Below are 144,179 nucleotides of genomic sequence, written 5' to 3' on the forward strand. Positions count from 1 at the left end.
ATCTTGACATTAACATCATCAGCTGATTGGTTATCTTCCACGTATCCCCGTTAGGCCTACCAAAACTAATTTCCCCACAGTCACACTAGTATGCACTTTCTTGCTTCTACTATGCCTCATTGCACATAACTGACTGAACATCTTAACCAATCTCCCCACTAGCATGCTATATGTATGTATGTATGTATGTATATATATATATATATATATATATAATGTGTGTGTGTGTGTATATATATATATATAATGTGTGTGTGTGTGTGTATATATATATAGATATATATATAGATATATATATAAAGACATATAAATCAGACTTGTGCGTTCGGATTTGTACAAATTGCTAATTACCCAATTCAATTTGAATTGCAATTCGTACAAAGCCATGAAAACTAGGCAAGGCCCCCCTCGAATAGGACAAAAACGAAGCAAAAAGCCTAGAATTTTTGTCCACGAATACATGGGCCCACATTCACTCACAATCTCACTCTTGTACACTTTCTCTCACGCTATCCAAATGTTTCCCTACCACTTCCGCTTCTGCATTATCTTCTCTCTTATCTTCTCCCTTTCATCTACTATCTTTGTCTGCACCTCCGAGGACATAACCCTGGGGGTTATGTCCATGGAGATGTGGGTGAAGATAGAATTGAGAAGATGGAGAAGAAGATGCGGAAATGAAAGTAGTTGGTAGAAGCAGAAGTGGTTGGCAGAGAAGGTAGGTAAATATTTAGAGAGTGTGAAAAAGAGAGTGAAGAAGAATGAGAGTGCGAGAGAATAAGTGAGAGTGCAAGAGAAGAAGTGAGAGTGGGCTCACGAATTTCAGACAAAAAATTCGAGCTTTTTGCTCTGTTTTCATCGCCAAATTAAACGAAATTTGGTAAATTTGCAAATTGTACAAATATACATGTTAATAGTATATTTTAATGTTAAATAAGTGAACAGAAAAGATTCCTCCTACATAACATTTTCTGTTTTCAAATTGATGATCATTAGCACTTCTTAGGTGTATGATTAAAAATACCAAACTATCATGCCTACAAAATCTCTGACTTTGTGAGAGTGGTAGAAGAATTGATGCTGTTTTGAAGACAAATGGCGGTCACACCAAATACTGACTTGATTTAGATTTTTCTTTTGTTCACCTACTTTGCATTTTGTTAAATAATTAAAAATAAACTATCCAGAGACCAAACTGGGTGTGATCAGGGTAGAAACTATATTACTTATACTTAACGACATTGTATCTGTTAAAACAATCTTGGCCATTGTGTGCAATATGTATTTGCTGTTTTATAAAAATAAAAAAAACACATCTATTTGTGAAAGCATTTTCCACACCTGCCTAAAAAATTTTCACAGTACTCTATATATATAATATATATATATATATACACTTAGATACATACACATAGTATCTAAGCATTTTAACCTGATCATATTCACTCTTACTGTAGTTCACATACCTACTCTACTTGAAAGCACAATATACCACTGTTTTTCCATTCTCATATGTTAACTGGCTTTTTCCTGAATAGATTTGTAGAAAAAATGTATTCCAATTTAAGATTCCCACTTTGGATAGCAAATACAATATAACTGAAGTGCAAGATCAAAGACTCCGAGGTTACTTTTCTAAGATGGATTAAAATAGTGTCCCATGACTTGAGCACTTATTAAGAAAAGAGATAAGGTTGAAGATCTCCAGTAGAACAGACACACACTGAATGTGAAGTTATTCTGTCTGAATGTAATTTTTATTATTATGAGTAACCAAGTGTCATTGAATGTAAGTTTTTTCTTGGGTTAAACAGACATTTTTTACTAGGATTGGGAATTGGTTCTCATTGTAGATTATAATTAGACCAAGTCTTGTGTTTAAATATGGGCATACATTTTACATAATTCACTTTAAACCATAAACCAAATTAAAAATAACACTTTAAATTAAATAAATGATTCATAACAGGACATATATCATGTTATAGATTTTAATTGGGTTTTAGTGCAAACATATACATAGTGCCCTACATATGTATAACACTAAGAAGGTGGAGTTTGCACCTGCCCAAAACACTTTCTCTTCTCACATATGTTCCTTTATTTATGGCCTTGATTTTCAGGGTTTTCTGAAGAAGATCTTCAGGCTCCATCCCTTCAAAATAAAAATCCTCATTAAAAATTGGGTTCCGGCTTCCACGGATAAGGGTGCTTCTTTGCTTCTGATTCTTCCCTGGAATAAGGGAGATTGAGATGTAGCAGCTGATGTTTCTGGGGTCAATGGACTCTTTATAAAGTCCTTCAGCACTGACTAGTCGGATGCGGAGTCTCAAATTTTCAGGGCGATATTCAGTAGAAAGACGTAATATTCCTCCTGTGTCCAGTGTTACAGTGTTATCCAAGGAGAACTGGCCTGGAACCAAAAGGACACCAATGTGAGATCGTGTAGATGAGGGTGGTGTCCACTCATCAGAACCTCTCCTGGTGACACATGGACTACTGTCTGTGGAGCTGTCTTCGTCAGTGGAGACGGAGTTATTCCTTACAGCAGAAATCTTGCAATTAGCTTTCAAAGCCCTGGAGAGCATATTGTCTTGGTTTAAAGATTTCAAGAGGGATGTTGGGAGAGACCTGTGGAGCATTGGAGAGCCAAAAGGTGAAGAGTCAGCAGAAGAGGCTGTGTCACTGTCCAAGGTGCCAGACCGTCTTAGAGGCCACAACTTAAGAGTGGCAAAACCGTTCGAGGAAGAAGAACTTCTGCATGTAATGGTATTAGAGCGGGATCTAGGCAACAGGAGAGAGAGTGTGTCAGGATCAGAATGGAACAGGGATTCTTTTCTTTTTGTGTTTGGGCTTTCCAGCAGGGTACAGAATCCATATGGAGTGTGGGCTTTTGAAACATGAGGAAGAGACAAAGCTGCTTGTGACTGGGGGTCAGCATTGGTACTTTCCTCCTCTAGGGGCTCCTCAACGCTGTCCACTTGGATAATGTGTTTTTGAGTGTGGAGAGTTCCTCTTGTTTCAAAAGGTGATCTACAGAGATCAGGTATGGAAATATGATGTGGTCTTATTCTCAGATCTTTCTGGGCTTGATGTCTTGGGGGGATACAAAATTCAGGAATCCGGTCTGGTGTCAGAACATTGTAGCATGCATGTGGGTTGCACTTTGGGATTTCTTTTCCCATAATGGTTGTCACAGAACTTTGTTGATCATGTACTTCTTAATGGCATGGACACTCACAGTCCATATGTGTGAACGTGCTAGAAAAGGCAAACAAGCAAAAAATTGTAAATTCTGTTAAAGCATTCATCAATTAAGTAAATGATTGTTAAGGTTTGTTTGTCTATATACAATGTAAAGTCATCCATGTTTATGATTCCAATTGCAAGTATGTTTTTGACTACTGACAGGTGAAGTAAAATGTACGCAGGCCGCTAATAGTTCCATAAATATCACTAAAAGTAAGAGATATTTTACTTGCTTTGCATGATTTTTCATATAAAGTGGCAGCATGTTTAGCAATACTCTAAAAAGCTAATGACATATTTATGGCTACAATGCTTAATTGTAACTATGGCTATAAATCCTAGGCGTAATGCATATCCAAGTTGGCTACACATTGCATTCAATTGCCACAGCTTACAAAATAGACTGTTTTAACAGATAATTCTATCAAAAAGATATGTGTATTCATGCTATTCTGATGCACAAAGCTTTTAAGGTTAATAAACAGAGACATACAGAAGACACATTTTGTGCTTTTGTATGATGGATTTGTAAATGTAAAAATCCCAAAAGTATATATTTCTGAAAAGCAGAGCTACAGAAAAGTAACAAAACCTATTAACACTGCTTTTAAGTGGTTGGGTTGTTAATTATGCCGCACCCATGGAAACATTATAAAATGGAGCAGTAAAACCTGCCTTTATAGATGTTTCTAATATAGCAAATACATTTAACAAATTATAAATATATGCACATATATGTATGAAATTTATGATCAGTCTTCCACATAGTCTATTCCTTTCTTACTTAATTAGTATGAAGTCAAACTATTAATTATACTAGTACTAATGTTTCTAAGATCTAAGACTATAAGAAAAGGTATATATTTTGTCTCCTTATTTAAAATAAATATTATTTCTACAAGATTTTATAGATACATGTTTTATAGGTAACATAAACTCGTATTAACAAATTCACTTAATAATATGTCCAAGTTTACTGGAAGCGACATACCTTCCTCTCCAGTTGCAGCTTGTTGGTGCCATGTTGCTGGTGACAATCGCACAAGTGAACTACCAACGCTCAGAAAGGTCCTGTGTTCCCTTATTAATGACCAGGTGTGCCAGCTGCAGCCAATAGGGTAGAAGTTCAGTGACATACTGGCCACACCTCCTCAAATGGGACCACTGCTTTGACATTTCCATGTATTAACCCGAAGTCTGCTGCAACTTTCAGCCAAGTCAAGCAGTAAAGTGGTTAGTTAATTATAGGTACTCTAATGATGTAATGATGTGTGGATGTGTAGATAAAAGCTGCGGTTCTGTAGGTCTTTAAAAGTGGCTTTATTAAATAGGTTTAGATGGTAGCATTGATATAGCTGTGGAAAACTGTAATTTTAAAAAGCATTTAAATGCATAATGTGTATATTTTAAGGTCAAGCTATATGAAGCAAATGTCCCTATGCAACTTAAGATATCATAGGTGGTGCTATATTGGCGAATGTGTTATTCCCTGTCCTTCTTGCGGGAAATTGGATATGTTGGCAAAGAGACGTGTACTTTGCTCATCTAAGCTGCCTCATCTGTCACCGTAACAACGGTGTGTAAGGGGAAGGTGCTTAATCAGCCTGATGGAAGAGGTGAGAGCAAACAGTCAGCATGGAGAGAACTCGGATTTGGTTCTATGAAAGCGATGGAAAAGTACAGTGATTCTGGTTTTCGTGAAATCACATTTCGTGAAGATGTGTTCTTTCTTTGAAAGTGCATGCACCAGAGCCCCTTTGCAGTTAGATTAAGCGGTAAATGTAAAATTTTCATTGATTATCCCATACATGCAGTAATAAAAGAGTGATCGCATATTACGGTATATAGTTAGTAATAGAATTGCAGAATTTACCATGCCTTCAAATTTTTACATCTATTCTCACAATGTATGCGTGGATTAGGCTTTTGTATAGAACACTGTTAAAAACATCAATTCAAAACATTACCATGTTCAATAAAGTGATGACATCTGATATCCAAGGCTACCAGTAACCAAAACAGGACACTACCATACCAATAACTGTCCCACCTTTACTAACTAATCCAAAACATGTTTTCTACCCCTTTAAGCCTAGCGTCTGCTCCCATCACAGTACCTCCAAATGTTAGTAGCAGGATCTTACAACTTGGCTTTGTGGTACTCCTGTTTAAAGGACTGGAATATTAGGGTTTTACTAGGAGGAAGTTCAGATAAACTTCCACTGGGTGTTTCCACATATAACCACTATGGTCTGAAGCATTAGTAAATTCAGGAGCAGGCTGGGTCAGATACCAGAAACAGCAGTCCAGATAGGGTGAGATGGTAGCAAAGTGGACTAGACAGGCTGAGGTCATACATGACAATCCAAACCGGGGAGGGTTTAGAGAACAGTAGCACAGAACACCAAGTTGCTAAGAGGAGACAACTAAGCACCTTTCTACATGTATTACAAGTAAAGGAACGTATTTTGGGAGGTGAAGGGATTTAAAGGACATGATAATAGTTTGTGCGTCTCCTGTTTCTAGCCATTACCAGACAACAGATAAGAGAAGCTTTGCTTCCATATATAGACCATGGCACAGGGAGAGGTGGCTGTTGATGTGGGATCTGTCTGTACTTGAAAGGCAGAGGTAAGTACTGGTATTCGTTTGTTCTAATTATAATCGTCAAAGTGGAAGGCACTAAACAAGTTGAGATGCCTATGCCATAATGCCAGAGTCCTGCATTTAATATCTGAGTGATATACCACGTTGTTGCCTATAATAGGATAGGCAAAGTTACCAAACAATGGAAAGGCTGTATTAGTGAGGAACTCATGGGCCAATACTGGAGAGGTAAAAGCCAGTTTCTTTCTCCATACAAAGGAATCAGGTATGAAGACAGGTATGAAAAAAGGCTGTAAAGTAAAAAAAGGTTTAGAAAATAGACATGTTAATAGTTTATTTTTATCATTTAATAAAATACAAAGTGTTTGAACAGAAGTAAAATCTAAATCAAATAAATATTTGGTGTGACCTCCCTTTGCCTCCAAAACAGCATGAATTCTTCTAGGTAAACTACAGTTTTTAAGGAACTCAGCAGCTAGGTTGGGGAACTAACCACAGTTCCAGCCTGAATTGCCTAAATCCACATATAATCTTTCTTCATGTAATCCCAGACAGGCTCATCTTCCAGGACCACTTGTTTACAGCTGTATTTTTGGGATCTTTGTCAAACTACAAAAAATTTGGGGGCAACCACATGCTTCCCTGATGATACTGCATGACGGATAAGTATCTGCCTTAACTTCTTAGCCATGAGAAGACTATTAATTCTAACCAAATCCTAAAAACCATTTCCAGAAATTCAGCCCCAAACTTGCAAGGAACCTCCGCCATGCTTCACTGTTGCTTGAAAACTCTGATTCTTGTACCGCTAACCACCCCTTCAGGGACCAAACTGCATTCGGCTACAGCAAAATATTTAAAATTTTGACCCAACACTCCATGGCCTCTGCTGATATTTTTCTGCACCCCAGTTCCTGTGGGCGACCAATGTGTCTACAGTCCTCAGCATTGCCTGTTTATTTGCGCTTCTTCAAAAGAGCTGGCATATAACTTCTGGAAACTTCTGGAAACTTCTGGAAACCTCTGTCTACCTTGAAAAATCTTCAGCAAACTCACATTGTTAGTAGCATGCTTGGCTGTTCCTAACCCAGATTTATTCCTCCAACACAGCTGTTTCTGTTTTGGTTAACGATTGTGTTTCAACCTACATATTAAGTTGATGCTCACTAGCACCTGTCTGGTATATTTGTTAAATCATACACCTAACTATATGCCTACAATCCCTGACATTGTGTAAGTGTACCTAGAAGAATTGATGCTGTTTTAAAGGCAAAGGGTGGTCACACCAAATATTGATTTGATTTAGATTTTTATTTTGTTCACTCACTTTGCATTTTGTTAAATAATTACAAAATAAACTCTTAACATGCCTAAAACCTTTGCAGTTTATAATTATAATTATTTTAATTTGGTACAATACCAAAATACATTTCACCATGGAGTGCAATGATTACAACACATCTGGCAGTCATGCTGAATGCTCAAAACTTTTGGCAGGTGCTCAGACACTTGTACTGCATATTTGTGAACGTTCCCTGTTCACAAATACATCATAATTCCATTGTACAGCGCTGCGGAATATGATGGCGATATATATATAAAATAATAAATAGTAATAATAAGTGATTCAAAAATAAGGCTTTATAGTTCCCTATCAATCACATTCTTCTTCATTTGTGCTAACTCAATTAGAGGGGGACATTTGTCATGGAAGGGATCATAAAGAGTTTGATTAAGTGTGAAAAAATATATAGAGATGGTAACTGGTGTCTATATATCATATAACCTTTTTAAGGTGAGGTTGCTACTCATACAGAATAGGTAATCTATGTTATTAAATCTTTAATAATTACATTACCGTTGTAGGCCTTTCAGTCTTTATAATCAATGTGTCTATTTGTGGCTGATTAATATGTAAACTCTTTGAAATAACTTTGTAAACCTTTCCAGCTTTATGCAAGTCAACAATTCTTCATCGTAGGTCCTCTGAGATTTCTTTTTGTGAGGCATGGTTCACATTAGCAGATGCTTCTTGAGAATAGCAAACTCAAATTATGTGTATTTTAATTTCAAAGTAGTTCTTAACACACCTCCAATCCTGTTTCATTGATTAGACCCGAGGTATGCTAACCCCTGACTCCAATTAGCTTTTGTTGCAGTGATTAGCCTAAGGGTTAACTCTTGTTTACACTGTGAATGTTTGAATGATATATTCAATATGGACAAGAACAATACAATAATGTGCGTTATTAGTTAAAACATATTGTATTTGTTCATTATTGTAACTTAGATACAAATCAGGCCCCTCCATAACTCATTTATCACAGGCGCAAATTTTTACACACTTACATTTCGCAAGCTTACACACTGAGGCCTATACCGTTAAGCTAACACACACATGTGAAAAACTCACACACTCATGATAACACACTCCCTCTCATACACTTACACATCGGCATCCATATTCACACACACTTACACACGCAAACATTTTCATACATACACATTCATGCTCACACACAAACACATACACTCTCACATACATACATACATACTTCGTCCCCTAGATTGTACCTTTAAATTGTCTGACTTTACAGAAATTGTATTTTCCATGTTTAATTTTTAAGAATGGCCTTTTTAAAATGAAGACACTCAGGCGGAGATAACACACTTTGGCAACTGACAATTTTTTATATATAATTAATAGAGAAAGTTACATTTGTACAATACCATCACATTAAGCAGTTTCCAGTCATATATTATCTGAACACAGATACAACGTTCATTGAATTGTCTCTTGCAAGCTAGCACATCAGATCAAATTACTTAACTGGAAATCCCTGACGCCCACTTCTCTTTCCTGTCATATGTCACACTGTTGTTTTTTATTATTTTCCTTTTTTCCTGCCAATTGTTTTGTGTGTATATACATTAGTATGAAAACAAACAAAATGATATCCCTAGATGAAGTGATTCATCACCAAAAATTCCAGGTAATTCTAATGCAATATACTATGCACTGCAACATCACCATTAATGAAGAGGGTCAAAAGCACTAGGACAGTGTGACATTAAGAATAAAAAATAAGGTCTTTAAAGTGGAAAATATTGAGTGTGCTTTGAGTGCTCCCATGACACTGAGTGTGTACAGGGACTGTTAATTAAATCAGTAACTAAAAAGTAGTGGGTCTGAGGGTACCAGAGTGTTTCTTCTTAGGTAGGGGGGTATTGTTAGAAAAATATTAGAACAGCACTGTTAGCACAAAAAGACACTACTGCTTCTTTAAGGCAGGTCAAAAGGGCCAGCTGCACATGGCCCATATCATTCCCCAGAGGCCCATCCCAGCTGCCCCTTGAGGAGATAAACAAAGGGATTTAGAAGTAAGGAAAAATTATTGATGCTGCGATAGAAACAGGGGTACTGAGGTGGCAGGGCAATAAGGATACATGTAGCTGAGAGTAGTTGGGAAATTGGTGAAGGCTCCAAAGATTGAGGCTTACCCCAGGTTTTCTTTGAAAGGGAACTTGTCATCATCAAAGTTTAAGCATACCTAAACCCCCTAACACTGGTTGCACAGGGTGATCTCAGTACATGTAATTGCAGTTCAAATGACTTAGAAAGTACTGGTGCCCTTCACTTGGAACTAGTGGGTAGCAGTGAGCACCAGCGATGCATGTACCTTCTCCTTTCCGTCCTCAGCCTAGCACAGGGCAGCAACACTTGCCACGGTTACTACCGGCTGTTGGAATATGATGTCATATCCTAGCGCTTTTGTATTAAAATAAGCACGGCACAAAAGTATACAATACACAGTACCCCATAGTATTACTGGGTTGGTTGGGGAGATCAGTGCTCACTCTTTGAACTCGCCCATTGAGCCACCTGAGGCTCCCTGTTATGTGGCTGCTGCCCTATCACTGGTCTGCACTAGAGCTCTCCCACTATTGCCCACGCCATCCTATTCAATCATAGTAGGCTTTACAGCCCGGTGTTCTTATGGCGGGATGGAACGTCATCAAGGGGTTCTTTAAAACTACCTATCCTTTGTTCTCAACATCCTAATACATTGTAAACTTGCAAGTGCGGGTACCCTGTCTGTACCAGTATGTCTTAATACATTTTAATGTATGTTTAATTTCACTTTTGTAACAAACCTACAAAATCTGCCAGAACCCTATTAATAAAATGTAATGCAATAACAAAGGTCCATTTGTTTGTCAATCAGTGTAATTGTTAAGGAGATACGTAGTTTAAACATTTACCTCACAGAAACACATCAAGCATTATATCTCTCCACGCCCTGTGCTCAGGTTCTCCCTTTCCTTCACCCACCTTACAAAAGCTACCTGAACCGATCCACACGTTTACAAACCATTACCTAAACGATACACATAAAGTGGATTATTTATAATGCTTATTAGAATCTGTAAACAACATTACTTGGGCTTATTCCGTGTATTGGACTGTAAAATGGAGGATTAGGGCAAGAGAGATACAGTTTAAAGACAGTATTGAATATACTCATGAATAGGCTTTGCATCGCACGCCTATGTAATAATAAATATATACTATGGAAACGTAACATTGTAGATACAAAGTTAAAAGGGCGCAGCATTTAAAATGTGTATTTATAAAGAAAAATGCCAATTACTGGCAGCATCTGTCACAACTGAAAGCAAGGCCTCGAACCGCCGTGCGAGAGCCACTCCCCGGTCACTGCCATAACGGGCGCGCTACCGAGTCATGTGACCTCAGGCGAGCGGCGGGCTTAGCGACTCACGTGAGACGTCCCGTGACGCTAGCAATTCAGGAACACAGTCAGACCCACGGCACGGTGATAGAGCAGCGGCACTGACACGACAGCACAAACAGAACAACCGCGCAGTAACACAAAGGGGGGGCGCAACACCCGACTGCTTCACGCGAGCTGTCTTAACGCCGTCTCGTAGTTCGTGTATATACATAACACTCTATGACAGCGAGCTGTCAGTGTGACACCCGCGGTATACAAACTGACAGGTTACATATGCATGCATAAAGGGACATGCACACACGCATATACGTGTATAAAGCAGGTAATAGCGCAGTATAAAGATGCTTAAAGCTAATGCAACTCGCTACTCCTAAAAACACCTAGCGGCGTAATCTGCTGTGAATACACAGTGACACCCAGTCACATAACATCGGGAGAAGGAAGCGCACAGGGCAGGCGGTCCCCGGGATAAAATGCACAGGTGCAGCCAGCTGTAGCCACTCAGCAGCCTCCTTAGCCCCAAATCTTCCGACACACAGACAGTTATACCCATTTCCTGCAAGCACTTCCTGTATCCAGAGCCATCATGCTGGAGTCTGTGGTGGCTGATCTCCTGAACAGGTTTCTGGGGGATTACGTGGAGAACCTGGACAGATCCCAGTTGAAGCTGGGGATCTGGGGGGGTAAGATTCACATGTGTTTTGACATGCCATTGTATTCATTCCTGCACACACTTTAGGCCATTGGTCTCTGTCTCTCTCTTTTTTTTTTTTAAACATTTTTTTATAAATCCCCCATTTAATTAGATCTTATTATCTTTGCTTTTGGTAGCTCCCATATCGGTTATCTTATTAGCCAAACTGATATATACTTTTACAGTCTGTTATCACACATACGCCCGTTAACAACATTTATTTGAAAGATCACTCTTATTTATTGACTTTTGAAGGTTTTTTTTTAGGATTTGTGCTTCATCATGCGCAGCAGATGATGAGCCGGGTGTCTAAGGGAACTGTTTCTGCTGTATTATAAGACTCTTTTAGAATTCATCACTTAGAATTCCAAAGAAAAAAATAATGGCAGTTATTTGCAAACAGTGCAAAGCAGAGCATGATTCTAAATCCGTTGTGAACGACTGAGTGGTTTATAAATATGTTGTAGGCACAGATATCGCAGGTATTGCAGTCGTGCCAAGGCGGAAATGGTCTTGTGACCACAATACCTTCAAATAATCTCCCACTAAAGAAAATCTATAAACAAAAACATTTGTGCTGTAAAAAGTGGTGCATCTCATGGCACAAAAAAATAAATAAATACAAAATTAACGGCTGCATCTGCAGTGCCAATTTATACTCTACAATTGACATATAAAGGTTGGTAACGCTGTTAGTACATAATATATAATATGTACAGTTTTATGCATTTCGCTCATTGCGCTCCCACTTCCTTTATAAAAAAACCCCATTTTAGCGTAGTATATGAATAGTTGGGTATGCCATATGCATCTGAGTTTCCATGTGTTTCTTCTTTTATTTATTTATCTTATTAACAATGGTATTTGCTTTTTACTTATGCACTTATAGCTACTCTGCTGTAAATATTTCTATAGATGTACTGCTGTTGGGAGACCAGATTGCAGAGTCTGGCCAAGTACCTGGTGGCCTAGTTAACTGTGCTTGTATAAGGATAAGTAGACATATATAATGGTATGGCCTTAAATAAGAGAATATCACTGTGTGTCACTTTAACCCCCTTCGATGACACAAGAAGTGTTATAGGGATCCTCTCTATCAGTCTCGTTATTTTACTTTAGAGGCTTGTGGAAAACCTTCTTCAGTTGGCCGTTTTGTCTGTGGCACATACCTTCCAAATGATGATCTTCAGGACTTTTAGTTCCCTAGTCCTCGTTTTCTTGTGTGAACTCACAGTGGTGAAGTGTTTTACAGCCTAAAAGCACCATAACGTGCATATAAGCACCAGGACGTTTATTAAACTCTGTAAATAAAATACGCTGTAGTTTTTCTAAACGTAACTTTAATTTTAGGAACGGCTATCAGTAGGTCTCAAAGCCAAATACAAAATCTTGGAAACGTCCTGCTCACTAAGCACGCCCCTGAAACAAATGTCCTTCTGTTGGGCGTTGTTCTATCAAACATGGTATTTTCTCCTAGGCCTCTAGTCACAAGAAGGAAAAAAACAAACAAAACCAAGCCAGCTGACCGGAAGTAATTTTATATAAAACGTAATCTTTTATTGTGGAGAAAAACAAAATAAAATCCTCCCCAGCAGATATCCAAGAGGGTACAAGTGACGCTGGTGAAAAACGTGTTTTGTGCATGTTAGCACTTAATGGTAGGAATGAAAACCGTGCCCATACGTACAGCTTAGTTGATTAATCCCCAATTGATCTAGGTGAAAAGGAAATAATTAAAGCCCCCCCCTGTATACATAAATAGATGTATTTTTATATAAAATAAATGATATAACACTAGAAGGTTCTTTCTAGAGCTGTTAGCTGACGGGGAAAGAAAGCAAACTATACCTTTTTTATATCTAGCAAGCCTCATTAGCTTTTGCAGCTAAAGTAACTAAAAGCTATTAAAGGAAGCCCATGGAATAAAAACGCGCCTCCTGAAATGAAAGCAGGCATTGTTATGAACAGCAGCTGTTATAAAACATATTCTGTTTATAATAAGATATAAAAACTGCCATCCAACATGTTTTGTAGAAGATCACTGACTGTAAAAATCATCTCTAAATTGTACTTGGTGATTTGCTAGAAAATTCATTGGTGGTGATTGAAATGGACTTTTACCTTCCACCCACCCATTGGCCTTTTAAATGATGCAAAACATGTATGACATCAGCGTGTGATAAGGTGATTTGCAATTTGCCTCTATGCATTGAGCAGCCAGGGAGAGCTTTACGTGTAGCTCTTTCATTGGACGATATATTGTAGGGGATGCATTTATGGGAGGAAGGTAGATTATGGGTCCATCTGTTTCAAAAAGTGCACATAGGAAACGTGTGGAAATCGGTACAATTTAAGTGCTGTAGCCAGGCTTGGAAATCTGAGCATCCTTTTATATGGATCTATATAGAAGACCGTAACAGACTTAAACAACAAATTAAAAAATATATATTGTACGCTGCAAAATGTGTTGATTGAACCTTTGTTTTCAATGTGGAAATATATTTTGTTATTGTAGATCAGATTTTTGACTTAATCATTTGTCAATAATTCTGGATGTCCAGATGATTACTTAGTTATGCAAAACGTTGGAGTACATTATCCAGATGGGAACTTTAGGGTTATGTATAGAAAGATTTTCTTTGAGGTTTGCAGGGGAGTTCTGATTTCAAATCATTCACTTCACTATTTAGGGTGAACACTAGCAGGTTCATCCAGGAAGAAGGGATGAGCCGGCCATGTTTAATGCATAATTCAAAGAAACATACTCAAGTTGCCAGTGTCTTGGGGTTCAGGGGAAGATGTGATGGAGAACTTCCAGTAAGTCTGTATGTTCTGTAATACAGGACCAAGTAATCGGCGTGCATCTGTCAGAGCTGCAGTTCTAGGTTGCTATGGTGCACTTACAAAGTACTTTAATAAGCAGTCTTTGTTGGTGGGGGTTTCAGGTCTATCTTGCTGTGAAAACGTATTGCCCCTTCCCGTTTTTTTATATTTTTGCTTATTTGTCATATTTACAGATTTCAGATCATCCCACTAATGTAAGACAGCGTCTGTAAACACAAAATGCAGTTTTTAAATACTCATTTCGTTTATTGAAGGTTAAAGAGTTAATCAAAACCTATATCAGCAATGTGAAAAGGTAATTGCCCCCTTACCCTAATAACTGGTTGTGCCACCCTTGGTAACAACAACTGCAATCAAGTCTTTGCGATAACTGGCAGTGAGTCTTTTACATTGGTGTAGAGGAATTGTGTCCCACTCTTGGTATACTTGTTTTAATTCAGCCACATTGGAGGGTTTTTTTGAGCGTGAACACCTTTAAGGTCATGTCACAGAATGACAATCGGATTGAAGTCAGGACACTCCAAAACCTTTGCTTGAGTGCTTCTGATCATTGTCCTGTTGCATAACCCAATGGCGCCTGAGCTCACAAACTGATGGCCAGAAGATCTCCTTAAGGATTTCCTACCAGGTCCTGAAACAGGAACAGCAAAGCAGCCCCAGACCATCACACTATCACCGCCGTGTTTGTCTGTTGGTATGATGTTCTTATTGTGGAATGGTGTGTTAGCTTTACGTGTGATGTAACAGGATCTGTGTCTTCCAAAAAGTTCAGCTTTTGACTCATCAGTACACAGAATGTTTTTCCAAAAGTCTTATGAGGATGTGTTTTGAGAAATGTGAGACAAGCCTTTGTGTTTTTTGATCAGCAGTGGTTTTTACCTTAAAACTCACCCATACATGTCTTTTTGCACGGCCTCTTTTCTTATACCTGAACACTGACTTTGTTTCTCATCTATTCTTGAATTTCTTTGGATTGCGGCATCATGTGCTGGTTTTTAGAACATTGAGCCTCCTTCACAGGGCAGACAGTAATTATGCCTGGGTGTGTCTAATGATATTGAACCTAATTAGCAATTACATTTGGTTAATTGTTTGATTTAGTAACTAAGAGGGAATTCATTTTCCACATAGGCCCATAGATTTCTTCTATACATGAAATCAACATTTAAAAACAGCAATCTCATTTTAATGAATAGACCTTGGTGAGATAAGAGGGAGCTTTCAAGCTCCAGCTGCAGGGGATCGTGACAGTCAAAGTTCTTATTTGAAATGTATCCTTTTCTTAGATAATGGTAGCTTATGCCGAATTTCTTCACCGAAAACGAACCGACTGAGCAGGTTTACGAATGGCATGGTTTACGAATAAGATACACAGTTAAGTTAGTGCATGCCCAGAACCAAACTAAGCACCAAAGTCGCTTCTCAACGACATTCATGCTGTCACTTTTTTAATGTTTTGGTGTGGACAGGACCATCTTTTTTTACATTTATTTAATATATTTTTCCTGAATGGAAACATTATACCTCTATTGGTTTATATCGGATAGGGCAACAAAACGAGTCACTTTTTCCCTTTGGCGATCCATACTGCTAATGACATATGGTAGGATAGGCTGGCAGGTGGTGTTCACGCGGAGTGTGAGTGGTGCGTTGTGATTACAAGCCTGGTGCAGGTAACAGAATGAAAGCCTCACCTGAGATTTCATATGTATATTACCCAATGAATCAACAAAGCGTGCTGATGTTTGTTATTCTAATTTGCTGTAAATCCAAGGAGCGATTTGGCCGCCTGTGTGCTTGTGATCACTTAGTTACAGATAGACTTAGAAAATCCTGTGGAGCAAGTTCCCCTTATCAAAAGCCGGCCAAAACTTATTTTTGCTTAAAGTGATTATACTTTTTTATAAAAAAATGTAACAAAAGGTATCTGTTCAAATGCATACTCCGGTATACGTCTGACAAACCTGTTTAACAAGAGTAATAACAGTTGCTTTTGGAGGATTATTTTTATTTGATTGGGTCTTCTAAGTTTGAAATAGTTGTAGCCATAAATCTGACAAAGATAGTAGAAACAATTTGGGGATAAACAGCGCATTAAACGATTAAAACGTTTATGGGTTTTCTTGTAATGATTGTATAGTCCTTAGGGCACATGATCTAAAGGGAATAATAATTTCACAGCACATATATAGCATAGCTCACTTTTATTAGCAGGCCACTTGACGGTTTGATAGGAGAAGTCTGTGCACAAACAATGACTACCTTGTGATATATTTCTAGGCCAGTGTGACAGTGGGGTAGGACATGGATAAACCTTCCAAGCAATCATTACAGGAGACTTGAAGCATCTTTTATTTTAACCCCTTAATGACAAAGCCCGTACATGTACGGGCTCAAAATGCATTGTCTTCAATGGGTTTAGGGACCGCCCATTGTCCTTAAGGGGTTAAAGCTGTATCTATTTGTGCGATTACAGTGATCTCGGTAGTTATCCCGGGCCGTGTAAATTTAATAGGAGTGGCTGTTTACAAATTGTATATTTTCTCAATTGTTTCTTTGTTTCTTATCGTTTTGTCTGCAGCTATGTTATTTCTCTGCCATCGTCATTCTTGGTCCTTTCATTTTAGTATGTGATTATGGTTTGCTTTCAGTATAGAATTCTGACCTGTTTTTAGTAGATTCAGTAAATGCCCTGTCTCCCCCCCCAGGCTCTCAACCAACATGCCAGTTAAATAGTTTTTATCATTTTGAGTTGTTGCATACAATTTGTAAATAGCGCTAATAGCTTGTTGACATGTTTTCTCTCCCCTAAATGCTTTAAACATATTCTCTCTCATGAATTGACAATTAAGGTATAACTCCGCCAACAATGTATTAACAAATGTTAAACCAGGAAACTATACTTGGATGATACTATTTCACCAAATATTGGTTTATTACAAATTCATTAATTTGTCTCTGTTTAAACATTATCATGTAAATTGGCATTGACCACTTAACATTCCATACTATTTACTGCGGACTCAACTGTTTATTCTAGATATTGTATTTTTAAATCCAGTGCTCAAAGGCCTAGTCACAGTAATTCGAGTATCAAGAGATGTTGTTTTTAGAAGTGATTTTATCTATATTATTTTGTCTTTTAATTCCTATCTAGATAGGTCTGCTTTGTGTTGGAGAAAGTTGATCTGCTCATTATAGTTACAATGTTCTTATAGGTTTACTGTGTGTTAGGAATTGTATACTCTGATCCTTTAAAGGATGATGTGCATTTCCAAAAACGGGTTTTATTATTATTATACAAAAAAAAGTTAGATGCTCAACGCCTACGCGTTCTTATCCTCTATAAGTGTATCCAATGTAGGCTTGCCAGGTAAATTGGTTGCGACTGAACACAAGGAGAAAATGGGTACCTTGTGATAAAAAGTAGCATATGGCTTAAGATGGCCATAGTGTGGGTACAGGCAGAGCTAAATGAAAATCCATTTGTTATTTTGGCTTTTTTTTTAGGATCTTAATTTGGGAATAAATGTAGTGGCTTATAATCCTTTTAATTAATGTCTCTTTTGGCATGGGAAAGGGATTCCTTTTGTTTATTTTGCAGAAATTGTTTTCAAACGGTTTGGTGTCTTTGGCATCCAATTTCTGTTTAATGATTTTGATTACTTATGCAGACTTGGCATAAATAAGCCATATTGCCAGTTTAAATGTGATTTCTTTCTTCTTCCTCTTAAAGGTAATGTTGCGCTTGAAAACCTCAAGATCCGAGAAAATGCTTTGGTAAGTGCATCTTGTTTTGCCCTTCATGCTAATTGATATTTTAACTATAAATATATATGTATATTATATGCCTAATGCCACATGACTGTACAGTTGTACAAAGCATATGAGTAATGTATTCTTAAGTGATAGGCTGTTAGAACTAGGTCCCCTGTCTTTACATGTGTATGGGTAGGTTTCTTTATATATATATATATATATATATATATATATAATGTAATTCCAGAAGGAGTCTGGTTACTAATCAATGAATTAAGCTAAACAGATGGAGCAGTTGGAGATGTGAAGTTGAGGTGTGAGAAACGCTGGCTGAATTATTGTAAAGCCCCATGACTTGGACGTCTTCAGTAAACTGATTGAGAATGCCCACATTGGTGTTGAAAACATTGATGTAAATAGCCTAAGAGAAAAAACTGCTAAAATTAAAAAAGGCGTGTGTCACATGCTCTAGATGTAGCCCTTAAGAGAATTAATCATTATTACAAAAAAAAAGTTTAGCGGTATTTGGTGATTTCATAAACCCAATTATACTGAACCCTCATTCTAAATTCTTAAATATATATTTAAATGGAGTATTGTGATATTTCCTAATATCTTGCTTGTTTTTTGCCATCAGAGTGAACTTGATTTACCTTTTAAAGTGAAGGTTGGACAGATTGGTAAGTTGTATTATTGCAGAACCAACGAGCCACCGTAAAGCTGTTATTACTACCTTTGAGATATATATTTATCAAAGGTATATATATTCAGGATTTATGTTTGCTAAAATTCATTGGTAGTTACAAACAATCTGTACAGACTTCGGTTTTAACAACTATATGATTTTCCAGCCATTTTCTTGATTAACATAAAGTAACTATAAATAAGTAAGGCTAACTGTCATCATTCCCTTCCTCCAACCAACCAACCCCCCAGAATTCTGTTGTTTCCATGACTATAGCCCCTTCTTTCTGGATTGTGAATTAAGTACATAAAATCAGTGAACCTTTTTATTGGACAAATATTAGGCTTGCGCAGATGTCCTAATGTGCAAGCTTTGAAAATCAGGCTGGCCTTTTTTCCTCTAATGTCAGCGTTTGATGGAGTAGTCGGCCTTTATCCAACGTGCAGCTGGAGAGTCATATTTCAGGCCTACGCACTTATGTGCCATGTGCTGGCTATAGATCCCATTCTGTTAATGCAGAATGCGTGGCCTCAGTTAGCCCTGCAATATTCCGTTTGCGAAGAGAGCAGTCAGTGTTTTATTCCACCTTCTGGTGCACCTGTACAATTAATTTACTCAAAACACTTAAAGTCTATTTGTCTTAAATGGTTAGATTGTTTCAAGTATGGTATTTGACATCATACTGATCATATGATGAGATATGTTGTAAGTGCGTCTGGCAGTTCTAGATATTGCTATTCACATGTACTGTTCATTTCCGTTAACACACTTTCACCATATCTTAACCAAATGCTTTACATATTTATTTAAAGACCTGATTATGGCCTATCGAGTTATCAGTTAATATTGTTATTATTCCTAAATTATGGATCACAATTTGTTTTGTAATAATTTCATTTAACTTGCCTTTTGCGTGTTAGCTTGCTTATATGTTAATTTCATCTGTTCATAGAAAAGCTCATATTGAAAATCCCCTGGAAGAATTTGTATGGAGATGCAGTGGTTGCTACACTAGATGGTTTATATCTGTTGGTGGTGCCAGGAGCAAGTAAGTGTTATTAAACAGCTGGTTACATTAATAAATCTAAGCAAATTCAAAAACAATGTATTTATTTTCTGTTGGCCTCAGTGTACATCTTTATCATTACAGTCCTTTTGAGAGTTTTACTCATTCTGCATCTATGCGCCTTTCTCTGCTTTTCTTGTTAGAATGATGTCTACGTGGAATAAGCTTAAAAAGACTCATGGAACCTTATACCTTTTTAAATGAATCACACTCCTCATTTATGAAAATGTTTTCATATTGACTTAAGAAGGAAAATATGTCCCAGCCTGATTTAATATACAACAGAAGTAGTTAATTTACTAGCCAAAACCACATAGTAAAAAAGTGGCATAGTAGAAACTGCTGCCCTGTCAATGTACAGTTTATTATTATTATTATTATCTTTTATTTATATAGCGCCAACAATTTACGCAGCACTTAATACAATACATACATTCAAGGGGTATGACAAGACGAGAATTGACAGACTAATACAAACCGATACATTAGGTGGAGAGAGCCCTGCTCGCAAGCTTACAATCTTGAGGTGTCTTCTGTTTTTAATCTCTTGGAACATATGATTGTAGATGGGAAATGTTCTGCTATATTAAGGACCAGAGCAACATAAGGTGCAGTTTTTTTTGCCAGATAAGCCACTGATATCATAACAAATATATTGTACATGTCTGGTAATAAATAACTGCAAAAGTCGTTAGTGCTAGCTTCAAAGAGCCCACCAAGAAACCTTGGTTACATCACTAAGTGGAAAAGCTCTCACATATGATATCAGAGATTGGAGCACTCTGATTTTACTGATGCATACTGTAAGTCATGTACGCATTATGTATGTTAAATGCTTTCCAGTAACAATTTAAAAGTCCCTATGACAACTCTAGGAATGGTAAGTAAGTATAAAAGTAACAAAAAGTATGGAGTTAACCATTTTTTAGTTTAAGTAAATCAGTGATTGAAAACACAGTTCTTTAAAACACAGAAATAACTTTTATAAGAGATTATAAACTGCGCAAATGAATTTATAGCTATCCTAAAAAAGTTGAGGGTAAGGTGTGTGAGCTACATGGATGATCAGAGAGAGTGAATGTGTTTGTTTATGGATGTGTATGGTGTTGGTGGCTGTTTGTAGGTGTATGGTGTTAGATTGGCTGTGTGTTTATGTGTAAATGTGGCACCTGGCACATTAGCAGCAGATCCTTTAAGTCCTGTAAGTTGCGAGGTGGGGCCTCCATGGATGCATCCTGGTGCCGCGTGTTCTCCAGGTCCAGCTTGTTTTTTTTCTTTTGGATCTAAAGCAGGAAGGAATAGGTAAAATGGTTGAACATTAATTACTATGTTGCAATGTTAGAAGTGTCTGATCAAGGATGGACTGTTTACTGAAAACGCTAGCAGACTAGATGGGCCAAATGGTTCTTAACCCCTTCAGCACTGGGACGTACCTGGTACTTCCTGGTTACTGGTCACCGGTAGACCGGGACGTACCAGGTACGTCTCCTCCAAAAAACGCCCCCCACATCACCACGATCGCGGTGATCGTGGAGGGGCTGCTGCTGCTGTCTGCCCAGGAGTCCTGGGCAGACAGCACAGCCTCTCTAAACCCGCCCCCAAGCCTACGATCACTCCTACGGAGTGATTTTGTAGGCAGAAACAGCGATTGCAGAAAAATCTGCAATCGCGGTTTCAGCTGCCACAGGCAGCTTCAGGGAAGGGGGGGGTGTTGAATGGGTCCCCACACAAGTGTGGGGGCCTGATCCAACACCCCCCTGCTGCCTGATCGCTCCATGAGAGTGCAGTGTTAACCCCTTCAATGCCGCGATCGCGGCATTGAAGGGGTTAATTCCCGTTTTGTAGGGGGCTCTGCTGGGAACCCAGGCAGACCAGCAACAGCAAACAGCAAAAACGAGCCCCAAGAAGTCCTCTGATCAGTCCTGTAGGACTGATCAGAGAGACTCCTCCCCTACAATCTCCAGTCTGTTGGAGATTGTGTCCCAGCTGCCAGAGGCAGCTTCAGGGACAGGGAGACAGGGAGCCCCCCCACCCTCACCCTTCCTCAGTTAACCCCTACCCCCCTCTTCCTCAATTAACCCCTTCAATGCTGCGATTGTGTATGACCCCCATCGCAGCATTGCAAGGGTTAATATTAGTCCCCACAAGCTTGTGGGGACTAAATACCAGTCAATGCTGTGCTTCAATGGAGCATCAGCATTGAAAGAGTTAAAAAAAATGTAAAAAATAATAATAATAAAAAAAAAAAAAAAAAATTAATTTAAAAAAATTAATATAATAATAATAATAAAAAAAAATAACAGCACTGGCCTGAAAGTCCAGGGTGGTTCCAGGTCAAATGCTGGGCTGATCAGATCGCTCCTGGCCAATAGGAGTGATCGGATCATTATGGCAGCCCACGGATGACCCTGCTCTACAAAGAGAGAGGGGTCATCTAGGGTAATTATGAAAAAACACAAATTGAAAAATCATAATTATTACCTGATCACTTGTCGGTGACATTTTAAGTCGCTGATTATTGATCGGTCTCCCTGATTGATGTCAGCGGCCTAAACCTGTCACTTACAAGTAATCTGATAAAAAAAATATTTAAAAAAATGTAAATGCACATGTTCCAGTTTTGCCCTCATAGCTTCCTCAAAAAAGGCATGAACCATGCATGTGAGGCCTTGTTGGACTCATGGGATGTTGGTGAACAAAATGTGGTGCTTCCACTGTTGCACTTATGGTGTGCAAGAAATTCAGTGCAACATTGAAATGTATGCGTTAAAAACGCAATAAAATAATTTCCCTGTGAAGTTTGGCAGACATCAGTGAAGAAATGGCTAACTGAAAACTGTCAAAACTACCCTAGTTGAACACCTTGACTTGTCTACTGTTCATAAATATATACTTTTATGGGGTAATTTACATTGGGGGGCTTCCAAAATGTCCCAAATGGGATATGGGCCCAGGAAACCAATTTCTGAAAATTCCAAATGTGAAAAAGAAAATGCACATGTTCCAGTTTTGCCCTCATAGCTTCCTCAAAAATTGCATGAACCATGCATGTGAGGCCTTGTTGGAACCGGGGGATGTTGGTGAACACAATTTGGTGTTTTTTTCTGCAGTTGCACATATTCTATACAAAATATAATATAAAATCTAAAGCAACATTGCAACATATGCAAAAAAACCAAAAAAATATAAAAATACCTCAAAATTTGGCAGCAATTGGCGATAAAATCCCTGTTTGAAAAGTGTCAAAATGACCCTAGTTGTACACCTTGACTTATCTACTGTTCATAAACATATAATTTTGGGGGGATAATCAGTATCTGTGACAACTATTGCAGTTATTAGACTACCATGCCAAATTTGAAAAAAATTACATTTCAAAAACGTAATGCATGCCTTGCAATATTTTCCCCTATACTGGTCAAAATAGATAAAAATCCTGGCCGTGTTGGGTGGTTTCCAAATCAGGACAACTTAATGAATATATTTGGGATAATTTTTTCCCATTGGTTCAATGTGTGTACAATTTGTATGTATACAAAACTGTAAAAAAATGCGTTTTTTTTATTTTTTCCCCACTTTTTCCAGTTTATTTCAAATAAAACAATGTACTACCCAGCTTAAAATGGTTTCAAATGAAAGCCCTACTTGTGCTGAAAAAAACAATATATGATTTGTGTGGGTGCACCACTTGATAAGAGAAAAATTACAGTTGAAGAAAGACATGGCAAAAACACAAAAACGGCTCCGGTCCTTTAGCGACACCCTAGCTTAAAAATCCCGGTCCTGAAGGGGTTAACTGCCATCAAATTTGTTGTTTCTGTGGTTTGTGCTAATGCTTCAGATTAAACACTTTTATGTTGATCAGCAAACTATGTTCCTCTTAAGAGTAGTGAGAGTTGTCACTTACGACGTGGATTTTATCTTTATTAATTTTTGTTTGTAGCAGTTCCAAAAATTGTTTGCTTAATGCCAGTTGTAAGATGATGCACCTCTGAAAGGCTTGGTCTTTTTATGTGTTCATTGACAGCATTTCTATAAACTTTTTATAGACCAAATGAAGAGATTTCTGTATGGTATTCATGTGCACATATGAGGCTGTTTCTATCCTTCTGTGTATCTGAAAGCTAATGCAGTTTGCTTCGGAAAATAAATTGTTTATGTCAGAATGCTTGGGAAATACAAAAACTAATGTAGGTGCTAATGACACATCATATGATAATGCAAACTCACTTTAAGAGATTGCTGCACGTAAAATAATTTACTTCCTTTCTTTTGAGTTTTTTTTCCCTCCGAATTCTCCTTATGAGGCTGCCACAAAAGATTTTAGAGAGGAACACACTTCCCTCTGTAACTTACATTTTTAGCATGGTTAACGCAACCCCCTCGCCATGTTTTACATGAACGTGTTGTTTTCTACAGGTATAAAGTATGATGCAGAGAAGGAGGAGAGACTGGTTCAGGAAGCCAAGCAGCGGGAACTGCTACGGATTGAGGAAGCTCTGCAGAAAGCTGCTGAGAAAGGTAATGATGCCGATGTGTTTGTCCCATTAAGCTTTACCGGAAACATTTGTGGAATATGTAGGCCGCACCGGCTGGATGTGTTATACTAAACTCACTGATATTTTCTTTGTACTACTTACTGCTTATCACTGGATGTAGGAGTTCCTCAGGACTTTTATAACTTGCAGAGCTGTGTGTATAGGAATGTCAAGTCCGGTGCGTATCTGTTTTCACATTCTGTCTATATGTGTTGGCAAATCATCTACTTAATTCCTTACACACCTTTTCACCTTTCTCTCTTCCTAGAGCAGTGCATGCGTTATCTTAAAGTAGATAGCAGGTGGACAGTAAAAGTTAACAGCATTAGGATTGACCATAACGTTTACAGATGATACCCTCGCATTATTTGAAAGATAAGGGAAAATGAGACAGAAGTTGGGGCACTGTGCAGTTTTGTACGAAACCGCTTAAAATGGTTTGGAGCCTCAAAATATAATACACAAAACAAAGATTAGGCCACCACTGTATCAAAGTACCCCAATTTTGGTGAATCCTATCTCATTTTAGAATCCTGATATTTCTACTTTATTTGTAAGTGGTACTTACACCTCAGATTCATCGTTTTACTTAACTATATTGCACTATTTTAATTTTTTTTTTCCCTCCCATGTCATTGCGCCTCAACTTTGGATCTATTCGTATTGTTGCACTCTGAGGAAGAGTGATATTTGGGCAGTCGCAGACACTGGGAAATATTATATATTATAGCACTTCTGTACACGTGTTGGTGGGGATCTGGGTGCTTTCTGACATTGTATGCCTTCTTGGCCTCAGATTCTGAGGCCACTGACTCCGAATCAGAATTTCTTGAGTTCTGTGCACTTACAATGCTTATGGACATTATTAAAAAGCCCTTCAACTGCTTCTTCTGGAGCCCAGCCACCCGTGTAGTGCCCTCACATACACCCTATGTAATAGGTAAAGGTATGAAATGATCCTTCATTTCATGTATTTTAATGACAACAGCCTGTGCGCCTCTAGTGAGTACCCTCAGTTTGACAGTCTGTATAAAACCCACCCCCTGATTTCCCATCTCGCTGCCAGGTTTGAGTATGCTACAGCAGGGGGCAAAGAACGGACCCCACGTTCTATTATCCAGATTGCCCTAGTATCTTTCCAAAAATCCTGCCGAACCTATGCATCGAGGGGGGAATAGGTATACTCGGTGGGGCCTTGCATAAAACAACCAGGATTGTTTTCTTGCAGTGGTTTATAACACCGTCCCACCTCAGGAGATGTTGCTGAACACTTATTGGGTTGTTGTTGTTTGACTGCGACATACATCGGCATTCAAAATTATTCAACCCCCATTGAAAATCTGGTTTATTGTCAAAACGTAGAGACTTTCAGCTGTTTGGAATAAACAAATCAAAACAAATCCCATAGAAAATCTCTGGTGGCATTTGAAGAAGGCAGTTGCAGCACGCAGACCCAAAAATGACACAGAGCTAGATTTAAAACAAACCTGTTAATCATTAGATCTTATTTGCATAATGTATTAGTATACATTTCTTAAAACTGTCGTTATATAGATGCATAGATACATTAACACAATAACCCTAAACTGTGTAGCATGTGAAACAAGGAACTGTTAGAATCTCTGGAGTAATGAGTACTAATTAAGGCTCCTATGACTAATGCCTGCACTGGGTGCTAGATTGTGTTAGAAACCCCCATGACCATGGAGTCTTAAGCAGCTATATCACTGGAATTGACAATAAGCCACAATTGAGATATTCTTCAGGAATCTAACTGCTTCACGTTACATAAAATGTTGCAATCTCTAATTGCAGCCACAGTTAGGACGGTGTATTGCGAATATTTATTGTTCTTCATCTTTTCGTTTTGTTTGTTTTTTGCTTATCTTTAAATGCTTTTTACGAATTTTAATTGACGGCCATGTTTTGTTTACACTGTGTATGTTTCTTGTCTTCCATACTTAATAGGGTTATTGGTTACCGTGAGGTCTACCCATAGTTCCTTCTGTAGGTTTAGGATTCTGTATTGGAAATTTTTTCTTGGATTCATTTAAAAAGAAAGAACAGTGGGACTATTTTTTTGTTGAAGGTTTTGGCATTTCCACTTTATCCAAACCTGCTTGTGTTCTAATGTATCTTTTTGTTCCTCCTACACCAATGCTTACAATATTCAGGACCTAAACTTAAAAAACATAAACATTTTAAAAACCGATTTAAAGTTCTTGACAGTAAAAAAGGTGGGTAACTGTTTTTGTCTTTCTTGTTGTACCCATCTTGATTTTCGCATAGTGATTCTCTGTGACGTCATTGTCATTTTCCCATCCAATCATGTATTATTTGTGCTGTTGCATAAATAGTAATGTAACACTTCATCATCTACCTGGGATCGGGCATTTTATATTACTTCCGCTGCCAGTTCCCATTCCACCCAAGAAACCTTGCTGTAGGCTTTGTTGTTTCTATCAAGAATGCCGCTGTTTCACAGTCCATCTATGGCACACGTTTCCATTTTCTTCATTTACTTTTATTTTAACATCTTCACTTTACTTCTCCTTTGCATTGTGTCATGTTGTCCATGTATTTTTTTGTGTTTTGTACCCTAGACAGCTTAATCCCTATAAATTAACTACATTGTCCTCGCTGGTCATGAATGATTAAACATCTTTTCAGTTTAATCTCAAATCCTTTTTTTAAAAAAAAATCTTTGGTTTCTGCAGCCTATCTCATCTTGTAAATGCTTATGTTCCGATGGTTACTGTTTTTAGGACTAAGTGTATTTCAAACAAAACCTCTGTAAATATGACTAGGTTCTAGCATGGAATAAATGATGTATGCAGCATTGTTCCCAGCAATTGGCAGATGTCCATAGTAGCTTAAATAATTATACCAATTGGAGAATTGTCTTCATGGACAGAACTTTGCATTGTAATAGTCTGTTAGTATCTGTAACTGTTTGGTGTTTACCCCAAATGCCTTACTAATTCCCTTATGGGCCTAACATGATTTCTGTCCCCTTTTGGCTTCACAAGTTAGCTTTTTGTGAAAATGTATATGTTAAACTGTAGTTTGGGGAATTTTAAGCCCTGTATGAAATATTACACCAAATATACACTTATACGATTAACCCAGTCAACTCTAAAGTAAAATGTCATTCATGGCCGGGGTTCTGAACCATTGCTGAATTACTCACTGAGCTCAGTTGGTAAATACGCTCGCAACAGGACCTGTTTAAACCCTCAGGGTCCCAGGTCCAACTCCTGGCTGGGTCAACATAGCCCTTTATCCTTCCAAGGTCGATCATCAGTTAGGTAGGAATAACGTCTATTATTCAGCTGCCAATTTGGTTAATTCTGATAGTGTGCACTAAAAGCCCTTTGAATCCCACTGGGAGAAAAATACTAGTTGTTACTATTGGGTAACCTTAAAAAGCAGTGGAATACAAGAATCACGGATCGAAGAATGGAGTTACAAAGCACCATATGTGACCTTTAAAGTGAAATCCTTAAATATTCTTCCTTTTAATCTGGGGTTTGTTCTATGCAAGTTGCAACCAAAGGTGGTGTTCAAGAGATACTGGTGCAGTCTACCAATGTTAATTTGATGTGCATGCTGTGATGTGTACATATATGCCAACACGTATTGCTATGAGAGATCGAAAAGTCCATTAAATGAAAGGTCTACTCTGGCCAAGAAAATAATGTGGATCATTGATATGCGTTGTCTAGGCATGTTTGTGTTTCAGTAGTATGGATACACACTGCTACAAATCACATTTTTTTTCTGCTGTCATGAAATCGCTAGTTTTTTCCCTTTCAAACGCATCATGACACTTTCAATGTGTGCAGAATATACAAATGATGTTTGGGATACACATGGAACTTTAGTGCTGAATTTAACAAGAGTGAGTTAGCTTGTGCTCATGCGATATAATCAATTATAGTATTTTTTCACTTTAATATTAATTTATGTAGGTTGCAGAATTTTGCATTTAAAGCTACTTGGTGCAATATACTGCAGTCGAAATACAGGTTTGTAAAAAATATAAACACTCAGTTAACATGTTTTGTCATCTTTTTCTTTCTTGTTAAGACAAACCAAAGGAGCAAAAGAAAGACACATTCTTGGAAAAACTTGCAACACAGGTCATCAAAAACCTTCAGGTCAAAATCACAAACATCCACATCCGATATGAAGATGATGTGAGTTATCCGTAGGATCCTTTATCGGAACGATTACGCATAATGTATATGTACTATGAATTACTTAGATCTAGATGTTTTCATTTATATTTACAGATTACAGATGCAACGATTCCTGTGTCTGTGGGAGTTACGCTGGAAGAGCTGAGTCTTCAGGTAAAATCCCTTAATATGTCTTCCTTGGAATTGGTAGATTAGGCCTTCCTCGGTTACATTGTTTGTAAAGTATAGCATTGTAAGTGAAGATGATTAAAGTATTGGTTGAACAAACTTAGAATAAACCTTGATGGCAGATAAAAAGCATTCGGCCAATTTAGTCTGCCTGTTTTTCCTGATGTAAAGACTGAAACCTTAATCAGTCCTTGGTCTCTACTTAGATTCAGGACAGGCAAACTTTTAAGCATACTGTGAACCATCTTAATAATAATCTTATTTCTTTCTTCCATTTCTCTGCAGACTTCCAATGAATCATGGACCCCATGCATATTAAATGAAGCAGCTAAAATAATATACAAGGTATATTTTTTCAATTTTATATTCATAATATATGTATATATTTGCATGTAAACCTTTTGCGATAAATGTTTTGTGAAAGAGTTGAAATATAGCCAACCTCAGCTAAGTGGACATGTTGTCTGAGTGCAGAAATTGAATAAACACTAGGCAAAAAATCTAAATCTACAAATCTCAATCCGACTGTTCCTGACTTTTTTCTTCTTCTTTTTACATCATGTAGCTGGTCCGTCTGGATAGTTTCAGCACCTATTGGAATGTGAAAAGCCCCATGTATTACCACAAGTCCAGTGAAAATATCTTGGTAAATATTCTCAAATTAGCTCTTTGAGGAAGTACCGTATTTGCTCGATTATAAGACGACCCCCCAAAATCAAAATATTAATTTAGGAAAAAAACAAAAAGCCTGAATATAAGACGACCCTATAGGAAAAAAAGTTTTACCAGTAAATATTAATTCATGTAAATATATTTTTTAAATTTCCTTTTATTTGCCAACCTGCCCCCCCCAGTTATGCCACTCTGCCCCCAGAAATGCTTTATACCCCCCCTATTTGCCACTCTGCCCCATGATATGCCTTATACCCCTATATGCCACTCTGGCATATAGGGGGTTAAAAGGCATATCATGGGGCTGAGTGGCATATAGGGGGTTAAAATGCATTTCTGGAGGTATATATGCATATCATGGGGCTGAGTGGCATATAGGGGGTTAAAATGCATTTCTGGAGGTCCAGAAATGCATTTTAACCCCCTATATGCCACTCAGCCCCATGATATGCCTTTTAACCCAGCATGTACTGGCTGCCTTGGCTTGATAGGAGTGTGATTGCTGCTAACAGCAATCACACTCCTATCAAGCCAAGGCAGCCAGTACATGCTGGAACCTGGGGATGATAGTAGTGGGATTACAGCCTCCCTATGCCATGCTACAACCCCCACCCCCCTTACACATCCATGCTATCACACACAAACACACATTCACAAACATTTAAATACTCATTCATTCCATTAATCACACATACTTCACACATTAATCACACATACTTACCCAAAAACCCTCCCCCACCCCCTTACCTGAACTGCAGATCTCTCACTCGAAGACTTCTGCAGGGGACCGGCTGTACCAGCAACTTCTCTGGCCCCGCCCCCAGAGGAGGGAGGGGGAGATAGAGTTCTGTGAGGAAGCTACAAGCTTCCTGTCCTCCTGCTTCTAACGGAAGAGACGCTGCTCGCGACCGGTAAGCAGCATGGCCCCAGCCATTTTTTTGGGGTCTGATTAGAAGACGACCCCGATTATAAGACGAGGGGTATTTTTCAGAGCATTTGCTCTGGAAAAAACCTCGTCTTATAATCGAGCAAATACGGTAATACCCACTCGTTGAATGCCTATGTTTAATAATATATGTAGCTTAATCACTGTATGTATGTACTGAACCTTTCAAACTATATTGGTAGCTTTATATTGCCAAAAAGCAGAGCCAACTCTCACCTTCTTCCAGTAGAAATTGGTTATCCCATCATCATTTTTAGTTGAAACTAAATCATCCCTGCTCACTACTGCTTTAATGAATAAACCCCATTAAACAGCATTTTTGTATTTCTACATTTAATTAGATTTAGGGAATTTTTTATTGAAGCCTCTTTTCCACAGGATTTTGATTTGATGTTTCGTTTTCTTTGTCAAAACTATCATATGTGACACTTTTATGTGGGAAAACATGGAAATACAAGGTTTTTCTTGTTTCCCAATATGACTTAAAATATTGTTTGAATAGGGGAATGAACACAGTTTTATGCCTAGGGTTTACAAGTAACAAGTAAGAGGGTGGTTAAAAAAACCCACATCATACTGCTGTCATCTGATTTCTGTATTTAACCCCTTAAGGACAATAGGGGTTATTACTCGTAGTATATTGTGGGACAATGGCTATTTTAACATTTTTCGGTGTTACTGTTTAGCTGTGATTTTCTTCTTTCTCATTTCGTGCTCCCACACATATTATATATTGTTTTTTTCAGGACAAACAGGGCTTTCTTTAGATACCATTAATTTTATCATATCATCTAATTTACTATAAAAAAATGATAAAATATGGGGATTTTTTGTTAAAAAATTACTTTTTCTCACTTTTTAAACAAAAAACTTTTACTCATCTGCAAAAACGAATGAAAAAACCTGCTAAATAGATTCGACTATTTGTCCTGAGTTTAGAAATACCCAATGTTTTTATGTTTTTTTGCTTTTTTCTGCATGTTATGGGGCAATAAGTACAGGTAGCGTTTTGCTATTTCAAAACCTTTTTTTCCAAATCTGGTAATTCTTCCCCCCATGTGCCATTTCGGGTATCTTTGAAGCCGGCCAAAGCAATTTACCCCATCAAGTCATATATTTTTAAAAACTAGACACCCCAAGGTATTTCACATGCTGGTAATTTAACCCTTTCCATGCACTAATTTTACCACCAGCCTTTGTGAAACTTTATGGTAGTAAATTTTTTTGTATTTCTTTCACACACGTTGTACTTCAGGTATAAATTTATCGCTCCTAGTATATGTCCCTGTCAAACAACACCCTAATATGTGTTCAGTAACATCTCCTGAGCGCAGTGATACCCCACATGCATGGGTGTGTTGGGTTATTTGGGAGGTAAAAGGCCGCCTTTGTGAGGTGTGTATTTTTTGGCCATTTAGACATCTGATCCTACTGCCCCCATGTCCCATATTTGGGACACCTTTGAACCCGGCCAATTCAATTTATCCCATCCACTCATGCATTTTTTAATACGAGACACCCTATGGGCATTTGTAATGCCAATATTTTAACTCTTTCCATGCTGGAATTTTTGTAAAGATAAAGAATTTTAGGACTTGCTTATTATTTTTTTTTTCTTTTTTTTTTTGGTGACAGTGGGGATTTATATGTTACCATATTATTTTTATTTTTTTTAAACATTTTTTTTAATTTTTTTTAAATTTTTTTTTTTTTTTTTTTTTTTTTTTTTTTTACTAATCACTCATTAGTGAGCTGGGCTCCATTGACCTTGCGATATCGATGCATGTCAGTAACACCATTTATGCTTAGGAAGCGATTCAGATCGCTTCCTAAGCTGTTTTAGCCGGGCGCCACCGCGATCTTTCATGATCGGTGCGGCGGCGGCCATTTTTCTTCCGGGGAGGGCTGCCAAGGGCTGCCCTCCCCGGATCCACGGTCAGCCTCACTTGGGAGGCTTCCGTGGATGCTGCAAAGCCGCCGATCGCGGCGAAAACGCCGCGATCGCGGCGATGCAGCTATTTAACGGCAGCCCGTACATGTACGGGCATTGTCGTTAACCCGTTGCACGGCAACCCCGTACATGTACGTGGATTGTCGTTAAGGGGTTAAAGAAAAATCAAAAAAAGCTGTTTCTTGTCACAGGCATAAACACCTTAGTCTTTTTGGTGGTATTTAAACTGTGGTCTTAACTCTATCACTGTGATGTTTCCACCACCCCATGTACTTACTTTCATACTGTCATAGCTTTAAGCTTTAAGACCCCAGAAACTATTTTTAGCACTGTCCTGCTTTGAGAATTGGAATTCTTAAATGTGCTGTTTGTTAAAAAAAAATATACCATTAAGACAAGAAGTTTACAGCATGCCTGGCATTCAAACTCCCAGTGATATATACCGTATTTGCTCGATTATAAGACGACCTCCCAAAATCTGAATATTAACTTAGGAAAAAAAGAAAAAGCCTGAATATAAGACGACCCTAAAGGAAAAAAGTTTTACCAGTAAATGTTAATTCATGTAAACTATTTTTTTTAATAAAAGCTATGATTGAGAAAAATATTTTTTTTTTGTTTTTATTTCTTGTATTTTCCAACCTGTCCCCCAGTTACGCACATCTGCCCCCAGGCTTGCCACACCAATATGGCACTGTGGCCCATGATATGCCTTTTAACCCTCTATATGCCACTGTGCCCCATGGTATGCCTTTTGACCCCCTATGTGCCACTCTGCCTCCAGAAATGCCTTATACCCCTATATCCCATTCTGGCATTTAGGGGGTTAAAATGCATATTATGGGGCAGAGTGGCATATAGGGAGGTATAAGGCATTCCAGGAGGCAGAGTGGCATTAAGGGAGTTAAAAGGCATTATATAGAGCACTCTGCCTCCAGAAATGCCTTATACCCCTATATGCCACTCTGGCATTTAGGGGGTTAAAAGGCATATTATGGGGCAGAGTGGCATATAGGGAGGTATAAGGCATTTCAGGAGGCAGAGTGCACTATTAAATGCCCCCTTAACGCCACTCTGCCTCCTGAAATGCCTTATACCTCCCTATATGCCACTCTGCCCCATAATATGCCTTTTAACCCCCTAAGTGCCAGAGTGGCATATAGGGGTGTAAGGCATTCCAGAAATGCCCTACACACACACACACACACACACACACACACACACACACACACACACACACACACACACACACACACACACACTTACTTACCGGTGCTTCCAATTTCCTGCTGTATTGCCGGGACAGCGGGTTGACGTCTCATTCCGCGGCAGCCGGAAGGAGGTGGAGTTGGCAGCGGGGGTTTGTATGCGTCCGTCGCAAATACCTTCCCCGGCTGTCAGAGATCAGGAACTCTGGAACTCTGATCTCTGACAGTCGGGGAAGGTATTTGCGACGGACGCATACAAACCCCCGCTGCCAACTTCACCTCCGGAAGCACCGGTAAGTGTGTGGGGGGGGGGCGACGACAGGAGGATCCAGGTCCCCTGCAGCGGTGCGGGGTATCTGGATCTTAGTCTCCTAATCAGACCTCTATTTGAGGTCTGATTAGAAGACGACCCCGATTATAAGACGAGGGGTATTTTTCAGAGCATTTGCTCTGAAAAAAACCTCGTCTTATAATCGAGCAAATACGGTAACTTGTATTGGTTGGCCATAAAGTATCCAGGTTATACTTTAAGGCCTCTTACTAATTGTGCCTTTAAGTGTTTTGTTGCAGTCGGTGGTTCTAGCAACGGAAAAAAAAAAGAACCGTGACAAGTTTTAACATCTCAGGTTGATGAAAGTATAATAAATACCGTATTTGCTCGATTATAAGACGACCCCCCAAAATCTGAATATTAAATTAGAAAAAAAGAAAGCCTGAATATAAGACGACCCTATAGGAAAAAAGTTTTACCAGTAAATGTTAATTCATGTAAACTATTTCTTTTAATAAAAGCTATGATTGAGAAAAATATTTTGTTTTTATTTTCCTTTTATTTTCCAACCTCCCCCCCAGTTATGCACATCTGCCCCCAGGCTTGCCACTCTGCCCCAGAAATGCCTTATACCCCCTATATGCCACTGTGCCCCATGATATGCTCTTTGACCCCCTACGTGCCACTCTGCCTCCAGAAATGCCTTGTATCCCTATATGCCACTCTGGATATAGAGGGGCATATAGCAAGGTGTAAAGCATTTCAGGAGGCAGAGTGGCGTATAGAGGTTTAAAAGGCATTTCTGGAGGCAGAGTGGCATTAAGGGGGTTAAAAGGCATTTCATAGAGCACTCTGCCTACAGAAATGCCTTATGCCCCCCATTTAACACCCCCCAAACTTACCGGTGTGTAGACGTCTGCGCTATTCGCGTAGGCAACTTCCGCTGCAGCCGGAAGGAGGTGCGGTTAGCAGCGGGGGTCGTCTGCGTCCATCGCGCATACACCATCCGTAGACGTCTACACGCTGCCCGGACAACACACCGGGGAGTCAGAAGCGCTGGTAAATTGGGGGGGGGGGTGTACCAGACAGGAGGATCCAGGTCCCCTGCAGCTCTGCGGGGGATCTGGATCTTAGTATCATAGCCAGACCAATTCAAGGTCTGATTATAAGACGAGGGGTATTTTTCAGAGCATTTGCTCTGAAAAAAACCTTGTCTTATAATCGAGCAAATACGGTAATACTTACATAGCAAGTGACTTGAAGCCCAACTGATTGCATCGGAAAATATCTCCTAACCTAATGTCCTTCTTACAAATACCTGTGATTGAGATCCACTGTATTTCGTCAACATGAAAATACCATAATGTTAGACTTGTGTGGGTTCCTGTTTCTGTTTTTATACCGAAAGAGCCAAGTTTCCTATGAATGCATCACTCTATATGTGATGCATATAGGAAAACAAATGGAAAAAATATTTTTTATCTCTTTAAATGTTTAAATCTGCACAGCTCTGCCAGTCACATGCATAGATTGCACAGATCTTTTTTCTTCTTTTTTATTGTCATCTCGTTGACATTAAAAATGTTTGCAATTTAGACAATGTAAAGTGGAAGTAATGGCTATAACATGACGCACCTGGCACTTTGGCATATTCGTGTAATGCTTTAGCAGTGTTCCTCTTACTCCATTTGCATGACTAAGTGAAGCAGCTATTAGTGTTGCTACGCACAGGTACCCTTTCAGCTTGCCTTTTTTTCAGTCCACTTGTTTCCTTACCTTAAGGAGTAGCCAGCACTGACTCCCCGCAGACTGTGTTATGTAGTTTGTACACTAATACCATAGTCTTAATGAGCACTCTGTACCAGGATGATCGCGGGCCAATGTAATATATGCTTTATTGCTGTACATATTAGCCTTATGTCTCCGTTATCAGGTTAAGTTAATAAGTAACTTTTACTTATTATAATCCACACATAGTTAATTCTTCTTGGCTGATTAAAATTTTTTTATTTGAAATTATGTCAAGGTTTGTTTTGTTTATTAGGCTTTTTAAAATAGCCATTAATGATTCCACAGCGAGTGGAGCCCCTTTCTCTCTTTGGTGGGTGTGAGTTTAGTTTGCGTTGGTAAACTTAACTGATTGAACAGGAATCTGTTCATGATCCACAGATCTGTATATGTTAACACCCCCATTTTCCTTTATACTTGTGTTTTATTATCTTTTCACTGTGATTTTTCGTTTTGGACCTGAGTAAAAATTGTATGTAGCTGGTGAAAAGGATTCAATTCTGCTTCATTAAGGATGATTGTGCGAAAGCTATGCAATAATATGAGAGTAATGTATAACTTAGCCCATATTCACACTCTAAAGCAGATACATTATGACTTTTAATTCAAAGAAACTGACAGCATTTCACAAAAATATTTTCAATTCTGTTTCCCACCCCACTGCTAATTACTATGCAGGATATGTGTTTAGCCAAATATATATATAGTTACCACCATTCTTCTCTGGCTCAGGGCTTGTTGCAGACGGGTGTCTACCAAGACCTCACATACAGGGAAAGCGACCCTATTGATCTTTAAACTCTATAATCCAACATTTTTGATGAGCCTCTGAGTAACACAAGATCTGTGGTTGTTTAGCCTACCCTTTGTTAAGTAATGACGTAGAATCAGGCCACTTTTATCACAATTGTAATAATGCCAACTCTCCTTGTCTGTATCTTGGAAACCTTTAAAGCATACAGTGATAGACTCATATTAGTGCTCTTAGAATAACTTCATTTAATGTCGGGAAAATTGAAATTTCAGACGCAACCCCCACCGGTGCACTGGACCATGGTTCTATCATTTTAAGAACGCTCTAGTACTTGTTGTAGACCCTCTGATAACTACATAATTGTTGTTATATAGTAATATAACAATATTCTAATTCCTCTTACTTATATGTGTTAATATAGCGGTATACAAAAAGGCAATGACAATATAATACATTTGATTTAATTTGCAGAACTTGATTAGTTTCCAGTCAACATATCCCGCTGAAGCTCTTTAAAGCAGGCTTTGGTTTACAAACGTTACTTTACAAAAACATATATAGTGCTAGTCTCAAGAATATTTCTCCTCCTCCGGAACCAGCCTTATATTGCAGGGGCTGCCATGCTGCTACTATGAGGTTGCATGACATCTCATCCCGTTACCCTGCACAGCTCCCAATCCTCAGCATATAGGCAACCAGCTTCACAGCCATGATGCTGCAGAACGACCCATCAAATTGTCACACTCTTTACTTTCTGCCATCTGCTTTACACTTCGTTCTTCATCATTGAAGAGATTAAATACACATGTAGATGTTTTTCGTTCCAGCATTGACAAGATTAACTAAATCTAAAGTTTGGCCCTTTAACGTCGGAGGCCGACAACTGACACAAGCAGACTGAAAAGTTTTGTATCCAGTCTGCTGGTAGGGTAAGACCAGGGCTGGCCCAAGACATAGTGCCGCCTGGGGCGATTGCCCCACTCTGCTCCATGGCAGGGCTGGGTAAGACTGCCTCTTCCACGTGTGCTCTTACATTGTGTCTGATGGTTACTGTTAAAGGGGAGACCATGCTGTAAAAACTGACTCTGTAAAGAACAGTCAAGATTTCCAACTAGGAACTTGCTGAACTTTTTTTTTTTTTTTTTCTTAAATGGTCAAGCCTTTCAGACACCAGCCGTTTGCCAATCCTACATCCAACAGCACAAGGAGAGGCCAGCTCTGTATGAAGCCAGTTGTTGGACACATGAGTCATTTCTAGCAGATGAATTTCTAGAAGCCAAAATGCAATTTCTAATTGCCATGGCGACATGAAGCCTGTGTTTTGTAAATCATTTTTTTACAGTGTCACTAAATTTCTAAAATAATGTTTTGCTTCTTTCAAACAATCTGTAGATTTGAAAGCTGCAGTTACAATTTTAAGAAAGCAACTTGCACTTGCAACAGCCAGTAAAACAGTCGGTAAAACAGTCGCCGGCAGTCACTCGCTTCTCCTCTTGAGTTGGGTTGAAAGAGAGCATATTCAACTAGTGATTCGAGGTGACAGTGACTCAAATGTCCAGCTGGTAATTTAGACTGAGCCAAGTATTATTTCCCAAAGGCAGTATGATGAATCATACAATATTTTTATTTAAAAAAAAATTAATCTTTAAAAAGTTCCTTTTTAAGCAAAATATATTTTAAATGTTTTACATTGTATTAAAAGCATTGGGACTGTAGGACCTTAGCTGAATTTATTGCTAACACAGAATGACCGTCCGTATGTTATGTGCATTTAATACAGTGAGGTGGAATTCCTCTTATGGATCTAGTTACTAAGATACCAATGTTTTGGTCATATCAGTAGACATACACCATCAGAATATTCTTTTAACGGAGCATCTGCAGATGTTTTCAGCCAGCGTTCAATGGAACAGCCGATATCAAGACTTTAACTGAATGGTAGATGTGACAGATTGATTCTTTTAACAATAGACTATATTGAGATACACTTCCCAGAGTGATTATGCGGTGCCTGCAAGTCATCAAAATCAATGTTGGTACTGAGTGAAGCTAAATATTTAGATCTTATTGGTTGCTAATGCATACATCCCACGTGGACAAAACCTGCCAGCAGAGACCTATAGACTGACATTGGCGTGTATATCCCGTGGTTTGTTTTTGATTGAATGCCTAGAAAATGTATGTGAAATGCACAGCAAAGATAAACACTTACATCAGTAGCCAAGCATTAATGTAGTAAGGGAAGGTAATTTGAATGATATGTATAGAGATCAGCTGTGGTGCAAAGCTACAAAGCCAGTCCAATTGCAGAAATATTCCATTGGTTGCTCTGCGTAAGTCCCCTTAGGATACTGAGTCGTTGGCGGTGGTGGTTTTGGGAGTGCATAGTGCAAAATGGGAGTCAATGGGTTTTCTATGTATTATATACAATTAACACAAATATTTAACCTTTCCACTGTACAAAATAAATGAAAAATATAGTTCTGTGGCATAGTAAATGGTAAATCAGCACTTTCTATTTGTGTGTATATTTGTGGAGAGTTTCATTTTTTCTTGAACTGATGTATGGTGTTTCCTGCTTTCATGTGAATCTTAAATAGGCTTAAACATTTATGCATAAAAAGAATATTGTTTATGTAAATATTATATTAACATTTTAATTGCATATGAAACAGTTATTGTAAAATAATTCTCCCATTGCTGTTCTGTGATTTTGAGAAAGATGGTAAAATTGTCTTTCAGAGAGACTGCTCTGTACTAGTAAGTAAATCATATTATAGGTTAGAATCAGACTCACAGGCTGTCGAACCATATGATACAGAGACGACACTAAACGAATATGAAAAATGCTATTAATTGCTTACAAAACCAAGTTATGTTGGTGTATTTTTTTTAATTTTTATATTGTATTTAAGGACTGGTTTCTAATTAAACAATTCTTTCATTGTTCATTTGTTATCTTGTAAGTTGTTACTATGTCTTCTTCGTTTATTTTATTTTGTTTTATCAAGTGCTGTGTGTTATCTTTCAGGATTACATTTGAAATTGTGATTGCCCAGAAATCAATAAGAGTGTTTTGTTCTTACTACTGTTGTAATTAATGGGATTTTCCAAGAATGATCTGCCTTCGTTGGTAGCCTAATCTTCACATCTCTCTTGTATTCTTTAATAAAATGTAATTTGGATCTTCTTCCTGGTATTTCTGAGCGAGCCGGTCTCCGCTCTTCATTTGCTCGTAACATGTATTGCCGCTATTTATTTGCATTGTCAGTGCTTACGTCAGATGTGTGAAAACCTTGTTTATCATGTTTAATACTTAATTTCCTATTGGCAGACTCTCAGAGCCCATAGTGTTTTCATTAACACGATGTCTATGTGTACAGACAGGCGTTAAGGAAGAAAACCAAAACATTTATAATGAAATGCCTTGCTGCTGTGCAATATTATGTATGTGCAATAGAAATCTATCATTTTGTCTTCTAGATCTTAGTTAAGCTTTGGAATGTCCGCATCAGTGTTCCTTACATTAGAACTCATGGCCTTACTTTACCAGATGAGACCATCTGGCGTAGGGAATTAATTTGTACTATAGTTAAAGTTCCCTTTATGTGTTTATTGAGGAACATCAGATAATGTTAATACCATTAATTTTGATCTTTTACAGTATAAGGAATTAAATAATTCTAGTCTTCACAGCTGCTAATGGCATGCTCATCTTTTTAAGGCTTTTTTGAAACATGGGACCATGTCTAGCAGCAGAGTGCCTGAAGATTACCAGTACAGTAAGCTAGATTTTCACGTTTCATTTTATATATTACGCTTGTATATCCAGTATCAACCCTTTGTTAAAATCTGTCTTGTTGCAATTTAAACCCATGCAGAACCAAAACAATTTGTAGGACCTCCACTGTACAAATATATGCTGCCCTGTTTAATAATACATAAGAAAAAAATCAAAGTAATGTTCAAGAAGATTTGTACGCGTTAATATACTTGTGCTAAAGCATCTATTTTTATAGTTTAAAGTTTGATTTATTATCATCATTGTATTTAATGCCAGCAGATTCTGACAATAGCAAAATTAAACACACACAGACCTTGTGGAGGTCCTTGGATATCGGTTTTCATTTGGTTGCTAATTATGTCAATTGTATGTATATTTAATTTCCTGGGTAATTCTTCCTTTTTATTTTCAAGTCTTCAAACCGGTATCTGCTTCGGCAAAGCTTTATATAAATCCTGACGCAGAAGTAGAGTTGAAGACTCCAAAACTTGATTGGAACATGGAAGTCCAGCACATTGCAATTGAACTTACAAAACCACAGGTGAGGGGTGTGTATGTCCTCTTGACTTTAAAGTCAAAGGGATTTGGAATAGAAATGCCATATAACAAAGGTCATGCACTGGTTAAGACCTTAGTATGTAGATATTAAGCTGCTTGGTAAGGTTACAAGCCCTTCTTTGCTCTTTTACTTTTAAATCTTCTCTTTCACAGTCTCGTTTCTGTTATTCTATAATAATCATATGGGATGAGTGAATTCCACATTATGTTTTGTCTGCTGTGAATATTGTTTATATTCCCTGGAATTTTTTATTTGATACATATTGTGGTATTCCTAGTACCTGAGCATGATTGACCTGCTGGAATCTGTGGATTACATGGTTAGGAATGCACCCTACAGAAAATACCGACCAGAGATTCCCTTTAAGGAAGACATCAGAAAATGGTATGTAGGCGAAGAGGCGTTTCTAAAAGTTGGACAATCCTTAAACATGGCCGGTTAGCTTTCCAAATCCAACGTTTTACACTTTGGGCTATTTAAACCTATTTATAGATGCTTAGTGATTAAACTATGTAATTATGTATGTGTTCGACGCTCACACTGTATGAAATCCATAGGATTTTAATTAAGTCATTTCTCCCTTTTTGTCATGTCTGAGTTTCTGTCCGCCATTGTAATGGATTTTTGTTCTGTGTTTAGGTGGGTCTACGCTATCACTAGCATCCTTGAGGTTCATGTGAGAAAGCGAAACCGTGTGTGGTCATGGAAAAACATAGAGGAACACAGAACAAACCTGAAAGCGTACAAGAACGCATACAAAAGCAAACTAACCCAGAGCAAGCCCCCAGAGGACCTAATAAAGGAGCTACAGGTTTGTCTGACAAAATAATAAAATAAACTCATCCTTCAAGAACCTATCCAACATAGGGTGTCCAACAGTTTTGCTTGTGTGTTTCCAATTTGACTTTTCATATACTGCTTCTGACAGGTTTTGCCACTGTAGCTGTCTTTTATGTTCTTCTGCCTTCTGCGTCGTGTGGGTTTATCTCCTCTGTACCTGAGATACGGCAGGACTCCAAAACATTTAAAAGCCCCTCCCCTCCTGACATCCTCAGTTTTTTCTCCTGCCGTACATCAGGTAGGGAAGACTCATCTCCCGTTTATTTTCTTCAGCTCTTGGTAGAGCCGGGTTGCCTGGGCTAAGCCCCCCTTAGTGGGATATACCTTTGGCACTATAGCTGGACGGCTGGTGCCGGCGTTGCCCGCGCGCACTTACCTCTTTGAGCCACTGTTGCAGCTCACTCTATCCTCTACCCTTCTGCTCATCCTCGAGTGCAGTCGGTAGGAGTTCGGCAAAGCAAGGCGGCTTGTGCACTGCAGTACGGCATATCGGAACTTTCAATATGACGTTCCGTTAACATCCACGGTTTTGTACTACTCGATTTGTGGATACCGCGGTTATGAAGGTCTCCAGAAAAACCACATTACCACTAGAAGATGGTTGCGTTTCTCTGACCTCATGGAGAAGAAAGCTGAAGCAACCGTCAAGAAGTATTTTGAGGCCTCTGCTTCTGGTTTCAAGCCAGCTTTCGCATCTGCTTCAGTATCCAGAGCGATTAAGAATGTTGCCACCAAGACCTCTAGAGATGGTATCCTAAAGAATGTCGCTGCTGTTAAATTGGCTGTGGACTCTGCGATGCTTCTATTGAGACCATCCGAATGACAGCTCAGTTGTGGCTAGACGAGGCTTGTGTCTGAAAGCATGGGCTGTGGATAATGCCTCAAAGAATAGACTGCTTAATATCCACTTTAAGGGTAAGACTCTGTATGGTGAAGAGCTGGAGTCCCTTTTAGAGAAGACAAGAGGGGATAACATTGGATGCCACAGCGAAAACCTGCTTCCAAAAGACGGCTGCAGTCCTTTCGGCCATACTTCCCAGACCAGTCCACAGGCTATGGTTCCAGATTCTCTCGCTCTCCACTGAAGCAAGGCTTCCGGGGCAGGCCCTATCGTGAGATGCCATCCCCATTCTTGTGGGAGGGAGGCTCCAGTTTTCCAGAGACTCTTGGTTCTCCATCACTAGAGACCCCTGGGTAAGAACCATCATATCTCAAAGTTACGGCTTTGATTCCTTATTAGACCTCTGGAGCGTTTTTGGTTTCCCACCTTCTTCAGGATCAGGCGAAGTAGACTTTCCTGTTGTCTACCATACAGCAGTTTGCAGATCTACAGGCCCTGGTTCCTGTCCCTCACCCTCAGTTGGAGGAAGGTCAGGGGATCTATTCTCCCGTCTTCCTGGTACCCAAAGCGACAGGAGGGTTCTGTCTGATTATAGACTTATGTTTGCTGAACACCTCAGATACATCCGGTTGAAGATGGAAACCATAAGATCCACTCTAGACACCTTATGCCTCCAAAACTTCAAGGTCTCTATAGATCTCAAGGATACTTATCTGCGTGTTCCTGTCCACCCGTCTCATCATCAGTTTCTGCTCATTGCTGTTCCTCTGGGTTTGAGTATCCAGCATTTCCAGTTCCAGGCCCTTCTGTTTGGTCTGTCGGCGGCCCCCAGAGTCTTCACAAGACTCCTAGCAGTAGTGGCGGCTCATTTCAGACTTCAAGGAATTTCAGTCATCCCTTACCTGGAAGACTGGCTTACCCATGCCTGTTCGGCTCCTGTTCTTCAATCTCACCTTACTAGAGTGGTCAGCACCTTGCAGGAGCTAGGCTGAATTCTGAATTGGGACAAGTCCAACACCATTCCCTCTCAGCAGATTGTGTTCCTGGGCCTATGTCTGGATTCCCTCTCAGAGAAGGCCTTTCTTCCACCTTCCAAGATCAAAGGGATTTGTTCACTGGTCAGAAGGGTTCTATGTGCGCACAGAAGCTCCATAAGAACGTGTATGTCTCTGCTGGGCAGAATGGCCTCCACAAGGTACGCAGTTCCTTGGGCTTTGGCCCACATGAGGATTCTTCAGAACTTTATCCTTCATTGTTTAGAGGGAATTCTATTCGCCCTGGACAGGCTTGTCCGTCTCCCTCCTCATGTCAGAATGTCTCTCACCTGGTGGCTTCAAAGGGACACCCTGCAGGGAAAAGTTGGTCTGTATCAGCCAAGGAGCTCCTCACCAATGACGCAAGCATCAGAGGATGGGAGCAACCTATCAAGACAGATTTGCTCAAGGTCTTTGGTCTCCACCTGTGCAACTCCTTCTTTCCAACTGCCTGGAGTTGCTTGCGGTGGAAAGAGCCCTGCATCATTGGGAACCAGTGCTGTTGGGCAAGAACATTCTGCTACGCTCTGACAACCAGGCAGTCGTAGCATACAGTATCTCACAAAAGTGAATACACCTCTCGCATTTTTGTAAATATTTTATTATATCTTTTCATGTGACAACACTGCAGAAATGACACTCTGCTGCAATGAGTGTACAGCCTGTATAACAGTGTAAATTTGCTGTCCCCTCAAAATAACTCAACACACAGCCATTAATGTCTAACACCTTGGCAACAAAAGTGAGTACAGCAGGTGTGTTAAATTTGTGTTATAACTCTCCCACTCTCTTATACTGGTCACTTGAAGTTCAACATGGCACCTCATGGAAAAAAACTCTCTGAGGATCTGAAAAAAAAGAATTGTTGCTCTACAAAAAGATGGCCTAGGCTGTAAGAAGATTGCCAAGACCCTGAAACTGAGCTGCAGCACGATGGGTAAGACCATACAGCGGTTTCACAGGGGATCCGAGCTCACTCTACTTGAGCAGATTTGTAAGACGGCTACTTGAAAGATTCTCCATACCTTTGCCCAGCATTACAGACTCGATCAGATGGCCAGGGGGACTGGCTTTTCGGTCAGAAGGTCCTTGAGGCTGTGTTTTTCTCTTAATGTTTTCCCACCCTTCATCTTGGGTATATCTATCTGTAGTGTCACCTGGGATGGCAGGGAAACGGTAAGTTCTACTTACCGAGAGATTCTTTTCCCTGCGGATCCCTGGTGACACGTTTGTTCGCTCTCTTTCTTTTCAATAAATTTTCGCATCAGATTTGTTTTCTTGTGTGGTCTTTGTTATTCACTGGGGATATCAGGAGGGGAGGGGCTTTTAAATGTTTTGGAGTCCTGCCCTATCTCAGGTATGGAGGAAGAGTCTATCTGTAGTGTCACTTGGGATTGGCAGGGAGAAGAAGCTCTCCGTAAGTAGAACTTACTGTTTCTTCTCAGGAACAAAAAAGTTATAAATAGGCATTGAATGCTCATAATCTACAACACACAGAATATACAAACAAACGAATATATATGAGTTAGCAGGCAATCACAGTTGAATAAAGACATAGCAAAAACACAAAAGCTGCTCTGGTTAAAAAAAGATTGTTTTTTGTTCTGCTTACATTACTGTCTCTTGTTTTAACTTTCATGTCTTGAGTAATTTAACATATTCTCTCCATAGAGCAGATTTCCCATTAAATATTTTATTTTTGCAGAATCGTGAGAAAACGCTTGACGTCCTTAATATTGTCTTAGCCAGAGAGCAAGCTCAAGCAGAGGTAATTATCTATTTCTTTAAAACAGTGAACACATTATGTTCTAACCGATTGTAGCCGTTATACCTACCTTAAATAATTGTATTTTCTGCAGCTTAACTTTATTTTGATATAGATTGGATGACTTAAGTCGAATAAATCTTTTTGTGTTTTTATTTATTTTTGTTGTAGGTTATACGATCGGGCCAAAAGTTGCTGGCTAAAAAGTCATCTCAGAGTGGAGAGAAGAAGAGTGGTGGCTGGTTTGGTAGCTTCTGGGGAAAGAAGGAAGCTGTAAAAAAAGAAGACTCTGATGAACTTTCTGTCCCTGAAAGTATGTGCATTGTTTTATTTTAACAAAACCACAGACCCTTTAAAGTGATGCCACTTTATGTAGTACTGGATCATGTTTATCATTTAAAATAAGCTATAGTTAAGAAAATTAGCATATGTGTTTATCATGGGAGCAGCCGTCATAACTTGCTGCTGATTGTTGAGTTAGGTGTCCTTTGTAATACTAGATTTAGGGGTAGGGATTGAGGATAGGAAGCTAGTTAAAAAATGCTGGTTCTGCCACCCTGGGAGACAAATCTTCATAGTGCTTATTTAGTCTTCTCACTTGGACAAAGTCAAGCTATTTGTTGCAAGTGAGAAGGATATATATAGATATAGATATAGATATATATATATATATATATATATATATATATTGGGGCATCTGGAAATGTTGCCTCTTCACTTTGTGTATAGTTAATATCCATTTTTGTGTTTGTAGAAATTGATGATATTATGTCACCTGAGGAAAAGTCAAAACTATTTACTGCAATTGGGTATAGTGAGAGTTCCTACAACCTCACCCTGCCCAAAACGGTGAGTGAAGAGAATTTAAGTTCTGTACTGTGTCTGCTAAATGTCATTTGTGCAGAGCCCTTACCAAATAATAAGGTCTGTCAAACCCACTTTAATAAATATGGTGTATATATATATGGTAACCTCATTTTAGTATTGTGTTGCAGATGTAAGGAGGTTTATATACAGCTTCATACTAATGCTGCGTGTCTCTGACACTATTGTGAGTGATAGGCTGATACCAAGCATGTTGCTCATAAATGTCCAGCATTCCAGGATATCACCATTTATTGTGCCCTGCCTTATATTATTATGTTTTTTACACTATAATAGATGTATCCTTACATAGTTGTAGCCTTTAGGATGTTTTATTTAAAAAAAAAAATGGATACATGTATAGGTCCAGTGTTTTGTTTTATTAATTTGTCTTTATTCTTTTCATAGTATGTGGCCCATGTTCTGGGCTTCAAGCTTCTCAGCACATCTATAACCATCCGAGAAGATGCACACACACCAGAAACCTTGAAAGTACAAATAATTGGTCTGAGCTCCAAAGTCTTCCAGAGACCTGGGGCCCAGGCGCTAAAGTAAGTAAAACTGTAATCGCTAGCATTATTGTTTAGGAGTAAAGTGCATTTTTTTCAGCCTTCAGCTTTCGGACTTAAATGCTTTTGATAGCATTTTTTTTATAATTCTCTTGTAGTCACTATAAAAGGTGCAAAACCCATGCTACCTTTAATTAAACAGTATTAAAATATTTGACAAAAAAGTGAGGAAGAAGCAACAGAAAATGCATTAGGACTTCACTTTGAATTCATAGTAATCAGAATATAACTGGATTTTATAATCGATAAATAAAAAAGAAATGTTCAGATTTTGAAATGTAATCTAATTAGTTAAAATGATTGTCATTTACTCTAAAATACAATAGTGAGAATAAACCACTGCCAATTCTTTGAACGGCAGTAAAAAAAAACACCCAAGCACAATAACTGTTAACTCTATATTTGAACTATGCTTACAATGCTCTTTCATTGAAGCTCAACTGCAGTTGCAGAATGATCACCTCTTTATTTATACTGAGTAGGTTGTATTATTCTAATACCTATTTCATATTGTGTGTTTAAAATACAGAGTTGAAGCAAAGTTAGAGCACTGGTATGTGACCGGTCTATGTCAGCAAACAGTTGTCCCGTCTCTTGTAACCTCTATTGGAACCGGGAAGTCTTCCCTCCTTGAAATCCTATTTGAGACCAACCCAGAGAATAGTAACGCTGACCAGGTCCTGATACTGCAGTCTCAACCTGTGGAAATTATATATGATGCGGTAAGTTTGCAGCAATATTTTGTATAATGGAGCTCTTTAAATGAACAGTCATGTATTTATATATATATACTCTTAAGAGTTCTTTTTTAATGAGAGATATTCTGCAGAGCGGCTTGGCATAATTTCAGAATAGCATGCCGTTGGAGCACCCTGAGCCTGTGCATGCGCAGATCTGGCCGAGCTGGATACCAAGAGGTGAACAAGTAGCCAATTAAATGAGTACACACAAGTGGTACACTTTCTATAATGCTCGGAGATGGCTTAGTCAAGCAAACACCATTTAGTTAACGGATTCCTGCTAATTAAAAAATACGGTTTCTGCCTCTTTAACAATTTATGCCAAATTAATTTGAGTAAGTATACTCTTTGTGTGGATACTGGTTTTAATTTTAAAGGGAAAAACAGTGTGTTTGTTTAGCCTGTGTAAGTGTGTTCCCCTCTCCTCGCCTGCCTGGATCAACTGCACAGGAGTCTTGTTTTTTAACTTCATATAAAAATAGAATATATGTGAAATGCATTGCAGTCCATACAAAATTGACTTGCATTTAAGACTGGATAGTTTCTTGAAATGTCGCTGTATTGTGTCCCTTGGAAAAAAGAATAAGTAAATAACAAATTCCTGAATCTTTTTTGGTGCTCGTTATTACAACATTGCCATTGTGAAAAGTACTGTGTTCACCAGTAGGTTTTAAACACCTCATTGGTACTTTTTTTTTTTAATGTGTCACATTTGTGACTCCTTTTTTAGGGTTTTTTTTAGCGTTAAGTAAAATACACAATTGTTCTACAGTCATGGTGTGAAGTCCACACATGTGTCCCTCTTTGATTATAACCATATTTTAAATGTAGTTTGATTGTACTTAAATTATTAGAAATAACCAGTTTACTCTTATTATTTACATATTACTGTTAATCCTTAATAGCTCTGGCAAAACAAGACTTCAACACATAAGCCTTAATATATGTGTAATGGTTTTGTGGTTAGAACAGTTTTTGTTTTGGACAAATAGCTTTTCTAATCACTTCATTGAATGGATGCCCATTCTTTGCAAAGAATGAATTAGGTTTATAATGTGTGTGGTTTATTTTTATTAGAAATAATCCTGTCGCTTATCTGTTTGTTTGAACCTCATAGATAACTATCAATGCTCTAGCTGACTTCTTCCAGACAAACAAGGGAATGGATTTGGAGCAGTTAACATCAGTCACATTGATGAAGCTGGAGGAGATAAAAGAAAAAACAGCTGCAGGTGGGAACAGACAATAGAAAAATATTAGAAGCAAATGCTGTTACTGACAAAAATTGCCCAAATTACCGTATATTCCGGCGTATAAGACGACTGGGCGTATAAGACGACCCCCAACTTTTACAGTCCAAATATAGAGTTTGGACTATACTCGCCGTATAAGACTACCCCTCTACCCAGCGTACAACAACCAGCCAATCACGGCAAGCGATGTACCTTACCGGTGATTTGCTGGTTGATTTGCTGACATATACATACATGCACTGCCCTTACACACACACACACACATATATAATATATATATCTATATATATATCTACACATATGCCTGTCCATAAATACACGTTTATACACTGCCCTCACCACACACCCCTGCCTTTACACACACGTGTATATGTATATGTGTGTATATATATATATATATATATATATATATATATATATATAATATATATATTTCTCCCCCCTTTGTCCCTTTCTCCCCATCTCTTACCTTATCTTCTGTCTTCTTTCTTCCATCCAGTTGTGGGAGCCCGAGGTCTGGCACTTCAGACCTCGGCTTCCCTGCTCTCTAATCACTACGCGCCGGCTATTGATGCCGGGCGCCGGGACATGACGTCATCCCTGCGCTCGGCATCAATAGCTGGCGCCTAGTGATTAGAGAGCAGGGAAGCCGAGGTCTCAAGTGCCAGACCTCGGGCTTCCCTGCTCCCTCATCACTACGCGCCGGCAATTGATGCCGGGCGCCGGGACATGACGGCATCCCTGCGCTCGGCCTCAATAGCCGGCGCGTAGTGATTAGAGAGATTGGTGGCTTCGTGGGAACCTCCGGCTTGGTAAGTACCCGGCGTATAAGACGACCCCCCACTTTTAAGAAGATTTTTTGGGGTTAAAAAGTCGTCTTATTATTTTTATTAAACAAAAAGGGAAAGTACTCCGTAATATTACACCTGCAGTCCAGAGACTTTGCCATAAATAGCTAATTGGGGACAAATGCTTCCTTGTGGTCTGACATCTTGCAAATGCAAATTCTAGAGTTTAGCTGAAGCATTTTAGCTGTCGTTTAAGTCACTCTTATGTTTATTAAGATGTTATTAATGTTCCATGATGAATAATGTGGAATTATCACCTTTGTGTCAGTTGAAGGTTTACAAGAATTTCGGTTACTATATTGCTGTTATTTTGTAAAATATTCTCATGTTTGTGACCAGATGCCCACTGAGTTCTCCATCTTTCACCTGTAACAATTTTTGGATCAGGCTCAGCTCATTAATCATGATTGCTTCTTTCTTTTATAATTTTTAACCATTTTGTTTTTAAAGGTCTTTCCCACATAATTGAAACAAGAAAAGTTCTTAATTTAAGACTAAATCTCCAACCTTCCTACCTGCTGCTTCCTCAGTCTGGATTTTATCATAGTCAATCTGATGTTATCATAGTGGACTTTGGTAGCTTCCAGGTACATGTTTTAAATATATTATTATACATGTCAATGTGTGTGGAAACCAATGTTGCCTTTTAGCATGTGGACCAGGTGTTTTATTGCAGGCACACAAAGACTGGAGATATGTTCTTCTATATGACTTAATTTTCAGCACCGGCTAAAAAGGACAACTGAGTATGTCAGCTCTGTTTTGTCATCAGTCTTTAATCTTTTCTTCTTCAGGACTGTAATTTAATATACAGGGCACCCTTCACCGTAGAAGCTCTTGAGTATCTCTCACAGACTTCTACTGGCTTAAGACCAGCTGATTACCACACCAGTCTGTATGATGGGTCACCTAAAAAACCTGCCCAAGATCATAAACCTATTTGTTACACTCCAGTCTTTATTTCTTGTAGTCTACACACATTTAATTGGAAGGTTTTATATGCCTGACTTGCCATAAAGGATTATTTTATTAAATAAAATGGACTCCGTATGAATTTAATATGTACAGGATATCTTTAATTGATTATAGAACATTCCAAAGCTCTCTTTCTCTGATGTAGTAGTTGTCCTTGACAACGGGCTGAGCCAATTTGATTTCCCAAGTCTGAAAAATGGATAAAGAAATAAAATGAAGGCTCTCTGACCTTTACAAACATGAACATTGTTGTTTAAATTCACAAGGCTGATTAATAATTCAAGCAAGCTCGCTTCAGGCAGGTTACTATGTCTTCTTGATTTAGCAGGATGATTTCTCTGTGTTGGGCTTAGCAACAATTACTTGCTAAACCGAGGGATGGCAACAGGGATGTAGAACTGGAGGCTCACACATTTGGTCTCGGCCACCTCACGATCTTCAAACATGTAAAAGACATTAATATATCTTTAATATATTAATGGTATTGTAATGTAATGCCCAGTCACCTATAAATCAATATGAATTTGGATAATGTTTCTGTTTCTTTAGTATAATTTGCTGCATTCCTGATGTTTGGCATCAAAGCTATATATATATATATATATATATATATATATATATATATATATATATATATATATATATATAATTTTTGTTACCTGTATACAATGGTTGAATTTTCAGCTGCAGATCAGTAGTATTGTAAAACTACCAGAGATTGTTGGATAGCCTGAAGTAGTTCAGTATGAATGATGACACTCTGGAAAAGATCTTCCTTGGTGTGCAACCGCTTTACAACATTCCAACTTCCTCTTGGCCCTACTTGTGGAAATATTTTCTGTATGATTATTTGCCTTTCTACTAGTCTTTTGGCATTCTATGTTCCCAGGAAATAGTTTGCCTCCCAGGTAGAAATCAGTGGGGGTGCTTTTTGGGAATGAAAACAGGAGGTCTTATTAGACCCCCTGGAACACTTGCACAAGCCGTCGGTTATACACATACGCACTGACTCTACTGACACTACAGTATACGCATACATACGCTGACTCCAGCACGATGCATTTACACACATACATACGCACTCCGGTACTATACTGTACATATACACATAAACACACTGAATCTAACACTACAGTACACACACACTCTCACATACACTACTCCCCCGTCTCACTTTGTGTAGACCAGCCATGCCACAACATGTCTTCTGTCATTGTGATTCTGGCACCCTATTCTTTCGTTTGGGGGGTGTGGTGTAGCATGTGGCAGCCGTGCAAAACCCTGGAAGCCAGCAAGTGATTTCTAGTTGCCATAGTGACCTGGCACCCAGGGTTTGTGAAGCTCTGGTTTAGTGCACATGCTCAGTGGCAAGTAGGATAGTTGTTCATGCAAACATTTCCTACAGGCCAAAAAACTGGAAGACAGCAAAATTGTGGATATGCATGGAGGGGCAACAGCAATCGATATCAACATGTGTTAACATGCATATAATAGAAGAAATGTCCCTTAAAGCATTGCAGTTTGTGGAATTATCTTTTATTTTCTAAAGTAGCCCTATTCTTTAGTGGGTGTTTTCCCCGCACAAAATGACCGCTAATAAAATTGGGTCCCCAAAACAAGCCACTTAAAATACCATGCAACAAACCTTTTAGTGTATGCTATCTTTTCATAACTGCGATAACTTTTTGTGTGCTCCTAATGGATGGTATCTTGTCTCTTGTAGTATCAGTTGCTGGTTTGTGCTGAATTAATTTCTAATGATCTGAAATAAATCTTAAATGTATTTTACACAGTTTCAATGTCCTTTATAGGCACAAAATACTGTCCTAAATATAATAGTGGCACATGGTTGTGAATGGCAAAACGGAACTTAAAAAGGAAGGACATGGTACATCTCTTTTGGCATGTGTTAGTCTTTTTGCTTTCAGTATCCATCAGTACTATACAGCCACATTTAAACATATGACATACATAACTTCATTTAACTTTCTATCCCTTAGACCTACATGTTTATTATGTATAGCCACCATTGGATCTAGTGTAGAGTTCGACATGACTGTGTTCATCCAGCCCCATAAGGTCTTTTTTTCCCTTCTTCTTCATGAGAACCATAAATATCGGTGATATCCAGTCTTTTCTTGTTTGACAGCTTAACAGCATCGACCAAGATTCTCACCGGGCAGCTTCATCTTTGGAAGAGCTGATGGATAAAGCTTATGACAAGTTTGATGTCCAAATTAAAAATGTACAGATCCTTTTTGGAAGACCAGGTATTCGCTATCTGTTGTAATTTACTCACAGAAAAAAAAAAAAAAAACCTAAAAATGGTTTTGTGTCAGAAAATGAGCAATACACTAGTGTCCAGGATGTGATAAAAATTGTAGCATGTAAAGAAAGCTTTCCTTTTTCTGTAGTGTATTTTATGTTCAGTCTTGGCTTGTCATATTTTAAACGTTTTCTTTTTAATTGGATAGTAATAGAAATTCTGTTTCCCCTGTTTGTATGGCTTTAGAAGTATGGAAGAAATATAGATTTGAAAGCTCATCTCCTCTGCATATCCTTCAACCGCTTGATATCGAGGTACAGCTGGCCAAAGCCATGGTGGAGAGAGACAGCAGAATGCCCAGGTAACTGATCATCTTTGTTATATTTGTGTGTCTGAAGTGTTTTGTGTTTTATATCGTGCCAGCATTTAAAAAGCAATCCGAATATATAAATAGAGGCATTAAACCAAAACAAAAGTAAACTAGTGATAATCCAAAAATAGGGATAAGGGATCATTCAGACAACTTTCCTGATACATTGTGTACTGTCCTCTGGTTCTTGACAAGTATCTTCCCAAGCACATGCAAAACAATAGAAAGCAAAAGAAACAATTAGTGCAATATGTTTTGCGGCGAAAAAATCTATAATGAAAAATAAAAAATGTGTACGACTGGACTTCTGCCTTAGAAATACCAGATATTCTGGTATTGGGGGTTAGATCCCGCTCTCTAGGTATTAAGGCTCCTGTCACAGGGGATTTAATTGTTTGGCAGCTGTTCACCGACGTATTGTAATGGACAAACATCAAGCAGGGAAAGGTGCCGCGTATTAGTTTAAAAGCTCATTTCTTAATACACTTCTGCACTACTTTATTTTATTTCTGATGTACGTTTTGGCACACGCCTTAGAAAGGCTTTTAAGAGCCTACATGAACAAATTTGTATAATGCTGTACCAAAAACCGACTAAGCCTCCAAGTTGCTTGCAGTTTGTTGAATTATTCTGCTGTTATTTACATGATATTAATGGAGACACATAGTTTAAATGTTTAAGAGAACCAAAACCACTGTATCATTTTAGACTGGACAGTTTATTTCTGATTACCCTTCATGACTAAAGGATTTTTTTATGCAAACGACTCGATGTCCCCCCCCCCATTATTACTGTCAGTGGTGATGCTGGTTTTTGATGACTGGAATACGTTTAAAAAACAAAAATGTAAAAAATGGATGTAAAAGTAGGACTGTAATGTCCTGAATAGGTTAAGCTTTCTTCTGTATTTTTCACTTTGCGTTTGCTTTAACATTTATGGTCCCATCCCTGTAGATTTAAGGTATCCGGAGAGCTACCTCTTTTGCACATGAAGATCTCTGATAAGAAAATTCAAGAAGTGTTGGCCCTGGTGGACAGCATACCTCTTCCACAAAAGACAGCCACCACACCCACTAAAGAAAAAAAGGTGAAAGCAACAAAAAAGACCATTACACGAATATTTGTATAACTTTATAGACTGTGCCTATTTACTTAAAGTATTTAATTGCTTCTTTCAGATTATAAATATTGTACCTAGAAAGCCAGAAAAGCTCCTTAAACAGGACATTGGGAAGTGTCTGCTTTTGTTGGAAGATGATTCTGGTAGGAGTGAACAGCTACATTATATATACTGTCAATTGAATGTTGAATGTTATATGTTTGCTTGATCCTGCACAATTAGCAATAAATAAAAAAAACAACAACAATGTAGCAGTGTTTATTCACCATACCAAGAGTTTGCAGGTAAAGGCTGTACAGAACTCATGAGAACAATCCCAAATTGTTTAAGATTTTACATACATAATATGTGTTGCTTGCCCGCATAGGAAACTGTCTTTAGATTTCCTTGACCCAAATGTAACATCCCTGTAAAGAAGGTATTATATATGAATTCAGTGTAGATTGGGTTTCTATGATATTTTGTAAAACAGTACGCTGTGTTGTGTAGATCAAATACTGTATATGTTATTTTTTTTTACATGATACAATCAAGACTCGGAAGAGTATTTTGACACAGAAGATGGAACTTCACCAGTGAAAATAAAATCTGCCTGCAAGGAACCTGTGAAAACAGAGACTGACTCCTCGGCAGAGGCTGCTGTGGAAGAGCTTACAGACCTTCATCTTAAATTTGAAGTGAAAGAGGTAAGTCTGTAAGGAAAAACTGGGCGTTAATAAAGTTTGCACGTGGTCTCCCAACTGATTCTTGGCGAAATCCCACTTTTAGAGCTTAGGACAGTTAATAAATACTTACAATGGGTTTTACAGATAACAATAAATACAATATTCAATTACTATTAAAAACGCTAACTCCAAGTCCAATAAATCATCTGATTTTGACAACTACAATTTGGAGTCTGGACTACTCGTGCATTTGCATTGGCAAAATGTAAATACTAACTAGTTAGGCATTTTGATCTGCAGTGGTTTGATATCAAGTTAGAGAGTAAAGAGCCATTTATACAAGGAATGGGAATGCCCTGATAACGTGTGTTTGCAGTATTATTATTTATTTTCCAAGTCCTCTATTGGTAACTGAGATGGAGAACCATACTGCTTTTCCCAAAATATATTTTTATATATAATTTTAGAAAATATTTTTCTTATATGAGTAAGATCTAATTGGTATCAGTATCTGAGAACTTATCTGGTATCTGTTTTAATGGTGTAATGGTCTTTATGTCACTATTAGGCCAACACATAATTTAAATGTGTGTATTGGAAGCAGTGTAGTTGTCAAAATGAATAAGAAGAGAGATTTTATTGGTTGCCTTCCTCCTAGCCAGAGGTTTTTCTTCCCTTACTGATCTCCTAAGAACGAATAGCTAGACACCCAGTCTTGCACAGCAAGCTATATTTAAAATGTATTCTACAGAGTGCCTATGAAATCTGTGTGATTGGCTTGTGTGTACAGTATGTTACAGCTTAGTAATTCTACTTGTACTCATGTGTAGGTGATGATTGAACTAAATAAACAGCAAGAGAAGCAGGAGAGGACCATCTTGGTGTTCAGTATACAACAACTTGGAACTGAAGCATTTGTTAAAACATACGATTTAACAGCTGTCTCCTATTTAAAGAAGATTAATCTGGATTATTATGATATTCAAGGTAAAACCTATGATGACGTTGATACTGTTGTAGTAGTCATTAAATGTTTTCACCACAGGAGCGCCCTATCATAAGATGGTATATACACAGGAGTCCCCTAAGCATCATTACTTTGTAGAAATGTTTCAAAGAGCACATTGTTCCTCGTCTTAGTATTTTGTTTTAGTGACTGAGCAAATAGTTGCATGTGTGTAGACTAGGGCTGCAACTAACGATTATTTTAATAATCGATTAGTTGGCCGATTACTTTTTCGATTAATCGGATAAAAAAAATGCAATTTTTTTAAATAATGTAATTAAAAAACGTACAATTTACACTTTCATCTCTTTATTGCAATGGTCTCTCTCTCTCTATTCACCTTCTTATTTTACTGACATAACAATAAAAGCTACAAGACCCCAAACACAGTGTTTCTCAAACTAGGTTTTAATACAAAGTTATTAGTAAATATTAATTCATGTTAACTATTTTTCATATTTAATAAAAACTATGAGAAAAAAGCCTTGTTTATATTTTCCTTTATTTACCAAACTGCCCCCAGTTATGCACATCTGACCCCCAGCTTGCCACTCTGCCCCCATATATGCCTTATACCTCCTATATGCCAGAGATTCCACTGTGCCCCCGATATGCCTTATACTCCTTATATGCCAGAGATATGCAACTGAGCCCCCTGATATACCTTTTACCCCCAGATATGTTTTATGCCCCCCTTATATGCCTAATATCGATATACACCACTATAACTCACCCATACACCACTCTGGCTCCTCCCCTTCCCATACTCCACTCTGGCTCCTCCCCTCCCATACTCCACTCTGGCTCCTCCCATACTCCACTCTGCCTCCTGTCAGCAACGGAGGTTCAGAAGACACCAGGGAGCCGGGTAGAGAGGCAGAGTTGACAACGATTTTCCTTATCGATTTTATCGGTTAGTTGTTTCAGCCCTAGTGTAGACATAGATAGATAGATTGTACAGTGTTGGAAATTTCCCGTAATCCATTTACCGCTTTAAGCATGCCAGGGGGCTTTCGAAAATATTAATAACCCAAATAACAATTTGTTATGATTAATTTATATATTGCTGTAAAATAATTCACAAATCTAGTAAAGAACTCATAAGAATGAAAATAAATGTAATTCATCCACAATTTAATCAGCTCTGTATCTATAATACTACATGTCACACATTTAATTTTACAGGTATAAGCAAGCAGCCGCTGCATTTAATAAGCTCTTCGGACAAGCAAGGCTTACATCTTTTAAAAGTAGAATATATTAAGGTAAATGTTTTGTTAAGTGTGTTGTTCCCAATTTGTCCAATATGGTTAGTAATCTCTTACTTGCCAACCACAATTTAATTTTATTATTTATTTTTTGAATAATGAAAGTAGGGTTTATTTGTTAATATGTAGCTCCATATATGTGGCTTCTTTTTAATTTTAATTTAATGTTTTTCCTTTTAGGCTGATAAAAGTGGTCCACGTTTTCAGACAACATTTGAGAACACGGAACAGACTCTTAAGGTACAGTGCATGGAATATTCTACCTCCTATATCTGCCTATTCAAATCTTGTAAGAGAGTTTTTCCATGGAAATGCATAACCTGGCTAATCTATTTTTGCGTAAAAAAACCCTGAGATGTGGCAACCGACCCGCTGGGTTTAACAATTAAATGAAGCAAAAGGAAAGGAAGCTATTCAGGAAAGATTTTTGTGAGGCGTTTTTAGAGACCTGATTACAAACATGTTGTTGCTAGACAAATCTGAAGCATGTAGAAGTTTAATTAACTGAATTCCAATTCCACTCTGTCCTACAGGTGGCTTTTTCATCTATGGATCTTTTGCTGCACTCTCGAGCACTGCTTTCTGCTATCAGCTTCCTAACAGAAGCCATCCCCAGCCTTCCTGATAAGTCAGAACAAGGCAAAAAACAGGAGGACAAAGAGACTTTTGTGAAGAGAGGTAAAGCCCAAGACAAATATTGGTTTATTGTGGAAGTTATGGGGTTTTGAGACTTATCGCTCTTTTCCTGGTACTAGCTTCACCGAGTTATTTGTGCGGAGCAGTTGCCATTTTGTTATAACCCTTTCATACTTTCAGGGTCAACAGGACACTGCAAATCCTTGTTAGCATGACAGATTCAGAAATATACATCCCCAACAGTATATACACATTCCCAACCATAGTTCAAAAATTGTGTACAACCACTTACCTTAAAGAACTTCACAAAAAGGGATGAAAAAGTAGAAAGCACATGGGCGTACCTAGAGTATTTGGTACCCCCACTTTAAAATGTATCAAGATCAAGAAGAGGCAAGAGAAGAACTGAGCTGCAGGAAAGGAGACAGGGACACAGAAGCGGGACCTACTTGTGAGTGGCACCCAGGACAGTCCCCCAGTACATCACTGATAAGGCAAAATGTATCAGTGCCATTCCTTAGTTTATATACTGGTTTCATGGGATCCCCTTTCCTGCCTTAGATCTATAATATCATGGCCTGACCATCACTTTATGATCTATGTTTATTTCCTGTAGGTGTTTTGTTTTTGTTTGTTTGTAAAAGGTGTTTGTAGTTAGGGGATTTGTTTGTCCATGGGCAACTTAAATGTATAGGGCCCTAGAATCGGTATAAAGCATCCATATAACCTGACTAAATTGTTGCATTAGATAAACTGATATTACATATTAACGTAGCAATTTAAGTTGAAAAAGGTCCATCAAGTCTGACCCTGCTTTTTATCCAGAAGTAGGCAAGAACCCAACTTTGAAGCCATTTCCAATTGAACTGAAAAACGGTCCCCCATACTGAAATTATTACACTTAAGAATAACTATTTGTTCTTTCCATTGTGGGTTATTCAAATTCAATGTTGTTTGCTGGGTGTGTCTTCAGTTTTGGCTATCATTTGGCTGTTGTAACATAGTGATGGTGGAGGGAGTTCTGACGCAGGTCAAGCATATTGATTTTCTTGTATTTCTCCCACAGCTGCAAAGGCTTCCAAAGATAAGGACATTTTCGCTTTCAAACTGTTTGCCAAGCTGGATGCTTTCAGCGTGAATGTGTGGGATGAAAAGAATCCTATCGCTGAAATCAAGATACAAGGTGTGCTGACAAGCCTTCTGTGAACAATGCAATATTTATAAAAGATGCATTATGCCTGTCGGCAGTATATTAGAAGTTATAAATATATATCACATAAGTATAGGACGATAAGGATCAGAAGCAATGTATTTCCAGTGAACAGTATCTTTTATTTATAGGTGCATAAAACAAAGTCATAAAATAAAAGCCTAGCTCCCAGTTGGAGCCCTCTCTGGCTTATGCTTTGCTGGCCCAAGCTGACCAGGCTAAACACTCTATTTTATTCTGCCCAACCAGTCCCAGCTAAGCTAGGTTCTGGGAAACCCCCCAGATAATGCAAACACAAGTCAAGGCAGATAGTGCCACACTTGGCTCGGAGTCTCACCTCGCCCTTCAACAGTCTGATTGTGAGACCCGGGGGTTTAGATGTCCATGGCCTTCAACTGTTGAAGGCTAAAAGAAAATGCTGCACTGGATTATGCATTCCTGACTTGGATATCCTGTCTGTCGCAAAACATGCAGTTGGGGCAGTTGCCCTACTCTCCAAGTACATCACCCCAGGAATCCATACATATAATTTACACATGATCCGTGCATAAAATACAACAAAGCATCTTCTTGAGGCTGTGCATTATATATACGGTACATGAAGAAAAAGAAGCAACTGAGGCTGCTTAAATCCTCAGAAGAACTCGGGTTGTTCCAAACATCTTGGAGAACTACCCAATCTGCTGAGTTTCTTAAAAAAAACTGTAACTAGAAGAATTGGTGCTGCTTTGAGGGCGAAGGGTGGTCACACCAAATGTTGATTGGATTGACATTTTTCTTCTATTCACTCGCTTTGCATTTTGTTAAATGATAAAAATAAACTATTAACATGTGTATTTTTGACAGTATTCTTACTTTACAGCATTACTTGCTTTTGCACAACACTGTAAATAATGCATTACCTACTGAAACTGTAATAATGATTTTGGGCCATGTTCACTAAAGGTTGAGTTGTCAGAAAAGTTTGCAGGGGAGCTGTGGTTTCAACTCCCTCACTTCACTGATCATTATGAAGGGCTAACAGTGGTAAATTGCAAGAGGGGCTGAACTGGCCTTGCATAATGTATCATTAAGTGGGTGAGTAGACCAAGCAATCGCAGACGTTTAACTATGCATTATACAGGGACAAGCAAGCTCTTTCTATAATATAGGGGGTAGTTCTCATAATGGGGTAGACCTTCGTAATGTTTAGTAATGGCAAGACGTTGAGACCAGAACTCTACTGTCTCTTACTAACCCCCTCTTTAGTGAATAAACCCTCTCTGTTTATATTTAATATGATGGAAGACCCGTATCTTTAGCTCTCATATACATTTTAATCTTGCAGAGGGATTTAGGTAGACCTGTGTGGCAGGGTCACAGTTGTGAAAATGCCACCAGAATGTATATTACTGTAGAATGTGATCCCTGGAAGGGACCAAAGAATGTATTAAAATACCTGAGAATGTATACTGACACTTATTTTACTGGTCTTAGCCAGGTAATAGGGTATTAAGAAACCATAGCGTTCTAATTAATAAATTATAACTTGTTTTTCAGGTATGGATTCTTCAATTTTGATCCAGCAGAATCAGATAGATGTGTTTGCCAGACTGAAGGATATTATTGTCAGTGATGTCAATCCGCAAACTATCCATAAAAAGGTGAGAAAAGTAACAGGTTTCTGTCAAAAGGATGAATTTAGAATTATATTTATAATCAACACTTATGGGAAAATATTCAGCAATCCACCTATAAATAAGTGCATAATTATAATATAATTAATTTTTTAAGTTTGTTGCCATTCTTCAGTGACTGAAGCTGTGTTTGAGAGTAGCAGATGCAGAGTAGTGTGCTGAGCATCAAAGGCATTGTACAAGTGGTAGATTATGGATTATAATCCTTTTAAATCGCTATTTGAATGTGAATGCTAGTACCTAAACATAAAATGTAGGATAGAATTGTTTATGCTACCCTGACAGTTGTGGCATCTGTAAGGGTTTGATATTAAACCACTGATTTGCAACCTTAATCTCTAGTCCTTATTGTTGATAATCCCATTTGGCAAGTCACTACATAGAATCTTATCAATAGGCTATTAAAGGGTTAATGTTTCAAAAGTCTCAGGGTCAGCTCCTTTAGAAAGTACCCAGGTATGATTATGGGTAATAAAGAGACACTGTGTATGAAATGCTCTCACCGTGGTAGTGTCACTTGCACTTTCAGAGTTAAAAAACTAACTCTGAACCACTTAAGAGCTGAGCATTAAAAAGTGTTCGGTGTGTAATTATTGCTGCTGGATTCAGTTGTATTTTTATTTTAGGCTGGCCAGTTTCTCATAATATATTTTTCTTGTCTATGAGGCACTTTTTGGTTCTGACATTGAAAGATTTTAAGAATTAATGGAATCAGTTGACCCAGTAGCGCGTACACGCCTGTAAATCCTCACTACCGCCAAATAGTCATCAGACAAGATGCCAACCTTCACCCTGACGTGTTTTACTAACCATCTTGGGGCTTAATCAAAGACCTGGAGGGGGCAAAACGCGAGGGTTGGCTTCTTGTCTGACTATCTTGTGAGTGACTTCCAATTCTATCAGTGCTTTTTAATTCATGTGAATAAATGCTACATTTTACCTGATGGTCCAGCCTTGATGGTATTTTTTGCACAGACCTATATTTAACATGTTTTGGGAATATTGTCTAGATGGAGCAAATAGTTTTAAATTGTCACCAAACTCTTCCATTGCTTTAACTTGTTTTCCTTTACTTTATTTAGGCTGTATCCATTATGGAAGATGAAGTTTTCAACTTTAATTTGACTTTATATCCTGAGGCCACACAAGGTGAAGCCTACAAAGATGTATCCAAGGTTGATGGGAAGATGTGTCTAAGAGTGGGGTGCATTCAAATAGTGTTCCTCCACAAGTTCTTAGGGTCCCTTGTGGTAAGAATTGAATTCTTTCATGTAGTTTAGCAAATTTAACCCGTATGTCAGATGCAAATAAAACAAGTAATGTTAAGCATGGGGAAAGGGGGTGGTTTGAGTGTCACTTGGTAGCTAAACAAATAAAGAAACATGAATGCTAAATAATGTAAGGACACATACACTCTTGTTGCTAAGCTGCAAGCGGAGTATGTTTGAGGCACGCCAAATACAATGGATTTTAATGAATGTACTTGGAGGCAGGGTCAGAGTGAATTGTGAAATAATATTGTTCTGCTAGATCTGGTTGTGGCTACAAAACAAAAGATAATTAAATCAAATGGGCTTGTATACAGAAATCCTTCTTAATCTGAGCCTTATACTTTTTATTAACTTCTGAAGTAATTAACTGTTTGGCTCAATTGCATCATGAATGGCCAAAATGCTTCTCCTGGAAGAAGAGCTTCATTGGCCCTTTATTCTTTTTTACATTTGTGGGATTAGTTGAAATCACTTTAGTGATTGAACTACACATCATACAGGACCCTCAGCCCTACTTTCAGGAGAAGCCTACCAGCGTGAACCTTATAAATGCATAGTGATGCTGGCAAGCTGAGACTACAAAAACAGCGTGGTTGGAATGATTATATAGACAACTTTAAACTGATACAAAACTAAGCCACAAAATGTCCCATATGTTGTCTATACATTTTGAAATCCCCATGCAGATGATTCTAACTAAAGATTTCAGCTGTTCTGTTATGAGTTTTGTTATGCTTTGGTCATTAAAACATGGGTTCTCATTTATACCTCATAAACCTTTAAAATTAAGGAAGGGGAGATACATGCTGAGATACACTATCGCATCAGCAGAAGGATTGCATGTTCCCCAAATGTTTTATGTCACAAAATGACACGTTTGAGATTTCTAGAGATAATATAGCTGCTGTTGTAAGGATTCAGGGCAATTTTTGTAAGAAATAACCCTGCACAGAGATGAAAATCAATCCAATGTGAGAAATATAATAAAACTTTTTTGAAACTTACAAAAAATTCCAATAGAGGATAAGAAGTGTCACATTTCATACCAGGAATTTCACCAATATTTCATTATGTAATTCTTCATAGCATTTGTATCTAATTTACATTGGTGGTAGGGGCCAAGAGGAATACTCTCCATATACTCCTATACTACCGTTGTTGCTTGGATCACTTCTTATCACTTGTGTCCAGGGTTTCACCCTGCAGTACATTTTCTTTCTCTGGAATATTCTACTTCATTCTGTTAGAATGCTCCTAACTTTAAACACTCAAAAACCCACCTGTTGAGAGAAGTATACAATCTACTGCGCTATTACCAAAATATGAAAATAAACCATCCCTTCTCACCACTTTTAAGTGAGACATCTGTGGCAAAGACCAGTCTCGTTTCAAGAACAGGGACAGGCAAAAAATAAGTGAGGAAAGGGTCTGAATATCTTAACCGAACAATTATTTTCAAAATAAAGCAAGGCTTGCTTAGTTGTTTTCCTAAGAAAGAGAATAACAGGTAACAGGAACTTTAAATGGAAAATGTAATACAAGGTTATTTCTGTTTCTTTTAATTATTACAAAAAGTTGTCTTTTTGGTTTTGCATTGTTCAGAGTATTAATTAGCACCAATAAAATCTCTAAAGTGTTTTCTAATGGAGTCCTAATGTGAAAATGTGACTCATAGACTCATAGGCGTTCTGTTCATTTATTGTCTAATAGCACATTTTTCTGGTTTTACTTTTCTTAGGCATTCCCTGTTCTAGAATCCTTTTAACAAATTAGTGGTTCACTCTAGCTTTGCGCAGTGTGTTTGTCGTTAGGAAGAATACCATGTGTACTGTTCCATAAACGGAGCACGGCTAATTTGTTATGGCAAGATTTATAATGTTCTTGCACACTGTTATTTCTAGAACAATGTACCTTATCCAACAAGTCAATGTCTTTCTACTTTGCATTCTTAATGATAATATTTGCAGCTTTTTAAAGTACAAATCCACGGTGCTACTGAAATCGTATTCTGGTAAAATAATATATTCTGTAATTTAATGCAACACCCTTTTTCACTTTAACTGAAAATCCCTACAACACTAAGCAACCCATTGTTATTGAAATTATGTGTTCTAGTGGTGGCAGTTAAAAATACCTATTTTTTCACAATAGTAGCGTGCTAAACCAGCCGTGTGGTCATAATATACCTCCCTTCCAGCCATGAGAAACTCTAAATAAGGGCCTTTGAACAAATGTGTTTAAACTTTGCTAGGAGACGCATGTTAAATCATACTCCTAATTTGTAGATATACTAGGAAATTACTATTGGAATATAACCAATGCCGTTAATTGTATTCAAGAACACTCTGGAAATATTTTTTCTTTCCTTTTATATGTATTCTTCTGAGATTTAATAATATGTTAAAGCATGATTATACTCTGTTTAGAACAATAGATGATGGGGTAAACACTACGGTGTGCCTCCAATCATGATCCCACATCCTCTCCTACCCTTCAATACTCTGTTCCACACTGACTGAAGGGATATGGATGCCCTTTCTTTCTTCCCTGGGAAAAACCAAGCGAAGACTAGATCATCTTGGTCCCTCTGCAAAATCAGGGAACCGCTGAAGCTTTCAAGGAGATGTGGAAAGCACAAGGTCAACCCGCATCCCCTACCAATAAACAAATAGTCATAAGGGGCCCGGCTCCATTGTAGCTTTTTCCATGCATGCAGCTCCATAAATAAACTCAATCGAGCCAAAAGAAAAAGGTTTCACAAAACCAAAAGGTGTAATGTGTAGGAAACTGACCCCTGTCCATGGCTGGTATTATGAAAATGTAACTACCAAGAAACAACCATAGTCCATACCGGTGTGGAAAAAACAAGGCTCAAGGGAACAGTTTGTGTGCTTATGATACACTTAATGGCCCAAATAACAACAGTTTATGGAAGGGGGAACCTCAACCAAAAACTAGACATAACCTGGAAGCTTCATAACAGCACCTTAGGCTTGCCTGTCTACTCGCAATACTCACATCAATATCGTACTTATTTTCTGTTAAAGTAACTTGTGTCCACATTACTATTTAATCTCTTATTATTGCCTTTATTCATAAATGTGCCATCTAATTAATTTGTGCTTCAGAATGGGGTTATGTGTAATAACTAATGTAGATGAACTGATACCAAAAAACCCTACGTGCCAGATGTTTCAAAGAAAGTTAAATTTTTTGTTTTGCTGTTTTGACAGAACTTTCTGAATAACTTCCAGACTGCCAAAGAGAAACTGAGTGCGGCAACGACAGAAGCTGCAAAACGTGCAGCCACCAGCGTAAAGGGCCTGGCAGAGAGAAGTTTTCGTCTTCTCATGGATATTCACTTAAAAGCCCCGGTGATAGTTATCCCTCAGTCCTCTGTGTCCAAAAACGCCATAGTTGCAGATCTGGGTCTTCTACGAATACAGAACAAGTTTAGTCTGTTGCCTGCTGAATGCGAGCAGTTGCCTGCAGTTGTAGACTGCATGACCATAACACTGACCAAGTTCAAGCTATCACGGTGAGTTGGTAGAAGATATGTCTTGCTGTATAGTTGTGTAATATTGTATTACAATACACGACCCTTGGTTGCCCTGCATAATGCATAGTTAAATCAGTGAGAGGAATTTTAGGCAATCTTCCTACATTAACCCCCTACCAGGTTATGCAAACTTTGTCCTTGCAGGAGAAGCTTTCTAGAGTTAGTCTTTCATAATACGTGGTAAAGGACCAACATATTAGAGAGTTGAAAACGCCTTATTTGGTGAATACACCCATTATATGTGAATTAAATTGTATAGACAAACCATACATATTCATTTTGTTCAATAATAGGTAATCTACTTTCTATTTTATTTTTTATTTTTTTTTTAAACTGTAGGACTCTCATGCATGCAGTTCCTCCCCAGTCTGACATTCAAATCCTTTATCCTATCAATCTTAACTTGTTGGTGAATCGGAATCTGGCAGCAACCTGGTACCATAAAATTCCGGTCATGGAGGTCAAAGGCCATCTAGACACCATGGATGTGAGTACTGGCATGACAAATGCTGTAAAAGCTATGCTTAACCACAACATAGCTTTTCTGTTTTGAACATTTTTTTACTGAATTGTTTGTGTTGTCTCCATAATTATGTTGATAATAAGTAACGGATGTGTCCAGACATAGAATATTGTTTATTAGACTTGTGCATTTGGATTCGTACAAATTGCAAATTTACGATGCCAGAAAACAAGGCCAGACCCCACATGAATCGGACAAAACCAAAGCAAAAAGCTCAGAATTTTTGTCCAACATACATGGGTCCACATTCACTCACACTTTCACTCACACTCATTCTTGTTCACTCTTTAGGTAGGGGAACATTTAGAGAGTGTGATAGAGGGAGTGAATGAAGGAGCAAATGAGTGAGAGTGAATGTGAGCACTGGGAAACTAATTTCATCCCTGAAATTAAAATGCCCCCTGAAGTTTTTGTCTACTGTTTTTGACAATCAGTGCATTCAAAATATCTGCATTGCTAAAGCCTTTGAGTAGTAGCAAACCAGGAAAATACATTTACACACAGGGTTGCTGAGAAAACATACTTTGATGTAGATAATTGAGGGGGAGCTATATAGTTGAGTACAGCAGTAGCTGCAAAATTACCAGTGGCATCTTCCAGGAAGAGAGCAAAATATATGCTTGATTGCAAAACTTATTGAAGAGAAACACTGGTTCATTTCTGCAATAGCTTTGTATGCTAAATAGAATGTTTTGTTAAAAGCACACATGATAATCACATCAAATATTCTCCAGAGTGTGATGATATTTGGTGCGTTAGAATGTCATGTTCTGAGAGTGATTTTGCAGTGGCCACGAGGAATACTCTCCGTATACTATCCAACATCTCTGCTCGCTCCTTAGCAGCTATTGCTTCTTATCACTTGTGTCCAGGGTTTGGCCCCTGCTGTACCATTTTCTCTGGAATGTTCTACCTCATTCTGTTAGAATGCTCCTAACTTTAAACCTGTTGAGAGAAGTATACAATCTACAATGCTAGTACCAACCTGAATTGTGAAAAGAAACCATTCGTTCTCCCCACTTTCAATATTTCCATGCTGCTGACCTCTCCACAGGGCCATCTCTACAATCCGATCATACCCACCCAACCAGTCCCTCTCCTTCTCCCCCCCCAACCTCCTAATGGACAGCCAGCTTGTAACAACAACTCTTCTCCTTCTGTACCAGTATGTTTTAATGTGTATTAAACTTATTGTCATTTTCGATACTGTTGTTCATTTTCACCGTCCTCTCATAACCCTGCTATGAAATCTGCTGGTGTTCTGTAAATGAAATGTAATATAAGAAGTGTGTAAACACTCAGGATAAACGGGTATTGCAAGACTCTCTAAACTGTGCATCGATATAGTGGGTAATAATATCATAGTAATGCCATTCCCATTAACGTTGTTCAGTATAGTGTGAGTAATTTAAGGTTATTTATAACCGTTATTTTTGCAGATTGGAGTCAGCCAAGAGGATGTCAGCATACTTTTGAAGGTATTGGTGGAAAATCTTGGTGAAGGAGAAACCGGTGCTGTAAAACCAGCCGCTGAGACGAGTGGTATGTATAGCATTGTAAAAAGCTTTGCATTCACCTTATACATGCCCGATTTTTTGTTACATCTTTATAATAAATTAACTCTAGCATTAGTTAATACTATACAGCCCAAAATTAGGATTCTGTAGTCATTGTTTGCTGATTAGGTATGTTTGACTTAGCCGACATTTCATCACCCTTTTTCACTTTGATTTAACTAAAGGTATCATGAATGTGGACATCAAAAGGCAGGCTTGACACCCTTGCTTCCTAGTTTTACAGGGTTTTTTTCCTCTACCCTCTTCCATTGCAGAGAAATCAAAATCGAAAACTATCAAGAAAGTTTTGGCTGAGGTCAGAGCAGAGCCTGAACAAACCAAATCCTCTGCTCAGAATCTTCTGCTTAATTTTGAAATCAAGGAGGTAACCTGGCAAGGACTTTCGTTTAATAGTTGGTTTCCAGCCAACATTTGGACAGAAATCCCAGTATTCCAGTAACTGTGCTTTGACAGAAAAATCCAGTACAGGAAAAAGAATGTCCTGTTTCTTTTATAGGCTCATAGTACTGGTGTAAAGTGCTAATGTATTCTACACAATGTGAGCAAAAAGTTCTAAAGATAGAGCATTTTAAGATTATTTCTGTGTTGTTACTGATGTGTCTTCATCATTGTGTTCATGTGCAATTACCCCTAATACTTTGTGACTGAAAACTGTTAATTAAGGCAATACAACATTTGTGTATATTTCATGAACTCGCTCCTTCACATTGAAGTTTTATATGAAGATACCATGTTTCATGTTCTAGATATTTGCTAAGGTTCTCATTTAAGAGAGGAGAGTGAAAGCATGAGAAATAGCTTTGTTGGGTGTGCAGTCTGTAAGACACTTTATGTTTAAGACTGTTAAATAATTAGCTTGTTACAATGCAAGCAAAGCCATGTTTTTATCTTAAGTAACATTATTGATACACTTTGTTCATTAGAATTTTTTCCCAACTTGTTGAAACGATAGTTTATCTCCTGTCCCCTAGGTTGTGATCCGGCTTCTCAGACAGGTGAGGGGAAGTGGACCACCTCTCCACGTTCTGAGTGTGTCGCAACTTGGGGCTGAAGCAAGATTGGGGAGCCATGAAACGACTGCTTCGGTGTATCTTAAAAAGATCAGCATGACATGCAATGGGTTTACTGGTGAGTTAAATGATTATGACTTTGCACTGCATGTTATGCTGCCACAGGTAGTATAATCCAGGATTATTTTATGTTGGAACAGAAACCTATACATACATTTATACTCTTAAAATGCACAGCTTGTAATAAACCCATTAGTCCCAAACACACACATTTTCTTGTCTGACATTGGTGGCATTGAGCATGACCACAACAGTTTACAGTGACAATGGTCAAGATTTTCTCAACCACAGTGCTGTAGTTAAATTCAAAGTCTAGCCCAAGTTGGTTAAATAGTATTTTCTTGCACAGGCCCTTTTGGAGGATCTCTGCTGCTTATCAACTCTTCTGATGACACCAAGGAACACCTTTTAAATATGGAATATATAAAGGTTTGTAAGCTCTCTTTAATAGTGCCGTGCAAATCACATGCTCTTTGTGTTCTTGCACGTTAGTGATGGGATTTTTAATCCCTGATAAAGTGTTATTCCATGGCTGTGGTATGTGATAGTTCCTTGTTTTTGGTGGCCTCTAGTGGGCATACTGTCATTGGGCCTGTCTATGTTCCATGTTCTATGTTCCATGTGCTCAGTGTGGGTCATTGTGTTTCTTTAGCCATTTATTAAAATATTTTGAGATATATGTTTATATTTCAGGCTGACAGAAATAGCCCAGATTTTAAGACATTGTACAGCAATACGGAGCAGATGCTAAATGTAAGTGTTTAATATCGGCAAGTATGTTTGTATTCAAGGTCAATTTGATGTACTTGAATTACCTCTTCTACTACCATGCAGATAATAAACTTTCTGATATTAAAAAAAACAGTATATATTAATATGTAGAGTTTATTTACTTGAACTTTTTTTGGACAGGTTTCCATGTCTTCATTAGACTTAGTTCTGCACACCCAGGCCTTACTATCCTTAGTGGACTTCCTGTCCTCTGCCGTTCCTTCTGGAGATGCTAAAATATCTGAAAGAGCCCTGGAATCAAGTGTACATGAAGAGGGACAGAAGAGCACAATAAACAAACTAGGTATATTCATCAAAATTAATCAAAAACTTGGCTACATATTGCCAAAGTATGCAAATTTGGGTACAGTTTTTTTGTTTATTGATTTGATTGAATGGTTATTAGCTAGAAGTACATCAAGCTATTACAAATTGCAATTACATAAGTTCGGTGCATTAATCTGGCAATACTTTGTTGCCATGGGACTTGAAAATCCATGAACATGGTGTGTTGTTTTTCAGATGTCTCTAGTGTGGGACAGGACGATTCTTTTAACCTGAAACTGTCTGCAAAATTTAACGCCTTCAACGTTTTTGTCTGTGATGAAGCTTGTAATATTGCGGACATTAGGATACAAGGTTAGTTAAGATCTTCACATGATCAGAGTGGTGATCGCTTTAGATTTGTTTCATCTGTGTTTTGTTAAACGCATTCATGTGAATTTGAGTCTAGTTATTGATTCAGGATTGTGTTAACTAAAGTGATTCAAAATATTACCTTCACAAAACCATTCTATTCCTTCAACTCAAAAAAAAAAATATGACTTCCATGTGTGTTTTTTTTATTTTAAATAAACCTCTTGTACCTCTAAGGAATGGATGCATCTGTTGCTGTTCAGACTAAGAAGACTGAGTTGTTTGCTCGCCTTCGAGACATTGTTGTGCTGGATGTAGATCCCAGAACCATTCACAGAAAGGTAAAAATCTATCATCTGTACAATGCAGAGGTTTTGCCAATGAAAATGATAACTTCAGAACTTTCCAACATTTTTTCATTCCCAGGCCGTATTCATAATGGGGGAAGAGGTCTTCAACTTCCATATGTCTCTATACTCAAATGCTACCGACGGAGCTGCCTACACAGACATGTCAACGGTGGACGGCAAGATGTCTCTTAAAGTGGGCTGCATCCACATTGTGTATTTGCACAAATTCCTCATGTCTCTACTAGTACGTATCAAGGCACTTACTGGGAGTCAGCAGTAAATACACAATGATACTTTGGACAATTGCAAGGCTCCGTAGTGTAGCCTAAAATGCAATTCTCTCTGCTCTATAGAGATCACCTTATCATATCATATAGTAATTGTCATGTATTTTTATATTCAAAGTACCGATTTCTTATATTTTTGTTTCTTGCAGAATTTTTTAAACAAATTCCAGACAGCCAAGGAGGCCCTGGGCTCAGCAACTGTCCAGGCTGCTGGGAGGGCTGCATCTAGCATGAAAGATTTTGCTCAGAAGAGTTTTCGCCTCTCCATGGATGTTGACCTGAAGGCTCCTGTCATCATCATCCCACAGTCTTCAATATCCACCAATGCCATTATTGCTGATTTGGGATTAATTAAAGTCCAGAATAAGTTTTCATTGATACCTGGAGTGACCTGCCCCCTCCCACCAGTAATTGACAACATGAACATCCAACTAACGAAACTACAACTATCAAGGTCTTATATTATTTTTCATTAAAATAAACTACAGCATGGCATATGTGATGTGAAATGCAGTGTTATTATAGGGAACCATGTATTTTTAAATTACTTTCAGCTTGAAATGTAAATGTGTTATATTGGTCAACTGTACAGCATAAATCATGAAGCTAGATATTTGTACACATACATGCAGTAGTGGTTAACAAAGACATTATGTTTTAATTCCTTTTAACAGAACGGTTCTCCAGAGCAGTTCTGTGCAGCCTGACCTTCAGATTCTGCAGCCTGTCAACCTCTTGGTTTCGGTGCAAAGAAATCTGGCTGCTTCCTGGTATCCCCACATCCCCGCTCTTCAAATTGTTGGAAATTTAAAGCCAATGCAGGTTTGGTTTCACAGAGATGGGGTCAATAATACTGGGCGACAGAATCAAATGATCTGTCTTGAGCTTGACATTTTACTAGTGACCTACCAACCACTCATCATTCAATCCTCATGTTTCCTTTTTCTAGATTGCTGTGAGTCAGGATGACCTAACGATCCTAATGAGTGTTCTCTTTGAGAACCTTGCAGAGACTCCTTTACTATCAAGTGCAGCTAATTCTGGGCAAGGTGTAACTACTGAAGCTGTAGAGAGGGTTAAAATGGAGACATGTGAAGCAAGCCAAACTAAAGGTATGATGAACATAGAAAAATGCTATCCAATGGGATCTTCTTAGTTGAGTAACTGAAAATAAACCATTTCATTGTGTTGATAGCAAATATTCTTAATTTTCCTTGCTCTATCCGGAAACGCTTTAGCGATCGGATTTTACGTACTAGTCAACGGTTTTCTCACTACATTTGAAATTAATTTAGCACCATCAATAACACCCTTTGGTTATTGTCTTTCTTATACCCATTCTCCCTGCTTCCTTGTGTTTATTATTATTTTTTACATTCTCCACACGTTTTCTTTCTCTGTGTGTGCTTCATGTATTTTGTTTACCACCAATTGTAATGAACTCTAGTCTGCCTAACTTTCCAACTATATTCTATACTTTCTTCCACTAGTTCTCATCCTTTTCCATGAAGCTGGGTGTTTAATCCAAACCTTGCCTCTCATTTTTCTGGAGAGCACTCTTATTCTCTCTTATTCTCTGTCCTTTATCATCTTTCTCCTTTCTTAATATTCCCACTCCTGTTGTTATGTCACTATCCTTTTTTCCTCCACTTGTTCTGCTTTTATACTAATCAGTTCCTTGTAAAGATTCTATTGTAGTATCTTCATCTAATAATCAATGCCTCTACAGGTAAACAAACAGAAAGCATAGATACTTTGTTAGACCCCGATGAGGAAAGTGAAGAGTCCGCAGTTACTCTGAAGTTTGACTTTAATTTTGAATCACTCTCCATTGTCCTTTACAACAACGACAACAAAAAGGTGGGTGTAGAACAACATATGTTGAGCTAAGAACAAACAGCTGCTGCTGATGTGCCATACACTAGTTACCTTTATTTAGTAAGCAATAATATTGTAAATGGTACACTGTTGTTTTATACATTTATTCGCACTTTGCTTTACTTCAGGAGGCTCCAGTCTGGTTGCATAATGACAGTTTGCGTCTTGGGGAGATGAGACTCCATCTTATGACCTCATCGGGAAAGATGTTTGCAAATGGGTCTATGGACTTTTCCACCCATCTCAGATCATGCACTTTGGATGACCTTAGGGAAGGCATCACCAAGGCCACTCCTAGGTCTGTAAGTTTGTAAGGGGATAATTGAGGCTTCTTTGCTCATATGCTTTCAGAAGAGCACCTGTTGTGTTATGATGATCAATTGATGTCCCTATTTAGATGCAAGGTTCACCTACGTCATGGGTGACAAATGTTTGTTATTGTTATATTTCATGTTAGACGGCAGAGTCTGTTAACTATGGGCCAGGTTAGTCCTGGGATGGAATTAGAGAAAATGGTTATCTCTACATATTGGCTTTTGAATTTAAAGGCCGACTTGGCACTTCATGAGACTTGAGGAACCCTAGCACCTTTAGAACCTTGGCAAGTCTCATTGTAACTTAACAGAAATTTTCTCAAGGTTTTTCTAATTTCTTGTTAAACTTGTGACATCTTGGAGTTGAGTCCCATGCAGTTGTTAATGGAAACTCAGCACAACTTGCAGATGCTCAGAGATTTTTGGTTAATGCTGCTATTTGCTCCATTACTGATAATTTATATCACTTTAAGACTACTGCTTCTATGAATAAAAGTTTTTTGTTACAATCATGGTTGACTTTAGTCGCAAGCATAAAGTAGCGTTCCATACAAAATGCATATGATGTGTTTCATGGTTATTCTACTTTTTCCAATTTTGGGGAAATCATTCTGCAAGAGTGTTAGTATGCACTTTGTAAGGTGTATCATGGATGTCTGTAAATTTACCGTGAGAAGTATTTAACACACATGTGCATGTAATCTGTAGTGACTTTATGATGCTTATGTCCCTACTGCAGGATGATTGATCAGAAAGATGGCTCCAGTGAACGAAATATGATTGACATCAACTATAAACAGACGGGACAGGACCGCTCCGTCACTGCAATCTTGGAGAAGTTGTATGTTTGTGCCAGTGTGGAATTCCTAATGACCGTAGCAGATTTCTTTGTCAGTGCAATGCCCCAGAGTCCATCTGCAGAAAAATCTTTGCAAACCCAGCCAAGGCAAGCCATCCCATCACAGCCCAAGCCAGAGAAAGGAGGTACATTTACCAGTGTTTCTCTTTAAGCATTTAACCATGAAACAGTAGTAGTGTGTCTTATACAATAATACTGTCTAATTCTGAGTTGCTTCTTGATTTCAGTTTTCAGCTACTCTCTATGAGTGGTCTCCCTTAAAGCATCACGCTTAATGTTTTAAGTTCCTATGCATTGTATTATTTAGCAAAAGATGTGCTTTGCGTACTGTCTTATGCTAAGGGATACAAATTAAAAATGCAGCACAACATAGCAGTTTTACTTACATAAGTACATAAAAATAAGCACAACAAAAGTTATAAGTACAAATACAGAATAAATTGTATGTATTAGTGTCAGCGCTATGATTACATTTTGCAGATATTATGATCATGCTAATTAGGAACAGCCTTCATTCTTTATCTCAGTATCTTATTTTTCTTTTTGAAGAACCTATGCAAAGTAACTCCAGTAAAGTACTTTTATCCAGAATTGCATAACATTTTACAGAAAATTGTTTTTTTGGGTAGAGAAAGAGGCACATGCAGAGATAGAGAGACGAAATTAGCAAATGTGAGAGGGGTAAAAAGGTTTTTATGATATCATGAAGCATATATGGGGAACATACTTTCAAAAACAAGCGCCCTTTGCAACCTATGTTTCCTGCATGTGCTTGCTAATGTAGAGGCAAACTACATAGTATTACCCCCTACCAGCTTGGCACCATGGACAGCTGTTTAGTTTGCTTATATGGTAGTTTCATCCTTGAGCGTCACATGCGATGCAGTGAATCTGTTTTCCAATCAGTTTGGCTATTGATGTATACGAACTGGAGTGTTTATTTACTATTTTTTCTTTTATTCAGGCATTGTGTAAGTAAGTGCACTATTTTTATTTATTTTTTTACATCAATGACTAGGTGGCTTAATAGGTCACTGCTAGGGCAATATTATGATAAAGTAGCTGACGTTCACATGCTGGTGGACACAAAACTCGACAAGTCAGTACTGATGTGTGATGTAAAAAGTGTGAGTCACACTATTTCCAGCAGATGTTGGCCTCTTAGATGAACCTTTTATGAACCATTTAAATGAAAAGTCTACACAAAGAAGAGCACACATTCTACTTCCTTTGTTTCCTGTTCATGTGATATTGGTGTTTTATTATTGCAAACAGTAATTAGTGACACGGATACTTCCCACACTAACCTCCCTGATGTCACGTACCCTGTTACAAGTTAATTAGCTCTTCTTCAGAACAGAATAAGGCACACCACACAGTTGGTTTATGAAATCTAGTAACCAATTCCCATAATGATAAAGCGACTTCCAAGACAGACATGGTATTTAACCTCACATAATAATGTTAATAAAGATGTCGTTTAACCTTAAATATTAAACAAAACAAAAAAAATCCAACTTATTTGACAGACCATTAGGTCCACAGGGAAGCTGTGGTCCCAAGTGAACCCTGACTAGATCTGATTATTTACTTGGTTACAACAAAACCATACTTTAGCACTGTAATTGGATAAAAAAAACAACAATATATTAACCCCTTAAGGACCGGGCTCATTTTTCGTTTTCTACCTGTGGGACCGAGGCTGTTTTGACACTTTTGTGGTGCTTGTGTTCAGGTGTAATTTTCTCCTCACCCATTTAGTGTACCCACATAAGTTATATATTGTTTTTTTCAGGACAAGATGGGCTTTCTTCAGATACCATTATTTTGATCGTATCATCTTATTTACTATAAAAAAAATAAAAAAAACATGGTGAAAAATTGAAAAAAAAGACATTTTATGACTTTTATTTGAAAAATCTTTTACTCACCTAAAAAAGCAAGTAAAAAAACTAGCTAAGTAGATTCTACTACTTGTCCTGAGTTTAGAGATACCCAATGTTTTTATGTTTTTTTGCTGTTTTTTGTACGTTATAGGGCAATAAGTACAAGCAGCGTTTTATGATTTCCAAATCTTTTTTAACAAATCTGGTTAGTCTGCCTACATCTCCTCTTTGGAACATCTTTGAAGCCGGTTAACTCAATTTAACCCATTCAAACCATATATTTTTGAAAACTAGACACCCCAGGGTATTCCAAATGCTGTTATTTTAACCCTTTCCATGCACCAATTATACAACTACACTTTGTCAAACTTTGTAATAGTAATTTTTTTTATTTTTTTTTTCCACACAAATTGTACTTTAGTTATAGATATACAGGTTCTGGTATATGTCACTATCAAACAACACCCCAATGTGTGTTCAGGAACATCTCCTGAGTACAGCGATACCCCACATGCATGGGTTTGTCAGAGTGTTTGGCTGGTAAAAGGCTACTTTTGGGGCATGCGTAATTCAGGTGGTCATTTGGTCATTCTGCCTCCATCTCCTCTTTGGAATATCTTTGAAGCCGGTTAACTCAATTTAACCCATTCAAACCATATATTTTGGAAAACTAGACACCCCAGGGTATTCCGAATGCTGTTATTTTAACCCTTTCCATGCACCAATTATAGAACTACACTTTGTCAAACTTTGTAATAGTAATTTTTTTCACACAAATTGTACTTTAGTTATAGATATACAGGTTCTGGTATATGTCACTGTCAAACAACCCCCCAATATGTGTTCAGGAACATCTCCTGAGTGCAGTGATACCCGACATGCATGGGTTTGTCGGGTTGTTTCAGATTTAAAATGCCACATTTGGGAAGTGCGCTTTTTTTCTCCATTTTGGTCAGTCTGTACCTATGCCCTATCTGTGAGCTAGGCCACTCCAATTTACCCCATCAGCCATTTTTTTATATATTAGACACCCCTTGGGTATTTGAAGTGCTTTTATTTTAACTCTTTGAGATTTTTGAGAAATTTTAGCACTTGCTTAAAATAATAAACTTTATTTTTTTATTTTTTTTATTTTTTTAATACTTTTTTTATATTTTTTTTTTACACATTTTGCTGGTACTGGATGGTTCATCTAGTGACATCACTGCATAATTATTTTTAAATGTTAGCACATTTTTTTTTTTTCCATTTTTTTTTTATTTATTTTTTTTTTTGAATATTTTACTAATCACATAGTGATTAGAAAGCTGGGCTCCATTGACTTGCATGGTTGAATGCAGTACCTGTATTCAACCAGCAAGTGGAGCCAGTTCTCTAGAGGGTCTGGAGACCGTCTAGCGAACTCTTTCTTCTTTATTGTTTTATTTCCCGGGCCGCCGCCATCTTGCGGATGGCGAAGATCACCGGCAGCTGCGGCTGTGACCGCTCTCCGGAGCGGTCACAGCCCACCTAAAGGTAAGTGTTTGGTGTCGCTGGATGCCTCCTGATCGAGGCATTCCAGCGACACCATTTAAGTTTAGGAGGCGATCGTTGATCGCCTCCTAAACGCTTTTAAAACGGGCGTCCGCCGCCATACAATGTATGGCGGCTGTTGACGCCCCGGGGAGGGGCCAGACATGGCCCCCGATGCCGATCTCGGCCTTGCTGAATGCCTCGACATCGAGGCATTGCAGCAAGGCCGTTTAAGCGAAGAAAGTGATCCTTGATCACTTTCTAAGCTTATTTAACTTTTTGACGGTTCAGAACCGTCAAAGGTCATTTAGTGACCTTCTTGTCATGACGGTCCTGAACCGGCAAAGGTCGCGAAGGGGTTAAACATAGTGAGGTCTGCACCAAACACCTTCTGAAAAAATATACATGCTGTGTATAAAGCACATTTTTGAAATTAAAATGTATTTAAAGTGAAGTACTGCCTTTTTGACTTATCAATTCATGTCACTGCAATGCATGTCATGGATATAAATAACAGATTTGTAACTAAAATAAACACAATGTTTAACCCTTTAAGGATAGAGCTGTTTTATATTTTTGTACCCTTCGTGACAATGACTGTTGTAACATTTCTGTGGTGCTCATGTGAGCTATAATTTTCTTCTCTCTCATTTAGTGCACCCACACAAGTTCTATATTGTTTTTTTTATTTTCAGGGCAAGATGGGCTTTCTTTAGATTCTATTAATTTGCTCATAATGCATAATGGATTACAAATAGCAATAGTAGTAAGAGCAGGGCTGGGGATGTTAGTGCTATAGATGGACTGTCAGTCAATGTTGATCGAGAAGATTGACTGGGTGCTACAAGCCTTTTATAAAAGTAGGCGTCTAAAGAGGTTTGATGTGTAGCTCATCCCTCCCACCTAGATTACTTTCTAATGGGTATAGCCTCTGAAATATTAGCATTGGCTTTGATTGAAACTTCTTTCAAAGTAATTATCATGCTTTTCAAAAGACACATGGCGCTATCAAGATAGAAGATGGCTTCCACAAAAACCTTTGAAGTTAAGCCTTCAGGCTGTTCTATGGTCTCCACCCCTATCCCACACATCTTCTCATCTTCAAGTTCCAGAAGATCTTTTTGGGTCAGGAGCTTAGTTCAGCAACATCTTCTTGCTCCACTTCCATATCTACAATATTTTCAGTAGCATTAGCTACAGAATCTTCAAAGTCTTTGGAATAATCAACCGCCTATGGGCATGGGTTTTGGCCTTTTTCATTGTTGTGTCCTTTATGTCATTCAAAGCATCTTTTATCATTTTGATGCAATTAAAGCTACCATAGCCTTTCCAGAATTTGATTAGGACTTCTTGTCCTCGTACTTCATTTTCTATTGCTGCAATATGCTTACTTAATGTTCTGGGCTATGACGCATTGATCCATGAGCTGCAGTAGTGAGGTCGTATTTGGTGGTAGAAAAGCCACTCGAATGTTCGAGGGTGGCATCCTCTCCAAAGAGCAACATTTTGAAAGGAGTATTGTTGTCCTCACAATTGGCTTTCACCTCTGGAACAAAGCAGGTGTCAAACCAATCTTCAAAAAAAGGGCTGCAGTCACCCATTCTTTTCTACTAGACATCCAATGTGCTTGAAGTCTAGTTTTAATGTAGTTTTTCAAGACACCAGGGTTTTCCCATCAAAAAATTAGCGTAGGCTTTAGCTTTATAGTACCTAACAGAAGGGTTATTCTTTTTTTTTATTATTTTTTTTTTTTATAGAAATAGATATCCTTGTACAGGCACAGTTGATCAGTGGAAAAATACATAAATTTAAAGGGGAATGTGCACACAATAAGTGTCAACTTTACCACTTCAGTGATTTTTTTTTTTTTTTCTCTGATTTTTCTACTTGGGATACAGCCCTGGTTTGTTTGTTTATTTTTGGTTATAGGCAGATTGAACCTGCAATTATTCCCCCATTTTTGTAGTTTTCTGGGACCTATTTGGGAAATGCCTCCCATAAGATCTCTAACGATGATGTTATTGGTATTTACTATACAAGGAATGTTTTTTAATCTTTACAAACGTCATTTTTGTTTTTTATTTGTCACATTGCATACAAGCAACCTTTTTTTTTAACATTATGACTCTCTTGTACATACCATTCTTAATTGCTTATCTGTGCACTGGGGGGGAATATGCGGAAATAGCTGCGGTCCAGATATTTTTCTGTCTCCTCCTTCTGTTGAATCTTATTTCAAAGGAAATTAACAATACAGAAAAACAAACAACTAGAAATTGAATACAAAGTCCATAATCTGCCCTGCACACAGTCTGGATCATATGACTTGTACTTTTCCTGTAGTGAATGACACTATGCGTGTCCCTTCGAGAACACAATGTACTATTGTTAATTAATGAGCAGTGAGTGGGTCAGAATATTCTTGCACCAAATCAGATGTAGTCTGTAAATAAGCAGTTACTATAGCTGTTAGACTATTTTAGTGGAGGCTGTTTGCCTCATTTAATTGCTTGTATGTTTAACAGGGTACAGCGTTATCACCATTCTACACGTTTTACACGTAATGCTTGTCAAATTCACAATTTGCTAGACATTTCATAGATATCCCAAATTGATTTAATTGGAAATTGCTCTGGAGTTCAAACTGTGGAGTACTTCACTTGAGTTGTCCACATGTAGGATTACTGAGGCTCATTTGAGTCCACATTTCCCTGAAACAAGACCACCGTTAGACTCAGATACCATACTGATGGTACTGATGGTATCAACCAAGGCAGAAAAATATACCCACTGTCAGAAAACCACAATGTAAATTTCATTCTGTTGGAGCAAGGCTAACTATTAACACAAATCTAATTATTGATATGTTACATTACACTAACCAACATCATTGTAAATTAAACGGTTTCTTGAAAAATGCCCTACATAGTAAATGTACTGATGTCTACGAAGAATGAGTAGTAGCAACACCAAGGACCATCATAGAATGCGAAGTAAATAACATCACAAGAAAATTCTAGTTGTGCGAGAACTAGGAAATCAATTTGAGGAGTATATTTCTACTTAGTTATTTGTTTATATGAGAAACTGTGTCTTTCTTCCACAGAACCTGCAACACAGCAGAGATTTATTGTAAAAGCCTTGATCATGGATCCTGAAATAGTGTTTGTTGCCAACCTGACAAAAGCAGATGCCCCTGCTCTGGCTGTGTCCTTCCAGGGCAAGGTCACCTTTTCAAATGTGAACTCATCCCAGAAGATTGCAGCAGTCGTGAAGGAACTGAAAGTCTTGGCGTGTCCCTTTCTCAGAGAACTTCGTGGAAATAACATCACTACAGTATGACTGCCATTTTCTGCTAAATATTCACTTATTTTATTGACCTCTTTCAAAATCTGCTGCGTACCAGACAATCGGCCCTTATTAAGTTAGTGTAGTATAACCATTTCCCAGGATGCCTCCCCTGACCCAGTTAACAACACTGGGCAGAAAAAAGAAGTGTTATTGTTAATCACTCTCTCACCCTCCCCTCTGATTTTCTTTACAAGCCAGCAAATGTTTAAACTAATATTTGCTTGTCTGATGTTGGTTAATTTTTGGTTCCCAATGGATTTATCCAAAAACAGAGATAAGCTTTACTTTATGTACTTGTTCATCTGACAGCATGTTGTATGTCAATGTAGGTCTTATTCCTTCAACTAAGACCAGTGGCTGATGGAATGATCTTCTCTTGCCGTTCTTTTAATCGTCTAGGTTAAAATCTTGTTGCTGTTGGAAACCAAGTCACTGTAAACAGGCAGCACAAATCACCCAGCATAAAATAAAAAATATAAAAAGAAAATCCTAACAAAAGGAAAAAATAAGATTACTGCTACTCTAAGCTTCTCTTGTAACCTCTCTTTTATCAGTACACCTCTGCCTCTTTGTTTTGGTGTCTCTGTTTTGCTTATTTTGCTTTATCACACCCGAGTCGATGGGTTTCATTCCAGAAATTGGCTTCCCCCATACTGGTATTACGATAGCCCCACCGTTTTGAGCATAGCTCTTACAAGTCTTACAAGTCACTTTCATGTAACTATGTAATCGTAGCACAGGTTCTCCAAGCAGCACTGTTACTGATTCAGAGCTCAAAAAAGCATCAGAACTAGGCTTTTTAACATCACGTTCAGCGCACTCAGCCCCATAAAGATACCCGTGTATTTCAGACATGCCTTTTTCTTTGAGCTTTGATTCTGTGAACATAAACCTGTTGGTCATTTTCTGGAAAATAACCTGTATTGTTCAAATTGATGTTCAAGATATTTTTGTCTAAAGTCATGCATATACTTAATTTTATTGTTTTATTCAACACACTTTGCCTGTTGTTTCCATAGGTATTACAGCCCTGCTCCCTGTTATTGGAAAGCTCCACAGAACGTGAAGGAGAACAGAATGCCAGCCTCACTGTAGAAGAAGTCATCATTAAGGTGCAGTATTTCTCATGTGGTTTTAAGATATGTGTAGACTGCAAGTCCAGCTATTATTACAGAAGCTTATGTATTTATTAAAAACCCTTAAATGTCTGTTAGCAGTTAAGTTGGGCATTAAAGACTGTATTTGCATACCAGCTAGCACAGAAAGAGATGGTAATAGCTATATGAAAGGATTTAGAAATGTCTTACATATTTTACCATTATTTTACTGTTTTCATCCCTGTTGTACATCAACATTCAACACCCATTGGGGACTTGTTACCGTTAACCTCCTTTTATTCTTCCTTTCAGATCTCGCCCATCATTTTAAACACAGTCCAGACAATAGTGGCTGCACTAAAGCCAAAGCCCCAGCAGGATGCCAGCAATGAGAATTTGACTGACCATAAGAACATTTGGGATGTGAAGACAACAGACAGTTGTAACAACTGGTTTTTGGGAGTGGAAACCGCCCATGAAGTGACAGACTGTCTGCAGAGTGAAGAAGGAACAAAGGAGATGCAGAACTTTGACGTAGAGGTGAAGGCTGTGCAGGTCACATTTGAGTGTGGATTGGGCCATCGCACAGTGCCTTTACTCCTTGTGGAGTCTACCTTTACTGGAACAGTGAAGAAGTGGACATCCCTCATGAATGTTAATGCAGATACCACATTAGAGGTACAGAAGATCCCTCTGCCTTCTCAAATACTGAGAGGTTATAAAGAACTGTTTTACAATTTACACATTTTCATGCATATTATATTGAGTGAGCATGAGTTGGAGTGGAACTCTGTGTGCGTGAGTGTGGAATTTGATGTCATTTCTTCTTTAGAAATTTTAGAGAAATATGTTTTGTTTTAAGTTAAATTAATCTCTCTTGGTCCAGGTTCATTATTATAATGAGAACTATGCTGTATGGGAACCACTCATTGAGAGAGTTGATGAAGGGAAACGTCGCTGGAATCTTAAAATAGAGGTATGATCGCAGATGTGTATTTAGTAAGCCAACAACTGTATGTGACCATAGCTGTCAGCACTATTCTCTTTTTTGCCAAGATGAAAAATAATCCCATTCAAGACAGAAGCTTACTTCCTGGAGATGACTTCATAGTGCTGCCTGAACCACAGTCTGCTATTACCATCTCCTCAAAAGATACAATGAACATCACCATTTCCAAGTGCACGCTGGGAGTGTTCAGTAATCTGGCAAAGGTAAGTGCGTTTGACTTTTTATTGTTATGAGTCTCTTGTACTGTTATTCTATATCATAAATTGTACACTGTTTACAAAGAAGCTCATTATGCAATTAATTTCTCCAAAGCACTATAACTGTTAAAAATGCATACATGACATGTCAGATCCTTTTTTATTATTGCCTGCTGAAGCATCTGCATTATATTTTGTTAAACACAGAGCTGTTCTTGTTTTCCTTTTGCATCTCTGGGATTAGGGTGAATAATTTGTTTTGTGAGCCATCTAAACACTTTTCTCTGTGTCCTCTCACAGGCTTTCAGCGAAGGCACAGCCTCTACATTTGACTACTCCTTGAAGGACAAGGCTCCAGTTACTGTCAGAAATGCACTAGGTGTCCCCATCATCTTGCAGCATGGGACAAACCTGCGGAAATTAGGCTCACCTATACACGAGACTGTCCACGATGTAGCACAGGGGCAGTCGCTGGATCTTGAATTTTCTGCCGTGGAGCAGCTTAATCGGGGAAGAGTTTCTGCGCTTCACCGCCAAGAAAGTAGCCTCTTTACGCTGAGCATTGGTAAAGATTTTGTAAAAGTGCTCAACCACATACTGTACTTTATTTATTATAGTAAACAATGTTCTTGTTTTCATAGTTCCCCAAGGGTATACAGAGATGACAAATATCCCTATCACCAAGCCAGCCCGACGCCTATATAATGTGCGCAGTCCACTGCAGGAGGCTTGTGTCTCTGTTGTCTTGCAGATTGACGCAACTGAAGGGAATAAAGTTATCTCTGTCAGGTCTCCCCTACAGGTGAGTGGCTGACTCTGTAATGAACACACAAACAACATTATGGATCCATGGCCTCCACTACAACAAACTCAATGTATTATCGGTGCTGTTGTTTTTTTAAGAATTTTTAGGTTTTTCTAAAAAAAAAATATATATTTTTTTTTTTTTAAGTGCTAATGAAACGGTCATTGAATGTGTTACTTCGCTATGGAGTTTAAAAACAAATGTAATGGTCACCTGATGGTTTTGCATTGATGTTGAATCCATAACATACTACTCATCGATATCTGGTATTTTTTACTTAAGAATGATCTCCCACCTAGTCCTACATTTTACTGTTTTATACTCTAAATCCACGCAACTGTGTTTTTTATATTGAAACAAGCAACATATGCATTTTAAAACATACTGTGCACAAGTTTTTTTTTTTTTTTTTTGAGGGGGCTTGCTGTAAAGTAAGAATCCTTTCAAAAGTAGACATGTCAATAGTTTATTTTTAGTCATTAAATACAAAACAAAAGAAATCAATATTTGGTGAGACTCAACTATTCACAATTACACAGAAACTGGGGTGCTGAAAATGGCAGCAGGTGCTCTGGATGGATAAGTCAAAATTTAAAATATTTGACTGTAGCCGAAGGGGTGGTTAGTAAGTTTGGGGCTGCATTTCTGCAAACGGAGTTGAGAATTTGGTCAGAATTTATGGTCTCCTTGTGGCTGAGAAGTACAGACAGATACTTATCCATCATGCAATATCATCAGAGAGGCATTTGTTTGGCCCCAAATTTATTCTGCAGAATGACAATCATACCAAACATACAGCCAAAGTCATTAACAACGGTATGGCCCCCACAGAGCCCTCTTAACATCATCGAGTCAGTCTGGGATAACATGAAGAAGCAAATGAGGTTGTCTAAATCCACAGATGTTTGGAACAACCCACTTGCCAAGTTCCTTAGAAAAACTTTATATAAGTGTACCAAAGAAGAATTGATGCTGTTTTGAAGGCCAAGGGCGGTCACTCCAAATGTTGATTTGGTCACTCACTTTGCATTTTTGTTAAAGGATAGAAATAAACTATTAATATGTATTTTTTTTTAAAGCATTCATACTTTACAGAATTTTTCGCACATGCACAGTACTATATCTTAACTTCCCTTTTGGAGGATCCCATTTATTCCTACCCATATTAACCTACCATATTCTTAACTTGTTGATTTATTGTTTATTGGTCTGAGAAGCCTTTGTAAGGGTTGATGAGAAGAGAGAAAGCTGATCAGATAATGTTGTTTTTGTCACGTCTTCATTCATCTCCACTTTCATTCAGTTAACTCTGAAGCTAAATTTCTCCAAAACAACTACACCAATTTGACAAAAAGCACAAGCAATAGGAAGTCAAAATAAATGAATGTAGATATGCCAAATGTTGTGAAATTAATAGTTCCCTTATAAATATTAAAATACAATTGTTTTTATATCATATTCATGGTTAAAAGGTCAAAGAAATAAACATAGATGTTTGCTTACTTATTCCCTGATACTAGGCAGAACCGGTTGTTAAAATAGTATTTCATTATTGTATTAAATGAACACTAGCCAGTACCTGAAGAAAATCAAGGGGAATACACCTTTGTCAGGGAAGCTTGCAGTTCCTTAATACAATTGTATCCAACTGATCTGTTTTATTTCAGGTCAGGAACCATTTCTCAATCCCATTTACAGTGTACAAGTTCGTACCAAATGCTAAGCTTCTGGAGCCTATTGGGGTTTCCAGACAAGATGAGGAATTCCATGTTCCCCTTGACTCCTACAGGTAAATTTAAGGGATCATTATAATTTGAATTTTTGTTGTTGTAAAGTTTGAAAAGCAACCGTGTCTAACCTTCTCTTCGGACCACTTTACATCTTTGATACACAGTATTAATGAATTAATATAATTTATTATTTATCTATAAATATCTGAAGCATAACATTGCAGAATTGCCCACCCTGATAATGCCGCTCTGCGACCTGGAGATACGCATTGTGTGTGTTCTTTTAACAGGCATTTGCAGTAAAATCTACAGGCAAATCTCCTTATTTTTCTTTTGTAAATCTCAGAAACCTACTCATATAAACCAAAAGTAAAATGGAATTAAAGCTAAACAGTGTAAATGCTTTCGTATTCATACGTGTACATCTTTTGTCTCTTTTCCTAAATACCACCAATAAAAAGACATTTAGCTAATTTTTAGTTTAGTGTTTTAGTGTAGCTTTATTACAAAATGTCATGCCATTATCAGGTGTCAGCTTTTCTTGAAGCCTTCTGGTCCACTGGAAGGCCAGTTTAAAGAATCCACCACCTACATTACGTGGAAGGAAATGCTGCACAGGAGCAGCGAGGTGAAATGCACTCTTTATTGCCCGGCTGTTGAGGTCAACTTCCTACCATTGATAGTGAACTGCCACGCTGTACCAGATGAAATCAATTTTGTTGCTAGCAATGGGGAGAATGACTGGGATCCTGCATACATTATTCATCTGTATCCCTCACTGACCATCAGGAACCTTTTGCCTTACTCTCTCCGATACCTGCTGGAGGTAAATGTGCTTCATTTGGCAGCAAAAGTGAATTGGTAGAATTGCTAAAATTGTGGTGACTGTATTTGCATGTTGATAAATGTAAGATGTCTCGTTCATAATCACTGTCTCGTAAATTGAAATTAGAAATGTTAGTTTAATATTACAAAGTTTTACTTTACTGAAAATGCTAAAAGCTTCCTAGCAGAGATAGAGCGTGGGCTTGTGAACATAAGACAGAACCTAGGACAAAGTACCAAGAAAAGATTGTAGCCCTACAGCAAGGAAAATGGGATAAATCACTATATAGGGTCTATTCACTAAGGGGACAGTTGTATTTTAGTTGTTTTAGTTGTTATAAAGAGCCAACCAAGATTTCTACAGAGTCTTCTTAAAGATTAAATTATGCGTTATACTAAGCCAGCTCAGCCCTTCACAATGGAGAAACTTGCTGGTTTTGGCCCCTTTATATTGTATGGTCAAGAGACCAGACTTCAGTGAATAAACCTCTATTTCTGGTACACAAGTGACGTTCATTATGGTTCCGCATGATCAGTGTGGTTTGCGTAAAAATAGTAATGTATTGTTTTAGAAGCTTCAGTCCAGTACTGCAAACACATACATTCGATCTGTAAGAAGACTTTGAAACAATCTTGCTGGGTTCACTGAGGTTGGCTCTACACAACATATAGTGAAGTCAAGAAGCTAAAACCCAACTCTCCCCTTAGGAAGTAGACTCCATTAGCTTTCAGGCAAACCATTGTTTTATTCATGAACATGTGATAATAGGACACATCTGATCATTGGTCAGTGTTGGCATACTGCCAAATCAGAAGCTTAACAATAGTGGTAGGCTAAGGAATAGAATATGAATCCAGGGTAGGACAGTGTTTTAAGGGTACAGCCTTGCTGTTCAATGATTGTAAAGATGCATTTTCCTAATGTTGGTCATTGATTTTGTTCTCTTTGTTTTAGGGCACTGCAGAGGCACATGAGTTGGCAGAAGGCAGTAGTTGTGATGTTTTGCATTCACGGATCAATGGGGAGATCATGGAGCTTGTTCTGGTTAAGTACCAGGGCAGGAACTGGAATGGGCATTTGCGAATTCGTGAAGGTCTTCCAGAATTCTTTCCTGTCTGCTTTACTGCAGATACTTCTGAATCCATGACAGTAGACATCCATGTTCACGTGAGACGTATTGGGAATCGCATGTTGCTCTCTGTCTTCAGCCCGTATTGGATCATCAATAAGACGTCGCGCATCCTGCAGTACCGGGCAGAGGATATTCACGTGAAACACCCAGCAGATTACAGAGATGTGATATTGTTCTCATTCAAAAAAAAGAATATCTTCAGCAAGAATAAGGTGCTTTAAACACGTGTTTAAAAATTCAACCACTGTACTCGTTAGAGTGTCCATTTTTAATTAATGCAATAAGGGAGATAAGGAGTATTTATATTTTAACTTTTGTTTCCATTGGTCATTTACAGATGGCTGTAGTGGCTGTGTTTATTATGTAGGAATCAATATTCTTTCAAGGACATAGTCACCTACAATGCCATCCACTAATATTGGCACTGTAATCACATGACTTTTTTTTCCAATGCAGATACAACTGTGCATTTCTACAAGTTCTTGGTCCACTGGGTTTTCCCTGGATACAGTTGGAAGTTACGGATGTGTGAAATGCCCTGCTGGTAAAATTGAGTATTTGGTGAGTTTTCCTTGAGGTACAATCTGGCACATATTTGTTTTAGTTTTGTTTTTAAATGTATATCAATTTTAGGGGAAGTCTCATGGGGAAAATGCAGTGCTGTCTACAGTAGTGTAGTGAGCGTTGACATATACCTACCTGGCCTATATAGTTTTGTGTTTTCTGCAGACCTGAAGGCTACCATGATTGTCACTGATGTGATATTTGGGGTAACTTTCCTCACTCAAAAATCACACTGAGCTGATTCTTTATGGCAATACTAACGAAGCCCCTTCCTATATAGACTTCAATTACTCAGTGTCCAGCTGTGTTATGAATGAACCACTCTGTTTTGATAATAGAAACACAATTGGTAGGCGTTTCCTTTTTATATTATGTGGAATGATACAGATAGCATCCTAACACGCCACATTTATTTTTTATGTTTTACTACTTAGTTGTTTTCTTTCTTATAGGTTGGCGTGAACATTAAAATGAGCAGCTTTAATCTCACCCGTATTGTCACCCTTACTCCTTTCTACACTCTGGTGAACAAATGTGATCTTGAGCTTGAGGTTGGGGAAATAACAGCAGATGGATCATTGCCAGACTTCAAATGGCATTATGTCTCTTCCTCTGAGGTAAAATGAGTGTTCCACAATATAAGATGATACCACGCTAAAAAGGAGTTTTCTTGGTGCTGGGTATTTTACTTACCATTAGTATTCCCTGTGGCCATAGAATTTGTATTGTAGAATTCACACATCATAAAACATTTGTTACTCTTCTGGCCTAGTCAATGAAGGACTAGTATGCCCGGGTGGCCTCTGGCACAGAGACAAGAAGGGACACAAAACAATCTGGCTTAATTGTAGACTTTTTACAAGAGGCTGAATTTTTGTCCCTGTCCTTGCTTGCCTCTCAAGTAGGAAGGTTATGCAGGTTTCGGTGGGCTTCTGTGTGACCTAACCTTTAAAGGTTAGTGACTTTACAACTAGTCCTTCCACCTAAGAGCTAGGTTTAATTTTGCATGTTTATTTTTAATTTTACAAGCTGTCTTTCCTAACCTTTTTTTTATTATTTTTCAGTTAGACCCAGACTGAATGCTCTTTGACAGAAAGTTTCTTGAACACCCTTTCACTTCTAACTTGTTTTATTATATATCTGGCACAGCTCGGATGTTTTATTCTATCTGATAATACACACCATTTATCTTTTAGTGCGTGCCCTTTTGGCCTGAGAATGTGTCGGGGAAAATGTGCGTCAGAGTGATTGGATGTGAAGGACCATCCACACCGTTTTTCTTCAACAAACAGGATAACGGTACCCTTCTGAGCCTAGAAAGCATGGTAAGAAATTTTCTAGTTACCTCAAATGTGCAAATGTCCATGGTGTGTATATAAAAAAAAAATAAAAAAAAAAAGTTAAATCAGTCTCTTATATGCAAGGCGTGAGCCAGCTTTGTTTAAAGGTCCATGTAAACTATTATCACAGAAAGATTTGTAAGGTCACTTTTGGGGTAGGTTTGTGTTTTTCATACAAAGTTTTGTCTCTTCCTTTCCTTAGAATTCAGGACTCATGGTCAGTATCAGTGTATCTGACCATTCCATAGTAATTAGGTTCTCAAATTATTATGAAGGAGCTGCACCTGCCCTTATCATGAACCACACTCCTCGGTCTCCACTAACATACATGCAGAGGTAGGTTTATGCTTTGGGATTATATTGTTTAGCAATGTCCTTGTTTTTCTTCACATGTTTCTGATATGAATCATACATTATTATTATTATTATTATTATTGTAACCCATAGTGGGACACTAGAGGAACAAAAACTTAATCCAGGGGAGGCAAAGCTTTTTGCATGGGCAGACCCAACAGGCATCAGGAAGCTGACCTGGAAATACTCACAGAACATTGGGGAACTTGACCTTTTGAAGGTAGGATTATAGGACTCTCCGTAGATATTGAGGAACAAAATAATTCTGTTTTAACCAATATACTGCCATTTTGAGGTGGGTTTTTCTAAGATGTATGTGTTTCTTGTGTTAATCAAATGCAACATATTTTATCTGTGCAGCGCTATTATTATTATTAATATATTTTATTTATATAGCGCCAACAATTTACGCAGCGCTCTAATTGTTTTCTTTTGTGGCCAAACTTTAACATTGAGGTTTATATATTGACTCATAGGTCCTTTTCATGTGAAACAATCCTTTGCTTACGCATTTTTTTTGAAACTCAAGCTAACTGGGACAATGGATGTTCCTTTTGTTTTTATTACATTGATTTGTATGATACTGTATGTACATTACTGTTTTATGTAAGTATGTTGGATGGGGATCTGCTTACATAATAATTCTGGGGTTACTGTAACATCAGAGTCTAAAATTTAAGTTAGTCATGATATTGCCTGTTCTATAGTGTAGGCATCAATAGGATTGTCTTAAAAAAACAAAAACATTGATCTGCCAAACTCTGAACTTATACTCATTTTTAACACCGTGTTAATTTCTGTAACATATTTATTTGCAGGATGAAAGTGGACAGTTTGCACACAATCAGGACATTCAGATACATTGGGTGTCATTCCTTGATGGGCGTCAGAGAGTGCTTCTGTTTACAGAGGACGTGGCCTTAGTGACTAAAGCACGTCAAGCAGAGGAGATGGAGCAACCAGATCAAGAAATTACCATCTCCATTCATAGCTTGGGCCTGTCGCTTATTAACAATGAAAACAAGCAAGAAATTTCGTATATAGGGATTACCAGGTAACTCCTGCATATATGTTTTCTTCAGTATCCTTCTGTGTTCTAGATTGTTTTGCCAGTTGCCAGTTGTCAGCTTTATTGAGGAGAAATAGAATAAATATTGTTGTTATAACCAAGACTATAGCATTTATATGACTTATAAGAAACTCATGCTATATTCATACGCATACATGAAAGAAATGTATATTTTAATATGCTGCCTTTTATGCAATCCAGTCTTATAGTGAGTCAGAACATGAGTCTCCAAGCTTACATATATTGAGAGCTTCACTTTCTGATAGTTGTGTTGGAAAAAAAAAATACATGCATCACGCCGCTCTCCTCCAGAATGTAATGCCCTGCCACTCGGGACCTACCCGGTGGCAGCTACAGTGCTGACAGATGCTTTGCAGCTACCCATTGGAAATCCCATGATTTGGAAACATTGTTATACCAAAATTAAATTGACCTCATTTATTTTCATGTGAGATTGATAACAGCATAATTTATAATCTGCTGCAAACGCAAGATAAATATTATTTTACTGATGTAATATCAGTAATATCAACTACAGCTGCATTTCTCAAAAATAATTCCAATCTGTGTTTATCTGTGTGTTTAACATGTTTTCATTTTTGTTGTAAAGGTTGTTTTTTATGTGATATACAGGCAGGCATTTTTGTTTCTACACATTTGCATTTCAAGTAACCATTGTAGTAAATAAAAAAAATAAAAAATTGTAACCCCAACTGAAAGTAAGCTATTTTTCACTATTGTGGAGAAAAGGGAAGCTTGCTATAAGCAGTAGCTGGTATGACTTGAGTTTTTGCTGCATGTCCTGAACATTTTATTCTGTTTACCAGTTCTGGCATCATATGGGAGATGAAACCAAAGCAAAAGTGGAAGCCCTTCAACCAGAAACAAATAATGCAACTAGAACAGGCCTATGAGAAATACCTCAATTCTGTGGAGACACAATGGATAAAAATAGACAACAACTTTGAGGTAAGCTCAAGTACCATTAAAGAGGAAACAAGTATTATATTATAGGTGTCATGTATTACCAAATGTTATCCTTCAAAACCTAGAAGCGAAATAGCTTGCCCCTATAAGCACACTAATTCTTGTCTTTCTTTAGGTCAGTTTTAGCAAAATTCCAATGGAAATGCGCCTGCCAATAAGGTGCAGCATCAGGAGAAACTTCTTATCTGGAATTAATGTAGAGTTCAAGCAGTCTCCTCACCAGAGGAGCTTAAGAGCTCAGCTGTACTGGCTTCAGGTGCGTTATTCCAAGTTGAGAGACTGAATGGGGACTCGCAATAAGAAAGGGCAATTGTGTCACTGTTTATAAGTGGTTTGATAGTGTTTTGAGTATGAGTAACAGCAGAAAACCTCCTATAAGGAATAAGATTAACACAGATTTGGATTTGTGCTCAGGCAATTCATACACATGGTAGTTTATAGATTTTCAGGCATTTTATGCAATGCATGATTTTTTTGCACTGTGCTTTGGACATAATGAGAGAGAAAACAGAGCCTTAAATGAAAATCTCATCTAAAGGAAAGCATTCTAACCTATTTTTAGGTTGATAACCAGCTTCCTGGGTCAATGTTTCCTGCTGTGTTCCATCCTGTCGCACCACCTAAATCTATTGCCTTGGATTCAGGTACAAAATGTTTCACATTGCTAACGGGACATTTAATGGATTTTTATTTTCTTGGGATTTTAATTATATGTACAATCAATGGATAAATAAAATACCTATGTGTAAAGTATTAAGACTCCCAACCTATACACTGCATGTTTTCTTTGCTATGTTCAATGGTTCCAAAATCTGGGACTTAACATCCCTTGCATGTCTAACCCACCTTACTGCACAATGCAAGGATGCTGGTAGGATATTTGTGTTGCTGTAAAAATGTTTAAATTAATGAAATATGATTCTGTTTTAGAACCCAAACCTTTCATTGACGTCAGCATTATAACACGGTTCAATGAATTCAGCAAAGTCATACAATTTAAGTAAGTGTACTTTCACAAAGTTATTGGGTTTTTGGACTATTATTAGAGGGCCTTGGACCTAACACCTGCTGTATGCATGGGATATTAAAATATATAGGGGAAAGTTCTCCATCGCATAGCAGTCTAGTAGATTGGAAGTTATCAAAAATATAAAACCATAGAAGAATGGAGTTCCTAGAGTTTGAGACATGGAAAATGAAATTAGGACCAGAGAGGATGGAGTAAAGCTAACGAGAATTTAAAAAAAACAGTGCGAATGAAAAGTATGGGTATGGAAGATAAGGGAAAAAATTGAAAGGGTACAAGAGAAAAGGGTTCAAGGGAAAATAGATGAAGGCATTAAAGAGGAGAAGAGGCCTTTTAGAAATTATTTAAACATGAGGAAGGCTAAATAGAAAGAGAGTTAAGTGCGGCCATTATGGCCAAGATATCAGCCAGGACGTTTTCAGAGGAACCGGCATCAGTGCCACTGCCTCCCAGGACCACCACAGTGGACTAGGCACAGTACATGTATAGGCAACAGGTCCGCAGTTTCTTCATTCACTCCATGAAGGCGTTTCAAAGTACATGGGATGGAAAAGCATCAGATATTATGTATTCTGTTTTTTCATCCTCTTGTGTTTTCATTGCAGGTACTTCATGGTTCTTATTCAGTGCATGGCCTTGAAGGTTGATCAGGGCTTTCTTGCTGCAATTATTGGACTGTTTACTCCAGATACTGATCTAGAAGCTGAAAAACAGCGGGTATGTTTCTGAATCTTTTATGGATGGATAACGGTCAATTTACATTCAAAAAAGTTGCTAATTTTAGTTAAATAGTATTTTTAGCCTGTACATTTGCATTATACAAAAATGTATCTCTCTCATTCAGGTTCCCAAGTCTGTGAATTATACTTGTCTGCACTGTAGATTTTTTCATATCAGCTTATTTGCTAGGGCAGCAAAACTAAAACAATTGTAGAATTAGTCTAAATGCCTATTTTACCTAATTGAAAAAGCTACATGGATAATTTAAGTATGCATAAAATATTGGATGTGACAATTAAAAAAAAATAAAAATCTTTATTGTTAACAGACACAGCTCATCCAGAAGGATCTAGATGCACTGAACACAGAATTGATGGAATCGTCTATGACTGATATCACCACTCTGAACTTCTTTGAACTTTTCCACATATCTCCAGTAAAGGTATAGGTTTTGCATGTTGTGTTTGTGACAAACCAGTTACGAGTTGGTAGTAAATAGAGGCTTCCTAGAGAGTGAATGTGTTGTGAAGCGTATGGAATAATTGAGGCCATAAACCTGTTGTTGTCACTGAGAAACACATACATGTCATTACGCAATGTCTTTATTTTTTAATCTATATTTTGTGAAGCATTTCATTTACTTTCTTGCACAGCATCAGTTGGAGCAGACTTATAACTGCCTGTACTTTCTTTTCAGTTACATCTCAGCCTCTCTCTAGGGGCAGGTGGGGAATCCTCTAATAAAGAAGAAAAGGAAATTGTTGCCATCAGCTCAGTAAACCTTCTCCTTAAAAGCATTGGGGCCACCCTCACAGATGTGGATGATCTCATATTCAAGTGAGTAACCATTGATATGCTGAAAAGGGATGCTTTTCTCTTTGGCCTTCAGCAGAAGGCCTTCAACCTTTGTTGAGAAGCCTGGCCTATGGGATTGGTGTATGTAATCGTTATACTGTATGCCAGTCAGTCATAACATTATGACCACTGACAGGTGAAGTGAATAACACTGATAATCTTATCACGGTACCTGTCAGTGGGTGGGATATATTAGGCAGCAAGTGAACATTTTGTCCTCAAAGTTGATGTGTTAGAAGCAGAAAAAAAGTGTGTGGATCTAAGGGACTTTGACAAGGGCCACATTGTGATGGCTAGAGCATCTCCAAAACTGCAGCTCTTGTGGGGTGTTTCCCAGTCTGCAGTGGTCAGTACCTTTCAAAAGCGGTCCATTACTTTGACATGTACCACCTAAGCATTGTTGCAGACCATGTGCACCCTTTCATGAACACAGTATTCCCTGATGACATTGGCCTCTTTCAGCAGGATAAAGCACCCTGCCACAAACCAAATATAGTTCAGGAGTGGCTTGAGGAATGCGACAGCAAGTGGTTCACTTGTCGTCCAAATTCCCCAGATCTCAATCCAATCGAGCATCTGTGGGATGTGCTGGAAAACAAGTCTGATCTATGAAGAATCTTCTGCTAACATCTTAGTGCCAAATACCACACCTTCAGAGGTCTAGTGGAGTCCATCCATCGACCGGTCAGGGCTCTTTTGGTGGCAAAAGGGGGACCTACACAGACAGGTGGTCATAATGTTATGGCTAATCGGTGTATATTTCCAGAGAGTGTTTGTGTAGTGTTATTTTATTATGATGTATAAACGGTGTCAAAACCGAATCAACAGTTTAGTAGGTAATTTCTTTTTCTGTGCCAGGCTGGCCTGCTTTGAAGTGAGGTATCAGTTCTACAAACGGGACCAACTTATGTCACTGGTTACACGACATTACACTGAACAGGTATGCTTTGCAATGTTTGACCATGAGTGTTATAATAAATAGCTTTGTAATCTCCATATGTAACACATAGAAAACGTTCACAATGTTTCAGTCAGAACAGTCTTCCTGCTGAAGACTCTCTGACAAAAGTGAATGGGATCATTGATTCTGAGAAAATCCTCAGTATTTCAAGACTCTTTCCATGGTGTTTAAGCCACTAAAGACAATTAGATATTTCACTTTCATTCAGACTTTGGGAGAAGACGGTGCTTTAGTTAGGCCAATTTACAATTTGATGTGCAAGCTTTCTTGTCTCCTCAGTTCCTAAAACAGGTGTATGTCCTTCTGTTGGGTCTTGACGTGCTGGGCAATCCCTTTGGCTTGATTAGAGGTTTGTCAGAAGGTGTAGAGGCTTTCTTCTATGAACCTTTCCAGGTAAGATCCATCAACTCGCTGGCAAACCTAACACCTCTCCTATGAACATAACCCGTTGAGCAGTTTCTTCATTGTTAGCCAACCCTATTCCCATGCACCTGCCACACCAAAACACTAAATCCTGTTTTGTTTTCTGACATAATTAAATCAAATTAAAATATGTTCCATGTCATTAGCAGTACTACAATTTGCTGTATATACACATGTAATTACCCTCAATTAACTTTTAGATCAGAAAAATGTTTTGAGAAAATATGTAGATGAATTGTTGATGTCCATAGTACAGCAATGTTTTTCCATCTTGAATATTAGTTTTGTTCTGGCAGGGAGCAGTGCAAGGTCCAGAGGAATTTGCAGAGGGATTGGTTATTGGAGTAAAGAGCCTCCTTGGACACACAGTGGGTAAGTTCTTGTTGCTTTCTGGGTTGCAGCTGGACTCTACAACCAAACATTTGTCTGACACATCCTGCATCTTTGCAAGGCATATACTAAACATTGCAACCCCAGTGAAATGAACAGTCAGTTAATAAGATACCATAATGCGTGATGTGTTTTGTGTTTCAATAATGTTTGTATTGATACACTTTGATGCCTGTCTGATTCTTGACATAGAAATCATTTCACTTTAAAGCCTTGCTTAGTGTCATGGATCTGGCTAGTTTGACCGACTACCTCCGCTGACTTGTGCTCCCGTAGCCTGGGACAACACGCTCTTTCCCCAGTTTCCCAGTCACTGGCCGGGACTCAGTGTAGGGTATAACCAAAATGAAGACTGCTTTATTATTCACACACATGGCAGGATATAACCAGCAAAACACACATTAACATAAATCAAAATATTGGGACACGATAGGTACACAACCGCCCCCTTAACCACAACTGCTGCCTCCCAGAGACAACAGGGTCAGTAAAGGGATTAACAATACAATGGGGTCCCACTATACACTATACACACATTAATATGTAGTTGGTCCCCCCTTTTCAGCTATAATAGCTTCCACTTTTCTGGGAAGGCTTTCCACAAGATTTTGGAGTGTCTCTGTGGGATTTTTTGCCCATTCATGCAGTAGAGCAGATTAGGCACTGATGTTGGATGAGAAGGCCTGGCTCACAGTCTCAGTTGCAGTTTATCCCAAAGGTGTTCAGTGGCGTTGGACAATGCTATGCTTCCCACTTTGTGGGAACAGTTTGGAGAAGGCCCTTTTATATTCCAGCGTGATTGTCCTCTAGGCAAGGTCCTTAAAGACATGACTGGATGAGTTAAGTATAGAAGAACATGACTGGCCCACACAGAGCCCTGACCTCAACACCATTAAAACAATTTTATGTCTATGTATTTAGAATGCAATGTCCAAAAAGTAGCTGTTGGTGTAATGGTCAGGTGTCCCAAAACTTTTGTTCATATAGTCTACCTGATAATAGTACCTTGATTTGTCCTTTCTAGGGGGTGCAGCTGGTGTGGTGTCACGCATCACAGGGTCTGTTGGTAAAGGCCTGGCTGCCATAACCATGGACAAAGAGTATCAGCAAAAAAGGAGAGAAGAAATGGGAAGACAGCCCAAGGACTTTGGCGACAGTTTGGCTAAGGGAGGGAAGGGACTGTTGCGAGTAAGTATCAGTTAATTCTGTCTTTTAAAAGTAGCATATGTGTACTTTTCTTAGATCTCTCTGGCAAATCTAAGAGACAATATAAATCATGTGGTATTTGCACATAGTTCCAGAGATTTGAGATCTAGCCAGCCTAGCCACAGTTATCTAGAACTATGGTTTGTTTACAGTTCGTCTTTTATGAATTGACCCTTCTGGTAATTCTCGGATGATGTAAAATATAGGATTCTGACATCAGATTCTAATCCACAATTTATATCATTTAAGCAAAGTAGACCCTAAGAGGAGAAAATAACCCTCCCTCAAAATCACATGATGGTGTTTAAGCAATAGCTTGTTTACCTAGTGTAACTTTACCTGTTGATTTTATGAAACAGTCCTGTTTTCTATGATTACAACACAATCTCATTATTAACATTAATAGTCATTAAAGGGATAATGATGTAGCATATTTATGTTGGATGGAAAATAATACAGCAGAAAATGGCACATTGTATCCAAATATATTTTTGTTGAGATTAACACTTTCTATCATATACAGACACGTCCAATTATGGATGTAACTTGGCACGTCCAATTGTTAACACTGTATGTTTTTATTGACTAAACAAATGTTTATAGGATCTCAGTGTAAAAACACATCTACCTGAAGCTGACCTGAACGTTCCGAACTATTAAATAGTATCCCTGAAATTGAGTATCAGTTTAAATAATCATCATTTCTGTTATAACCAATGCCAGTTTCCCTGAGTTAGAGGTTCGTATTTCTGGCTTTCGGAAAAGAGCGTGTAAACATGTATTTTAGTAAATGCTGTAGTTTTAAAAATTGCTTTCCAACACCATTAAAATATATGACAAATATATACCAGTGTTCCGCAAATGTTTAAATCACATTGCTGTGGATTGTGAATGTCTACAAACAGCTCTCTTCTTGCAGGGTGTTGTTGGAGGAGTAACTGGAATAATCACCAAGCCCGTGGAAGGTATATGGTCATTAACACTCTTGATTTTCAGAATATGTTGTTTATAACTGTACAGTCACTATTAAAGGTGCTGTTCCACCTACTATGCTGGCTTCTAGTAAATACAGCATTACAAACATCATTCGTAGTATCATTGAATGTCCACTCTTTTCGTAGCACTAATTTTTTAATTAAAACATTTTGCCTCATTGCTCATTTTTGCCATGAACACACAATTAACATATGTCAGGAAAGCAGGCATTGTTGCCATAGAAACAAGAAAGCTTTGTAAAAGTGCAGGTTAGAGTACTGTAATAGCAGGGTAATAGCAATATTTTCTGCACGTTTAGATTAAGATGGCTGTAATTACTATTTAAATTTAACTTTTCACTTATAAAGTGAATATTATTATTATAAATTATTATTATTTGCCAACCAAAAACCATTGGCCATAAATAGCAGAAGGCTGAGTGGTCTGCTGGAAATGTATGTTTTATAAGGTTTTTATCTGCTGATCTTTGGATAAGAACATGTATTATGACATTTTTGGAATGCTTGCAAATGGATATTTGTGGTATATAGATTTTACTGCACATAAACAACATCTTATGGTTTGCAACAGGAGCAAAGAAGGAGGGTGCAGCTGGCTTTTTCAAGGGTATAGGAAAAGGTCTTGTCGGAGTTGTGGCTCGTCCGACAGGTGGAATCATTGACATGGCCAGCAGCACTTTCCAGGGAATACAGAGGTAAGAGAGGCAGTTTTAGATTTGGCATTTTTGATCGAGTTAAATACAATACACCTCCGTGGCCAAATACTCATTGTAGTCAATGATCATTTCATAAGATGCAAGCATTGCAGGTTTCAGCTTCTAGGCGATTCATTTTTTCTCTCTTTTAGAGTTGCTGAATCTACAGAAGATGTTTCTCCACTACGTCCTCCTCGACTTATTCATGAAGATGGCATCATCAGACCGTACAATGAAACAGAAGCTCAGGGTTTAAACTTATTTGAGGTAAATGTTCATAAAACTCTTCAGGAGTGAACCTTATCCAAGTCATTCTGTGGTACTAATCCACTTTGTAAGATATTATGTGTGTGTCTGGCCTTCTTTTCTTAACATTTCAAAATGTTTTGTTATAATGTTTCTGCTAAGAAAAATTGGAGGAATTGCTTAATATGAGCTTTGTGGCATCTCTCACTTTCACCTTGTAGATTTATTTGTATTTACACAAGTATGAATATTAATTTCTATATGATTGACATACTTTGTACAAATAATCTGGGTAAAATGTCGCATAATATACAAAAAAAATGTATGTGTTTCTTACCCTAATAAACTTGGCAACAAATATATAACCATAATATAAACGAGAGGTATATACCGTATTTGCTCGATTATAAGACGAGGTGTTATAATCAGGGTGGTCTTATAATCAGACCTCAAATAGGTCTGACTATGAGACTAAGATCCAGATCCCCTGCAACGCTGCACGGGACCTGGATCCTCCTGTCTTGCCCTCCCCAAGACGTAAGGCATATCATGGGGCACAGTGGCATTTAGAGGGTTAAAAGGCATATCATGGGGCACAGTGGCATATAGGGGGTATAAGGCATTTCTGGGGCAGATGTGCATAACTGGGGGGGGTGGGCAGGTTGGAAAATAGAAGGAAATAAAACCAAAATATTTTTCTCAATCATAGCTTTTATTAAAAAAATAGTTTACATGAATTAACATTTACTGGTAAAACTTTTTTCCTATAGGGTCGTCTTATATTCAGGCTTTTTCTTTTTTTTTTCTAAATTAATATTCAGATTTTGGGGGGTCGTCTTATAATCGAGCAAATACGGTAATTAAGCTCACCCGCCATGTCAAGATGTCACATAAATTGAAGAGAACTAGGGTTGGCTTTAGAGCAAAGGACACTCTAGACCAAAACGCACCATGTCCTGCTTCTGTCTTGTGTAGGGGTTATATATTTCATGTTTTTCCCCCCTCTTGTTTAGCAGCCATGCCAGTGAAGGAGTGTAATATCGCACAGCAAATTGGCAGAAATTTCTAACCTTCCTTTCCATTTTTCTTTCTCTTTTTCACGCATGCAGCAAAATTTGGAATGAAGGAGAGTAAAAATCATTTTTTTCTTATCTTCATTCTCAGCCACGCATGTTCATGAGGAGCTTCAGGCCAGATTTTGTGACTTGTTGCCTTATGTTTTCTTTCTTAATGCCTTTAAGTTTAAAATCTGCATTTTTCAGGTTTCCTGTTGCTTTTGCATTTCAATTCTAACTTGTACTTTAAGTTAGTATTTCTGTAATAATGTAGCAGTTTTCTCATTCTATAATAATTGTATCCTATGAAGTACTAAATGAGCAGGAACAAGAAAACTTTAATAGGGGTTCAGTTGCAAGGAGTGCATTTAGTTGATGAAAGGTTGAGACTTTGGTGTATATAATACAATGCGAGGTGCCATGTACTTTCCAAAGCCTTTAGTGGGACTTTGCCATATTTAAACACCACTGCCACATTAAACCTTAAGATTGCCAAATGGCTAGTGTTTATATATAATATAATAGTGAGTATGTAATGTAGCACCCCATAGGACCCTTTTCATGTTTGGTTTCCTTACTTTCAACTTACTAAGTTCTAATTATTATATATAACAAATTATCCTATTTGTACTTGTACGTTATTTTCTGTTATTTTGACCATGTGTATGTTTTTTTACATAGTAAATGTACTACCCAGACCTAACACTGGTGGAAGGTTGTACTTGCATTGTAATGCTTACTATCTTCTCCACACATTGTGGGGATTTATTGAAATAACTTGTAGGTTTTCCAAAAACGGCATAATTAGATATATTATTACACTTTGCACAGGCTGTACATGTAAAAGCACAGATTATTAGTGATGTCCTAAGTAACTTTGTGGTTTCCAAGAGCACAAGTCATCTGAACATCTGTCACTAGGCAGTCCAATATTATAGTTTTAAATGAATTATCCGGTACTGAATGAGAGGTGTGGAAAAGACACACCACAATATTAGGAAACTTAAATATATACATTGTAAATCATCCTTATAATTTTGGTAACATTGGTAGACATGCCACTCCAGTGACAGGGAATTGAATATGTTTTAGTAATAGCACTTAGTAGCGTTTGGGATATATTCTTAGTGAAAGGAATTAAACATCAACTCCACAGTGGTGTGCATCATAAAGCAAAATGTGAAGTTTGTGATATCCGTCATTGATAAACGTTATCCATTGTCAATACAACTGCTTGTTGCATGCTCCCATTGTCAATACAGCTCGTTGGCTTGTTCCATAGTCATTATGCTGCCATTATCGTTATAAATGCTTGTTTTATACAAAGTTGGGAAAACTCCCTTAATGTTTATACATTTTAAAATGATTGTGTTGCAACATGTAAACCTAATGTAACAATGCACAGCTAATATCCCTTCTTTTGAACAAGGAGCAATCATGAGTATTTCCAGTGTTCGTATTTTAAAAACATATTTGCTTAAATATAATGTAGCCCTGATTTTTAAGTGACCCCAGAAAACTTTGTGTCTTGTGGCAGAAACAAAGTTCTGAATGTAAGGCAAACCTAAGGAAAAAGTCATTCTTACTAGGGTGTTCCCAAAGTGCCGGGTATATTTTTCAGTATGTGATCTTCTTCTGCTTAGACCACATTTTTCTGGAAGTCTCTAAATAAAAGGTGACCTCTCATATTGTTGACTATTCAGATAAACTTTTTTCCCTTAATATTTGAGCAAATACAGTAATGCACATTTACGCAGGATTCTAAGTCAACAATACCCCTGCTCAATTAGATGAAAAAGCACAATTTGTTTTGCACCGTTATGCTCTGACATTGCAAAAGTGCAATCCTATAAGTTGTATTGTATTGTAGATGTACTGAAAACCATGACCAAAGTATTTACTGATCTGTTAAAGGAACCGATGATAGAAGAATAATGTATGTTGGTGTCTTCTTCAGGTGTGAATTACCTGTATGTGTGGGGGCTGGATGTGCTCTTCAGAGATGTCTTTAATAGTTGTAACTTGTTGAGTTTTATAAATGCTCCCACGGTTTTGCATTCCAGGCTGGGCATGTATGATTTATAAATAATCCTCTACTTGGTAGCCTTAAGCTTAGAGTCCATCCTGTATTTATCTCAGAGTATGTGAATTGGGGGTTTTTTGGGGAGTGTTTTTGTATTTTTGTTTAAAGTCACAAGACATTTGAGATGCTTGCGACTCGTGTAATATTCACTTTTCACAGGTTAGCGTAAGGCCAGGTACAGTAGATGAAGCCTAAGATTGTTCTTACAAGGCTGTGTGTTGTAGTGACCTTCCGTGTCCTTATAAGTGCAGTTATTTTTATGTCACTTACTATGAATGCCTGTTAGAATATTTACAGTTGCTTAGCACCAATATTAGGGTTAATTGTAGTCTTGTTGATGACTAAACATGATAAAACCTTTGTTTATCATTTACTTCGTATACATTTGTACTCTGTCCTCTGAGCAATAAATTATTTTTTTTGCTGAAAATATCTTTCTCTGCTTTCTCCTTTCCACTCAAATGATTATACTGCAGTGACGTAACTCCTTTTCAAATTAGTCTAGTCAGTGTATTAGTATTATTATACTTTATTAATGGGGCTCGGGTAGATTCTGTAGAGCTACTAACCGTTTCAATAAAATTAAAAGTAGTAGGGACAGATCTTGTGAGATTACACTGCAGTATAATGTAAGATCTGAAAAGACCAAGAGAGATAATACCGACTCTGGTAGGACAAGGCCGCTGGGTACAAGTTTCTCCACTTATCCGTAAACATGGATAACACACACAATAAAGGAAGACTGGAACAGGCATTTTCATCAATTTGGAGACAGTGAGGCAGATGTCTTCTCGTATAAAACATAACTTTTATTGCAATAAATAAAATCAGCACGGTGTAGGTGCTAAGTGTCAATTCAACCATGAGTTTTGACCTAGAAAGGACTGCTTTGATTACCAATGACCATTAATATATAACCCTTATAATGATCTGCTCAGGTGTGCCCAGCAAGTACTCAATACAAAAATCTATGCATCAATGCCTCATTAAATAAAACAAACACAAGTGAAACAAATAAACTATTGTCTCAAATGCTAATAAGGAATCTGTAACATATAAAGATAAATACAAGGAATTCACAATGTAAACAAAATTAATAACTGTAAACAATATCGTGTTAATTATAGTCAAAAGTATATGTAGTTAATGCTGCTCTGCACTCGTATAGCCAATGTTAGTGTAAATGCTTACTAACACTATGAAATGCAACTTCTGCTTAAATTCATTTAAAATAATGAATATTTGAACAAAACCTTTATGAGAGCAGCACTTCTGTTATATCAATTTTCTTCAACTGGGGAAAACTAAAAATAAGTTTTTGTTTTTTAGTAATGGTACTTTTGTAGGATTGTATCAGTTTCCCCTCTTGCTCACAGTGTTTTTTATGTCTGTTCTAGAATTCCAGTATCAAGAAGCTGGATGGGGAAATTTTCAGATACTCTTGCCTCCCAAACAAGAATAAGAAATTCAACCTTGTGGTTACCAACAGGTATGTATGGTGATTATAAACTTTCCATCTTCTGTTGTACTGAAGTAATAGAGTGACCATTAAACATGAATCCAAATCTTTCAGTGTCACTAGAATACTCATATAATGAATTAATATTAATAAAATAAACACAGAAAGGAATATTTCCCATCGTATATACTGCTCATTACTTTACCTGCTTTAAGACCTCACTTCAAAAGTTCACATACTGCGATAAACAAAATTTTGCTCTCATAATAGTTATATATGTGGCAAAATTCTGATTCCCCCAGCCTTAAATTGGGGGAATCTTTGGAATGAGCTTAAATGGTTGGTAACCATACTGCATACCAGTTCTCCCTCATTTTCCAAATAGGACATATGAGAACCTATATTGCTTGACCCTTGTTTATTCTAAACTCATGTCATAATGATTAAACAGTATTATTTATTGTTTTATATAGCACCACCATATACCGTAGCGCTCTCCAATGGGTAGACAGGACATAACAAGTAGTATGTAACATAACAATTTCACTTAAAGAAACAACAGGTGAGGAGGGCCCTGCTCAAACGAGCTTACAGTCTAGATCTTTGTATCTACTAAGAGAGGTCGACAGTTTTGCAGTCGGGACTATACCTCTATGGCAAGATTGGATTTACTGGCAGAAATATGGCTTCTGTAGTTACCACGTTTATTTGTTTCATTTTTATTTAAATAAGAGACAACATTGGTTATACATACATACATGTTATACGGTATTTTTAAATCCGTTACGTTTATCTCTTATCAGGAGGGTGATGTTTGTAAAAGAAGTGGAAATTTTGGGACATAGAAATATCGATTGGGATTACTCATTTGAAGAGTTTCTCCGTCCACCAGCTGTGGAAGAAAATATCCTGACTTTATTTGTGAAGGTATGTGATAGGGTATTTTTGTAGCATCTTAGAATGTTACAGATATCAGACAAAAAGGACAAGGTTTATGTATTTTAATAGTACTGTTCACAGTAAATTTGTTGCGATTGTGCGAAGTGGTATTAATATACGTAAATACCTAGAAGAATGTCTCCCACTTATACATTTTCCCACTTCCGTTATATAGGTGAGCTTGATGCAGGTGATATGGCTTTACTATTCTGTCATTTCTCCAGTAATTAGCTGTGTTGGCCGTTTTGTCTGTAAATAGCTTTAAAACAATTGTGGATTTAGGCGTCTCCAATGATTAGAAACAGTTTCCTTACTCCTCAATAAGGTGATTGCGTTTTCATTTTGGAATTTGGCGACACAGGCAGCAGGGTTTGGGGAGTAGCTTACAAATATTCATATTACATTTTATACATACACCGACTCTTTAAAGATCCTTTCTTTTTCTCCCCACGTCTTTTTGTTTTTATTATTCTGCTTTGCGTTTCGCTTTCTGTGCCTACCATTGGACCTCATATTTGTCTGCCCTATCTGTGTTTCTGCCTCGTGTTTTACTATTTGATGCTCCCCATATCTATATAGGTTCACACAGACGCAATGTAAACATTACAGGGTTACTTCCTATGCAGTATACCTGTCTGTCCATAGCTTGTGCCAATTCTTGAAGATGACTTAACAGACACACATCCACCTATGAAACTATTCACTATTTTAACACGGCCTTATGACCTCCGCTCAACACGAGCGCTAGCAGGTTATCTTAAACATTTTGGCTCATGAACATCCCCCTTGTCGGACTTTCACTGGCAATCTGAGACGTATGGTCATCCTAACTCCCAGGTTGCTGAAACAGGCCACTATGCTCAAAGGGGCTTTTGTTTTTTGTTGATTTTATTTTAATGCTGTAAACTGATTCCCAGCACTGATTATTAACTAGTGCTGTGCGGGCTTGTTGAAGTTTTCTAGTACTATTAAACATTTTGGAGGATTGAATTATTGTAACTTATTGTCACTGTGAGTGAAGCCAAGAGGAGGATTTTTATGGGAGTCGCATCTTCACAGCTAGGTTCCTGTTATTACTTGAAGATAGAGTAAACACACTTCTTGGCATCATAAAGCAGCGTATCGTACCCTAGGCAGTCAAAACCAGTTTTGAGGTAGTTAAACATTTCCTTCACAGCTGATTTATTTTATACTGAAACAATTACACATTCAAAATGCACATTAGTGTTTGAATTGTAATTTTATGGGAATGCTTTGCCTACCTGGTTCTAATTTTGTATGTAAGTAGCATACAGGCCACAGTATATCGCATCAGTTCTCAGTGTAGTAAACCGCATCGTAGTGATAGATCAGGAGCAGAACTAAGTACAAGAGGATCTTAACTTTTCTCGAAGGGCTTTAGCTGTAGTTGAATGCTGTCTGCCTGCACTTGCTTGATGTTTGTGACAAAGTGCTTCAGCTGCATTTTATGTCCATGGTACTAAAAGGTCTTACTTGTACCGTCGTATGAATAACAGCTTGTGGACACACAGATTTAGAAACGTAACCAAAAACAAGTTTTAAGGATATACAGGTGTACTTGTTTGGAGACTGGCTCCTTGTGGTCATTTCTAGATTGTGCTAAGACATAAGGCCACTTGCCTTGTATCTTTGTTTTTATGAAATAATTGTTAATCTGTCTGTAGCCTATTCTTCTCACGCTGTTTCTCAGAATTAAGCAAAATGCCCGGTTGTGTCCAAGGAAGAATATATACAAATTGCATTCCATTTTGAGACTTACGGGACAAGCTGATGCTGGTAGAGATTGGAATAATGTTAATTTTTCCTTAGAAAACCACCACCATCTTTTTAAGCTTTATGAAATAAACCTCCTTAAGCAATGACTAGATTCCTACATGTCCAACTGCTTAATCACTGATTCCCTTTTTTTTTCTTAGGATCACAGTATCTTCCATAAAAAAGACGCTGCCAATCAAGAGATCCAGAAAAGGATCCCTCTGCAAGACAAAGTTGTGGCTCAGGTCAGTCAGAGTTTGGTCAGAAATAGTCTATGTTTCAGTCTTGAACCATTTGTTTGGTTTATTAGCCACCTTGCTGACTTTGGAACAGAAGTTTATTCAGCACTAGGGTTAATTATGTGCCTTCCTAGCAAACAAAACTAGAGGGTCAAAGACTTAGATTGTAAGGAAGTTTTACTGAGAGAGTGGTAATCGTGACATCAGGAAAAATGGGCAGACTAGATGGACCCAATGGTTCTAATCTGCTGTCAAATGCTGTGTTTCTGTGTTAAAAAAGTTCTACAGACTAGCTGATGAGTACACTGACAGCGCTAGCTCATGTATAACATCTTACAGTTGCAGAGCTTAATAATTCCAATAAATTTGTTTTGTGTTTCTCTTTCTCAGTTTAAAAGCGTATTGGGCATTATATAATGTTTTAGTTTATCGTCAGTGGATGGGTGATGCTTCTCTTTACACGGAAAATGTATATTTTGGTTTCAAGAGAAGTGATTACTTTACAGTAATTGTTTTTGTTTGTGTTTTTTCTTTCTATCTGCAGAAGGTTCTCAATGCCATTGATGAGGCTTGTGCAACTCGGAAGCAGCAGACGTTAGTGAGACAGAAATCTGAGCGGTTTATCCAGCAGTACCAATGCTAGCTGGGTAAAGGTTTTTAGTTTTGTAAGGCTATTTCTTCTCCGTTGCGTCATGCCCTGCATTACATCAAGGTCTTGGTCTCTTTGGGGTTGGTCTGTGACTCCGTGCACTGCCGTACATACATACCAAGATTTAAACTTGAGCTTTATTTTTTCAAACGAGCGTTATGTGCAATAACCATGCTCTCTCGACTGTTGCTGATCATAATCTGTGCTTAGAAGAAAGAGATGAAATATATACTTGTATACATGTATACTATTTGAATATGTTTGTTACAATAAACTGAACCACTGACATTTTGTAAAATGGATGCACTTAATTAAAAGAAAAAAAAAAGGATTCTACTTTTTTCCTGTTTTCTTTCCCCACTAATTGAGGGCAAGCTTACCAGAGCCTACCACTGTTTGCCCGTCGGTTGTTCAAAGTGCGCAGGATTTGCGGCTGATGCTTCTGACCAGCGTTGAGTGCAGTTTCGTACAGTTAGAACTGGTTGGAGCTGGATAGACCTGATTGTCCTTCGCGGCCTCTTACCCCACTCTACAGTTCAAAAGTGTGTTGTGACATTTAGGGCTGCAACTAACGATTATTTTAATAATCGATTAATCGGCCGATTATTTTTTCGATTAATCGATTAATCGGATAAAAAAAAACAATATGCAAATTTTTCGTTTATTTAAAAGAATTTAATGAACTGGATGTTAAAAAACAACTTAAAATTTACATTAACATTCTTATTTTGTTATGATGTAATAAAAAACAATATTTTCAAAGTACAAGAACCCAAACACAATATTTATGAAACAAAATAACCCCAAACATTCTGAAAAGAGGTGGACTATTACTGTTCAAGAAACTTTGCCCCAGCACTTTGCACTTTGCACCCAGCACTTTGCACCCAGCACTTTGCACCCAGCCCTGGCACTTTGCACCCAGCACTTTGCACCCAGCACTTTGCCCCAGCCCTGGCACTTTGCATCCAGCACTTTGCACCCAGCATTCAGCACTTTGCACCAGCACTTTGCACTTTGCACCCAGCCCTGGCACTTTGCACCCAGCACTTTGCACCCAGCCCTGGCACTTTGCACCCAGCACTGGCACTTTGCACCCAGCACTTTGCACTGTGCCCCTGCACCCAGTCTCTAACTCTGCCCTGCACCCAGCCCTGCCCCCACATTCTGCCCTGCCCCCACATTCTGCCCTGCCCCCACACTCACACTCTGCCCTGCACCCACTCTGCCCTGCACCCACACTCACACCCTGCCCTGCATCCCCACCCCCACTCTGCCCTGCACCCAGTCTCCCACTCTGCTCTGCACCCACACTCACACCCTGCATCCCCACCCCCACTCTGCCCTGCACCCAGTCTCCTGCCCTGCACCCCCCACCCCCACTCTGCCCTGCACCCCCACCCCCACTCTGCCCTGCACCCCCACCCCCACTCTGCCCTGCACCCACACTCACGAACCGCTCTGTGCGAATGGAGCCACTCGCACAGAGCGGTTCGCTCTGTGCGAATGGAGCCACTCGCACAGAGCGGTTCGCTCTGTGCGAATGGAGCCACTCGCACAGAGCGGTTCGCTCTGTGCGAATGGAGCCACTCGCACAGAGCGAACCGCTCTGTGCGAATGGAGCCACTCGCACAGAGCGAACCGCTCTGTGCGAATGGAGCCACTCGCACAGAGCGAACCGCTCTGTGCGAATGGAGCCACTCGCACAGAGCGAACCGCTCTGTGCGAATGGAGCCACTCGCACAGAGCGAACCGCTCTGTGCGAGTGGCTCCATTCGCACAGAGCGATTCGCTCTGTGCGAGTGGCTCTGTGCGATCCGTGCACATAGACATGAAGAATACTTACCTCCGGAACGCGTCACATCCGTCACGTAGCTAGAAGGCGGAGACTGCAGAGCGTGTAGCAGAAGCGGGGAACGCTCGCGGAGGTAAGTAAAAGGAGCCGAGTGCTCCAACAACGAATTGATCACTCGATTAATCGATAACGGAAATCGTTATCGATGATTTCCGTTATCGATTATTATCGATTTTATCGATTCGTTGTTTCAGCTCTAGTGACATTAATGGCGTTTTTGTAGTTAGCGTATTATGAATTAATTGATTATATTTAATGGACATCTCAGATATATTTTATAGAAACACTAGGGTGGCACTGTAACCCCATCACTCGCCATCCAGAGAAAGATGCCCAGTGCAGTTATGTAAGAGAGGCAGCTCAATGTGAGGATAACTTCGCCGTGACTCTGCTGATTACTTCTTCTAGGTGATTATTGGTTATTTAGCAGATGGATGGCAAAGCTTAAACCTGCCCACTGGTCACATCTTTCAAGCGTTTAGTTCACCTTTTTAGAACAAAATCCCCATGTAAGGGTTACACAACTGATATACATCTGCTTAAATGTACATTATTATTTTTGAACATCTTGGGCATGTATGTTTTTGTGATGTTTCTGCATGGAAAGTGGAAATATTTTTAGTCGGCACAGCAAAAATACACATTTTACTCGAGTCAAATAGAAGTTGATCCTTAATAACCCCACCATCCCCTGCTACATTTCACCTTTCATCTTCAGATGCTTCTCCTGCATATGTGACATGCTGTTTTTACTTTTATTATATATTGATCTTGAATTATTTCAATTGTTCCCTGATTTTATTTAAAGTGAATAAGTCCAATAGCAACTAAATGCATATACATTTTCCAAAGTGGAATCAACTAATGACCCTGTAGTGCCACCTGTTGAACATAAGTGATAGTTTAGCAGCTTTGCTTTATTTTTTTGTTTAGATACAGCTATCTCATGTAAAGTACCTACAGAGCTGACCTTTGTTATGTGAAGGGCTTTTCATAAGGCACCCAATATCTCTACTTACAGCTCTCTGCTTTTGGAAGACCAAATACCATACATAAAGGATGTGAGATGCTCACCAAGTACAGACAGCCACCTCATAGTCTGCCTTATGGTGCATACCCGCTTGAGAGCATCTCAAATTTTTACTTTCTTGTTCCATTACAGAGAAAAAATCTCAGTCCAGAACATAAATGAGATGCAAATTTCCTCTGCATAAGGCAACCAAAAACCCCAGACGTACATTTCCACCAACTTTGGCCTCGTCGGTGGGGTACGGTTGGTATCCCTCTAGGAACAAGAGATCAAGGAGGTCCATGTCTGGACTCAGCTTTTCACTTTGAAGACCAAATCCAAAAATGTCGGTCGCAATAATGCAGCTACTTCTCATTGCTGGAATTATTGCAGTAGTGCTAATTACATCCTGTACAGAGTTGTCAAAGTTCCAAATTCCAGGCATGTACAGCACTACATCATGAATTGTTCATTATGGTAAATGTATTCATAAAATAAAATACTAGTTCATTATAATTACCATTTAAAGAGAAATGTTCATTCCTCATTTAAGTCGAAGTAATATCCTTGCAATAAGGTTGTTGGATGTGGAGACTCACAGCAGTTGATTGGGGTAGTTATAACATACTTATAAATTATGGATTTGGATTTTCTATTTAAAGGTTTTATTTTGCCATCACAGGAAAAGATGAAGTGCCACAAAAGCTTTTGTCTTCAGGAGTACTTGATACATAGTTCAGAGAAATAGTATGTTTATGAGTTTCAATAAATGTGTTACTATTTTGTTTAATTTAAACCCCTGCCACAAATTTTCCCATTCTATTTAATATTCCTTGAAGTGTATTTATTCTTGGCCATTTTCCTTAATATTTTAGCCAACTGGTGTGGAGTGGCAAGACAGACAGGCTGATACAGCTTTGATCAGCTTTGGATGTTCTAAATGATTCGGGAGTGGCTAAGCCCCATCAGAGGGATGAAAGACACAGATCTGACAGCCTCAGCCGTCTGAGCATCAGGAATCTGCTGATGGCAGGAGGATGGTGACTGTCACAGATGGTGGCTGTCAGAGATCTAGGTCAGGACATTGGAGTGGTCTATATGACTGCAGAAGCAGGAGGGACATACCCCAAATAAGATTGATGCTCAGTATGTACTCTTCTTCTGAGGATGTTGTTCTTTGACGTAAACAACCAACACATGAGCAAAAACAGTCATGCAACTTTAACTGGTCCATGCAAAGAATATGATTTCTGAATTATGCCTCTCTTTTATTGTGTGTAAATTAACCACTATCATGTGTATTGTGTCACTGGAAGACCAATTGTCTTTATTACTGAGATAAGGGGTTATATTGTATGAAGCATGTTAACTTACCTCCAGGAAGTAGTAAAGATAAGGAAATGCATTGGATTAAAGAAGGTTAACGTAAACATCTCCCTAATGGTAAGTTATACTCTTGAACCCAAATCTTCTTGAATCCCCAGTTCGAAGCATGTTTGCAGCCTGTAACGTGTCTTTTTTTCTTCTAGCATGCTTTCTGTAAGGAGAATGTTTTAACTTTGGGGAGGATATAGCGTTGCTGTTTAGCTTTCTGTATTCATTATTGTGCAGTAATTCGTAACAGCACAAGCTAGCATTTATCGATCGTGGCTTACTATAGGATTGTGGTAACTTTAACCATAATACACATAGATGGCCCCATGCCATGAATTTGAAGATAGCTGTTATTACTCCCACTGAAATGACAAATATCAGGAATACATGCAACTATTTGTTCAAATATTTAAGATTAGTGGAGGGAGCCTGTCTAGACAACAATGTCCAGAGTCCTATGTATCCACTAAATAATTCATACTACATGTACACTCACTGGCCACTTTATTAGGTACACCCGTTCAATTGCTTGTTAACACAAATACCTAATCAGCCAATCACATGGCAGCAACTCAATGCATTTAGGCATGTAGACGTGGGCAAGAAAACTTTTTTAAGTTCAAACTGAGCATCAGAATGGGAAAGAAAGGGGGTTTTAAGTGACTTTGAAAGTGGTGTGGTTGTTAGTGTCAGACGGGCTGGTCTGAGTATTTCAGAAACTGCTGATCTACTGGGATTTTTCTGCACAACCATCTCTAGGGTTTACAGAGAATGGTCCAAAAAAAGAAAATATCCAGTGAGCGGCAGTTGTGTGGATGAAAATGCCTCGTTGAGGTCAGAGGAGAATGGGCAGACTGGTTCGAAATGACAGACAGGCAACAGTTACAGCAGCAGAAGACCACACCGGGTGCCACTCCTGTTAGTCAAGAACAGGAAACTGAGGTTACAACTCGCACAAACTTGATTCCATCATGTCCATATGGACCGAAATCTCTGAGGAATGTTTCCAGCAACTTGTAGAAAGTATGCCACGAAGAATGAAGGCAAGGTGTACCTAATAAAGTGACCCGTGAGTGTATGTGGCTGTGCACAGTGTAATTTGGGGGCTATGTGTTAAAATAGATTTTAGGACAACATTTATACAGTGGTCTAGTTACCTTAGCAACCAATAGAACTATCAATCAGCAGGACATTTCCACTGAATATATATATATAAGTATACATTAAATTAATAAAAGATGTTTATAGTGAGAAGCGTTCCCTGATTCTCTGAGCTCTCAGTCACCCTCACCTGACAGGTGATAGTAATCCGGATCAGCAGGAGGATCTAGAATGACATAAGGTGGAATTACTGACACCGCACTGCGGTGCAAATGACAAGCTAAAGTCCACGTCCCTCTCGCAAGCTGTCACACGCAGCTCTATCCCTGACCTCTCACCTGGCTCATACTCTATATACCATTCAGAGAAATGTGGAATATTACTGCATGGTACAAGATGCTTAATGGCTGGGGTCATGGCTTCACAAGATTAGGGTTACAATAGTCTTATCAGATTAGAAATGCACAAACTTATTGCCACTGATTTCTAGCTACTTAGAATAGAATGATGTTATCGATAGTATTAAATACATGTATTCAAATCTACAGTATTCTGTGTTTGTTATTTTTACTCTAGAATGTCTTTGGATGTGAAATGTTATTAGCTGTATTCAAGCAAAAATGAAGGCCTGTGCTGTTAAGACAGTTCCAGGAGGAATGTTAATGTCACAATTAATGCAAAGTTATAGGACTGGTACAGTTAAGGTAATTACGTAAATAACTGACCACAGCTGTACCATTTAATCTGTCACAAACATTGTAATACACTCCAGAAAATAGTATCATAAAGTAAGTATATGATAAAAGTATCATAATGTAAGTATATGATAATAGGATCATAATGTAAGTATATGATAATAGTATCATAATGTAAGTATATAATAATAGTATCATAATGTAAGTATATGATAATAGGATCATAATGTGAGTATATGATAATAGTATCATAATGTAAGTATATGATGTAAGTATATGATAATGGTATCATAATGTGAGTATATGATAATGGTATCATAATGTAAGTATATGATAATGGTATCATAATGTGAGTATATGATAGTATCATAATGTGAGTATATGATAGTATCATAATGTAAGTATATGATAATAGTATCATAATGTGAGTATATGATAATGGTATCATAATGTGAGTATATGATAATGGTATCATAATGTAAGTATATGATAGTATCATAATGTAAGTATATGATAATGGTATCATAATGTAAGTATATGATAATGGTATCATAATGTAAGTATATGATAATGGTATCATAATGTGAGTATATGATAGTATCATAATGTGAGTATATGATAGTATCATAATGTAAGTATATGATAATGGTATCATAATGTGAGTATATGATAGTATCATAATGTGAGTATATGATAGTATCATAATGTAAGTATATGATAATAGTATCATAATGTGAGTATATGATAATGGTATCATAATGTAAGTATATGATAATGGTATCATAATGTAAGTATATGATAGTATCATAATGTAAGTATATGATAGTATCATAATGTAAGTGTATGATAATGGTATCATAATGTGAGTATATGATAGTATCATAATGTAAGTATATGATAATGTTATCATAATGTAAGTATATGATAATGGAATCATAATGTGAGCATATGATAGTATCATAATGTAAGTATATGATAATAGTATCATAATGTAAGTATATGATAATAGTATCATAATGTAAGTATCTGATAGTATCATAATGTAAGTATATGATAGTATCATAATGTAAGTATATGATAGTATCATAATTAGAGCTGAAACAACGAATCGATAAAATCGATAATAATCGATAACGGAAATCATCGATAACGATTTCCGTTATCGATTAATCGAGTGATCAATTCGTTGTTGGAGCACTCGGCTCCTTTTACTTACCTCCGCGAGCATTCCCCGCTTCTGCTACACGCTCTGCAGTCTCCGCCTTCTAGCTACGTGACGGATGTGACGCGTTCCGGAGGTAAGTATTCTTCATGTCTATGTGCACGGATCGCACAGAGCCACTCGCACAGAGCGAATCGCTCTGTGCGAATGGAGCCACTCGCACAGAGCGGTTCGCTCTGTGCGAGTGGCTCCATTCGCACAGAGCGGTTCGCTCTGTGCGAGTGGCTCCATTCGCACAGAGCGGTTCGCTCTGTGCGAGTGGCTCCATTCGCACAGAGCGGTTCGCTCTGTGCGAGTGGCTCCATTCGCACAGAGCGGTTCGCTCTGTGCGAGTGGCTCCATTCGCACAGAGCGAACCGCTCTGTGCGAGTGGCTCCATTCGCACAGAGCGAACCGCTCTGTGCGAGTGGCTCCATTCGCACAGAGCGAACCGCTCTGTGCGAGTGGCTCCATTCGCACAGAGCGAACCGCTCTGTGCGAGTGGCTCCATTCGCACAGAGCGGTTCGTGAGTGTGGGTGCAGGGCAGAGTGGGGGTGGGGGTGCAGGGCAGAGTGGGGGTGGGGGTGCAGGGCAGAGTGGGGGTGGGGGGTGCAGGGCAGGAGACTGGGTGCAGGGCAGAGTGGGGGTGGGGATGCAGGGTGTGAGTGTGGGTGCAGAGCAGAGTGGGAGACTGGGTGCAGGGCAGAGTGGGGGTGGGGATGCAGGGCAGGGTGTGAGTGTGGGTGCAGGGCAGAGTGGGTGCAGGGCAGAGTGTGAGTGTGGGGGCAGGGCAGAATGTGGGGGCAGGGCTGGGTGCAGGGCAGAGTTAGAGACTGGGTGCAGGGGCACAGTGCAAAGTGCTGGGTGCAAAGTGCCAGTGCTGGGTGCAAAGTGCCAGGGCTGGGTGCAAAGTGCTGGGTGCAAAGTGCCAGGGCTGGGTGCAAAGTGCAAAGTGCTGGTGCAAAGTGCTGAATGCTGGGTGCAAAGTGCTGGATGCAAAGTGCCAGGGCTGGGGCAAAGTGCTGGGTGCAAAGTGCTGGGTGCAAAGTGCCAGGGCTGGGTGCAAAGTGCTGGGTGCAAAGTGCTGGGTGCAAAGTGCAAAGTGCTGGGGCAAAGTTTCTTGAACAGTAATAGTCCACCTCTTTTCAGAATGTTTGGGGTTATTTTGTTTCATAAATATTGTGTTTGGGTTCTTGTACTTTGAAAATATTGTTTTTTATTACATCATAACAAAATAAGAATGTTAATGTAAATTGTAAGTTGTTTTTTAACATCCAGTTCATTAAATTCTTTTAAATAAACGAAAAATTTGCATATTGTTTTTTTTTATCCGATTAATCGATTAATCGAAAAAATAATCGGCCGATTAATCGATTATTAAAATAATCGTTAGTTGCAGCCCTAATCATAATGTAAGTATATGATAGTATCATAATGTAAGTATATGATAGTATCATAATGTAAGTATATGATAATAGTATCATAATGTGAGTATATGATAATAGTATCATAATGTAAGTATATGATAATAGTATCATAATGTAAGTATCTGATAGTATCATAATGTGAGTATATGATAATAGTATCATAATGTGAGTATATGATAATAGTATCATAATGTAAGTATATGATAGTATCATAATGTAAGTATATGATAGTATCATAATGTAAGTATATGATAATAGTATCATAATGTGAGTATATGATAATAGTATCATAATGTAAGTATATGATAATAGGATCATAATGTAAGTATCTGATAATAGGATCATAATGTAAGTATCTGATAGTATCATAATGTGAGTATATGATAATAGTATCATAATGTAAGTATATGATAATAGTATCATAATGTGAGTATATGATAATAGTATCATAATGTGAGTATATGATAATGGTATCATAATGTAAGTATATGATAATAGTATCAGAATATCAGTCCTAGTTTTGTCATACCTTGTGAATGTATGTTCTGAAGATTTTGCGTGAATTGATTGTGCTATATAAATAAAACTTGAAAATAACAATAAACCAATGATTTTAACTCATTAAATATGTCTGTTAAAGTGTATCAAAATGTTCAGTATTGAAACACAAGGGACTTGTAGTAGCACATACTCTATTTACCAGGCCCTTACATAGCTTTCACAAGCCCATTGTGAAAAAATATTTATTTTACTAGTCATTGATATAACTTGATTAGTACAATACTATAATGGACACAGGAAATACGGGAGCATAACTAAACTCAAAAAGTTATATTGCCACGTGTAAAGCGCTGCACCTAGTATTCCCGCCACTGCCCTGGTTATAATTTTTTTAGTGTTGTTATTATTAGTAATTATTATTAGTAGTAATAATAAAAATAATGTTTTAAGGGATGAGGGTGGCCTAGAAAGTAAATATTACCAAAATCGCCATTAACACTTGGGAATACGAAAACTAAATTTCAATCGATTAATCTATGTTAAATATGACATACCAGCAATAAAACAAAAACATACTACTACTAAAAGGAAATTTGTGTTGCATTTTAGAGGGCCAGTTTACTCAGAATAAGGTGTATAATTTGTCTATTCACAAATGATTGAGTTGCCTACAGAGATAGAGAGGTAACTCAAAACCATTTGACTAAACAAATTGACTCACCCATTCACAAAAGATTCTATTTTTTTGCCAAGTTAAACATTGCGACTCTATATAAAGTTGGATAATGTTGGCCACAACTGCTGATTTGTGTTAAACATTAAGTCTGTTGAGTTTCCCATCTAGGACTTGACGTTAATTAGGAGTTGCCAGTTGAGTCAACCTGAACTGTAGTCAAGTTCAATTTAGTGAAGTTTAATTATGTTTCTTTGCGTTTTCTGTAAGTAACTCGGAGAACAAGCTCAATGTAACCATAGCGTTCAGGTCTCTTCAAATGTGAGAAAAGACCAATGTGAATACTTTGGAGTTTGAAAGAGACTATGTTTTACTGTGTGAATATGGGCATCGCCACCATGTAAAAACAGCAATAAGAAGCAACCTTGTGAAAACCTGGGCTAGAATATGTCAATGCTCTTAAATTATCCACTGCAATGAAATGGTAATCTCATGCATTTTTATGTTAGGTCACGTCATAACATATGTAGAGTTGAACCCACAGAATTGTGTTTAATCCACAGATTGCCTTTTTCCTCATCTTTCTTTAGCTGTCATGTCAAGTTGAGGACAATTCACAAAACTCAGTGGTCTTCCGGTAGCATTTGTTTCCCATGTTTTTTGACTGAAGTAACGGCAGATTTATGTAACATTCCCAAACCACTCTGTCAGTCATTATGAGTAACACCAAACACACAAGCTTCACATTGCCCATCCTACAGCCACTTGTACCCAGATTAGTATGTTAAATTACACAAACCAGTTTGTGACCTCCAAATGCACCCATGCCTCCTGTATGGGGATATTTCTCTTAAATGTTACATGTATTGTATGAGAGAGACACACAATTGTCATTATTGTTTAGGCAGGGCTACTCGGTCATATTGTTGTTTGCCCACAAAACAGCTGCTCGCGTCTCACTTTGATACAATGTGTAAACGCATTAGAGTGGGATTATAAGATTTACAATGGTGTTGGCTTCTAACACTCTATCCTGATCTCATCACTGAGAGACAGCAAGTCCATGAATTAGGAACGTTTATGCCCTCATGTGAGGCTGACACATTACAGCAAACCTGATTACATTATTGCTTTTGTAAGTTATATGTAGGTTTACTGTAATTTACATCTATTTTGTTGCCTGTTGGGTAAAAAAACATAAAATGCTATCTGATTATGACAATATAATGGCATAAATGTATTTAGTCAAATGATAAGGTTTATGTATTTGTAATAAGTGATAAGGCAAAAATAAAGACATTTATAAAACATTGATAGGAAGTCTCAAAAGTGGGACAAATCACATACACATAACCCCATCAATATATATGTTATTGCACTGGAGGACAACAAAACAGAATAAAAGGTATTCCTTGGCAAATTCCCCACAAATAAATAAAATGAAACATTAACAGAATATGTGGAACAGGCAGAAAATGGGTTAAACTGAGATGACTATATTCATTCGATTTTTGCAAATGAAAAATGCGTATTTACTGCACAGTGTCATATTTCAGCCTCTGGCTGCAGGATTTAATGGAATGTGTCAGAAAGCAAGAAACAGAAATGTAAACAGATCAATATTAAGGTCACACAAGGTTTTTCCTGGACTGTAGCAGACTCCCTTACCACCTCTTCACCCATCCCTCCAAACATGGACCCACCATCTGCTGGCTGATTCCTGAGCTTTGGACGTACTCCTCGGCTTACTGGGGGTTTTTTTGTGGGGGTGTTCCTCCTCCTCTCTCTCTCTCTCTCCTCTCATTTATAGATAAATGGATTACTTGGGGATTTTTTTTTCTAATTACCATAATTTAACATTAAGTAGCTATTCTCAAATTAAACCCTTTTTAACAACCAATACATAGAGATGGGCAAAACCATACTGTGCCCTGAACATAAATTCATTTTAGTTGTAAATAATGGTAAACTTACCCTTTCACCCCTATCTAAGTGTAATAGGTTTTCATGGACTATCCAAGAAGAACCAGATTATGTGCATTGAGCATTCTTGATGTTGATAGCCACTATATTATATTATTTGGCTTTTGCCCCCTAATGCCAGCTCTGCCCTGCTTAAACCCAGTCACCATATTAGCTTATAATAACATTGCTGCAATATATCTATCATCGGCGACATAACTTGTTGCTTCAAATCTGAGAAACAGACCCTCTAGGTGTAGACAATGCCTCCTTCTCTTTTGTAATATACACCCCTTTTACAACCTTCATAATCTATTTAACTACGATAAAAAGTTAATATCCAGTCTTCTCTTCCCTCCAACCTATACATGTTACTTTAATTTGATCACAAGTGATCATAAAGCATGCAGCACTTTACTGGACCTTTCTCCAGAATCCCTCCCCAATACCTATATTTTCCGGATAGATATAATACTCTGAAATATGAAATAAAAAGTGAACATCCATAGAGAGAAAAAATTCTGAAAACACACTCATAAAGGCTGTGTTTCATTGTGTAAAATTGTATCTGTGTAGTTGGGGGCACAGAGTTCATAATTTGAACTGGGCTATTATATTGAGTTATCTGCCCTAAACTTCCAAAATGGACACATGTGACTGGATGACTGCTCCATCTTCTCGTAGATAGTAAAGATTAAGAGGATAACAAGAGGCATCTGCTTACACAGCGTTAAGAGCTAATCTCCAGGCCCTAAGAAAACTCTTAAAGAAAGATAGGGAGGAAGAGAAAGATAAACCTCTTCATTAGTCTCATGCCTCTTTTCGAAAACATCATTCTTGCTTCCTTTGGTCACCTGCTACAATCAGTCACCAAACCAAGATATTTGCAGTATAGGTGGTTGGATAAAGAAACATAGCAGAACTTTGGGAGATCGTCCTCTCCCCTGGAGCAGCAAGGAGCTTAGACTTCAGTAACAGAAGGAGAATCGTCTAGTGAAATACATTGGGAAATCAAGGTGACATGACCTCACCCACCGGATCTGTCCTCAGCACCAGTGCAGAAGACAGTCAGTCAGGTAAGGAGAAAGTGTTCTGTCACTTCAACCAACATGACCTCTCGCAGTCCACATTGTTCTTCTAAAAGTCATAGTGCTACAGAGACATCTATTCTGAAAATCAGATGTAATTAAAAGCGACAATTTACACTACACTCCTGTTATTCGCTTTCAGGAGGATCACAATATTTATTTTTGTGCATACAGGGAGTGTGTTAGAGCACCATACTTTGAGTTTTGTGGCTGGCACTGCTAATCCCTGTAGCCAAGATGGAGTTGAGTAATGTGAATTTGATGTATTATTGTATTATTAATGGATTGATGTACCTTTCTCATAAATAATCGTTTAATCATGCATCACTACTGGGAACCCTTAATTGTGATATGAAACTAGGCTGTTCATACACAAAATGAAAAAGCTTCTAAAAATGTCTATTGTATTTAAGTGTTTAAACTGTCAGCAGGTGGGATAAAATGAAAAATCTGTCAAGGTTTTCCTTAGCTTAATAGAGGTTTAATATTGTGGAACGGTAGACATGCTTTGTACTTCCCTGTATCTGTATGTATGCACATATTCAATTGGGATTTTATGGTATGTGAGCACCCAAGCTGGTGCCTTTCTTACTTGTATAATACAGTTTAGGTTCCTTCTTGAGAACAGATATCTTGAGTCACGGCTTTCATCAGGACCGTTATCAGAGCCGATTGCTTGTCTCATAATGAGCCTCTATAATAGGATGTGGATAGCTGCTGACTTGTTGTCTCCTTAACATTGTTTTTTTTTCTTGCAGTTCCAAGTCCTGCTCCTGGTCCTGCTCCAGTCCCTAGCCCTGCCCTTTTGTGCCGTGTGTGCGGTGATAGCAGCAGCGGAAAACACTATGGCATCTACGCCTGCAATGGTTGCAGTGGCTTCTTCAAGAGGAGTGTCCGGAGGAAACTCATATACAGGTACAGAGAATGAGTTTAGTGTAAATGGAACTTCTTCCTTGGTTCCAAATTTGAGCAGAAGGGGATCAATGGAGTGACAATAAGAGGGACACCTATGAACATACATGGAAGCTCTGCATGAGGAGAATGGATTGTTAGTATTTTCCTTTCCACTAGTATTTAGTGACAGTGAGCAAATATTATTGTCTCTAAAAGCCCATTTCTAACCCATTATGCTTAACACCAGTTGTGATATATATATATATATATATTCACTGAATTGCAGGACCAGCTCAGCCCTGCTAGGAGAAGCTTACTTGGGTATGCATTTCTTATTGCATAGTGAAATGTTCCACATGTTAGTGAATTAATTCCAAGCCAACAAATTATTTGGTGCTATAGAGTATAGAAAGCAGATAAAGATTACATGATTCCCCAGCCTGTAAGTAAAAAAAGGAAGTATAAGGAAAACAAAATAAATCATTTTTGTAACATTAAACTGCTCTCCTTTTTTTTCTTACAATAGCAACCCTTTAAGCAGACTGGCAAATGCAGTACAAAAGTGAGTCAATTTCCAGGCACATGGACCAGAAATGTTATTTTAAATTTTTTGGGAAGCACAGGTGGGGCTGAATTAAGAGCCGGGTGAACTGGTAGGAAAGGGTTATGGCACCAGGCGCTTCATGGATTATTATACACGGGTGGAGGCAGCACTGAGGGCAAATTATCACCACATGTGCCATTTAGTCGAAGGTCAGTCTGAATGCAGATCTGTCTTGTAGCTTTCAATAAATCAATAAATACTGCACACTTGGTCACCTTTGGCTCTTTTCAGAACACCATTATTCTGTTTCAGATGCCAAGCAGGTACTGGATTGTGTCCAGTGGATAAAGCCCACAGAAACCAATGTCAAGCATGCAGGCTGAAGAAATGTCTCCAAACTGGAATGAACAAGGACGGTAAGCGTCAGAGATGTGGGAATATATATATATATATATATATATATATAATGGGAACCATAGTATGAGAACAAGGTACAGATGATGATATGTATATAAATGTGTGTATATATATATATATATATATATATAATGGGAACCATAGTATGAGAACAAGGTACAGATGATCTCTTGTTTCGTAGTGATAACCAATAAGGGGGGGTTGCTGAAGGTCAAGGAGAAGCATACTTTCATTTACTTTCAATAAGCAGTAATATATATGTACTGCCTCATTATAATCAAATTTCAAATTGTAGCCATTTTAGGCTGCAGGTGGATGACATAACTCTCAACAGACGGCGATATGTGCTGTAGCAGCTCCACATCTGTATCTGTATCTGTATCTTAAAACGTTGAGGGATATTCATGATTTGTAAATTTTCACATTGTATTGTTTTACCCACTACAGCTGTTCAGAATGAACGTCAGCCACGCAGCACATCTCAGATCCGTCTGGACAGCATAGACTTGAACACTGAGAGTCGCATGGAGCACTTGGCTACAACCCGAGAACCTCTCCCATCTTGCCCACCTGTCAACAGCCTCCGGACCCCTGTTCCTACTGTAATAACTGGGACCCTCAGCCCTCCGCACAACCATCGTTTCATGGCAAGCTTGATGACAGCAGAAACATGTGCCAAGCTAGAGCCAGAGGAAGGTGAGAAAGTTGTAATAATAGTTGTAGTACTATAGGGGCGAAGGGGTTCAATGTGCAATTGTACATGTTACAATTCTGAACACAATATTAATCTGTAAACACCATTACATATGTTTAAGTAATCAAAAAATAAATACAAAAAAAAATTATATATAGATGTACATGATTATTCCTGCCCAATAAGTTATCTTTCCACTCTTGTTAAATTGCTGATAGTTTTTGAGGGTCCAGTGAGCGTTTGTGAAGGGTGGGGAACTCATGCACAGGTTTTCGAGAGAGAACTTGTGCATGAGTGAAGAGAAATGTTATTGGTAACATTACCTGTAGAAATCATTTGATTTGTATTATAAGGGGTTAGTTGGTGATCTGGGATGGATAGAATTCTTAGCTATGGTATATAGTGTCCAAGTCATGTTGGGGGTACGAGGACTTCTCTCCTGGTGGTGGTTGGCCCGTATGAGCTGAAATGTGTGCTTGCAACAACACTGATCTCTGGCCATGCTCATGACCGGCAGTGCCTGAAAGAGAGGACAGATTAGACCATCCTTCCAAGAAAGATAGTCACAAAGAAATGGACCTCCTCAATATTTTGAGGGGTCCAAATTCTCTGTCACTGCTGTAGCGTTCAAAAAAAAAAGTTTCATTTGTTGAGCCACACAGCACATTTATTGACTAAATATGTTTAATGCTGTTGATGCATTTATAAGTCTAGATAACCACCGTATGACTCCCCTGACCTTCTATCTTTCCAGCTGAGGAGAATATTGATGTTACAAGCAATGAACCTGAGCGCACACCAAGTGATTTTCAGATGTCAGGGTTCTCCGCATCCAGTCCAGAAGGTGTATATGAAACCTCAGCTCGTCTCCTCTTCATGGCTGTGAAATGGGCCAAGAACCTCCCAGTTTTTTCCAACCTTCCTTTCAGGGACCAGGTAAGAGCCAGATTAACACTATAATGTCTAGCCCTGAACTGTGCTTTCTACCCCTTCTTATTTATTACAGTTATACCCTCCATCCACATAGTGTAAATTGATGTTTAAGACCCTAACCTGAATTCAAAATTGGATGCACTCTTCACAGTAGTATGAGGGCTGCCCTTAATATTTCATAATTTTAATGGGGACAAAATCTATTTTATAGGAGCTTTTATTTGTTTTATCAGATACAATCAGATATATTTTATTCCACTGTTAAACTACATTCCAAATTGTTGCTATATATCGCCTTGCTGCAGGTGATCCTACTTGAGGAGGCATGGAGCGAGCTATTCCTTTTATGTGCCATTCAATGGTCTATGCCTCTGGAAAGCTGCCCATTGCTGTCTGTGCCAGATTTGTCTCCCAGTGTCAATGGGAAATCCATCTCCTCCAGTGTAGATGTCCGGATTCTCCAAGAAACCATCAGTCGCTTTAAGTCGCTCAGCGTTGACCCCACAGAGTTTGCCTGTATGAAAGCTGTCCTGCTTTTTAAGCCTGGTGAGTATGGAAGATCAGTAAGCAAAGATATCTGCACAAGAATTGGCTATTCTGTGCCTATTCATTCCCCACGCTTCTTAATACAAAGAAGTTCAGTGGGTAGCGTAGTTTGTGAGCTATGTAGTTTAAATGTAAGACACATGTTAAGAATTTACTTTAATATCAACAAGGTTGATTTGTGTGATATATGCTCAAGTACCCAAACCCATGTGTTGTTTCTCTGGTCCCTTATTCTTAACCATCAAGCAAACCTACAGTCACAGCACCCTGTGGTGTCAAGGCATTCCTATGTTAAGTCTCATTTAATCTCACCCATTTGTGTTTTTATGTGCTTGCTTTAGATATATATATATATATATATATATATCACTAAGGACATACCTCTTATGTCTCACACATGCTACAACATGTTCAGTTCAAAATGTTCTCCTGTTGTATTCCAGAAACAAGGGGTCTTAAAGACCCTGAACAAGTAGAAAACTTGCAAGACCAATCTCAAATGATGCTGGCCCAACATACTAGGAGTCATTACCCTACCCAACCAGTGAGGTAACCCATGCACGGGACATATGTAACCAGTTTTTATCATTCTGTACTTATGATTAATATTAAAAGACAACATATACATATATAGAAATACACCTTGGTAATTTAGTGTATTTCAGTGGCTGAGGACCTATGTGTTGGGGAAATAGTCAAAATAGTCTTTATGTCTTTACTCTCAGATTCGGGAAGCTTCTGCTCCTCTCTCCGTCCCTTCGATTCATCTCATCAGAACGCATCGAACTTTTGTTCTTTCACCGCACCATTGGAAACACCCCAATGGAGAAACTGCTATGTGACATGTTTAAAAACTGAATATGCAACTCCCTGCTACTACATTTTACCATGTAAACAAAATCCACGCCTATAAAACCCAAGACATCAAAGATATAACAACAAATTCATCTGTGCTATACATTGCCCTCCCACCTCTCTAATGGACACATCTGTCAGAAAAACCTAAAAGAAAAGTTTTAGTACATTTGTAAGAAAAAGGAATGCTGGAACATGTGTGCATTGCCTTGTTATATGCAGCACGCATCCTACTTCCTTTTAGCACAGTACATGGCAGCCGTTCCTAAAGCAACTTCTATTCAGTCTCCATCTGTTAGATCTGTTTGTTAATATATGTCCAAACCCCTCTGGTTCAATTTTAGAAATAGTTCTAAACAACTGTCACATGTGTCTTATTTTTGCTCTGTGAGAATAATCTTTATTTACCCAGATCTTTTGTGTATAACCTGATTTTCTGCTTGTTTTAAATAAAAATCTTGTTTTTAATTCAACCTTAATAGTGATCACTCTCACATCAATCCCTAGGAGAGCGGATAAGTTTAAAGCAACCGTGTAGAGAGAGCAAGATAATGGTAACTACGCAACCATTCTAATAGGGGAACTCATAAAATGGCAATAAACTAAAACTGGACACAAACTTTGTTAAATCTTTCTCTCCTCTTCCCTTACGTTCCAGTGAGTAACTATTGTGCATACTCAGGATTCTATGTAGGTACAAAATGTTTGTTAATCTGGTTGTTTCATGTAACCTCACTGTGTTACTTTACAACTTCAAATTAGAACACAGAAGAAAGACACTTCCTCAGCTTTTGACATTCTGCAGTCTTTGTTCTTTAATAAGCTCTGGGGTTTGTTCGCAATGTGATGAGTTTTACAGCCAAAATATTACACAGATTTTACTGAATACATACAACAGCGACGCTACCACCAGTCTGTTCTCACCTGCACCCAGTGGCTTCCTCCAGATACACGATATTTACATTCAGCCTGGAAGGATTCTGCCCTTTATAAGTCTCAGCAGGCTTATGTGGGGGTATATCTTAAGCCAAAAGGGTGTTCTAAGAGGAGTCGGCTGCCCTGACCCCAAGTCTGTCCTCACACAGTTCAGATACATAATATCCTGTTTAACAGACTTAAGACTTCTGGATACACAAATCCCAAAGGATTGACCTTTGATATTTTGGTGTTCGGCTTTAACAAATATTTTGAATGAATGTTTGACACAAATGGTCAAAAGTTCTATTGGGATTCATGTAAATGTTCACAGATGTCTTAAGTATTCATATGTAGCGGGCAGACAGAGGGTAAATGGGAGGCTGTCTCCCATAGGTAGGATAAGCCATGCATTTTGGGAGGCCCCATCCTTCCAAAGCTTTATTGTGACCACAGTGCAGATGCTGCTTTAAATTAACAGGAACGGTTTATTTATAATGAGGCTTAGAAACCACCAATAAAATTAATAATATTAATATAATAATATTTATAATAAAAACCTCTCTTTTGCAAGATCAGTATTTTAGGAGAGGATTGGTTATGAAGTCCTGTGACGGATATTCCACAAGCTGTGGAGTCAGCTGGATAAGGCTTTTGTTAAACGTGGCCCCTCATGGTCCATGGTGTGGGCTGGCAGAACATGCCTAGCCATCTGTAACTCCTGGCTCTCCAGGAGCCACAAGGCTGAAGCTATGGGGTTTTGGCGAGAAGATTTTGTGGAATTTGGCAGATACAGGATTTCCAACAAGTAACAAAAAAACAGAGTGTACATCCTTCACACCATGAATTCATTGCTCCCAAATAGCACAAGAGACTGTGAGCTGCCATCTGATCCCAGAATCCTTTGATCTCCACCCTCTGGTGGGTCCCTTGGTTTCTGAGGAGATTGTTTGACATTCTTGAGTTTTTGACGTCCTTTCTCAGGGTTGAAGGTCCCCCTGGTGGTGAAGTGCACAGGAGCTCCTGGGTCCTGGTAGTCAGTGGTTGATTGGTCTCGGCTCTCTCCTGTCGCTCGATAGAAAGGGGGTTTTGGATGCAGGTGGAACCTCTTACGGCCCAGATGGGGAAGGCAAGATGAGGCGATGGGAGAGGAAAGATTGCGGTCTCCACTGTCTGTGCTCTCCCCTTCCCTTTTGACTTGTTTCCTTGTTCTTGTAAGCTCAGATCGTGATCCTCGGGCAGAGCTTAAAGCAAAGCTTCTCTCTGCAGAAGCAAAAAAGCGAAAAGACAAATGAGCTGATGGTGTGAGTTGCAAAACTTGTCTTTATAGAACAATAAGTGGTTTAGTCACTAAAGCAAAAGATATATAATTTCCACTCCCTGACTTCACCATGCATTATAAAAGGCACAAACTTGACAAGTTTCAGTGCAGTAGCTTGTATTCTCACTGATTATATAATATCCAGCTCAGCTTTTCTTGCAAGAGAATTTCACATGGGTTGGCTCTTACTAATCTGTAGTGAAATCTGTGAACCATAAATTCCAATATGGATGGCGTCATGTTTGGCTTTATTTATGCAATGGATTCGGTAACAGCATCGGTGAATCACTGATATGTGAATACAGTGAAACAGAAGATTCTTGGTAAATTGTACCATACCAGATCGAATTGACACAGCACCCTCGGAGTCGCAGTTCAGATTTTCTGAGCTGTCTGCAGTTCCAAGAGATGCCTCCGATTCCAGGGTCTCATCATCTGATGCGCGGGGCTCCAATGCCAGCATTTCATAGGCCAGCTCCTCCCTGTGATTAAAAATAGTGATGTGAAAAATGGGTAAAGTACAAATGACCTTTGCATAAAGAACTATAGATCCACCAACTTTTATATGAACTATAAATATACATCCTTCTCTAGTAGCTGTCTAGTCAGAAAATGTGTAAACAGAAATGTAATTGCTCATGGTGGGAAATTTAATGATGTTCTATGGACCTTCACAAACCTTGCCACAGACACTGACACTTTACCCAAGAGCAGAAATAGGCAATGTATTCTTCACTACATTTAAAAACGTATGTCAGTGTAACGTTTAAAGTATCTTCACCAACTGCCCAAATGGCATCCAGCTCTTTCTTTGGTTTTGGCTTTGCCCGATTGCAATATAAGATACACCACTGGCTTTAAAATTAAATTCAGTAATTGTGTGGGATGAACAGTATCCTGACTCACATTCTATGTTACTTAGCTAAAAAGCTTCATTTAGATCTCTGTAAATTCACACACATCTTTTACTAATAATGAAAACGGGTGTCATCACAATTCCACAATGCAAGCCAAAAACTTATGTTGGATATGCTTGCTACAAAAGAACTGACCAGGGTTGGTTCTTTATGTTAACTTGAGTGGCAAAGACATCTGGGACATAGTATGCTCGTAACCTGATGCGTGATCACCACTGCTAACTTCTTTAGTCACCAAGATATGCATTTGCCCAATCCCCTTTACCAATGTTTTTGTGTGCAAAAAGGTGCATGTGGCCAATAGTTCAGAACTACATAGCTGCAGATGGTACCATATATTTAATGTAATATCCGGCTCTGCATGATCCACAAAAGCAGATGACCTAGAGTTTTCATTAGACCATATTTTACAATACATTGTATAAATATCACAGAAAGCATCTTATATTTGAACACCATGCTTCTATCACCCTTTGGATAATCACTTTTCCTGGTACACTGAAACAGAAAAGGAATGGGCTTGTAAGCCATAACCCCCCTCCTGTAATAGATATTTGCCATTCTGGATCTTACTTCTCCTTCTGCAGAGTCTCAATCTGCTGGGCCAAAACTCTCTCCTCTTGTTGCATGGCTGCTTCCTTCTGCTCTGTAGACTCCTCTTCCGAAGGAATGTTTGATAACACGTGATCAGCACCCGCATCAGGGGCCACGGTGGAAAGGCCAGAAATCACTGGGCTCAAGCTTGAGCGCAAACGTCCCTTCCCCTGTGCAAAGGACAGTGCATCAACATACATACAGTATCAGATGCTTCCATCACCGAAAATAATCACAATAAAACTGGAAACAGTATAGATGTACATCTGTTTACTCCCGTTTACAACACAGCACAACCCATAGGTGAGAAGCTAAATATTTTATCTCTGGTGTGGTTAACATAATATTTCTAGCCATGCAATTAGGTTTACAGGCCTTCCGCAATTAATAAAAACGATACTGGTTGATTAAGGGAAAAACAGTAATTTGTGTTTACTAAAAGATATAATTATTACACAACTTTAGAAAACAGCAATAACAATGTATGTTCTGTTATGCTAACATAACAAGAGCTACTTTCAAAATGTGTCGTGCTATTGTGTCATATTATTGATTGTTGGCTATTCTACCATTACTATGATGTCCATAAAACACAGGAATGGGGTCCTTTAAAAAGCTGCTTTAGATAAGTGAATAAACACAAAAATCAAATTCTTACCTTTAGGAAAAGCAACCTACAGCCTATTAACCTCAGACACCTGTCTATGCCCTTAGCATACACTGTATCATATAAAACGGGTACAATGGCTGAACATACAACAAGGACAGATGCCATGTACGTATACAAACATTTGTGTGTAATATATATATATATATATATATATATATATATATATATATATATATATATATATATATATATATATATATATATATATATATATATATATATATATATATATGCCTACACTATCGTTTGGGGTCACATAGCTGTTTTCGTGGAAAAACAAGGACATTTCTAGCTGTGTAACATTATTGCAGATGGGTTTTCTAATGATCAATTAGCCTTTTAAACTTAACAGACACAACATGAAATTGGAACACAGGAGTGATGGTTACTGTTAAAGGGCCTCTCTACGTCTATGAAAGATATTCCACTAAAACAAAAATCAGCCGTTTAGAGCTGCAATTATTATTTACAGCATTAACAATGTAAGCGCTCTATTTCTGATCCACCTGATGTGGTTTTCTTTCAAAAACAAGGACACGTCTAAGTGACCCCAAACTTTTGAATGGTAGTATATTTATATACATATATACAAACATGCTGTACATAAAATTCAGATGCTATTATGTGGTACTACATATGTGGTTCTAGACTACACTTAAGGATGACACTTAGTACTTTAGGGAGTTTTCAATACTACATGAAAGGAAAGAACAGGCTGATGAATGATTAATTCATACAAGACAAGTGTACTCCGCTGTAAGGAAGGAATTCCCAGGAATGTAAAGTTTATTGTGTGACAATACTGGGTGAATATAAACGAAGTCATGTATGGGTTACCAGGGGGGTGAATGTTAACGGTAATGAAAGAAAACAGAACTTGAGGAAATGGGGACAGTGCAAATGAGCGTCACAGACAGCCTGAGGTTGATATACATACCGGCAGAGAGCTGCGACTTATGCTCATAAATCTAACAGCAATTAGTACGGGTTTCTGGATTAGAAAAGGAGATGAAAGGAAAGCAGAAAGTTAGAGGGGGAGAGGAGTTAAAGACAGTGAGCAGGGGAAGGAGTCACAGCAGGTTAGTTAGGATGCAGTCGCCTTCTTTTACTACCCATTGACACTCACCATTGACCTACGGATCAGAGAAAGCCGACTTTTGGCTCGGTTCTCTGCAAACTCCAGGCTGTTGATGTCCTTCAGACGGGCTTTATATTTATTCATCTGCTCCAGTACAATTAATTCAACACAACTACATTTGCAGAGAAAAAAAAACGGAGAGAAGAGGTGTCACAGAGGGAGTTGTTACCAAGGATAGAGAGGTTATAATATTACTGTTACTAATATATGCTCTCACAGTAGAATATGCAGGAAGTGCAAATATGTGATAGATTATAGAGATCAATAGATTATTACCGTATATTCCACAGAGCTATACAATAACAAACAGTAGTGTATCACATAAGAGGAGCTCTGCTCCAACTCAGTTAGGAGGTGGGGGCATATTACACAAACAACAATACTGCAAAGACAGATAACTGCTTATTAGATATTTGCACTTTTTGTAAGGCACTCTATACCTAAATGAAAAAGATAATTTAACAATAAGGTATATGGAAACAAATGAGTAATCGTTTAAACAGACAATCTTTGGTCGCTAAAAGATTATGGAGACAGATAAGGAGGTATTGTTGATGTTGGCTATAAGAACTTTATTCTTATGTTAAAATACAAAAGTATTATCAATAATTTGAAGAAGGTGAAAGCCTTCCTAAGGGTTCTATGTTCTATTTAGGCCACATCCACAATACATGTATGGTAAGAGCTTGTATTAGTGCAGCGTGCTAGCTATGTATTTAATATAGAGCTCTGTTAAAAATTCACATTAGTACGATTCTCCGTTGGTTAGTAGCACTCACGCAGTGGTCTTGCTTATGTCCTGCACACTCTGCAGAGGATCTGTGGTATCTGGGCACCGGAGAATACACGGAGCAAATACTATGGCCAGCGCATTGGCAGACATGCGATTGGTTTCTTCCTGCTGGGCGATCCTAAAATTACAAAACTGTGAGCATTGCAATAAACCTGGGCGACATGCCCACCAGTCTGCGGGATCATAACATTACATTAATGCAATCGCAACCGTGGTACCTGACAAGGTGGAAGATGAGCCTTTCCAAGGTGCTAATGTGCGTCCGAGACAGCTGATCTATTACTGAATAAACTCCCCGCACGGTTTCTCTTTTTTCACCCAAACCTGTAGGATTTAAATATGGTAAAAATGTAAAGTGCTCACTACATTGATAAGGAGAATAAAATTAAAAATATATAGAGTGACTAATGTATGAATACTGCAGCTTAATGTAGAAATACTAATGTATGAGCAAAATAGACATATATATATATATATATATATATATATATATATATATATATATATATATATATATATATGGGAAGCCTTACGAGAAGACATAGTTGGCAGATTAGAAAGTGAGATATTTCCTACCCATAGATCTGAGAAATTCTTCATAAAGTTCAAAAGTCATCAGTGGGTTGGGAAGCTCTCGCAGCCACTGTTTGAACACACTGGCAATCACATGAATGTTGTAGTCATCCAGATTCACATTGTCAATATCTACGAGGGAGAGAACAGACAAGTCAGTGAGCAATGGATGACATGGATGACAAGTGGTACTAGTGTCTGAGTAGTGATGACAACATCCTCAACCACTAAGATGCCAGAAGTCCTACAGTCACAAATACACTTCAAAGGTTATTACCAGTACTACCTCCAGAATACCTCATTAATGGGTACACAAAGTGTGCTTAACAAAAGGTCCACCCAAATTACTGGTAGGGCGCCCAGGCTTAATTTCACACAAAGATGTTAACCTGACTCTTTCACTCTCTACCAAATGTCATCCTGTCACACAGAAAAGGGCTCGAAAGAACAATGATAATTACAAGAGAGATCAAAAAAGACTTGTATAGATCAATTTACATGAAAGATTTAGAATGATCCGCAATTTAGGCGTGGTCAAGTCTTTCCTTCACGATGGCTGAAAAAAAGTTATACTAAGTATTAGCTATTATATGTGCTATAAAATCATGTTTTTGTCTGTTCTGTTGCTCTTGCTCTTCTACTTCTCTCCCTCTCTTCTCTTTTTTGATCCTGCCTTACCCCTGCACACAATACAATGCAAAAGCTCCTCCCTCCACCACACAACTTGATCCTCGGCAACCCCTCTCCTCCCTGCACACAACACAATCTGGCACTAAACAGTAATGGCAGAGCCTTGGTATGAATTCTCAGTCACATGGGGCATACAGCAAAGGCACCAATCCAGCGTGACAGACAACCATAGGTTACAAAGATATTTGTATCTCTGAATTTTCATTTGAATTTCGTTGGTTTTTCCATGCACCCTCATTCACTCTCGGGATGTCCTTCTCCACTGACTTTTTTTTCTCTTGTATCTTCCTCTAGTTCATTTTCTTTTTTCTTGCTCCAAAAAGTGTTCCCTTTCTTCGTCCGTTTTTCTGTGGACCACTGGACATGGCCTCCCAGTGAACCTCCGCAAAATGGCCTCTTGGCACACCCTCTCCAGATTGTCATAATGGGGAAAGCCTGCCTATGTGGCTTTGCCCTTTTGTGGAGGCCAGCATAATACAGATAGATTAGCAGAGAAAGAAAGGTACAGAAACGTTTCCTCGCGAATCTGTCTTCAATACTCTGGCCTCACACTGAAGTTTGAAAATGACAGAGCCTTCGTGCGCACCCTCTCTCATGTCCTACAATCGGGGGGGGGGTGCCTAGAGGCTGCTTTTTTGCAGAAGTTCTCTCTGCCGCACCATGTGATCTTTAAATGTCAAATTACTGTAATGCTCTCATTAATTTTTTCATATGATTTAAACCACTGCAACTGGAGCTGTTTGGTGGTACAATGCCCTATCTAGTGATGTGGTGCAGTCCAGGTCCATTTGCACAAGGCTTATATATCTAGATGGATAGGTATAGAGTATGGATATACACACACACACACAGCGCCCTCCACTAATATTGACACCCTTGGTAAATATGAGCAAAGAATACAGTGAAACTTTGTCTTTATTGTTTAACCTTTTGATCTTTTCTCCAATAAATACACAACGATACTCTGCAATCATGGATATCAAACAATTGCAAACACAACACAGGTTTATAAAAAAAACAACAAGGTTAAATATATGTGGGGCACAATGTTTTAGGTTCAAGTAAGGGGGCTGGAACGGCCATGGTAGGACCTTGATTTTATGGTCAGTAAACCATTTTTGTGTTGGTTTTGATGAATGTTTTGGATCGTTCTCCTGCTGGAATATCCAACTACAGGCCGTTTTAAATATTCTGACAGAGGAAGTCAGATATTTATTATCTGTTGATACCATGTATCCTAACAAAATGTTCAGATCCTATGTCAGAAAAACAGCCTCAAAACATTAAAGAGCCACCACCATATTTAACCATGGGCATGAGGTTCTTTTCTATATGGCTACCTGTCTGTGTGTGCCAAACCCACATCTGGTGTTTATTGCCAAAAAGTTCTACATAGAACCCAACACCATTTCATGTTCCAGTCATGTCCGAAAAACTAAAGGCCGAGTTTGTTTTTCGGTAAGAGTAGAGGCTTTTTTCTTGAAACCCTACCAAACAATTTGTGGTGATGTAGGTGACATCGGATTGTAGTTTTGTATACTTTCTAATCCCATGATGCAAATAACTTCTGCAATTCTCCAGCCGTGATCCTTGGAGATTTTTTGGCCACTCCAGCTTCACAATGCGTTGAGACAATATAGACACAGGTTGATTCATAATAGTTCCGGTTGACTGGAATTCTTATTATTGCAGGTGGTGAAAATGGGCATTTTCAATGCTTTTGCTGTTTTCTTATAGCCATTTCCCATTTTGTGAAGCTCAACAACTGCACATCACAGCTATAATCATTAGTCTTACCCATTGTTATGATTGGCTAAGGGAATTTGGCATATGTGTTACCTAATATTTATATCCCTGTGAAACAGGAAGTCGTGATTGAACAATCTCCCGTTCGTAGGCACCCAGGTGTTCTATAAAAAGTAAAATATCAATGAGAATATACTTCACAAATATTTTTTTTCATATGAATTCATAGATGTGCCAAACCTATATTTAACATTTTTTTTTATATAAACCTGTGCTGTGTTTGCAATTGTTTGAGATCTGTGAGAGCACAGTATTTTTGTGTATTTTATTGTAGAAAAGATCAAAAGCTTAAACAATAAAGACAATTTTTCCACGGGCTTCTTTGCTAATATGTACCAAGGGGGGCAATATTAGTGAAGCGCACTGCTTAAGTTCATTAAAGTTTGCAGGCATTTGTTTATGCACAGCTCTCGTGAGGTCCCGCCACAGCATTTCAAATGGGTTGAAGTCTGGACTTCAACTGGGCCATTGCAACACCTTGATTCTTCTCTTTTTCAGCCATTCTCTTGTAGATTTGCTGGTGTGATTGGGATCATTGTTCTATTGCATCACCCAATTTCTGCCAACTTTAGCCGACAGATGGCCTCACATTTGACTCTAGAATACTTTGGTATATGGCAGAGTTTATGGTTGTCTCAATGATTGCAAAGTTCCCACATCCTGTGGCTGCAAAACATTCCCAAATCGTCACCAGTTGCTAGAAGGTATTTGTACAGATAGGTTGTGTTTGGTTTTCGCCAAACATGGCACTATGCATTATGGCCAAACATCTCCACTTTGGTCTCGTTTGTCCAAACAACATTGTTCCAGAAGTATAGTGGTTTGCAAACCTACGCCATGAACAACTTTTCTCATTGTAGAATGATGGACTTTAAATTCTTTGGAAATGGCCTTATAACCCTTCCTCACATTTTCTTGTCACCACTTTTTCCACTTAGAGCAGACTGTGAATGTTCAAAGGTTCTTAGAAGAGATGGGAGAATAATACAATGCAAATTGTATAATACAATGCTATAAAACACAGCCAAATACCTCAAGTTGGGTAATTATATGGTGACTGCAGGAAGCATGGCATTCGTTTTGGTTATTTAGACAGACTTCCACAGCAATCCACATGAAGTTTGGGGAAATTATTATTTAGCAAACTTTTCAGTATTTTTTCTATTTTTAGTTACACCGCTAATTTATTAATAACATTGTCCAAGCAGAGTCTCTGTAAATGCACTTATCAGTACAAAAAATGTCTCACCAACGGCTTATAAAGTATCTACACACTAGTACTTTAGACTATGTTAACAAAGCTACAACACATACAAATGTGCAGCTGCACAGTATTTTCATTTTGTTAATGGGATACTAGTAATGAAAAAATGGCAGGAATTTCCCCTAAAGAATGCAGCTGACAGCGAAAACAAACACTGTGTATGACTCAGAGATGTAAATTGGCCCAACAGACACACTCAATGCTGTTTACACACAGGTTCGGTTGTAGGTATTTAGATTGAATAAATATTTATACATACACTGAGGGATACAATGCTAATGATTACACTGTTTATGGGAAACCACTTAAATATATAACTTTCTTGGGAATCCGGGTCACACTGACCAACGGCGAGCTGCTTCATCTGTATATATGGCAGCGCCACTCTTGCTTGTACCATAAATCTAAATTATCGTCTTTATAATAAAAGAGTAAATGTAATGTAACACGTGGAGTATCTGCTGTGGCTGGATGCTTAAGTCAAATCATACATAATGCCCTATCTCTAATAACAGAGTTATGGAAGGAGCACTTCAGAGCACCTGGAGAACTGAAAGCCAACCTGGAACTTCCAGGGCGTGACAAGATCAAAATGTGACAATACAGCCCTTAACCCAGAGGAAAAATAAAGAAGAATGGTGGGCAACTAATTGCAAGGGAGTCCATCATTTAGGAGATAATAAGAGGGCTGGAAAATTGAACAGGAAAGCATGAATTCCCACCTGTGTCCAGACTCTGTCGCAGCTCACGGATCTTGTTTGTGGAGCCAGGTTTCCTATAAATGCCCTCAGTGTAGAGCCCATGCATCTCAATGTAATTAATGAGTTTCTCCAGCAGCACAGGAACCGTCCGCTCCTCGTTAGTGAGACGAGACAACTCCACTCCAAAGTGACGGGATGATAACTCTGTGTCGTACTAAAGGGGCAGGGAAGAGACTTAGAAAAATCTAGCGCCAAAGAGAAGATAAAAGTAAAATTATTTTGTGCCCACACATTGCTGTGTAACTCACCTTCTTGCTGCATGTTGTGTTGATCTGGGAGCAACATTTCTTGTGACAGGCAAATCTACACACTGAGACACAAAACTGATTTTGAGTATAAATGATGCAAACTCGCTTTGTCACAACACAGTGAGTTAAGATAAATTACACATGGAGTTGTCCAAGAAAAATAATGATCTAAAAAGTCACACAACTCAAAGTGAATAATGTGCACTGGCAGCGATCAGACATTTTGCTTTCTACATGCCTTCAGCTTACTCAAGTACAGATCAGCTGGCAACATGTAGACAGGTTTTTCCCATTACTGATGGCATGACAGCAAGCAGCCATATTAGGCTTACTGCTCCATGCACTGATCGCTGCCTTAATTCATTACAAAACGGAAGAGGAAACGCTACGTTTGCCTTGCATAATGGTTGAAGATACTTTAAAGTAATCTCATTAATTTAACTATGCATTATACAGGCCGGTCAAGTTTTTTTTGCAGCAGACGCTCATAGGGGGTTAGTCATAAAGTATATTTCATTAAGTATAATGAACAGTGGCATATTCTGGCCTAGACCAACTAGCTCTAAGTGCCTTTAACATACGTTGCGACCTGGAACATAAAACGTAATTTCCAGATGCCCAACAGGAAGGACAGAGGTGTGGAGGTGTCCCTGCCCTGGGTTAGCAGATAACTACATCACCGATTATGAAGAGTTGAAACAACAGCTATCTTGGAAACTTCTATCATCTTTCCCTTTAAGTGAAGAACCCTAGTGAAAAAAACGCCCCAAGAAATGTCAGAAAACTCCTTTCCGCCTCCTCAATATTCTTGAGGTAAAAAAACCTTTTCCCCAATTCCGAGTTTTCCCCCAACATATAAATCATGAGCCACATGACATCACAACACACACAATTATTTTTAGGAAATGCTGGCGGCATCAATATAGCAGGCAGAATCTGTCAGTATCTGCCTGCTTTTGCACCATCACCTCAGTAGGATTTTTTACAGAAGCAGGAGAGAAAATCAGCTCTTTGCCGTTACTCCCGCAGATGTGAATTTTATTAATTCACTCAGCTTTAGTGGCATATGTCGAAACTGCTGAAACCGTGTGACTGACCATTGATGGGAAGTGTCTAAAAAGTGTCTAGTGTTTATTAGCTTATCAATTTACTAATTTATCAGCTCTACTGATACACTTAAGGCAAATAGTTGTGTGGCTATAGCTTATCAAAGAGATACGAAATAGAGCATATATGACATTGTGGGTGGTAGTTTACAATTGCAAATCTCACATTTACAAACAGCCGCTCGGTCCATTATCCAGATGAGGGAGGAACAGAATTCACAGTATGTAGGGATGTTGTACTGAGTAGCTTTAAATATGTGACCATTGTGCTCCTCTACCTGAAAAAAGAGAAAGTCAGATGCTTTAAAAAAAGTTCAAAGAAAAAGAGAGAGGAATAGTATGTGGAGCTCCATAAATGTCAGATGGGTGAATGGCTGCCAGATGACAATCAAAGCAAAGGGGAGAGAAGAGAAACAACAACAGAGGAGATGTGTATGACATGGTTGTAGTACAGCAGAGAATGGTTAGAAGGATTGTAGGAAAGAGCAGGAAGGCCAAGAAACACATGACAGAAGTTTCAGAGGGTACGGGTGTTCCTGTCACAACACTGTGAGGGAATAAATGGCCTTGTCTGTTAGGGATTGTAAAGCCCAAGTGCTAAAACATTAAAAGATATAGTTCTACCTACTCAGCTAAATTTAACATCGTTTCCAATGCTCTTTAATCTCCAAATTGTTCTGTGAGATGGTTATTAAGTCATGTCAAATGTTGGTTCATTCAGTGACTACCACGTGACACAAGATCAAGCACAGACAGGCCGCTGCCATAGAAACTGAAAGACTTCTTATAAGTTTGTGCTTTATGCAAGTTAATGTTTGGATGAAATATTACATATCGGCTAAAGTTTATTTGCTTATCAAGGCAGAGGAAGTTGGACAGCACCTTTAAGGACAGAAAATAAAGGTAGAGAATTAGAAACATGAGACAGACTTACAATATCAGACTCCTTTTTTCTCCTCTTCTTCCGCTCCGGCTTTTGGCTCTTGTTAAGAGATGAAATCAGAATGAAGAATTACTCGGAAATAATCCCTGTCAGGATACTTAAAATAACCTAAATATATCCTGATCATCCTCTAGCACAAGGCTGATTAACTACCCCCCTGCCCTGAATTATGTAATTTATTGGTATCAGCTTCTAATTACCTTTCCTGGTGTGTAATTGAGAGGTTTATACTCTGTGACAAACTCATCAAGGAAAACCTTGAAAGTGTTGATCCAAACTTGAACTGGTGATTCACTCCAATTTCGAAGCTGCTGTTGCCTAGTGGTCTTTTCCAGAATCTGTTCAAACAATGACCCTAAGTCCTTGTAACGGATACTCTTCCCATCTTCACCCTGTCAAGAGGTGTTTTACATTTAAAATGCTCCAAATATTTAAATGCTTACACCTTTGATTTTCTACAGCCTGAAACAAAAACTACCTACAGTCATAACAAACTACTTACCGCAAGTGATGTTGAGTAGAGGCTGAAAATGTTCTGACGGAATTCCTTCATTGCTCGTTTGAACAAAACATCAACCATGGAATCCTTCTTTCCATCCTCTGAGTCCAGATCACCTATCTACAACCATAACGGGCAAATATTGTCATAAGAAAACAATGCCATCTATATTACAAAACCCCAAAAAGAATGGCCCAAGAGAGAACCAAGAAGACATTTTATGAAACTATGGTGATGCATCATCTGTGAGTGAAGCAAACGCAAGACCAAGCCACTAGCTATTTCTCCAAATATCATAAGCTTAGCTTACTATTTCTATGCACGCCTTTGTACCTGGGTCAGAGTTGTGCTAATTTATAGATGTTCATGTAAACTCGCAAGCGTTACCTTCTTCTGTAGAAACTCATCCATACACTTCAGGTCATTGGCACTGCAAATTATTTGAGCACGCTCGTCCTGCCACTGAGCAGGTTCCAAGGCTGCAGTGCTGATCTTCACACTCCGTCTGCGCTGTACTTTGGGAGACGGGTCCTTGTTCTCCTTCTCACGTCCTCGACTAAGGTCTGGGCTATGAGGCACCAGCCACAGTCCTGTATCCACTATAAGAACACATTATCAAATGAGCACTGAGTATTTACCAGGCTAAGAATAGAAAACAGGTGCAGAAACACAGTTACAGTAGTAGAAATAATTGTAACAAGAAAATAGTAAGTGCTATATATTCATCTGAGTATTTGTGACAATGAGAGGATTTCAGATTTATGGGGGTTGGGTTTTGGTTGAATTTGCCCAACCATTTCACTCTCACCATCACTGTAATGGATAGTGCTTCCTTCTCTCCCTGAAGACTCCATTTCTACAACTTCTGACTGAGGTGTCAATTTCTCCGCTGCCTTCATCTTCCCCCAGAAGCGAATCTTTCCCCTCTGAGGCCTGTAATAATATAGATTTAGAGATCTCTACTAGAGAACTTGTCCAAATGCGATACATTTTCTGAGCACACCAAGAATGTCTGAGCAAGCACTAACCTGGCGTCTTGCTCTGAAACCCTTTGGGAGAGTAGAACCCGAGACATCTCCCCCTGAGACACTGCTTTCTGGAGTTTGCTAGGCCGTTCTACACCTGGCACCTTCTGCAACATCTGCAAGAAAAAGAATTATACATTGTGAACCCAAACAATACGTGACCCTAGAATGAGTGTTCTAGAAGTATGCGAGGACTACATTTTATTTATACTGTGTATTACAAAAGTCATAAAAGGGAGCAAAAGCTTTTCTGTTTCCATGTTTTCTATGGTGTTATGCATTACAATATTTTTATTACATAGAAAAACATGAGGACTGGAGTGGTTGCATTCAGATTGTTCAAATAAATGCATTAAAAAACAAGTATAAAAATGAGTGCAGAGTGTGTGTCTTTTCTTTGTAGGAAGTATGAGGAACTATGAGTCTTTAGTGCCGAGTGTATTTTATCTACCTATGAAAAAGGAAACAGATGTAAATATATATACATCTATGTGTTAAGACTAAGTGATATGTGCCTTCCTATCTGTATACTATACACAGTACAGATACCCTTTTGTGTAGAACAAGATAAAGGCGTCTCTGGCCAAATGCACTAAACACAAAGTAGATGTATGTGTTAGTCTCCAAGTATGGTTCAAGAACAGCAGATCTAACTGAACATGTTGTGTTAGGAAAACAGAGGCTTTTTTAAGAGCCTTTAAGGTAAAATGTAAACATATTGTAGACGTTTTATTCTCTTAATGCAGTTGTGAATTCCTTCATTCTATCTGAAAATAGTTTTGGCCTAAAACTTACACAATTTTACATTTAGTAATGTACAGCATATTTTCTTCTTATTTATCTGTACAAAATGTAGAATGAATGTAATTGAGATATTTATAACAACATTAGTTTGGTATCCATAGGTTGGTTCTCTTTCGCATAAATAAATGAAGAGAGTAAAATTGCTCCATTGAGTAGTAAGATTTACGACTATAGTATTTTTCCTCCTTCCAAAATAAGCCTCCCCGAACTGAAATATTGTAACATATTTCCATATTCCTTCTTAATTGCACTTGAAAATACTCCATCGCAATGTGCATGATTTTGCTAAAGACCAGTTGGTAAAAAGTCATCTGTGGGAGGTGAAGGCTACTTTACAAGTCTTAGTATCCGTGTGTGCAGACTGAAGAGTTACAGCATCCGCTTTATCTGTGAGGACCATGTGAGAGGGATATGACCGATCAGGTGCATGTGTAGGTCAAGGTGTAAGTGTAGCGATGATTTATTATTTACCGATTTATACAGCGCTGTCATATTCAGCAGTGATGAACAATTGGATTTACATGTTTTACACAGCGGAAAGGTCTGCATTACCAAGAGTATTTTTCTATTTCTCTGAATAAGAGGACAGAGGCTGTTTTCGGAGTTTACCATTTCCGAGTCGCTGTGACAAGCTTGGCTCAGTCTGCCTGCCTCCTCAGCAGGATCACAGGGGAGGGTCCGATACACCTGTTCATCAGAGTCCTCCTCAGAGTCCCCCCCCCCAAGAGCTCCTCTAGTCATGAAATCAGAACGAGTTCGTGCCATGCGCGCCTTCCTTCTGTATGGGGCCTGACGGACAGAATGACACCAGACATGGGGGGACCCCAAAATAAACATCACAAGCACATGGAGGAAAAAAGGAAAATGAAACAATAAGGACCAATAAATTAATACAAGTCTACATCAGGAGGATGAGGTGGATAAGTTGAAACATTACATCAAGTAGGAAAGTAACACAAGAATGAAAAAGACTACAGAAGGAATATTAGAAACCAGACCACAATGAGGTGGGATCAGAGAAGTAGTAAACACTACAATTAACATGAAAGGGAAAAAAGAATGTAGCAATGACAAACAACAATGGCAAGACAAATTTGAAGTTATGTATAAAACGTGATTCTTGTGCAAATGGTCTCATCTCCCAAGTGTTGAACCTGAACACGTGTATTGCAACTGGAACATATAAGATTGAAAATCATTTTTTATAAGTAAAATTCTAAATGTATTGCAGATAAGTGGGTTCTACCAGACTGGCTGAAACCTGAATGTGGGATTCCAAGACAAATCCCTAGAATATCGGACACTAATAAACTGGATTGGGTAGATGAAAGTAACTCCAGGCTACATTAAAAGTGAAGATTTCCAGTGTTAGTACAAGCCTAAAATATAGATGTTTATTGATTTGCTTGGGCTCATCTATAGAGGCCTTAAAATCATTTTGTTTGTCTGCACTTCTGTTGATGTGACCTACTTAGTAACAGAAAAACATCCAAAGTAAACACAGCAGCTTTTAGGTTATCGGGCAGGCGATAACACAGCAAAAGTGTTAGAGGGTACCAAATCTCTGCAGGCCAAAAAGGATCTTTAGGTCACAACTAAATACTGCCTCCAACCCATTATTCTAAACGAACCTCTTACATTGGAACCTATACTTGCTAATCGAGTATTCTGTGACTGTAAGTGTATATGATAATCTAAATGGCCACTGCTCTATTTGCAGTTTTATTTATATAATACTTTTAGACCACACTTTTGTTTTCAGGCTCTGAGATTGAAGCATTCTTTGTTCTTTTCCGTTAAACGTAGAAAAAAATTAGATCACCAAGATAAGCAAGATACATTGTGGAAACATCACAATGGTGTTTTGCTTTGCCTCCAGGAATTAGTCAGTAGCAGACACAGGTGGCTGCGCACATTTGGGCTGACACAAAAGATATCACAAGAAAGGTGGGGGGATGACATTAACATAGGTTAAATGACTGCTGGAGGCAATGTGCGCGACATGGTCATAATCTAGCTACACTGTAAAAAGACTCAATAGTTTGTCTTCTCTTGATGGCAACGTTTGCTGCCAAAGAATTTGATTCTCACCTCGCTCACTCCTGTTGGCTCAGTTGCATCCAGTCTCTTTGCAGGCTCAACACGTACACCACGTTGTGGCTGGAATGAAGAACCACTGGAACAAGATACAATGCAGTTAGCAGAACTGTAAGGGTCGAAGAAAGGTAGACAACGAAGAACCAAGGGGATTCAAAAGATAGACGGGCTCACAGAGAAAGAAGTAAAGCACACACCAATACATATTGACATTCAACAAGCTTTTCAGCTGCTGCAGATACTATAGCAACTGAACATGGGAAAAGAAATGAATTTTCACAGATTCAAGTGAATATGGAACCCAAGGCGCTCAAAGAAATACCACAATAAAATATTAAATATATATTGCTGGTATCACTAAGATTACATATTGTCCTAGAGGCAAACCATGCTTATTAACGCTTATTACAGGAAGATCTCTGATTCTAGATTTGAAGCCGTGCCAAATGAAAGTGGAGAAAGTATGTCATTCTTTCATCCAAACAAAGAACATAAGTAATTAAAGTATCAAATGAGAAAAAGCAGGATCATTCTAAACCCTTTCTGTTCCTGACTTCCTCACACAAAAACTGGGTTGGTGACATTGTGAGTTCCAACAGCTGGTGGCCAAGGTTATAATTGGGCTGATGTTGGCAATATTTAGGTTTTCAATCCTTCAAATCCAGATAAACATAAACGCACCAAATCCAGATAAACATAAACACCAAGTTAACACTAAGCAAAAGCACAGACTACATTTACATTCTGCAAATTTAGGACATTTTGTTTCCTTATTTCTGCTTTTACTTCTGTAGAAATCAGGAAAGATAAAAACAAAAAAGAACCATGTTATTTCCCAGCATGCAATTGACCTCATCCTGAAGAGATGCTGCTTTTGTCTGTCACATAAGAGATCAGAAGCTAGGTTGAAATTCACTATAACAAAACACTGCTTCTGACCATTTTTGTTGGTCTGTTCATTTTAAGGTGAACGCTCTAGCTTAAATACACACCACATGGTATGCGTACGTAATATCAGTGTGTCCTGCCATTTACATTTTGTTGCAAAAAATACTAGGTAGGTAAAGAGGAATAAAAAAAAATGTTAAAAAAGAGAGACCCAGAATATGGGCAAAAAATGGAAACAAT

General features: G+C 38.3%; 4 protein-coding genes across 8 annotated transcripts in view; 2 read left to right on the top strand and 2 right to left on the bottom strand.

Annotated features, from left to right (window-relative positions):
• Window positions 1-1,983: 1,983 nt before the first annotated feature.
• Window positions 1,984-3,402, bottom strand: LOC128492100 (C2 calcium-dependent domain-containing protein 4C-like). Its single transcript, XM_053464543.1, has one exon. It carries the CDS (start codon window positions 3,183-3,185, stop codon window positions 2,028-2,030), a length of 1,158 nt encoding a protein of 385 aa, XP_053320518.1. The 5' UTR covers window positions 3,186-3,402; the 3' UTR covers window positions 1,984-2,027.
• Window positions 3,403-10,671: 7,269 nt separating this feature from the next.
• VPS13C (vacuolar protein sorting 13 homolog C) lies at window positions 10,672-107,448 on the top strand. 2 transcript variants are annotated; one of them, XM_053464997.1, is made up of 85 exons: window positions 10,672-11,293; window positions 17,885-17,928; window positions 18,545-18,587; window positions 19,545-19,640; window positions 24,078-24,179; window positions 24,318-24,374; window positions 26,371-26,433; window positions 28,286-28,395; window positions 28,492-28,551; window positions 28,852-28,911; window positions 29,132-29,212; window positions 39,881-39,938; window positions 40,354-40,481; window positions 40,777-40,883; window positions 41,139-41,310; window positions 44,920-44,982; window positions 45,151-45,292; window positions 45,734-45,828; window positions 46,252-46,394; window positions 46,942-47,134; window positions 48,270-48,384; window positions 49,704-49,840; window positions 52,378-52,498; window positions 52,741-52,855; window positions 53,819-53,951; window positions 54,043-54,127; window positions 54,519-54,670; window positions 55,480-55,636; window positions 56,841-56,920; window positions 57,104-57,163; window positions 57,457-57,601; window positions 58,626-58,742; window positions 60,309-60,412; window positions 61,528-61,695; window positions 64,950-65,254; window positions 65,615-65,762; window positions 67,238-67,340; window positions 67,630-67,739; window positions 68,347-68,503; window positions 68,795-68,874; window positions 69,139-69,198; window positions 69,358-69,520; window positions 69,739-69,855; window positions 70,090-70,193; window positions 70,279-70,446; window positions 70,639-70,943; window positions 71,164-71,311; window positions 71,439-71,601; window positions 72,219-72,349; window positions 72,496-72,665; window positions 73,421-73,665; window positions 80,045-80,274; window positions 81,309-81,401; window positions 81,699-82,064; window positions 82,273-82,362; window positions 82,443-82,598; window positions 82,893-83,157; window positions 83,234-83,394; window positions 85,065-85,186; window positions 85,656-85,953; window positions 86,908-87,297; window positions 87,542-87,646; window positions 88,102-88,266; window positions 88,846-88,974; window positions 89,192-89,325; window positions 89,437-89,563; window positions 90,162-90,397; window positions 91,240-91,381; window positions 91,515-91,655; window positions 91,962-92,043; window positions 92,330-92,399; window positions 93,032-93,143; window positions 93,475-93,588; window positions 93,844-93,983; window positions 94,860-94,941; window positions 95,242-95,355; window positions 95,682-95,757; window positions 96,800-96,963; window positions 97,901-97,946; window positions 98,548-98,671; window positions 98,824-98,938; window positions 103,453-103,544; window positions 104,318-104,441; window positions 106,391-106,474; window positions 107,013-107,448. In XM_053464997.1, exons 1-85 carry the CDS (start codon window positions 11,197-11,199, stop codon window positions 107,109-107,111), a joined length of 11,268 nt encoding a protein of 3,755 aa, XP_053320972.1. In that variant the 5' UTR covers window positions 10,672-11,196; the 3' UTR covers window positions 107,112-107,448. The 2 variants fall into 2 exon arrangements, with proteins under 2 accessions (XP_053320972.1, XP_053320973.1); XM_053464998.1 differs by lacking the exons at window positions 24,318-24,374; window positions 26,371-26,433.
• A 12,077-nt stretch (window positions 107,449-119,525) lies between these two features.
• NR2E3 (nuclear receptor subfamily 2 group E member 3) lies at window positions 119,526-125,008 on the top strand. Its single transcript, XM_053465025.1, has 8 exons — window positions 119,526-119,992; window positions 120,763-120,919; window positions 121,755-121,858; window positions 122,307-122,555; window positions 123,308-123,489; window positions 123,792-124,032; window positions 124,476-124,581; window positions 124,758-125,008. The coding sequence occupies exons 1-8, from the start codon at window positions 119,938-119,940 to the stop codon at window positions 124,888-124,890; spliced, it is 1,227 nt and encodes a 408-aa protein (XP_053321000.1). The 5' UTR covers window positions 119,526-119,937; the 3' UTR covers window positions 124,891-125,008.
• Window positions 125,009-126,083: 1,075 nt separating this feature from the next.
• Window positions 126,084-144,179, bottom strand: part of MYO9A (myosin IXA) — a 58,210-nt gene continuing 40,114 nt past the window's right edge. For 2 of the 4 annotated variants that reach the window (XM_053465000.1, XM_053465002.1), the window contains 19 exons: window positions 143,046-143,130; window positions 141,564-141,743; window positions 140,154-140,266; window positions 139,934-140,058; window positions 139,513-139,724; window positions 139,129-139,245; window positions 138,827-139,018; window positions 138,618-138,665; window positions 137,850-137,961; window positions 136,578-136,639; window positions 136,291-136,483; window positions 131,812-131,940; window positions 131,454-131,559; window positions 131,222-131,353; window positions 130,431-130,554; window positions 130,242-130,295; window positions 128,614-128,804; window positions 127,463-127,605; window positions 126,084-127,065 (listed from right to left, as the gene is read on the bottom strand). In XM_053465000.1, coding sequence (XP_053320975.1) covers window positions 126,638-127,065; window positions 127,463-127,605; window positions 128,614-128,804; window positions 130,242-130,295; window positions 130,431-130,554; window positions 131,222-131,353; window positions 131,454-131,559; window positions 131,812-131,940; window positions 136,291-136,483; window positions 136,578-136,639; window positions 137,850-137,961; window positions 138,618-138,665; window positions 138,827-139,018; window positions 139,129-139,245; window positions 139,513-139,724; window positions 139,934-140,058; window positions 140,154-140,266; window positions 141,564-141,743; window positions 143,046-143,130 — 2,746 coding nt within the window. In that variant the 3' untranslated portion in view covers window positions 126,084-126,637. The remainder of the gene's footprint in view (window positions 127,066-127,462; window positions 127,606-128,613; window positions 128,805-130,241; window positions 130,296-130,430; window positions 130,555-131,221; window positions 131,354-131,453; window positions 131,560-131,811; window positions 131,941-136,290; window positions 136,484-136,577; window positions 136,640-137,849; window positions 137,962-138,617; window positions 138,666-138,826; window positions 139,019-139,128; window positions 139,246-139,512; window positions 139,725-139,933; window positions 140,059-140,153; window positions 140,267-141,563; window positions 141,744-143,045; window positions 143,131-144,179) is intronic. The other 2 variants (XM_053465003.1, XM_053465001.1) reach the window with 2 other exon arrangements.

Source organism: Spea bombifrons, chromosome 4 (genome assembly GCF_027358695.1).
Source record: "Spea bombifrons isolate aSpeBom1 chromosome 4, aSpeBom1.2.pri, whole genome shotgun sequence".
Lineage (NCBI taxonomy): Eukaryota > Metazoa > Chordata > Amphibia > Anura > Pelobatidae > Spea > Spea bombifrons.

Excerpts from the sequence above, each read along its gene's own strand:
- VPS13C (XM_053464997.1), top strand. The coding sequence starts at position 11,197 with ATGCTGGAGTCTGTGGTGGCTGATCTCCTGAACAGGTTTCTGGGGGAT. Across the intron at positions 85,954-86,907 it reads CTCTCCGATACCTGCTGGAG|GGCACTGCAGAGGCACATGA; the intron begins GTAAATGTGCTT and ends TCTTTGTTTTAG. Across the intron at positions 88,267-88,845 it reads ATTATGTCTCTTCCTCTGAG|TGCGTGCCCTTTTGGCCTGA; the intron begins GTAAAATGAGTG and ends TTTATCTTTTAG.
- LOC128492100 (XM_053464543.1), bottom strand. The coding sequence starts at position 3,185 with ATGGGAAAAGAAATCCCAAAGTGCAACCCACATGCATGCTACAATGTT.
- NR2E3 (XM_053465025.1), top strand. The coding sequence starts at position 119,938 with ATGACCTCACCCACCGGATCTGTCCTCAGCACCAGTGCAGAAGACAGT. Across the intron at positions 121,859-122,306 it reads AACTGGAATGAACAAGGACG|CTGTTCAGAATGAACGTCAG; the intron begins GTAAGCGTCAGA and ends TACCCACTACAG. Across the intron at positions 122,556-123,307 it reads CAAGCTAGAGCCAGAGGAAG|CTGAGGAGAATATTGATGTT; the intron begins GTGAGAAAGTTG and ends CTATCTTTCCAG.